At 40.2% G+C, this 120,375-nt stretch overlaps 6 protein-coding genes and 1 long non-coding RNA gene across 8 annotated transcripts; 4 read left to right on the top strand and 3 right to left on the bottom strand.

Annotated features, from left to right (window-relative positions):
- Nucleotides 1-12,695: 12,695 nt before the first annotated feature.
- Nucleotides 12,696-17,616, bottom strand: LOC106675827 (B- and T-lymphocyte attenuator). Its single transcript, XM_076880225.1, has 6 exons — nt 17,553-17,616; nt 14,311-14,631; nt 14,130-14,171; nt 13,927-14,052; nt 13,818-13,852; nt 12,696-13,738 (listed from the first exon to the last, which is right to left on the bottom strand). The coding sequence occupies exons 2-6, from the start codon at nt 14,606-14,608 to the stop codon at nt 13,634-13,636; spliced, it is 606 nt and encodes a 201-aa protein (XP_076736340.1). The 5' UTR covers nt 14,609-14,631; nt 17,553-17,616; the 3' UTR covers nt 12,696-13,633.
- Nucleotides 17,617-24,017: 6,401 nt separating this feature from the next.
- On the top strand, nt 24,018-24,966 carry LOC106675830 (uncharacterized). Its single transcript, XR_001342098.4, has 3 exons — nt 24,018-24,190; nt 24,285-24,403; nt 24,493-24,966. It is a non-coding gene; the product is annotated as an uncharacterized LOC106675830 (long non-coding RNA).
- Nucleotides 24,967-25,003: 37 nt separating this feature from the next.
- Nucleotides 25,004-31,956, bottom strand: LOC101488091 (B- and T-lymphocyte attenuator). The gene is made up of 6 exons (XM_004570166.3): nt 31,545-31,956; nt 28,605-28,925; nt 28,422-28,463; nt 28,222-28,344; nt 28,106-28,140; nt 25,004-28,027 (listed from the first exon to the last, which is right to left on the bottom strand). The coding sequence occupies exons 1-6, from the start codon at nt 31,642-31,644 to the stop codon at nt 27,701-27,703; spliced, it is 948 nt and encodes a 315-aa protein (XP_004570223.3). The 5' UTR covers nt 31,645-31,956; the 3' UTR covers nt 25,004-27,700.
- A 732-nt stretch (nt 31,957-32,688) lies between these two features.
- Nucleotides 32,689-45,414, top strand: LOC101487435 (splicing factor U2AF 35 kDa subunit). The gene is made up of 8 exons (XM_004570164.2): nt 32,689-32,837; nt 35,020-35,107; nt 36,773-36,839; nt 41,903-41,952; nt 42,486-42,584; nt 42,683-42,816; nt 44,955-45,047; nt 45,136-45,414. Exons 1-8 carry the CDS (start codon nt 32,794-32,796, stop codon nt 45,242-45,244), a joined length of 684 nt encoding a protein of 227 aa, XP_004570221.1. The 5' UTR covers nt 32,689-32,793; the 3' UTR covers nt 45,245-45,414.
- Nucleotides 45,415-46,227: 813 nt separating this feature from the next.
- On the top strand, nt 46,228-56,831 carry LOC101487143 (cystathionine beta-synthase-like protein). The gene is made up of 15 exons (XM_004570162.6): nt 46,228-46,413; nt 49,943-50,203; nt 50,538-50,644; nt 50,828-50,962; nt 51,060-51,139; nt 51,876-52,080; nt 52,207-52,298; nt 52,393-52,518; nt 52,636-52,720; nt 53,519-53,624; nt 53,746-53,823; nt 53,907-54,041; nt 54,195-54,303; nt 54,600-54,684; nt 56,044-56,831. The coding sequence occupies exons 2-15, from the start codon at nt 49,950-49,952 to the stop codon at nt 56,175-56,177; spliced, it is 1,731 nt and encodes a 576-aa protein (XP_004570219.1). The 5' UTR covers nt 46,228-46,413; nt 49,943-49,949; the 3' UTR covers nt 56,178-56,831.
- Nucleotides 56,832-61,289: 4,458 nt separating this feature from the next.
- Nucleotides 61,290-85,314, top strand: LOC101486858 (uncharacterized). The gene is made up of 10 exons (XM_004570161.4): nt 61,290-61,468; nt 62,998-63,143; nt 74,776-74,857; nt 75,095-75,230; nt 75,569-75,771; nt 75,898-76,034; nt 76,196-76,337; nt 76,429-76,710; nt 77,056-82,576; nt 83,944-85,314. The coding sequence occupies exons 1-10, from the start codon at nt 61,343-61,345 to the stop codon at nt 83,958-83,960; spliced, it is 6,792 nt and encodes a 2,263-aa protein (XP_004570218.3). The 5' UTR covers nt 61,290-61,342; the 3' UTR covers nt 83,961-85,314.
- A 2,699-nt stretch (nt 85,315-88,013) lies between these two features.
- On the bottom strand, nt 88,014-108,081 carry LOC101486579 (vascular endothelial growth factor C). 2 transcript variants are annotated; one of them, XR_013095812.1, is made up of 9 exons: nt 108,067-108,081; nt 106,225-107,297; nt 98,533-98,773; nt 96,589-96,779; nt 95,438-95,568; nt 95,221-95,317; nt 93,016-93,150; nt 92,448-92,649; nt 88,014-89,172 (listed from the first exon to the last, which is right to left on the bottom strand). XR_013095812.1 is itself a non-coding variant. In XM_004570160.4 (8 exons), exons 1-8 carry the CDS (start codon nt 106,324-106,326, stop codon nt 89,061-89,063), a joined length of 1,215 nt encoding a protein of 404 aa, XP_004570217.1. In that variant the 5' UTR covers nt 106,327-107,297; the 3' UTR covers nt 88,014-89,060. The 2 variants fall into 2 exon arrangements, 1 of the variants encoding a protein (XP_004570217.1); XM_004570160.4 differs by lacking the exon at nt 108,067-108,081 and having other exon boundaries at nt 95,217-95,317.
- Nucleotides 108,082-120,375: the final 12,294 nt, after the last annotated feature.

The following is a 120,375-nucleotide window of genomic DNA, read 5'->3' as shown; positions in this document are numbered from 1 at the left end:
GCACAGAGACCTGCCATCTTCAGAAGTTTTCTGATGACTCTGCGGTGGTTGGATGCATCAGCAGGGATGATGAGACAGAGTACCGGGCTGTGGTCGACTCCTTTGTCACGTGGTGTGAGCAGAATCATCTGCAGCTCAACGTGGCAAAGACCAAGGAACTGATCGTGGACTTCAGGAAGACCAGGAAACACTTGACCCCTGTTTCAATTCAGGGGGTCAGTGTTGACATTGTGGAGGACTATAAATACCTTGGAGTACACATTGACAATAAACTGGACTGGGCTAAAAACACCACAGCACTTTACAGGAAGGGCCAGAGTCGTCTCTATTTTTTGAGGCGACTGAGGTCCTTCAACATCTGCCAGAAAATGCTGAGGATTTTCTATGAGTCTGTGGTGGCCAGTGCGATCCTCTATGCTGTTGCATGCTGGGGGAGCAGGCTGAGGGTCGCAGATGCCAACAGACTTAATAAACTGATCCGTAAGGCCAGCAATGTTGTGGGGATGGAGCTGGACTCCCTCAAGGTGGTGTCGGAGAGGCGGATGCTGTCCAAGATAAAGACAATGTTGGATAACACCTCCCACCCACTCCATGACATGTTGGTCAGTCACAGGAGCACGTTCAGTGAGAGACTGAGATTACCGAAAAGCACCACTGAACGACACAGGAAATCATTCCTGCCTGTGGCCATCTCCCTGTACAACGCATCCACTTAACACACTGTTTGCTGCTACAGCTACACGTTTCTTTTCCAACTATTTATTTATAAGTGACTTATGTATGTATGTATGTATATATATGTATATATTGTACTATTCTTAGTTAGCGTATTGTCTGTCTTGTCTTAATGTTGGTTTAAAATGGAGCACTGTAACAAAAAATAATTTCCCCCAGGGATCAATAAAGTATTCTGATTCTGATTCTGATTCTGATAACAAAGGTGTTGCGTTTATATTTTTGTTGAGTGTAGTATCTGAAACTAGGCCCAAACATTTAGCCAAGGTTTCTGCTTTTTAAAATAGCCATCTTTCATAAGCTGCACTAACTATCACACATAGCATTCTGTGATAATGGCTTTACTATTAGCCTGCAAATTATACTAGTAACAATTTTTGTTTCCTACAAAGTTTGGTTTGTGCAGACTAGTGATGGGTCGTTCGCGAACGAAATGGCTCTTAGAGCCGACTCTTTGAAGTGAACAACGCCAGCCGGCTGTGAGGTTTTTTTTTCTTTCTCTCACCCTCTCTCTCGCCCTTTTTTCCGCTAAACTCCACACACGCGGCCTGTACTTTGCGCAGGCCAGAGGGGGGAAGGGGCGTTAGTTACACTCGCAGTAGCACAGGAACAGAGCCAGAGAGAAAGAGAGCGAGGGACAACAACGTCACATTAGAAAAGTATAGTAATCATCCACTATTTTCAGTTGCAAATGATAAAGGATTCAGAAATCATGCAGGCCCATATGACAGAGAATGTGCATCTTCTTTTTGTTTTAATATTTAAATTTATATTTAATTGTGTTGTGGTTTGCAGTGTTTTGTGTTGTTTCACATTATTTGTTTAAAAGGAAAAAGCTGAAAATTTAAATAGTTAAAAGTTTAAAATGTAAATAGTTGTTTTTTGTATTATAAGATTTATTTATTACATTTTATGTGGAGTGAATAAATAAAGTATATTTATGGTGGCCCTTAGAGACAAAGCACGTACAAACTCCAAAACGCGTAAAAACTCAGATGCACTTACAAACCTCGAAGCATGTACAAACTCCAAAACACATAAAAACTCACAAGCACGTACAAACTCCAAAACACGTAAAAACTCAGAAGCACGTACAAAAGACAACAGAAGTGCTCCAGGATGCTAGGGCGCAGTGTTGAGCTTTTGTTACCTAGTGGCTACACAAGCCAGGAAGTATCAACAACCGGATTTGGTGTGTGGTAGTAACGGGTAAATGAACTTTTTTTAAAAATTATTTGAATAAATATGAGTTCTTGTCTATAAATACACAAACAATACACACATGCTTTCAATTGTGTAATTTAAGTGATCTGGGTAGCTCTGTTTTGGAAGTTCAGCTAACGCTAGAAATGTGTTTTGGAGTTTGTATATGCTTTAGAGTTTGTACGTGCTTTGTCTCTAGGGGCCATATATAAACATATAAATAAAACCACTTTTTTTACATTAGTAATTCCTTTTCTGCATAATTTTATATTATTGTTAATGATAAATTAATTAAAGCAACAAAACAGCCTGAAGATCCGGTTCGGAGCCGAAAGAACCGGCTCTTTTTAGTGAGCCGAGCCGGATCTCTAAAAAGAGCTGGAAATCCCATCACTAGTGCAGACCTAGGGAAGAAGCATATCTTCCCTTTGATTTCACCTGCACAAGTGCCAAGGTAGGTCTCCCCTGCATAATTGGTTTTCCCTGCATCGGGAGCACGCGCTGGGCTCTTCAAATCACGGGCAAACAGTATCCCACATTCTTGATTTTTAGTTCACAAACACTTCTCATAATGACTAACTACTCCTGACATTTTGGAGATGTTAGCTCTTTATACAGTAAAGTTACAGTGGGATACAAATTTGTCCCCCGGTTCAAATCATGGACAAACAGTATCCTACAGCTGTTTATGTTTTTAAACCCATTTTGCACAGAGAGGCATTCTTGGAAAAATGTATTGACAGCAATGTTGAATATTATTACACGGGGAAAAAATAACTACACGTAAAATAATTACACCGTGACTCTTTCTAAATGGAGGGACAGTAACTGCGTGTGTGTATGTAAGCGTGTAAAACTTGAAGATAGTCAGATTAACAGTATTTTGTCTCTATCTGCCATTCTGCAATTCATCTCATGTAAACAGTTTTTAAAAAATGTCAATTTTCGTTGATTCAAAACGCTGTTTACATGTGGATGAAACAGCTGCGTTTTCAAAAATACCCGTGTAGGTGCGGACGTAGCGTAAAAGAGTTAGTATTTTATTTTATTACTACCTGTAATTTATTGCAGATTACTTGTATTTGCTTAATTGTTTACTAAATGTTTGAGGTGTGAAATAAACCGCAATGGAGCAAAATAGGGGTGTGTGTGGTTGGAGGATGTGTTTGTGCCCGTGCGGGGGGGGGGGGGGGGGGGGGCGAACATTTTTCTTGTAAAACAAAGGGGGGCCTAGCAAAAAAAGTTTGGGAACCACTGGGTTGGTGCAACATGGTAGTAACATTCCTTATTCTGATGCTTGATATTCTATGCTCAAAAACACTGGACCTGAGCATTGCTGTATTGTTACAAAAGAATGTTCTAAATATATTTCATCAACTTTTTAAAATGTTTCACAGTTATTATTACACCATTACCCCAACTGTGATAGAAAATTATGGGTGCAATCTGTAAAATACATCGTATTACTGTTTTATTACATTGCTGCAATGTTGCACAAGTGTCTCATTGCGGTTTGGTTAGTTTGTCACAATAGAGCGATGCTGCGACAATATCACCATCTGGTTATAATGGAAACTTTCCAAACTATGAGCTAATGCATTGCAGCCATTGTGCAACGTGTTGTAGTGTGGTTTATTTTAGACACATCAAAGTATTTTGTTATGTTGTTATTTAACAAGTAACTTTTGAAGTAAAATTTAGTTTTCTTAGTGCAATAACAGCTGTGGGATAATGAGTGGAAGGCTAACTTTATGAGTTACATCTTCCTTTTCTTTTTCTGTAAAACCATTGGAGCCGTTGTCTTCACATATGCTCATGTGGTGTGTGGTTCAATTCTACTTCCTGCTCCCAAATGCAAAGACACTCAAATAACAAAGAAGAAAAGCTTCTTTAATCATCAACGACAGAGAGCAGCGATGCAAACACACTAATTCAATCATAAATACAGTCAAAGGTCCTGTTTGCACAGGATGTGTGCAAAACTGTTACCTGTACAGGAAGCAAAACTATTACCTTTCCAATGTGTCATACACCACACACACGCACGTACACACATGCACACTTACGCACACACACATGCACCCGCAGTCTTTGCAGACTAAACAATAGTGGTTTCTCAAGTAGGAAATTTCACTTCTACAGTTTGATTTGATTTACAGGAATTCAAAAAATGCTAAACTGGGTACACGGTAACACACACCAGTGAGACGCCAGTAGATTTAAATAAGAAATTGTAGCAAGGCTTAGCTCACACATCAGTAAAATATGCTGATTATAATAAATTGAGCTTTACAGACTGATTTTAGAGCATTTCAGACATGAGGATCGTCATCATACATCGTTGTCATAGATATGAGTGTAGAGCTCCTGACTTGGTTTTGTTGTCTTCCTCGGTTTTCCTGGATAACACAGATGAAAGGAAGTCAGTTCATCTTCTCAGGATCATGATAGTGAATGTGCATAGCATGACATAAGTATTAACTTTATGTGCAATTTTAATTAATTAATTAATTAATTAATTGGGGGGGTTTTGTTTTGGTTTTTTTTTACTATTTTTCGGTTTAAACTTTATCCTTTCAGCAACACAACCAGTTCCTCTATGTACAAACCCAAACATCTCACCTTTGCAACCTTGCTTCGATGTAACACATATTAATATTACTACGGTGACAAATACCACACTCCCAACAACACGGTATATGACTGGCCAGAAAGTGTCAGCAGAAGTTGTATTCACTGCAAGAAATCAGAGGACGATTGATGTAGCATCAAAGAAGCAGTGATATAAAAATTAGTGTGGGAAACATAATGTTCGCAAAACAAGGCAAACAAAATGGTAAACGGAAGTCTCTTACCTGGGCCCTATTTCAGGAAGCCGGTTTAGTGCAAACTCTGAGTAAGTATACCTTGAGTTAACGAAAACTCTGGGTTTTCGGTTTCACAAAGCGAGTTTAGATTAATTCTGAGTGAGTTATGACGACACACTCCGTGAAGCTAACCTGCCCCCTAGCAGGTTTACTTCAACTAACCCTGACCTTCTCCGCCTCTTTGTCGGAAACCTGACTGTAGGAAGTGTCAGACATGGCGTGTCCCTTCCTTGAAGAGCCAGTAGATGTTGAAGCCCAAATTCTCCGCAGAGCTCTCCGCCGGGAGAGAGTGATCAGAGCGCGTTTGGACATTTTATCATTTCCTGATGATTTCCTGTGTGAACGTTACCGTTTTTCAGCACAATCTACAATTTATTTGAATAACATCCTCAGGCCTAATATTGCTCATGTGACACATCGTGGACATCCTCTCAGTTCTGTACATATTATTTGTATTGCACTTCGTTTTTTTGCAAACGGGAGCTTTCTGTATAATATTGGTGACGCTGAGCACGTTTCCAAGGCTACCGTCTGTCGGGCAGTCAGGAATGTTACAGTTGCACTGAAACGTCTCCTGTACTCGTTTGTGGTGTTCCCCGGTCATAGACCCACAAGATTTATCAAAGAGGGATTCCACAAAATTGCAGGTAGCAGGATGAACAAAACTTAATTCATGATGTGGTGATACTTGAACTACTACTTAAATTTTACATTTATTTTCACGGTTCCCAGGCGTGATTGGCTGTATAGATGGCACTCACATTCCAATCATTGCTCCTTCAGTAAATGAAGGAGACTATGTGAACAGGAAGTCTTTCCACAGCATTAATGTACAGGTACATGGTTCCCTGTAGCATTTCAAACTAACAAATTATTTCATTATTAGTAATGGATGCTAATTTATGTTCTCTGCACTGTGAAGATCATATGTGATGCTGCCAACATTATCACAAATGTGGAAGCCAACTGCTCAGCCTCTGTGAGTGGTGGTAGTGGAGGACCCCCACCTGTTTTTCGGGCCTCCGCTTTTTTTCTAGTGGCCATAATGGGTCACATTTGAGCATACAGAGTAAGCAAATATGTACTTGTAATGCTCAGATAATTTCAATAAGTGCTTACAGAGGGGAAATTAATGTAGCCTCTAACTGCAATTGATTTACATCGGACAAACAGACCAAGCACTATGGCTCATAATACAATTACACCATACCTGTTTGGACTATATTTTTATATTTCATTTTTACTTGCTGCCAGGAACGTTTGGGGCCTGTTGGGTTGCACCTGCGCTCACATCACATCACAAAATAAAATGTATGAAATAAAAAATAAAATATAATAAAATAACGTGTTAAATGGGTGGAAATCCCTAGATCAATGTTTAAATTAACACTCACGCATTGACTCTGTCGGCTATGTTTTGCCATGCATGCTCCCTTTCTTTTGCAGCTGAGGCTGTGTTACTTTTTTTCTATATACTGCCATCAGAATTTCGGCCTCAAGCGCTGTAAAATACATTGACCGCGCCTTCTTTCCCTCCGTTTCCATGGTGACTCGCTTAATCTGTGCTCCACTAATCAGGGCTTTATGTATCCTCGTGCGTGCGCTTAATTTGGGGTTAAAGCAACTCCGCGTTGATTGAACTAATTGTTATCAGCCTTTCTGAAACCGAATATTCCGAGTTGGACAGTTCGGGGTTACTCAACCCTGAGTATCGTTTTTCACTCTGAGTTTTCTAAACCGGCTTCCTGAAATAGGGCCCTGGTGCCAAAGTTGTCCACAAAGCTGTGGTGAGCTTCACATTATCTGAAAAAGATTTGAGCTGTTTGTTTTTCAGAAATCATATCATAAATCAGATTATCTGAGAATTAATGAGGGATGTTGAATGAATTATTCTGTAGCAGGAAAAAATAAAATCATGTAGTCATCATTTAGTCTTGATATGTATAAAGGATCACTCACCGTGGACATTGACAGTGATTGCATGACTCATACTCCCTCCACCATGACACTGATACTGACCAGAGTCACTTCTGAGAATGTTTTGGAAGATCAAATAGAAGATCCTTGCTGACTTGTTTAAAGGTTTCCACTCTGTTTTAATGTGATTGTCACTGCTGACATTGACGGGGACATCTGTTTTCTCAAGTTTATACCAGGTTACTGTTGGTAGTGAATCACTGCAAAAAATAACTGTGCAATTAATCCTAAGTTGATGTCCAAGTGAGGCATTATGAACTGTGTTGTGACGTACTCTAATTTCTGTAGAACAGTCAGAGTCATCACCTGCAGAAACAAGAACAACAAAATATAGATTAGGAAAGACTGAGCATATATTTACCTAAATTAAGTTTTTCTAAATCTATCTGAATTAGATCACAGAAAAAGCTTTATAGGTTTCCATGCTGCACCTGTGTCACTAAACAGTACAATCAGGTTAGAAAGTCAGTCTGTGGTGTATTTGTGGTTTGAGCACGTTGCTGCTCTGAATTGACTGAAACAAATTCTTTAAAAAAAAAAAAAAAGAAACAAACAGATTTAAGCCTTTTAAACTTTGGAATATTAGAGTCTGACTGTTTTTAGGATTTGGAACTAAATGTTCACAAAGTGGTTAAATATAAGTTTCCTTTAATGAGTCCAGTCCTTCAGTACAGATTTGTTAAAAGAATCATCATCATTTTCAAAAAAGTTTTTTTTTTTAAATTCAGATTTATATTGATTCAAGATTGGCACAGTATTGTGGTATTGTTGTTGCTACTATTAACATATCTGGAAAAAGTCAAAAAATCATTCACATGTTGAGCTAAAATCTACATCATAGCATCAAAGACCATTTCACAGCGTTTTGTCCTTCGTGTTGAGGCTTTTGGTAGACAGAGGGTGTGAGCGCTGCACGGTCAAGCCTTTTGGTGAACCTTAAGAATACTATAAAAAAAATACTAGACGCGTGCACTGAATTAACATTTAAGGTAAACAGTAAAGGATATTTACAATTTTGTAGCTGTTTTCTGCATTTTGCACCTGTAACAGTGCAAATATTAAACTCAGTAGGGTTCAGACTGAAATAGAGCCATTTAAAGTTAGTAAGAATCACTTACTCTGAGCATCCGGAGTGATAATGAGGACTGGGAAGATCAGCAAATAGAGGATGGTCCAGCACAAGTAATGTTTCATGGCAGACATTTAAGGAACCAGCTGTGTACTTGTGTAAAACCTGTATGTGCTCTGTATGTGACAGTGCATGATATATGGTTGACTTCACTTCCTGTTTCTGATTACAGGGGTCTTCGGATGCATAATAGTGTTACACCCAGTATGTACAGCACCAACACACCTTGGTGTATTTTTCAGGGTTTTTTTTTTTTTTACTTTAGTGCTTTACACGAACACAGTATGAGAATAATTCATTATCATGATCTAGAAAAATCAGTATTATTTAATTGCACAAAATGACTAATATTACATCCTAAACTTCCAAATGAATCACTAAAACTACAGGAGCTCATCAGTCAACAATGTAGTTCTTTCTTCTTTCTTTTGTCCCTAGCCGGCGGTTGACAGGAGAGGTTGTCCACAAAGCCAATACATTGCTGTGTGTACCGTAGGGTTTCCATCTTGGTCAACAATGCATTTCCAGGCCAGGTGATCTCTGGCCTTGACCTTTGCAACTACATTAATGTAGTTGGAAAGTGAGTGGATAGCTGATATGGTACAGACAGTGTGTAAGACATTAAACAATAACTGTTATCAGAGGTGTGGTTTCACAACAGTACGGATGTCATGGATGTGCACTGACACCACTGAGACTAATTTTAGTAGCAGGTTAATAAACATTTGATAAACCAGTGAGCATTAATGGCAGGATGATTGTGTGCATAGCATTGGCTGAAAATAACAGCACCCACATTCTTGGTAATGAACTAACATGCCAACAGAACAATTGTGCAGCTGTTTAACATCATTTTGTAGCAACACTGGAGCTCTGCAGCACACAGGAATAAGGCCGATACAAAATTTTGGAAATAACAACAATTTGCAAAAGAAAAAACACACAAGCATTTTAGCAAATCAACAATTCAACAGAATGTCTTCTATTAGCGTGGATAATATTTTTTAACCTCCTGCAAAACCTATTTATTAATGCATTTTAGAAGTCCTTCATGCAGGTGGCGCATCTATGTAAATACATCTGTCAACTGAACTAGGGCGTAGAGCACAGGTGTCAAAGTCAGGTCCTCGGGGGCTGGTGTCCTGAAACTTTTCCATGGGTCCCTGCTGCCACACACCTGAATAAAATTAGTAGTTCATTAGCAAGTTTTTAAAGAACTTGAGTGTATGTTGAGGTGCCAATTCAGCCACTTGTTTCATGTTACAGCAGCTCATGACTAAATGAACATATTTTAACAAATGGCAGGATTGTAAAAGAGGCTATGAAATGTTAGCTATGTCCACACTAGCCTGGATAGATTTGAAAACGGCGTTTTCATCTGAAAATGCTCCGCGTCCACATTCAGTCGTTTTCACAGAGTTGTGCGTCCACATTGAAAGGGCCCAAAACGCTTACGTTCAAGTCCTACACATGAGCAAAAGCGAGTGAGAATTAAAGAATTTGAAGAAAAGCTATCTGGAGCATGTACAAACTGATATTAATCTTTTTGTAGGGCTGTCAGAATTGAGAGCAATCAAAACAACTGCTGTACAATGCCCTCTTTGTTTAATTGGTCACATGACTGCATCACATGATTAAAATGTGTCAACATTTTAGAAAGTCTGCCTTTTTGATTGTCCACACTGCGACGGGACAGCTCCGTTTTGAAATCTATGTGTTTTTGAAAGCATTTTCAAAACGCTGTGTTTTTCCTTGGGGAAAACGCCATCGCAGTGTGGACGGGAGGCCAAACCGAAGAGAGAAAACAAAGCGTTTTCAAAGGAAAACGCATTAGACGTAGCCTTTATCCAGTGACCGTAAAAGTACTAAAGAAATTTTGTCTGCTATTGCCAGTGTACTTGGTGCAAATATTGTGGCAAGGAGAATGTCTGCAATGTCTGCAGATGCATTATAACAGCTGGAATTGGACATGCATAGGTGCAAATCATTTTTAATTCAGTGTGCGGAGTCAGCTGGCTGTTGTCAATCAGATGGTGTTTGGTGACTTTTTTACTTCAACTGAAAACTACAGGCAGAGCAGCAGATATTTACAATTACTGAAAGACTACTTTGCAAAACAAAGAAAAAATGCCTGTTGAAAAGCTTGTGTCTGTGACAACTGCTGTGGCAGGTTGTTACTCAGGAGTTTAGTTTCTAAACTGTCATTGCATCACTTACCAACAGGCTATACCCATATGGAAAAGATATATATAAATCTTATAAAGTTTGTATCTGTCTTGGGTGAAACTTGTATGAAAAGCATATAAGTATGAAAACAGATATAAAATCCCTTGAAAAATTATATAATGAAACTTGTATGTTTTGGATACTTACTAAAACAATATATGAAAGTAAAGTACTTTCATGAGTGATTTACTCATGAAAGTACTTTACTTTCATGAGTAAATCATGTAAGCCTTATATGATTTACTCATGAAAGTGGCCACTTTAATGAGTAATCACATATAAGTTTTTACTATTTCTTTTCCATATGGGTATGCCCAAAAGTTATGGAATTTGACCATGTCGTGCTGCCTGTTGTTAATAATGTTAATGTCATCAGCTCCATTTGGGCAAAGGCAAAGCAACACCGAAGCTTCAGGTTGTTACTGGAGGAACGCTCTGCCGAGTATGGGGATGTCCTCCTCTATACTGAAGTCAGATGGTTAAGTCGAGGTAAGATACCAAAGTGCTTTCTTTCATTCATCTGGAAAATGAGGGAGGAGGATACCACACTATAATCTGATGAAGGGTTGCTTCTTGATCTTGCTTCCCTGACAGTTGTAACCTACAGTTACAAGGCAGAGATTTAAAAAAAAAACTCTTGAGAAGTGAAACAGGGATATGAATGAATAAGTAATATCTTTGTATCTGCACTGTTTTAATTTAGTGTGAGATACATGTCTTTGCAGTGTATACAGACATACAACATGCACTTGGTGCAGTGTCCCTGTGTCTACCCAGCTGACTCAGTGAGGCTACATGTTTTTTTGTTTTGATTTTGTTCCTGCTCTCACTCTTCCTCCCTATTCCTCTGTCTCCTGACTGCCTGGGCAGAGCTCATCTCAGGCTCCCGCCATTGGCCTACGCACCTGGCTGTAATCACACACCTGAGGCTCATTACCTGGCAGTCTACGGTCTCATCACTGGACCGTTACTGACTCTCATTAGCAACAGGGCTACTAGCACTAGGTTAAAAGTAGTCAAAAAAGGCCAATTATATTTTGGACCTCAGAGGGGTAACCCAACAAATCATGAAAAACTAGGTTTAACCTTTTGTTCACGACAGTGTAAATTTAAGCATGTAACAATTAGATTTTTTTCTAACAAAAAACAGTTCAACTTAAATTAGACTTGTGTTTGTAAATGAACCACCCCGTGGTTTGTAGCTTTCTGGATTTTATAGTTACTGGGCTACATATTTATTTATTATACAGGCTATACAGTAGATTAAATCAGCATTCAAATGTGTTATTTAACTAAAGTGTTTAATTATGTGGGCTACAGAAATAATTAAGTTATAGACTATATTTATATGAAACGTGTATATTTACTGGATTTTAGTCATTTTAACCATATGTAACACCTGCATATGTGTTTTTAAAAAGGCTTTGATTTTGCCACCCCATTTGATTTCCATGCCATTCTCATGCCACCCTAAGAAAATTTCTTTAGATTCGCCCCTGGTTAGTGAAACCCAGCTTAGTGAGTTCCCTGGTGTTCTTAGCAGTAATTCTCTCATTTCCCTGGACCTGCTCCTGTGTTTCCTGAATGACTGCGCTTGTGTCTTTGGAGTGAAGCCAGTTTGCGTGAGGAGATTCGGAGTGCGGAAATGGAGCGACTGAGCGAGGAAGTGGAGCGTGTGGAGTGAATGGAGTGAGGATCAAAGAGCAAATGTGGAGAGTGTGTTTCTTCCCTCCATCTGCTGGGGATCCCTGGAGCCCTGTCTGTCCCCTCACGTTGTATATAGTTCACATGGTGCTTTGTGTAGATAAAGACTGTTTTCTGCTTTGATTCCAAGTCTTCGTAGGAGTCCATTCAGTCAGCCCTGACACTTGCAAGTGAACTAAATATTTTTTTGATGTGTTAATGCAAAATGTAAGTTGTGGACAACATCATTTTGTAAATATTCAGGACAAACAAGCTTTTTGGGTTGTTTGAGTTGAAATTAGGTATGAAATATTAGAAAGCATGAGTAGCTCTCGGGGGGGTTGGGGATCCCTGCCTTAGAGTATCTGTTGGTAAAGCTAAAAGCTAACCATTAAAACCAGCACACATGTTAACCCTTAATAAGATTTAAAAGAAACTTATCCAGCTGTTTCAAGGTGTTTAATATGAGGAGTGAATCAGATGCACACTTAATGTAACGGCTGCTGTTATTGTGTATATATATATTTATATTCCTTCATACATTCTTATATATTTCTATACTGTGTATTGTGTATTTTGTTGTACAGTTATTTTATTGTCAACTTTAATTTATATTTTTTATCTTATTCTTTCCCAGTTAAATTTACCCTTCATTCTAATTTGTGTTGTACAGTTATTTCATTTTTAACTTTTATTTTCATATTTTACTTTATTCCTTCCTAGTTAAATTTACCCTTTTTAATTTTCATATTTATTTCCTATCTTATTCATAGCCTTTTCTTTTTTTCTTTAGGTCACGAGCAGTTGTCTAAGCATTTCACTGCATATCGTACTGTGTATGACTGTGTATGTGACAAATCAAATTTGAATTTGAATTTGAATGCAAGCCATTTATTGTGGACTGAAAGCAGGTTGTACAAAACTTAAAACAAGTACAAAATAATAAAAATGGACAATGAACCAAAAACTAGAAAACATACTAAGGCTAACAATAGTAGGATAGAACAGACACTGACAAAGGACAAGGAGAGAGAGCAACTTTATGTGCAAAGAAGGGCAATTAGGGGAAGTGGACAGATGGGGGGAGATGGGGAGGATGAGACAGTTGAACAAAGTCAAAAGCAAAACTGAACACAACACATGCAAGACTAGCAAAATAAAACAGGAAGTAGGTAATTAAAGGAACATCTAACAATATGATGGAGAATAAACAAGATATGGACAAACATGGGGACGAAAAAAACTAAAATAAGGAACAGAAGACAGAAACTTCAAGAAAAAAAGCCTTAGGCTATATAACAAAATCAACAAGAAATAACTAATAGAGATTAAAAAAAAAATTGTTTAATTATATGACTAGAAGTCAGACAGAAAAAATAAAAATGACAGAAATTGAAAGTAGAAAAACTGAAAAGGCTGGATCGAAAACTCCAGGATTCTGACAAGCTAATGAAATAAACTGGGAAATTAGCCACAGAGACCAAAACCATTTTCTTGTACCATCCTGTAACCATGTTTATTTCTGCTGTAAACTTTGAGACCGCCTCAAGTGGACATTTAAAGAATTGCAGGCTTTGGCACTTGGACATCATTTTTCAGCCCTGGAGATGACTGCTTATGGTTTACAGGTTGTATTTTACACTTCAAGTAAATCTTTGCATCACCTGCTAATTGTACAGCTTGTGGTTGGGAGCAGCAAACACAACATAGCTGCTCTCCTCCTCGAGCAGGCATATTGCCCTCCTTGGTCAATATGCCTGTTCACCATATCTTGATAATGTCAGCTCATTGAGTTACGATGATGGTGTCCTTGTTACATCTCCGAGATCGCAGAGCAGAGGGTCTTCCTCTTTCCTCTTTCCAAGTGCTTGAAGATGACTTTTGAAAAGAATTGATCCACCATGGGGATCTCCATCTGCTTTAAACATTCAAAAATGTTTGTGGGTTAACATTATTGATGGAAAAATGTGATAAGCTTGAAATATTTTATATCTTACCTGATTTTCAACTTGACTGTCTTTCTTTGGCTTCCCTGCAGGATGGACAGTTTACATGTTCAGTACGTCTGGTGATGTTTTATTTTGAAGAGGAGAGAGAACAGCTCACCTTTACAGCCTCGCATTGATATGACAGATATGATTATGACTATGATGACGAATGTGGTGATCCCAGCAGCAGAGTACACGTACAGCAACAAGATTTCTGTATTGTCAGGAACAGAAGTCGTGCTGACTGAAAGAAAAACAGTTTTCAGTCAGTTTGGATTTAATAAAGCTACAACAACACACATTATATAAAACCTTTCTTACCTGTGAGATTATTCTGTGTAATAGTGGTAATTTCAGCATGATCTGTAAAAAAAAAAAACAACAGAGAAGCTGTCTGAGGTCTGAACAACACAAAAATATCATGAGATTCAGAAAAAGTCCACTGTTCAGTGTGAGTGAAGGTTTCTTAGAGAATTATAATTGGTGAAAAATCCACACTCACCATAGACATTGACAGTGATGGGATGACCCATACTCCCTCCACCTTGACACTGATACTGACCAGAGTCATGTCTGAGAATGTTCTGGAACATCAAATAGAAGATCCCTGCTGACTTGTTTAAAGGTTTCCACTCTGTTTTAATGTGACTGTCTCCGCTGACATTGACGGGGACAATAGCTTCCTCAACTTTATACCAGGTGACTGTTGTTGGTGAATCATTGCAAAAAAATACTTGGCAATTAATCCAAAGTTGTTGTCCAGCTGATGCATTATAAACTGTGTTGCGACGTACTCTCATTTCTGTAGAACAGTCAGAGTCACCTGCAGAAGAGAAATTATACCAAACACATGAAGAAGAACAATTAGAAATTAAGAAACGTTTGATGTTAATTTTAATTTAATTAAGAACATAAAACAATATATTACACAAGAGACTGATCAAAGGTGTTTAGACAATACATTTATATAAAGACTGTTTAATTGGACAAAACAAATAAATATATAAACAGAAATAAAAATTGTGCACATTCCTATAACCTTTCTAGAAAGATATTAAAAGTATAATGAATACTCACTGTACAAAAGAAAGAAAAAGTATAATTTGCAACAATAAGATCAAAAGAGAAGTAAACATGAGGTATGACAGACATCAAAAATGGAAAAAAAAAAATCTAGAATAAAAAGTGTCACTGGGTGACATTTATTTGATGATGTCATGACAGGCTGTGTGGCTGGCAGGCAGGCAGCAGGAGTGGTGGACCGAAAATGCAGGACTCTTGGAGACGGGACTTAAATTCAAAACCCAGCTTTTTTGCTGGAAAAAACTCTCAATCAATTAAACTCACCAAAACAAAAACAAAATCCAAAACTCTACAGACTGAATTGGAACAGAGAACCTAAACAGGAGCCAATCACACAGCAGCTAGAGGGTAGCAACATTGATGACATGACAAAGACTAAAGGAAAACACAGGGCTTATATACCCAGGGGAGTAATCAGGGAATGGGAAACAGGAGGGAGACACAGCTGGGAGGAATTAGGGCAAACGAGACAAAGAGACGTAAAAGTGAATTCACTGACATAAGTCATGGACTTTCAATGTAAAACAAGAAACAAGTAACAATGATGCAGACTGAACTAAATCTAGAATAATGATAGTGAACACAGCACAACTAAAGAATCAGAACATAAATCCTAGTACAGAAAAAAACACCAAAATATAAGAAAAAGAAAATGTTGGGTCAAAATGACCCAGAACTGTGACAGGAAAAGTAATTTGCATGAACTCCAGCAGTTCAGCAAACTGTGAGTGAACCCATCCTAACACAAAGGGAAACCTAAAGCCATGTGTATTAATTTAATGTCACTGCTCTTAAAAACTGAGCTCACACTCTCACTACAAGATCCACCAGCAGGTGTCACGGAGCCGTTTATCATATGACAGAAAAACTGGAAGTTTAAACTTCTGTGACAGCACGTATCATTACTGTCCTCTAGAAAACCTTTAAGAAACCATTTGCTTTTCATTTTGTACCAAATAATTTTATGTTGAGAAGAATAAGATAAACCCTGAGGATTCACAGTAGTTTAAAAAAGAGCTGTGAGATTTTTCCTGTGAGAATATCAGTATAGGCAGGTCCACCACTGATGTCCTGTGTTTTTCACAGATGGTTTGGTGGAGGGTCAGTGGTGGAAGGAACGATGACTAAATCTGGGAGTTAAATTCTTGCACCCACTATCAGATTCTACACTGGTGCAGTGGGTCCTGGGTTCCTCCTAGTCAACAACAGTACCCGGCCTTATGTGGCGAGAGTTTGCACATGAGAGGATGAAAGAATTTGCACCACTGACTGGCCTCCACACCAACCTGACATAAATCCAACAGAACACCTGTGTAACATTATGTTTCAGTCCATCTTACACCACCAGGTTGCACCTAAGACTGTCCAGGGACTCAGTGATGGCCTGGTCCAGATCTGGGTGCAGATCCCCAGGACACCATTCCTTCCTCAGGAGCATGCCCCGATGGTGTCTGGCATACATTCAAACATGTGGGGGGTGGGGGTCACACAAACCGCTAAGCACTATTTTGAGTTGCTACAGTAACAGTTTGCCAAAATGGACTAGCCTGAAGTCATAATTTTTGTCTGACTTTGAATTCAGCCTTTGTAGGTCGATAATTTTCATCTCCAGTACAAAATGTGGCATCCTTGTTATTCCTAACACACTACCCAGTCCATAGTTTTCCCCATTGAGATTTGTTGCATTTTCAAAGTTTTCCTTTAATTTGTTTTTAGCTGTATAGTTTAGAAATGACTATGCACTCCAATCTTAACTAGTGCACAGAAAATGTTTCACAGGTTTGTGTCCACCACACAGTAAATTCAGGGAAGCAAGTCATCTGTGGCGCATCTGTGGTTTGACACTTTGCTGCTCTGGGGTCTGAGTTGGAACCAATTCTTTCTTTTAAAACAAGTTTCATGTTCAAATTTCTGAACGTTAAAGGCTGGGTATTTTTATGATTCGCTCAAAATGTACAAAAAGAGACTAAATATGAGGTGAAACAGCTGCATTGTGACGTTTAATGAGTTTCTGTTATGTCAGAAAAGTTGAGGAAAAAATATTCAGATTTTATATTGATTCAAGATTGGTACAGTAAGTGGATGGTATTGTTTTAGTAATTAAAAATGTATTTTATTAAAAGCGGGTGTGAATGTGAATGCAAATTGTTGCCTGTGTCTGTGTTAGCCCTGCGGCAGTCTGGCAACCTGTCCAGGGTGCACCCTGCCTCTCGCCCCAGGTCGGCAGGGTTCCAGCCCCCGCAACCCTGAAAAGGGATAAGCAGAAGCGAATAGATGGATGGATGAATATTAAAACATCCAGAAAACCTCTAAAGATCGTCCACATGTGTGAACTCAACTAAAATCTCCAGCATAGCATCAAAGACCATTTTACAGTGTCTTGTTTTGTCCTTCATGTTGAGGCTTTCTTTGAAGGCGGAAGGTTTGAAGGCTGCGCGGTCAAGCCTTTCAACGTGTCCTTTTCAATTACTATAAAAACTACTAGATGCCTGCTTTGGGTTTTTGTGTATAGCAAAAGATAAAGGATATTTTAAACCTTTTACAGCTGATTTCCACAATTTTCGATCTGTAACAGTAAAATTTTTAAACTCAGCCGTGAACAGAGAAGCAGACGTGTTCAGACTGAAATGGAGCTATTTAAAATGAATAAGAATCACTTACTCTGAGCATCCGGAGTGAGGATGAGGACTGTGAAGATCAGCAAATAAAGGATGGTCCTGCACAAGTAATGTTTCATGGCAGACATTTAAGTAACCAGCTGTCTACGTGGTTAAAACCTGTTTGTGCTCTGTATGTGACAGTACATTGTATGTGGTTGACTTCACTTCCTGCTTCTGATTACAGGGGTCTTTAGATGCATACTGGTGTTAAAGTTTGTGCTTTTGAGGCTGGTGCACCCAGTATATACCTAACACTGGCAACATTGGAGCAGCACACAGGAAAAACACACTGAGATAAAACCTTTAGTAAGAAAGTCCATTTGCAAGAGAAAAACACAAATCAAGAGACTGTCTTTTTCTGTCAGAGTGTTATTATTTTTGCTAATTTCTGGCTAACTCTATACTTATGCATTTTAAAAGTCCTTCATGCAGGTGGTGCATCTATATAAATACTTCTTTCACGTCTCAGTCTTTTGCATTTGTTGGCAACAATCACCTTACATCTTCATCTCTAGCTACACTGGCCATTGTGATCTCACCCACAGGTTTGAGGTCTGTTGTTTTGAATTCTTGACTTTTTGAAAGGTGCCGTTTTGTTGTTTGTTTGTTTGTTTATTTATGTATTTTTAACAGAGTGTGACCATATTCAGTTCACAGGATTAGGCAGACTAGCTCATTTAGTTAGGCTAGCTTGATTAGTAAAATGCTTATCCCTGTGACACTAGATAGCATGGTACCTTTAGCTAACTTAAAAAAACATTCTTAAAATAAAAGGAACTTTCTGGAAAATCTGGACAGCATACTTCTTAGAGCAGGAGCCTCCAACATGTTGTTCCTTTTCAAATACATTTCAAAACTTGTGTAGTCAAATTTGATTGGTCAATCATCAAACCAACTTATATGTACGAGGAATCAAATTCATAGTTTTTCTATCAAATGATTATTTGACAATTAGGTGTCAAACAGTTGCAATGCTGTCAAACTTGATGAGTCAGTTTTGATGGGCAGTACGAAGAAGGTCAATGCCGCGACAGAGGCCTTGTTGAAAGTGGCAAATCACTCAATGAAGCACTAAAAGCCCTTCACTGATGGCAGGATTGTAAAGGAAACTATGACTGCATGGCTGAAACGTTATTAGGTGACTGGCAAGGAGTATGTCTGCACTGTCTGCAGATGCATTAAAACTGCCGGAATTGGACGTGCAGAGGCGCAAATCATTTTAAATTCAGTGTGCTGAGTCTGTCGACTCCAGTGATACAGCCCAGCTGGCTGTTTTCATTCAGATGATGTTTGGTGACTTTTTTACTTCCACTGAAAACTACAAGTAGAGGAGCAGATATTTACAACCACTGAAGGACTACTTTGTAGGAAAAAAAAGATCCCTGTTGAAAACCTGGTGTCTGTGAAAACTGATGGAGCACCTGCTGTGACTCAGGATTTAATTGGACCCGGACTTTCTTAAGTTTCTAAACTATCATTGCATCACTTACCAACAGGCTCTATGCCTGATGGAATTTGACCATGTCATGCTGCCTGTTGTTAATAATGTTAATGTCATCAGCTCCATTCGAGCAAAGGCAAAGCAACACCAAAGCTTCAAGTTGTTCCTGGAGGAACGCTCTGCCAAGTATAGGGATCTCCTCCTCCACACAGAATTAGACGGTTAAGTCGGGTTAGATACTGAAATGCTTTCTTTCATTGATCGGTGAAACCGAGGCTTTTATGGAAGTGAGGAAGGAGGATACCACACTATTATCTGATATTACCTGAGTTGCTGCTTGATCTTGGTTTCCTGACAGATGTGACTGAGAGAGAAAATTAACCGCCTGAACCTACAGATACAAGGCAAAGATAAAAACATATTTAGTGTGAATGCTTTTGAGAAATGAAACAAGCACATGTAACGAAATCATAATTGAATAAATAATATCTGTGTATTTGTAATTGCATTGTTTTGTTTTGACAGCATTGTTTTAATTTAGTAGTGCGAGATACATTTATTTGTAGTGTATACAGACATAAAACATGCACTTGCAAGTGAACTAAATATTTTTGTGATGTTAATGCAACTTTTAAGTTGTGGATACCAACATTTTTGTAAATGTTCAGGAAAAACAAGCTTATTCGGTTGGTTTGTGTTGAAATGAAACATTTGAAAGGATGAGTAGCTCTCAGAGGGGAAAAAGGTTGGAGACCCCTACCTTAGAGTGTCTGCTGCTGAAGCTGAAAGCTAAACATTAAAAAACAGCACACACGTTAACCCTTAATAAGATTTAAAAGAAACTTATCCAAAAGCTGTTTCAAGGAGTTTAATGTTAGGAGTGAAGAGGCAGACTGAATGGAACTGAAAGCAAGTCATTTATTGTTAGCTGTACAAAACTTAAAACAAGTACAAAATAATAAAAATGAAAACAATAAACTTAATGAAACCAGAACCTAGAAAACATACTAAGGCTAGCAATACCAGGATAGAACAGACACTGACAAAGGACAAGAGAAGACAGCAGCTTTATATACAAAGAAGGGCAATTAGGGGAAGTGGAGACAGTTGAACAGAGTCAAAAGCAAAACTGAACACAACACATGCAAGACCAGCAAATTAAAGGAACATCTAACACTGTAAAGGAGAATAAACAAGATACGGGCAAACATGGGGACGAACAAAACCTGAAATATGCAAGAGAATACAAACAAGCTAAAACCATGGACAGAAGACAGAAACTACAAGTAAAAAGACCTGAGGCTACTGATTTAAAAAAAACTACAACAAAGAATAACTAATACATCTGCACAGCAGTGCTGATTTTCTAACACTGGAAAATAACTCAAAATGTTAGAAATATTCCAGTGTTAGAAAATCAGCACTGATCAGTGTTAGCCATTGTTAATCTTCAAAACTGACTAGGTTACTTTTAAACATATAACACTGTCAAAAGTGTTAATTTAACACTCAACAGTGTTTAACACTCAGAGGTGTGGGCCCATATAGACACTCTCCAGTGTTAATTTAACACTGGAGATTTTGCTGTGTGTGAACGTTCTCAGTCATCCAGGTCATCGTAGTCAAAGGAGCTTGCAAAGAAAAGCGTCTGGACTTCTTTAAGTTACTTGAAGACGTTTCACCTCTCATCCGAGAAGCTTCTTCAGAACTAACCCTAACCCTAACCCTTCTTCAGAACTGAAGAAGCTTCTCGGATGAGAGGTGAAACGTCTTCAAGTAACTTAAAGAAGTCCAGACGCTTTTCTTTGCAAGCTCCTTTGACAATAACTAATACAGATACAAAACCAAAATACGACTACAACAAGAGTCAGACAGAAAAATTAAAAATAACAGAAAATGAAAATAGAAAAACTGAAAAGGCTGGATCGAAAACTCCAGGATCATGACAAGCTAATGAAATAAACTGGGAAATTAGCCAAAAAAACAGAAGCATTCTCTTGTATCATCATTTTATCTATAAGGACTGGCTTTTGGACACAGCCTCAAGTAAACATTTAAGGATCTGCAGGCTTTGGCACTTGGACATCTTTTTTCAGCCCTGGAGATGACTGCTTATGGTTTACAGGTTGTATTTTGCACTTCAAGAGAATCTTTGCATCACCTGCTAATTGTACAGCTCGTGGTTGAGAGCAGCATACACAACAGATCTGTTCCTCTGTCTCTCTGCCCACGCGGATTGGTCAATATGCCTTCTCATTATCTCTTGATAATGTCATCTCAATGTGTTGCATTGATGGTGTTCTTCCCTTGTTACATCTCCGAGATTGCAGAGCAGAGGGGCCTCCTCTTTCCAAGTGCTCAAAGATGACTTTTGAAAAGAACTGATCCACCATGGGGATCTCCACCTGCTGTAAACATCCAAAAATGTTTGTGGGGAAAACTATTGATGAAAAAATGTGATAAGCTTGAAATATTTTATATCTTACCTGATTTTCAGCTTGACTGTCTTTCTTTGGCTTCCCTGCAGGATGGACAGTTTACATGTTTAGTATTCAGTATGTCTGGTGATGTTTTATTTTGAAGAGGCGAGAGAACAGCTCACCTTTACAGCCTCGCATTGATATGACAGATATGATTATGACTATGATGACGAATGTGGCGATCCCAGCAGCAGAGTACACGTACAGCAACAAGGTTTCTGTATTTTCAGGAGCAGAAGTTGTGCTGACTGCAAGAAAAACAGGTTTCAGTCAGTTTGGATTTAATAAAGCTACAAAAACACAAATTATATAAAATCTTTCTTACCTCTGACATTATTCTGTGTAATAGTGGTAATTTCAGCATGATCTGTAAAAAAAAACAAAACAGAGAAGCTGTCTGAGGTCTGAACAACACAAAAATATCATGAGATTCAGAAAAAGTCCACCGTTCAGTGTGAGTGAAGGTTTCTTAGAGAAGTATAATTAGTGAAAAATCCACACTCACCATAGACATTGACAGTGATGGGATGACCCATATTCCCTCCACTTTGACACTGATACTGACCAGAGTCATGTCTGAGAATGTTCTGGAAGATCAAATAGAAGATCCATACTGATTTGTTTAAAGGTTTCCACTCTGTTTTAATGTGACTGTCTCCGCTGACATTGACGGGGACAATAGCTTCCTCAACTTTATACCAGGTGACTGTTGTTGGTGAATCATTGCAAAAAAATACTGGGCAATTAATCCTAAGTTGATGTCCAGCTGATGCATTATAAACTGTGTTGTAGAACAGTCAGAGTCACCTGCAGAAGAGAAATTATACCAAACACATAAAGAAGAACAATTAGAAATTAAGAAATGTTTGATGTTAATTTTAATTTAATTAGAACATAAAGCAATATATTACACAAGAGACTGATCAAAGGTGTTTAGACAATACATGTATATAAAGACTGTTTAATTGAAGACTAATAAATATATAAACATATCCATCATATTGCAACAATAAGATCAAAATAGAAGTAAACATGAGGTATGACAAACAGTAAGAATGGGGGGAAAAAAGATTAAAAAGAAAAATCACTTTGTGACATTTATTTGATGTTCAGTGGAAAAGTAATTTGCATGAACTCCAGCAGTTCAGCAAACTGTGAGTGAACCCGTCCTAACACAAAGGGGAACCTAAAGCCATGTGTATTAAATTCATGTCTACCTTTTACTGTCAGATATTCCACTGCTCTTAAATACTGAGCTCACGGTCTCACTACAAGATCCACCAGCAGGTGTCCCGGAGCCGTTTATCATATGACAGAAAAACTGGAAGTTTAAACTTCTGTGTTTTCAGGACAGCACCTATCATAACTGTCCTGTAGAAAACCTTTAAGAGATGATTTTGCTTTTCACTTTGTTCCATTTGAGAGGCAGAACATAAAATCAGAAGCTTCAGAGGAGTTTAAAAAATAGCTGTGAGGTTTTTTTCTGTGATAATATGAGTATAAGCCGGTCCACCACTGGTGACCTGTGTTTTTGACAGATGAGAGCAGCTTCACCCTCAGCACTGTCCGGTATGCATACAAGCACGTGGGGGTCACACAAACTGCTGAGTACCATTTTGAGTTGCTGCAGTGACAGTTTGCTAAAATGGACTAGGTCTGAAGCAAATGGTTTTTTAATTGGATTTTCAATCTGTCTTTGAATTCGGCCTTTGTAGGTCGATAATCGTCATCTTCATTACACAATGTGGCATCCTTTCATTCCTAACACGTTACCCAGTCCACATATTTCCCATTGAGATCTGATGAATTTTCAGTTTTCCTTTAATGTTGTTAGCTACAGATTAGAAATGACTGTGCACCCCATTTACCAAAATTACTAAAGTAATCTTAACTAGTGTTCAAATTTTTAAATATTAGAGGCTGGGTGTCTTTATGATTGGATCACAATGTTCAAAAAAAGAAGCTAAATATGAGGTGAAACAGCTACACTGTGACATTTCGTGAGATTCTGTAATGACAGAAAAGTTATAGAAAAAAATTATATTGATTCAAGATTAGCATAGTAAGTGGATGGTATTGTTTTAGTAATACTAACATATCCAGAAAACCTCTAAAGATCGTCCACATGTATGAACTCAACGAAAATCTCCAGCATAGCATCAAAGACCATTTCACTGCGTCTTGTTTTGTCCTTCATGTTGAGGCTTTCTTTGAAGGCGGAAGGTTTGAAGGCTGCGCGGTCAAGCCTTTCAGCATAACCTGTAAATTACTATGAAAAAATATTAGTTGCCTGCTTTGGATTATTGTGTATAGCAAAAGGTAAAGGATATTTTAAACCTTTTACAGCTGATTTCCACAATGTTTGAACTGTAACAGCAAAAATATTTAAACTCAGCCGTGAACAGAGAAACAAAGACGTGTTCAGACTGAAATAGAGCATTTAAAATGAATAAGAATCACTTAATCTCAGCATCTGAAGTGAGGATGAGGACTGTGAAGATCAGCGAATAAAGGATGGTCCTGCACGAGTATGTTAGGAGGTGGTGGGTAGGTGTACTGTTGTTGTTTGGGTTTTGTTTTCCTTTTGGTTATAGGTAGGCGAGGCGGGGCTTGATGGCATTCCAACACACCTGCGACGCATCGGACGTCATCAGTGAGCGCTTTTAGGGAGCAGAGTCACGGACGTCTGGTGTCGGAGTATTATCGCTGTCACAAGTGGTAACGAGTTAGCACAGGCTGCATCTGTTGATTTTACGCTGTGGAGCTGTATGTTTTAAAGGATCCACGTTTCGCCTACTTTTCTTTGTCTTAGCCTGTTCCATCGCCTGCCCGCCTACCTAGGATTTTGTGTTGGCTATTCTGGATCCGCGACGGAGTGCTACGTACCATCAGGCGGCGATCACCGCAGCGGCTGTGGTTTGGGGTGGTCAAGTAAGCTCTCCAACTCTCTCCGTCCACTTGTGTTTAACGTTCGGCTATCAACGGTATGCCATAAACCCTGTTTTGTTCCCTGTTGTCAGGTAGCTCCGGTGCGTCTGCTACCTACCTGTATGCTTCGGCTCCATCTCATCGCCTCGGTGTTTTCCTGCTGGCACATTTTTATTTATCACTGTATATAGCCCTTTCCCTTGTAAATATTCCCCCTTACTCGTGTATATAAAAACTTGCATCACAAACTATTCTGCGTCCGTGTGTGTTTCTGCCACGTAATCCATCTGTGTAATCCAGCTAACCTAACAGAGTAATGTTTCATGGCAGACATTTAAGGAACCAGCTGTGAACTTGTGTAAAAACTGTATGTGCTCTGCATGTGACAGTGCATGATATGTGGTTGACTTTACTTCCTGCTTCTGATTAGGAGTGTCTTCGGATGCATACCAGAGTTACCAGAGTACCAGAGTTTATGGTTTGAAGGCAGAAACACTCAGTCTATATATACCACTTGAAACTTTGGGTATTAATCAGATTAAAACAAAAGCGTAGATTTTTTAAATTCATTTCTTTACAGGAAAAACAGGATGAGAATGAATCATTATAATCTTTTTTTTAAATCTAACAGATATGGAGAAAATATTATAGTTTTTACTTGCACAAAATGATTAATATTACATTTCTATTCCCAAAAGAATCACAATAAGTACAATAGCTCATTAGTCATTCATGTAGTCAGAAAGTCAGTGGATAGCTGATATGATACAGACAGATAACCATTACTGTTATCATAGGTAAGTTTCTCAAGAGTTAATTCAAGTCATGGATGTGCAACAGAAGAACATCACAGTGAGTGCATGACAAAAAACAAACAAACATTCAAATCAATACACACAATCATAAAAATCTCCAAAAATTTGTTTTGTACTACGACTTAACCTGACTACAGCTTCTGTGACACCTCTGTCTTAGAGGACAGTTTACTCATGTGTCATGCACACAAATACAGTGACAATAATCCTCAGAACAATGATCATCTCTCTCTCCCTGAGTTTGCTATACCTGTATATGGCTCTTAACCCACATCCCTGCAGAAGTTGTACATCTTTACAGATCTGGTCACAAATCTACATTTTTAGTATTTTAAAATGATGCATTAATATCCCAGCGCAGATATATTTTCAACAATTTTTACTGTAACACAAAAACAGTGGGAACCTAATTTTAGTAGCATGTTAATAAATATTTGGTAAACTAATGAGGAATAATGGCAGGATGATCGTGTATATAGAATTGAACTAAAATTCACTACAATGTGCACATTCCTGCTAATGAACTGACATGCTAACAGGAACAGTGCTGTTGTTTTACATCATTCTGACACAGCACTGGAGCTGCAGCACACAGGAGCAGTGTTGGTCAAGTTACTTGAAAAATGTAATCAGTAACTAATTACGGATTACTTCCCCAAAAAGTAATCCCATTACTTTACTGATTACTTATTTTCAAAAGTAATTAATTACTTAGTTACTTAGTTACTTTTAAAAAACACGATTTACAACCTGAATAGGTGATAAAGTATGGAAAGCAATAGATCTTTCAGTCCAATTCTACTTTTTCTGCATAATCCATCATACAAAATGTAATCAAATGGAAAAGTCTCTTTTTAAAAACTTGGTTTATTAGTTTTAACCTTTTAACTTTATGCATCAAGCAAAATTTTAATTATATGCAACATTCTCTGACTGGAAGAAATTTGTTTAACATTTAAACCTATTTTCTACACATTCCAGCACATAAAATAAAATATATTTTTGTTTACACTCACTCCTTCAAATAGATGCAAGTAAAACACGGCAGAAAATAAATAAAATCAAAGACTTGCGGTCCTGTTGCTATATTTTCACCTGTATAGCAGGAGTTTCTCTGTGAGTTTCCCATTATGTCGTAGCGCACTCGGTGCTTGCTTAGAAGTTTGGGGGGGGGGTGTTTCGCTGTAAAAAGAAGTTTTGTTCCCACACACAACGGACACTAATATTTTTGTCACTTTTTATGGAATCAAACTCAAAATAAGGTCAGTACTTCCACGCTTTAAACGCTGCACGCTCATACTCTCTCCTGCACTCAATATATTATCCATTGTTGATCTGCACACAGCTGTTTTCACGAATGTTGCACTCGCTTACGTCACTGTCATGAGACATTCTCGCAAAAAAATCACGGTTTTAGTAACGCAGTAACGCAGCGTTCCTACGGGAAAGTAACGGTGATCTAATTACCGTTTTTGCAATAGTAATCCCTTACGTAAAGTAAGGGATTACTATTGCCAAAAAGTACCTGAAAAAAGTAATCGATTACAGTAACGCGTTACAAGTAACAAGTAACGCGTTACTGCCCATCTCTGCACAGGAGTAACCTACAGAAATAAGTAATGCTGACTGATATTACCAGCTAGTTTGGTATTATTTTCAAGCCTTTACTTTTTGACATGCTGCTATGTTATTCCTGGTGTAAACTTGGATCATTTTAACTACAAGGATTGACTTTTGTAGTCAACCTCAAGTGGACATTTGAGGAACTGCAGTTTTTGGCACCTCTGTCATTTTTCAGCCCTGGAGATGACTGCTTATGATGCCACATGACACAAAATGCTTCTATTAAGCACCATTTGAGGCAACAGCTTTGGTGTTAGAATCCCTAACAGCTTTAAATCTAAACACAATGTGATGTGTGTGCTCAGACCATACTCTTTGCAGTTTGCTTGGCACAGGTTGTATTTTATGGTTGATTGACGTTGTAGGTGTAATTTGCTAGGTACACTGGGTGGTATTGTCTGTGCTGAGACATTGTGCCCATATATATCAAACATGCTCTAACACAGCTCTTGTTAGTGTACCCATTGTAAGTGACATGACATCTGGTGAAGAATCTCAGCATAACTCTGCTAAATCCCAAACTGAGCAGAGGCATAATCAGCGAGAGTAAAAACACTTATGAAAGCTTGTAGGCTTTTAAATATTGACCAAAATGTGAGGGTGCTGATTCTGCTATTTAAATTATTAACAAGTCTTCAGGATCTCAGGTAAACAAGGTGTGATGGTCTATGCGGTATAACTCAAAGATCAAAGAGCAGTTTTTACAGAAGTGATGAGTTGTGTTTTTGGTATCCACACTCTTTACTTCGAGTCTCTGCATTCCCTTCTAACTGTCCTTCAGGTCTCCTCTGGTGGAGTTACACCAGCTTCAGATATTCATCAGTTGTCCTCTAGTGTGATTTAGTCAAGCAGTTCTTAGTCTTTATGCCAAACGGATGGCTGCGTACTCTGAGGTCTCTTCCACCTCCATCCGTGGCCGATTAACCCGCTGAGGCAGCTCGTGGTTAAGAGCAGCATACACAACAGAGCCGCTCTCCTCCTCCACGGTGTTCCTCTGTCTCTCTCTGCCCACATGACTCGGCCCATAAGCCTGCTCATTATCTCTTGATAATCTAAACTCATTGGGCTGCCTTGGTGGAGTTTTCCTCTTGGTAGATCTCCGAGATGGTGCAGCATAGGGGCTTCCTCTCTGTGAGGGCTCCAAGCTGGGTTGAGGAAGAGGTCGCTCCACCATGGGGATCTGCATGTACTGGAAACATCCAAAAATGTTCGAGTTAAAATTATTGATGGAAAAAATGTGATAAGCTTGAAATATTTTATATCTTACCTGATTTTCAGCTTGACTGTCTTTCTTTGGCTTCCCTGCAGGATGGACAGTTTACATGTTTAGTATTCAGTACATCTGGTGATGTTTTATTTTGAAAAGGCGAGAGAACAGCTCACCTTTACAGCCTCGCATTGATATGACAGATATGATTATGACTATGATGACGAATGTGGCGATCCCAGCAGCAGAGTACACGTACGGCAACAAGGTTTCTGTATTGTCAGGAGCAGTCGTGCTGACTGCAAGAAAAACAGGTTTCAGTCAGTTTGGATTCAATAAAGCTACAACAACACACATTATATAAAACCTTTCTTACCTGTGAGATTATTCTGTGTAATAGTGGTAATTTCAGCATGATCTGTAAAAAAAAAAAAAACAACAGAGAAGCTGTCTGAGGTCTGAACAACACAAAAATATCATGAGATTCAGAAAAAGTCCACTGTTCAGTGTGAGTGAAGGTTTCTTAGAGAATTATAATTGGTGAAAAATCCACACTCACCATAGACATTGACAGTGATGGCATGACCCATACTCCCTCCACCTTGACACTGATACTGACCAGAGTCATGTCTGAGAATGTTCTGGAAGATCAAATAGAAGATCCATACTGATTTGTTTAAAGGTTTCAAATCTGTTTTAATGTGACTGTCACCGCTGACATTGACGGGGACAATAGCTTCCTCAACTTTATACCAGGTGACTGTTGTTGGTGAATCATTGCAAAAAAATACTGGGCAATTAATCCAAAGTTGTTGTCCAGCTGATGCATTATAAACTGTGTTGCGACGTACTCTAATTTCTGTAGAACAGTCAGAGTCACCTGCAGAAGAGAAATTATACCAAACACATAAAGAAGAACAATTAGAAATTAAGAAATGTTTGATGTTAATTTTAATTTAATTGAGAACATAAAGCAATATATTACACAAGAGACTGATCAAAGGTGTTTAGACAATACATTTATATAAAGACTGTTTAATTGAAGACTAATAAATATATAAACATATCCATCATATTGCAACAATAAGATCAAAGAAGTAAACATGAGGTATGACAAACAGTAAGAATGAAAAAAAAAAAGATTAAAAAGAAAAATCACTCAGTGACATTTATTTGATAATGAGTGGAAAAGTAATTTGCATGAACTCCAGCAGTTCAGCAAACTGTGAGTGAACCCGTCCTAACACAAAGGGAAACCTAAAGCCACGTGTATTAATTTAATGTATACCTTTTACTGTCAGATATTCCACTGCTCTTAAATACTGAGCTCACAGTCTCACTACAAGATCCACCAGCATGTGTCCCGGAGCTGTTTATCATATGACAGAAAAACTGGAAGTTTAAACTTCTGAGTTTTCAGGACAGCACCTATCATAACTGTCCTGTAGAAAACCTTTAAGAGATGATTTTGCTTTTCAAGTTTTACCAAAGAATATTATGTTAAGAGGGAGAATTTGAACCCAGAAGCTTCAGAGCAGTTTAAGAATGCCTGTGAATTTTTTTGAATTAATTATTAGACATTTTTACCGAGACAAGAATTTGATAATAATAGTTATGCTTTAAGTGAAGTCCATATAAACCTGTAATTGCAATTTATAAAAACATTACTTTTAGCTGCTGCTGTCCCACAGTGTTTCTGTCGTTTAACATTCACCATAAAAAAATCTTTTAGCAGGCGTGTGTTTAGGCAGAGTCCAGCATTATGGCAGACAAATATTTAGGTCCCACCTTCATGATTACTATTAATATTAGCACTGACAACTGTATCACCTTTAGACCACATTTAAAGACACCTTGTAGTAGACCAGAGTGACTATAGCAAGTAATCTGTAGAAAAAGGTGTTTTAATAAGCATTACTGTGAGGGGATATTTAGATTGTCAATTTTTTTAAATATGTGATTAAGACCATTGATACTTTTTAAACATTTTTTGAAACAGAAATTTTACAGGGATGTGAGGCTTCATTGGGCCCAGACGAGTATTGCATCATCGCAACAGGTGACCATGTCTGTGTTATCATTGTTTCTCCTCTTGTGTATTTACTACAGTATGTTTGTGATCATTGTCATGAGGGAAAATCCCTCTCTGAGCAATATTCTTGTGAACAGGAGTCTCTTAGTATTTTTATAAGAAATACTGCCACGTAAACAAATGTATTTAATTATCTACACCACACCCTTTATTCTTACGAAGCCTGATATCTGCCCATTCTGACGCCTCACACTGTGCGGTGTCTGTAGCGGGCCTGACCAGATCCACGTAAAACACAACAGATTTAATCTGAGCCACAGAAATATTTTGATTTCATTTAACTAAAGATTTTGAAGCCATTCATCAGCATTCTTTTTATCAGCGTTGGGCGAAGCTATTTTGTGTTTTATGAGCAGTTTATTTGTCACTTCATGTCTCGCCCACTCCAGTCTTTTTGTTGTGTGTCTTTCTGTTTGTCTAGCCTTTGGTTTTGGACAACATTGCTCTTCCTACTCCATTAAAACCACTGCTGTACATCTTGTGTCCTCTCTAGGAAGTTGCACAGTTTCATTTCTTACTTGTGTGGTCAATTCCTTTTGACACAGACCCACAAACACAGCCTCTCCCAGTCCACACAGTCTTTTTAACCTTATTCATAACTAAAAATTACAGCAGCTCTATTATGTCTGATTCACTGATGTTATACTTTTTGCTTCCTAATTTTCAACTGTGTTTCTTTTTAATGACGGCACACACAAGATTAAATACCTGACACTTCACTTTTAATATTTTAGTTATATTAAAGGAGTGCGCTCATTTGCGTATGTCACTATACTGGCTGTGAATAAAGTCACGTGCATCTTACGTTTCCCATGAGAAATTAAAAACAGGAAATTACACGGAGCTAGTATCTCCCCTGATCCAAACCATCACACACATAAAAAAGCACAAGGAACATAAAGTAGGCGATTAATTGAGCTCTGAGAATTTCTTTTTAATATATATGATCTTTTCCTCCTGTGCAAATTATTTCCATCAAGCTCCCACACGTAAGAAACCCTGCTGCTCTGGGAGAACAGAAGCAAAAGTTTTAGCATCTGAAACAGAAAGCTCTGCAGATGTTTAAAGGCAGGCTGTGCCATTTATGGCAGAATCTGCCTTCGATATCTGATACCACTGATAGTTTGAGTTTGAGATTTTGAGATCTAACTGAATTCTGCCTCTGATCTTTTTTTAAAGCTGCACGACTGGCAGCCACTTTTCACTCAAAAGTTACATCATATGTGGATGTGGCACTTTCCGGGTCACAACCTTTAAAAATATCAGGCCAACAGCTTTTATCAGATCATTTCCAGTACGATCGCAAACACTTTACTTCTCAGCCTGACTGCCTGAGAAGAGAAGAAAGCAAATATTCCACAAATACTGAGACGGCACAACACGATCTGTACAAAAACATCAACTTACTCTGAGCATTTAAGGTGAGGAGCAGCCCAACCAAGATGGACACATGGAGGATGGTCCAGCATCGATTAGCCCTCATGATGCTGAGAAAAGCTCCCGTCATTGTCCAGTAACAGCCAGCCCAAGGCAGTAATGTTCCTCCAAGCGCATTATTATGTGATAAACCCAAAAGAGAAACACTGATATGAAACTTGCTCCTTCCTCTTTCTGCTCACTCCTTTCCCCTTATCTCTGTCTCTCTCCCACCCTCTGTGTGATTGAAGCTGGGGTGTGTACACCAGTGGGTGGTCTTGCTTCTGCAAATCTTGCAAGTCAAATTCAGTGAAATATCTCAAAAACAGGGGGTTCCCACATGAGCCCTCTCTCGCGCACACTTTTCATTTCAGAGTCTTGTTTCGCTCTGTGAACCTGTGCACCTTCATCATCACTTCTGGGTAGAGTGTGTGGTTTACCTTCTTTAAGCTGACTTCCTTTCCCCTCTCCTTTCCTTTTAAGTTGCCGTCTGCCTCTCCTGCAAACTTGTGCGACCTTGTGCAGAGCACTGTGGTTTGAGCGGAGGGTGTACATTGCTCTGAAGAGGAGATGGGGACTTTGTGGCCTGTTAGGCTTTAATGCCCACTCTGTTGACATGTGTGTGTGGTTGCTGTTTTGGTAAGACCATCAACCCGTGGACCCCTTATCTGTCAGTCAATCACCTTCAGTTGGGTTTTAATGGAGTCCTCTGGGAGGTTTCTGAAGATATAAATCACCCCAAAGATGTCAGGGTTGCTTTTTTATCTTTTGAATAGAAATATACTGTGGTTGGGAGCTTCACCTATACTTAAAAGTACACTGAGCTTTTTTTCTTTTGCCCATATCTCTCAGCTTTGGCCACCAGCATGTGGAAAAGTAGCTATCCACTTAAAAAAAATAATCTGGCTGTTTTATAAGTAAAAGTATAATTCTAATAGCCTACTTTGTAATGCTGCGTCCCAACTGGAAATAAATTTGCTTAATTTTTTCCAATTCTATATCTGGAAACTAGTCCTCATTTTGGTGGGGAATAACGTAAAACTACTTAATCAAAGGGGAATTTTCATGCTATTCGAGAAAATTAAAAAAATGGCACAGCGCTGTTCACCCGAGGAGGGAACTAATTTCTGAAACAACAGCGCTGTCAGCCGGCGGTACGGCTAAGTACAGGATGAAAACCATACGCAAGCGCCCACTCTTTACGTAATGACGTAACGAGGACGTTTCCGACGACCCGAAAATGGCGGAGTACCTGGCATCCATTTTCGGTACAGAGAAAGACAAGTAAGTTTTGAACAGTTTTCAGTCAGTTTTAAATATTATTCGTTCTTAAATTCGTATAAGATATCGCTTTTATGTAAAGTGTGCTTGCAGTGGTTCTATTTTGCCGGCGGTGGGGCTTATTTTGTACCCACAGCTCAGCTGCATGTCCCAGTCAAGCTAACCTTAGCAGGAGGAAGCTAACGTTAAGCTAACGCTTTGAATGAAACTCATGCCCTGGCTAACTTGCAGCCTTTGCGTGCTGTTAGTTTGCGCCAAAACATTCAGTTGTTTTAAATGTTTCCAGTTTGTGCGTGCACAACTGGAGTGTATGTTAAGTGTATGTTAAAGAAATTTTCAAAAAGAAGAAGAAACCGCTAACGCGTGGCCCGCTCAGTTAAGAAGCTGATTAGCAGAGTACCTGTCTGGCTTGTATTGTTCCGCCCCACCGGTGGAGTGCAGCAGAAAGCATCTTCCACTATGTGCCTGCTGAAGTCTTAAAAGTAGCTTTAAGTTAGCTATACGTTTATGTACTGATGTGATGATTTCCACAAGTAGGATCTTTGGTTTCGTACGGGTGAAACACAACAGTGGTTGAGATACCCAAGCAGAGCCAGAAACGTACATCCATTTGTACTGTGCGTATTAAGAGGCTAGAATCAATGTAATTTAATTCCCGGACAAACTTTGATCAAGTATCGCGTTAATGAAAGATCAGTAAGTAGGCCAGCCGTAGCTGTAATGTTCACACGGTCTACTATGCGACTGATGTCTTTCAGTACTAGTAGTGAGCCCCGCAGTGCTTCATTGCTTCAGTCTTATATGAAAAAGACGTGACTTGGTGGTAATGATGGTGAAAAAAAGTTGTTCCTATACACCAAACAAATGAGTAACATGTATTTATTGTTCTTCTTACACATTCATTGTATAAGACAAAGTAATCCGTTACAGGTACTATTAGTGTTGCTGTTTGATGATCTCTTATTTACAGGAATGCGTGACTTGTCCCAAATAATTAAAAAACAACAACTGAAAATTGTTTAGAAAACTGTATTTACAAACAACAATGTACACATATTGTAGATGCTGGTTTTGACATAAGCTGCTACACATAATATATATATAATTTCAACAGATTTATGGGTCATAAAGTATAATTCCCAAATTCATTATAGTTGTTGATAACCCTGGTAACCTAAGCAGTTTATATAGTAAGTTTAGTCCATATTGCATCATTATATTAAGATTATCATTTGTATACAATCAACCAATTTCACAGAGAGCTATGAGTTGATTAAAATGCTTTTAATAGTTAAAAGAAATGCAAAATATATGTTTTGGAAGTTTTTTGGTACCTTTTTTTTCTTCCCACATCTTTTCGAGTATGTATTAAATGTAAAACGCATAACACCTCTGCACCTGGTGTCTGCACTACTCTGACATTTCACATGTCCTAAATGAAGCAGACACAGACTTTCGTTTCCTGACTGGGTTTTGCCCTGACTTCCTCTGGGAGTGGATGAAGTTCCAACTTCTTGTATAACTATGACTCCCAAGGACCTGACGGTCATGGCCCTGATACTTTTGGATTTCATTCTGTAATGCACCCCTCCCTCCCATTTTAGACAGGCTATGTAAATCTGGTCTTTCTGTTTTGCAAGGAAGCGTCTGTGTTTTGTGGACTTAGCCAGACGTCAGGCCTGGTCTGGCAGCGACAGCACCTGCAGGACTAGAGCATCTACAACAAGTTATCGGGTTGTGAAGCGTAGTTAGTCTCATTTTCTAACTTTGTTGGCTTTATGGTCTTTAAAACCAGCCTCAGATGTTAACAAACCTTCAACCAAACCTTTGTATTTATCACAGTCATTTCATTCGTTATCTTACCAGTCGGAGTGTGCAGCATTGTGCTGTTTCTGTGCAGTGTTATGGGTGTGGTTGTGTTACTGTAGTGCAGCTACTGTTATTGTATGTTGCATCTGTAATAAAACAGTTATTGTCTATTGCTTATAAAGGTTATATCTCTACGCTCCGTATTAGGTTTTGTCTATAAACGGTTTAAGACCCATCACTGATGGTTCAGAACAAACAGGGTAGTTGCATTCTGCTTTTTCATTAGTTCTGTTAATATGTCAACATTCGTACACCTTAGCAACACCCAAGGTCAGATTCTAAATATGTGTGATAATGATTTTTCTTCTTTTTTCAGGGTCAATTGTTCCTTCTACTTTAAAATTGGAGCTTGCAGACATGGAGACCGCTGTTCGAGATTGCACAACAAACCAACCTTCAGCCAGGTGGGTATCCCAGCAAAGTACCTTTTTAAATTGATGACTTTATTGCATGAGGTCGACCACGAACCCTCAGCCCTGCAGTACACTGATAACCCAGTGTACCTCCTGACCCACTTAGGCTATGTTCACACTGCAGGCGAAAGCGCATCAAATCTGACTTTTTTGACCCTATGCGACCCATATCCGATCATGGTGTGACAGTGTTAACAGCACAAATCCGATATTTTCAAATCCGATCTGGGTCACTTTTGTATGTAGTACTGAATCCGATACATATCTGATGTTTTAGAAAGCGACTGCTGTTTGAATGGTCATGTCGCATTAAATCCGTCTTTTACGTCACTGACACAAGACAGACACCAATTATCAGTGCCCGAGAAGACATCGTGAACGCTTCCTGGCCATCCAGTGAAACTGCTGGGAAGACAACGTTGGAGAAACGTGAACATTTTATTTGTACTGTATAATCTGCAGATTCTGACAGACAACTATACTTTGAAGCACTGCTCCTCTCTAAAACAGCAATAAGGATAATTATCAGGCCATATGTAAATAACAAAATAACTTTATAACTTAAAGCAAAACTGGGAAACGTAAAGTCTGAAACAAGTGTTTATATTAAGGGCCATCAGTCGAACAACACTGTTTGGTCTGGGTCTAAACAGAGCGTGTTGTGTGTGACGTCTTCTTTTGCGCATGTAGGCCGCTTTGAGTGTTCACACTAGAGCGCGTTTGCTGTCACATTTTATTTGTAGTGTGAATAGCAGACAAAAAAAATGGATTTGATCAAAAAATCGGAATTGAACATTAAGACCTGCAGTTTGCCCTCTTGACTTAATGAGTTGCATGCCGTGGCCCTGAAGGATTTAGACACAAGAGCATAAAATTGCTCATATGCGCTCAAAGTCTTTGTGGTTTTAAAGTTATGTTAGGTTTGCATGGTGTGTGTAAAAAGTGAGGGTTTTTCTTGGCTCAAAATGAGCCTTTAGAAGTGGCTACGCTCATAAGCACAATTGGTCTGCATGCATAAAGCAATGAGTCTGTTACCCTAAAAAGTGTCTGTGAATTTTCCTGTTAAATGTATCCCATGCGTGAGTATATTTGATCTCTTTTACAAGAGAACTTGTCCTGGTTCTAGTGATTTTCATTCTGTGGGTGGGTGTAAATGTGAGAAAAGTATTCTGGTCATTGTCCTGTTCATGTTATTCCAAACTCATGTGCTTTGTTTGTCTTTGCCTTAATGTGTCACTGACTTCTTGTTGATCATTTTCAGTGTGGGGTTTTTTTTTTTTTTTCATTTGTTTTTTTTTTTGTGTGTGTGGTATTCAGTAACCTGTGTTTTGAAATTGGGAAAAAGTTGGTGCTTTATGTTATGTGAAGTATGTGAAGTTGCGTGAAGTAGGTTAACTGAGGTTACTGTGAGTGTGGGCTAAAATGTAGAGAGTGGGGAAGACATGGCAAACTTGCCGCAAACACACGGCCAGCCTACATTCCAGTGTAGTTTTACATTGACCCTAATATGTCACACTTATCACATTTCTTGTTCTTTTAAATGTGCTAAAGCATGATATTACTGACAGGCTCAAACTGAAGTCTTTGTTACCAGAAAAGGTTGAAAACCTGACACTCCTGGCTCACCAGATGCACTTTTTCTTGTTTTCTCCACAGACCATCTTGATTCAGAACATCTACCGCAATCCTCAGAACAGTGCGCAGACAGCCGACGCTTCTCGCTGTAAGTGAAACTTTCATCAGCAACGTTTTCTTGCTCTGTTTCCTAAAAGCACTGGTCCAATATAAAAGCACATCCAAGGGACTGCTTCAGCCTTCTTCACTGGAGAACTTGTTCGGACCCCATTATCTCCCACGAACCCCAACACAGTTGATGTGTAATATCTAACCCTGTGGTTCCCAAACTAGGAAGGCACAGTTATGAGAGTAATGGTCCAGCAGTGCTGAATAAAATGACACATGGGTCTCTGAAGCAAAGCGTGGACAGTACAACTGCCAAAAAGACCACAAAATATACTGAGGCATATCTCAGTCTCTGCTTCACCACAGTGTGTAATGAAAATGGACCACTGTGTCGTATAATGCTATGCCTCTTTTCCACTAGCACCTGCTGAACTTGGTTTCAGCTGTTTTATATTAAAACTGAGGACCACCTTAACATAGACATAGACATCGACATCGTTTTAGTAACGCGGCTCGAAACTCCCATGACGTTGTTTGCACGTGACACAAAGCAAACCTCGAGCTCCCTACGGATTCTGTCATCAGCCATCTCAAACACAACAACGTCTGCCACTTTAAAAAAAAAAAAAAAGTACCTCCTAACAGGCACTACCACCTAATGGAAAACCATAAAAATATAGTCGAGTAAATTATTCCACATTAAAAAATAAACAAACATGGTTATACTCAAAATAATGTGCAGTATATTAAAATGGGTTTCAACAGGGAGAATAACAAAAGTCTGCACTTTGTTGTTCAGTCAAAACAAGTTCAAACTTTTTAAATTACGTAGGCAGTTTTTAAATTGCTGCCTTGGTGGAGGTTTGTGCTTCCTGAGTACTTGTTGCTTCTTATTTGTTATTTTTCTTTAGGTTCACATGCTTAAATTGTATTTCTGTATTGATCACTAAAAAGCTGTTTGGAGTTTGTGAGAAAAAAGTGTGTATAAGATTGCATGTGAGGGGTGGCCTTGAAAAATGTTTTTATCTACTGATGGAGGCCCTGCAGAAAAAGTTTGGGAACCACTCGCCTAATACAAACAAACAAAAAAGCATGAACACCTGCTTCTGATGCCTCTGCTTTCACGTAACTCAGAATGCAGTAAACAACCGTCTGACCAGTGACACTAAAGCAAACAGTGCTTACAAACTGTGCTGATTATGGAAGAAATGAGATCAGTAAATATGTCGAGCCCAGTCTGGCAGAGCTGAAGCAGACCCTCTCATGCAGGTAGGTTGGTAATGGAGTCATAGGCTGCCTGTGGATTGAGAATTAGCTTGTCTATTTGTCTTTGGGCTCTGTGTTCAAACTACACATCCAGCTAGCTTTGACAGGCCTGTATTTGGTTTAATGTTGATAGACTGTCTTTTAATACACAGCTACTCTGTACTTGATAAATTAAAAAAACAAATAGAAATTTGTAGTACTTGAAGTGGAGCTATTATGCTTTTTCTTATAGTCTGTTATATATGTACTTTTAAATGTTGTCCAAAGTTTCAGATAATGTGAACGTGTGAGCATATGGACAAGTAGTGCCTGTGTGCCTTCAGACTACTCTGAATGCTCAGATTCGGAGAGTTTTTTTATACTCTTGGTTCTGTATGATGTCATAGAGAGATGGGTATAGAAACGCCTCCCACCTGCTGCTCTCGTTATGAGAGGAAGCTGATCAGAACAGTTTGCTTAAAGAGAGGGCAACAGGAGCCAAATCAGATAGATGTAGAAAGATGGTGAAATGGGCTTTTGTGCCAAGGCATGAATCACGCAGAACTACCCTAGTAGGAACCAAAAATTAAAAATTTGGAGCTTCAAGTGAGCATAATGGGTACTTGTGGTTAGAGCTGGGCGATAGAACGATAACGATATGTATCGCGATATAACTTTTACTCGATAGAGAAATTAAGCTATCGCGATAGACCTCACCGCTCTTGTCCTCTTAAAAATAAATAAATAAAAAAAAAAAAGGTCAGCCAATCTAAATTAAGTAGCGCAGAGCCGAACCAATCACAGCCGCAGCGTCACGTCGCGTGACTTGTTACGTACAGCACAAGTGCCAAGCCGCACGTGTGTTTGTTTGGGAAGCAGCCAGCGGGTAATGGAGCCAGCGCGTAATGGAGGAAGTGGAGAGTGTGCCGACTAGAAAAATCAACCGAGCGTGACCGAAGAGAAAACAGATGATGGTTCCAACGCCGGAGAGATTGTCGAACGGAAGAGCCATAGAAGTTCCGTAGTGTGAAGGTACTTCGGCTATTTCAAGTCTGACAAAAAACAGAGTAGCGTGCACTGTAAATTGTGCCGAAAGCAAGTCTGGAAATACAATAAACTGGTGCATGCGTCACACTGTGCGCCACGTTATTGTTTCGGTGAAATGAATTTCTACAATACTGTTAATTCTACTCTCTGCAGTGTTTAAATGCTTACATATACACACAGTTACTGTCCGTCCACACATACGACTCGGTTCTGCTTCTATGCCCCAGCTTTGTTTACTTTTTCCCACCGAGGCTTCTAGACTTCTGATTGGCCAACATTTCTGCACGGTTAGGAATCTAGCGCCACCTGCTGCTTTGGCATGTTCATAGCAGCGTTTTCCTTCATTTCTGCCTTTATGTGTGGACGGGATTATTTTTTAAAACGAAAACGGAAAATCTCCGTTTTCAAAAATACCCGTGTACGTGTGGACGTAGCCTCAGTCTCTGACTGGAAGCGCTAATTCGTCATTCGGCTTTTGTCAGACTAAAGTAACTGTTAAAACAGTTTGAAAAGCTAAGCTATACAACAAGGAGAGATTGAGAATTTCCTTTTAGTTCTCAGTTTATTTGATATTGACAAAAGTTAGTCAGTTTTGTCTGTTCTTCTGTAAAACAAACTAAGATTTATTTTTAGAATTAATATTTTGTTTCTAAGTGGAATTGACAATTTAGTAGTCTGTTTCGTTTGTTCTATTTTGAAACTTAAACGCTTTAGCGGCTGCCTTTTGTGTAGTTTGCAATATTTGCCTTTATTTATCTGAAAAAGTCTCATGTTCCTTAAGTACATCTACCCTGTTGAACTTATTATGGGAAATAAATATTTAAATAAAAACAAGCTGCTGATTATTTCACATTTTACTTGTGAGCAACAGCACATTTAAATCTTACAAATATAGTTATTTGGCTTATATCGTGATAGATATCGTTATCGCCTGAAATGAAAAAAACATATCGTGATATGAAAAAATCTCATATCGCCCAGCTCTACTTGTGGTGGATTTAGAAGTAGAATGGGAGGCAGAGCCTTCAGCTTCCAGTTTGGAATCGTGTGACAGACAGTATCTCTACTTTCCTTTTTGATAAGTCATTTGGTTAGGGCTGGATCAGGTGACCCTGAATCCTTCCTGAGTTATACTGCAATAGGTCTAGGCTGCTGGGGGATTCCCATGATGCATTGAGTATTTCTTCTTCTTCTTTTTTCACTCCCTATGTGTTTATACACCTCTGCATTTAATTATTAGTTATTATTAATCTCTGGCTCTCTTCCACAGCGTGTCTTTGTCCCGTCTTCACTCGCTCATCCCCAACCGGTTGCAGCAGATTGCCGCCCCTCCCTGAGCCTGGTTCTGCCGGAGGTTTCTTCCTGTTAAAAGGGAGTTTTTCCTTCCCACTGTTGCCAAAGTGCTTGCTCATAGGGGGTCGTATGATTGTTGGGGTTATTTTCTGTTTTTTTTATTATAGGGTCTTCACCTTACAATATAAAGCACTTTGAAGCAATCTGTTGTAATGATTGGGGGCTATATAAATAAAATTTAATTTTAATAATAGATCCACTTCAAAGAAAAATCCAAGTGAGGCTATAAATGTTTTAAAGAACAAGTTCAGATTATCCATTATTTTGAGGTGAATCTTTAATGAATGAATGAATCTTTAAGCAGAGTTTTCATCTAATGAATCAACTCAGAAACACTTTAAGAGACTAAACAGGTGTGATTGATGATCTGTTACCTCCAAAATTAAACTTTGAGTCAAGCAGTGTTCTTTTAGACCTTTATTAATATTACAGCCTTTTTATGATGAGCTAAAATATTCAAAAGCTACATTATACAGCGTGATTGTGCAGCCTTGCCTTCTTGTACCACAGATCTGCTATATTAAGGGGAAAAACAGCGGAGTGGTCTATTTTTTATTTTTTTATTTATTTTTTTGAGATTGTGCAAACGGGTGTAACCATCACATGATCAGCAGGAGCAATTTCACAACAGAAATTATCTAATAACATTGTTTTCCTCCCCAGCTCTGTATTCGGTTGGATTTATATCACAGCAGTTTACGTTTTGTATTTCAGACCATTTCCCTCTTGAACATTTACCTTCATAACCTTGAAAACTGCCCAGTCTGCTGATGCTTACACTGTAAGTTCTCCCTTCATCCGCAGGACCCTCCAGCACTGACTGCACTTAATTCATTATACCACACCTCCCCACATCAAATTTGGTCAAGTATAGAATTGTGTCCTCTGTACACACACACACACACAGAGTTTTTGGGCCTCATGCTGTTTTGCATGTTTTCCAGGCCTAAACTCCAATTAGCCCAGTCAGTGTCATGCACTGATGTGCAAAGAGCAGCTTTTCTTTCACTTCCTTCATTTTCAAGATGTGATTAAACCAAAAAGCTATAATTAAAGTACTGTTTCTGGGTTTTCTACACTTAATGTTTTCATACTGAGTGCACAGTGATTGCTTCTGCATTACTGAAGCTGGCTTCTACTAGTGATGCCCCCGACTTAGTCAGGGGTTTGTCATTAAAATGCATATTTAATGTTAGGATCCCTGTGTACTCAGTGAACAGTTCTGTAAAGGTGGCAAAACACTGCAAGAAAAGTCATTTTAAAGTAAATCCACCAACCTGGAGAAGACTAAAGGGTTTTCTTGTTAAAGACAGTTTGTGTAGCATCTCCTTCAGAATCTTTACTTTATATTATTAACAGGGTTTAGCAAGATTTGATGTTGCTTAACATGGTCTGAGTTTTTAACCACCAGTGTCTGTCTAGCTTTGACATGACTGTCCCTTTTTGGGCGTTTTTTAGGTGCCGTCAGCGATGTGGAAATGCAGGAGCACTACGATGAGTTCTTTGAGGTGAGTGAACTTTTGTTTCTCCTTTGTGTCCCACGTGTGGCACTGTTGGACGTCATGAATGTGTTATCTGCATATTTCAGCCAAAAAGAGCAACTGGGGCAAGGTGTTATTGACAGTGTATTCATGAAGCAAGGATCTTTTATTGGTTTAGAGGGGCTGGTATTTGGCTAACTAATAACCCAATAAAAACTGATTGTGAGTTTATCATGTTCATAGGTTTTGAATATGAGATTTAAAAACAGTTTTTATAATATGTGTTGTAGAGATGATTGTTTGTAAAGGTTAATAATCCTTCTTAGTTGTTATATAACTTATTACTCACTGATTAAAAGCCACTCAGCATGACTCCACAATAATAGCATTACTTACTACTACATATTATTTACTACACAGTTTTTACATTACCGCCGCTTTGTACTTTGGTTAGTTTGTGTGGTAGGTTTTCCTGGTTATAAGAGGTGCAATATAAGAATAGAACTGGTTTGACAGGTTTCGATTGTGCCCCCCCCCCCCCCCCCCAATATCCAACACAGGAGGTGTTCACAGAGATGGAGGAGAAGTATGGAGAAGTGGAGGAGATGAACGTCTGTGATAACTTAGGCGACCACCTCGTCGGCAATGTCTATGTTAAGGTCTGTTTTAGGATCTTGGTTTATTTAAACGGGGTTGAATTGTTATGATGAGCTTAAACCAGTAATTTCCTAAGTATGTGTGTGTCTTTTGGGTGTAGTTTCGTCACGAGGAGGATGCAGAGAAAGCCGTTATGGACCTTAACAACCGCTGGTTCAATGGCCAGCCCATCCACGCAGAACTCTCCCCAGTCACTGACTTCAGGGAAGCCTGCTGCCGTCAGTATGAAATGGGGTGAGTATTGTGAGAAAACGTGTTAGTGTTTAATGAAAGCATTTTACTGTATTTAATTAACCAGCTGACTAATAGACTATAGCAGCGGTCTCCAACCTTTTTAGCGCCACGGACCGGTTTATGCCCGACAATATTTTCACGGACTGGCCTTTACAACAAAATAAAATTAGTACCGGTACCGAAAGAAAGAAAATGTATTCATAACACATGTGAAAAGACCCAGGAAAACCAAGTAAACGATAACAAAATAACGCTCAAAACCGATAAAAACCCTGAACATTTCACACCTGAGCCTCAACTCTCGCGGCCCGGTACCAAACGACTCACGGACCGGTACCGGTCCGAGGCCCCGGGGTTGGGGACCGCTGGACTATAGGAAGGGAAAAAAAAGTTTTTTATCTAGAGCCAAACCACAACAACAGTTGCCCCAAGATGCTTCATATTGTAAGATAAAAACCCTATGATAATACAAGAAAACCTCTACAATTGGACAACCTCTATGAGTAAGCATTTGGTGAACGTGGGAGGGAAAACTCCCTTTTAACAGGAAGAAACCTCTGGCAGAACTGGAGGGGCGGGGCTGTAGTGAGTAAAAAAAGGAGTAGAGGTTAAACTTTCTTAAAACAAATACTGCATGTGCATTTAAGAGAATTTTGTCACTTTGTACTATGTGTAACATCGTATGCTCACAGTGTCACATTAGTTTACTGTTAATGCTGGCACTATCGGCCTCTTTAATGCTTGAAAGGTTATATACAGGGGTGCACATAAGTGGTCTGCAGGTGCGCTGTCAAAATAAAAAACGCGCACTAGATAAGAAGTTGTCCACTAGAGTGGGATTTTCACGGCATATTCTGCACCACATCGCTGTGCGTTCATCATTTGTTTGAAGCCAGCTCACCTCCTGCAACCACTTTTCCAAGAATACGCACTCCTTTTGCGCTTTGGACTCCTGACATTTCTTTGGAGGTGGAGGAACACCAAAGTAATTGCTTAAAGGAGCCTGCTTCTTTGACTTCTTTAAGAGTTCTAAACAAATCTGTCCTCCTCCAGAAAATCTTATGTACGCAAACGCGTGTTGCAACTTCTTAGCTGGTGTGCGTCTTGTTTTATTTTGAAGGCGCATATACAAATACAGGCCAGGCCATTTACTTAGACAGTCTACAAGATAATGTAGACAGTGTCATCCTGCCGCTGATGGATAGATGACAGAGCCTCACTGTTCACCCTGGAGCCAATGCTTGTCTACCAATCAAGGATGCTAGCCTCAGGATGCAGCACTCGAAGCAACTGTAATGGGCCTGTCTCCCTGAGTGTAAAACAATCACATTTAACTAAAAGGACAGCATCAGCTGACACGATGATGGCACAGAGCAAAGGAGAAGCGTGCACATGTAGTTACACTCTGTCCTTGGTCAGTGATAGGGTCTTTGCGATCTTTTCCTTTACAAGTCCCTCTGTGATTTTTTATTTTTTTTTTCCATTGGATCAACGGGGTTGTTTGCTCTCCCTCAACTCTGGAGGCAGATAAAGATTAGGTGTTCTGCTTGGTGGGTTGGCAGGGCTCCTCAGAATGTGCGACTATGAGCCAACTTTTCCTCGTGGCACAGATCTACAAAATGCAAGGCCAGCAACGTTAACCCTTCACATCCTGTTTTCCTGTGTTACATACTGCCAAGCTAAGTCACATTGTTTCACACTCTAAACCGGTGACTGTTATTCATGCATTTATTACATCACATCTGGCTTTATCGTTCACTTGTTTATGCAGAAACTCTAGAATGGCGTACTCTCACATCACACAGTTGCTGATCCAGCTCCCTGATGAATCCAGGGTCCATTTTAAGATTCTGGGTTTGACTTCTAGAGCTTTTCATAGGCAAACATCAGCTTACATGAGCAAACTTTTAGATCCCTGAGTTCATGTGATCAGAGCCTGCTGGCTGAGTGTCTTGGGAACTCATCTTCTTTACGAAAACTAAAGGAGACAGTTTTGGGCTTCTGGAACACTCTCCTTCTGAGAGATCTGTGACTGGAACTTGATAATTTATATTCTGGTGTTTTGTTTGAAGCACTTTGTGATGTTTATGTAGAAAGGTGCAATAGAAATCAAACTTCACACACTTGCTTACTTACAGAGAGTGCACCCGAGGTGGCTTCTGCAACTTCATGCATCTGAAACCAATATCAAGGGAACTGAGGAGGGAGCTGTACGGCCGCCGCAGGAAAAGGTCCTGTAAAGCCCGAGAGCAAGACAACTGCTTTTGTGTATGGCTTTTAAATTTGAAAATAAATATCTTTTGCTCTCTTCTTTACCAGACACCGCTCACGCTCGCGCTCCCGGGAACGACGTTCCCGCTCCAGGGATCGACGGCGGGACCGCGAGAGGCGGAGGTCGAGGGATCGAGAACGCTCCGGAAGATTCTGAAAGTAGACGAGATGGACCCACCAAAATTCTCCCCCTAAAGCCCAACAGTGATGACAGTTATTTTGTTTTTTGTTTTTTTGTGAATTGTTGGAAGTGTTCTTTCTCTTATTCCCTTTTTTTTAAGACAAGCTTGTGCCGCTTTCTCAATAAAAAACAGATTTGTAACTGCATCTGCACCGCTTTTCTTCAAGACTCAATCCTATTCTAGGAAGGATTTTATTATGATTTATTATTACTCTGCTATATTTTTATACCAAAGCTGCTAACCAGAGACTAATTTTAAAGCTCCTTCGTAGTCTGTCAGACTGTAAACTTTCCTTCACACAGTCACTAACAGCGGACAACTGTTGCTGCATTTTTTTTCTGGTAAATGGCTGATGCAATGCTAACTAATCAGCCTGTTCTTTTACTAGTTCCCTTTTTTGACACTTCGCTTAAATTTGATGTGATAAATATTCTGGTAGTTTAAGAAGGGGAAAAAAAACCCTCTTAAGTAAGAAAAAATTACCTCCAGATAGATCTCAAATCTAAACTTATTTTGTCATAGTATTGATTGAGCAATTAAGATGGTGGGTTAAGATCCACTTAAGATGGTTTAAGTTTAATGTGCATAGTCTGGAGTTATAAAGATACAAATACTACAATAAAGTACAAATACATCAAACTTCTATGCAAATACAGTACATGTGTTGTACTTTTAAATGCTGCTTGGGAGTTGAAAAGTATTTTATTTGTATTTTTTTAAGAGAATTTATAAGTCTAGTTACGTTGTCAAAAAAATAGATTATTAAACCCTTGCTTACTTGAATTCAAATGTTAGCGAAAAAAAGACGTTCATGAGAAGCTTTCAAGTTGTTACACGCGGTGTCTACGTGCGCGGGGGTGTGTTTGGTCAGTAAAAAGTAAACAGGTTCCACGGACTACTTTACCTCAGCGTTTTTTTCCCCCTCAACCCCTTTTAAAGAAATCTCCGTACAGCCCACAAACAGACGCCCCCACCGCAGCCAATAAGAGCGTCTCCCTAAAAATTCTGCGCTCCATACAGTTTAGTCCACGTGCGTCGGCACGTTAAAGGCTTGCTTTGTCGGAAGTTGATCCCTAGGCTGTGCAGTCGTCTGCTCGTCGTACCGGAGTACAGTTTTCTCGCAGATTTCAAGATAAATCTCCAGGTGAGTGAAAATAAAGCCGCCTGACACAGAGAATGGAAACGAGGAGAAGCCGACGTATTTAAACACACTTTTTTTCGAATTAAATTAATTTATATTTTCCCATGGGCTGATAGAAAGCTGCCTCCAGCTCCTCAGTTCTGATGCAACATTGTAGCTGCGCAGTTCAGGCTTTTGTTGGACCTTTTCCAGCCGATGTGTTATAATTCAGGTGTTCGCATACACACTGCGGTGTCCTATATTTATTATATTAAATTATGTAAGCATTACTGGGGGGGTTTGTTTTTATTTTTTTTTTACAATTAATCGCTTTTTTGCTTTCCCCCCCTTTTGGTTACCTTTTGTAGTTTGTCTCCTTTGTATCCCGCCACATCATCTATTATTTTCAAATGACGCAGCGTTTATTTCTATCATGCTGTTTCCGTGCTCTGGTTCGTTTTGAGCAATGCAGCCAAGTGAGATTTTTCCCCTTTTTTTGTCTTAAATCTTTTTTTCCCAGAAAATTGTGACAACCTTTTTCCTTTTTTTCTTTTCTTTTTTTTTTTTACTTCGATAGCCTTCAGTGTTATCGTTAAATTGTTTTATTAAAAGAGGCTAAAACAACTATTTTCCTGCGACCTACACTGTCCTATTAAAGGTTATGCATGTGGGTGAACCTTTATACGGCCTTTCTATGGCCATCATTACTGCTATTCGCATTGGCACATCATTTGTGATGGCTCAGTGGATATCTATAGTGTGCTGTTGTATTGCCAACAAGCAGATACTTCGGTTGTGTTTGTTGCTGCCAGAGCAATTAAATGCTGCAAACCATAAAGGGATGCTGCAAGTCATAGTCACCACTGGACTCCCAAGAGTGGTGAACATACCATTGGTGCTTTCCTTTTTCTTTTCTTTTTTTCCTTTTTAAAGCAGATAAACGTATGAGGGGGGATTTTTCATTAGAGTGGACCGATGTTGCCAAACTCTGATTTTTTGTGTTATGTTTCTTTAGCCTGGGACCTTTAATTAGGGATTGGACTCTTGGCTGAAGTATGGTGTATTAAACCAAACTTAAGTTTAAGCTGGGCAAATCCTCTTTCAAGTCTTTCTTGCCCTGCAAGCCTGGCTCAGACTTGTTTTGTGTGTGTGTGTGTGTGTGTCCTCCACCAGGAGGATCATATTTCCCTGTTAAACCCTGTAAGGCCGACACATACCACACACATTTGCCAGCATCGATGTTGCAAGTGTTACTGTAATTAGCAGTGTGCCTAGCAGTGGTTGTAAGGAAAAGGTAGGGTAGGTGGTTTGTGCTTCTGTTTAAATTTTGATAGCAGATCAAATGCATGTATCATCGTAACGGCAACATTCCACAAAAGCGCGTGAAAGCCAGCTCCACTCCGTGTAGAGCAGGGAGCTGCAGGCTTAAGAAAATGTGTTTAGTCCACTCCTGTGGACATTGTCTGAACTCATTCTGCAGTCAAAGACAGGGGCCCCGTTGTAACAGCTGGCCCTGTCGGTGTGTGCTCTGTGTGTTAGTGAAGCCTCATGTGCTACCATTGCAGCTGGGGGATGGGAGGGAAACAACAGGATGTAGTAAGAGGAAAAAGTTGGGCTTGTAAATCTGTGGCAGTCTTAGCAACTGGTACTTATCTTACTTTATTCTGTTCTGTAGTTTTGTTGTTTAACTCATTGACTGATTGATTTAAAGTCTTAAAAAGTTATCACAGTGACAGAAAGTAGTAAGATTAAAATGTACTGAAAGTTTGAGAAGCTCTTGTTGTACTGCTCTCGTGTTTGGAGTCATATAACCGTCACATGAAATGGCAAATTATCATGTTGCAGAGGCTGTGACTGTGACTGAGGTTTGTCTTGTATTTACAAGTGAAATTTTAAAATTGTAACTTGTTTTCCAGCTAATCTTTCTTTTGTTCCTGCCAGTTTAGCCAAACTGCCACTCAGTGGTTTAGCTCTCTTCCTGGAAAGTTATTGCTGAAGTTCATGTCAGGTATTTCACCTCGTGCTTAATTACCCAGCTTATTTGTCAAATTAATGATCAAAGACTGGATTTAAAGCTTCCCTTTGATCTCATCAGACTCTTAAACACCCGACTCAGATTTAAGGTAATGCTTAACATTTGGTTAGCCATTAGTAGCATTTATAACCAGTTATAACTGATTACAAAATCTTTTTATGGTTTAGATTAACTACATTTACAAACAATGAGAAAAGCAGTAATTTTCTTTTCTGTAGATCCTCAAAACGGATGCGTGCCTGTCGGTGTTGTGTGTCTAAATCTTGATATGTGGGAACAGCAATCAGTCTTATGATTTATAAAAACAATACTGCTTACCAACCCCCTAAAAAGAAGCTTTTGTTTTTTCCTGTGGAGAAGAAATGATGAAATATTAACTGAAGTTTTATCAGCCCCACCCCCCCTTGCTTACTCCCACTTTTGCTTTCTCACGTAGCTTTGATAAGGGCAGAATTTGGCCACTCGTCATGACTAGGCTAAACTAGACTAGACTGAAAAGCGGTGGTAGATGGAGATGAGCTGTGGATTTGTTTTAGCAGTGCAGATGTCACTCAGCATTAATAAAAGAAAGGAGTGGTTCAGTGTTTGCTTTGCACTGTGTTTGCTGATTGGTGAAGTTGAATGTAAGCTTTAACAGATTGTCCTTTAGCTCACATTTGTCATCTCTTGGAATTTTTTTCAGGTTATCTTATTTACAATAAAAATAGCCCTTTTATATTGTACGGTAAAGATGCTACAATAATAGAGAGAAACCCTAACAGTCAGACACACCCCGTGATCACGTAATTTGTGACAGTGGTGAAGAAAAACTCCTTCCTTAACAGGAAGAAAGCTCTGGCAGAATTTAAAATTAGAGAGGGTCCTTCCCAAAGCTGGTTCCACAGCTGTGGATAATCAGTCCAGCACTTGTGACTGAAGTATCTCAACTTTAAGTTGGGTTGCCATAAAATCGTGCATCAAACTTGTCCAAATATCCAACAAGAAACCCATCCAAATTTTAGCATTACCATGCATTCATGCGGTTCTTGGATGGTCGGATTTCCTTCATTTGGAAATTGTTCCACTTACAAACATGACACATTGGATTTTATTGCTCAGAGGGTTTAAACTGCACTTTAATAGTTATTTCTGTAAGATACACCTCAGTTGTCGAAACTATTGGTGATAACTTTTCTAAAAAGTAATCGAGGTCACACAAAGAAAGTGATTGAAGGATTGAGCCCATCTCCTTGGTATAAACTCACAGGGTTGAATATTTTGAGCCCAAATGAGCAGTAGAAACTGGAGCTATTTAGTTAATAATAGAGAAATGCATCATGCCTTTGATGCAGGTTGCAGAGAAGGAGACTACTGCTTGTGTCAGTCAAAAACAACATTATGAAAGTATTTAATTTCCTGGCTGTCAGCCAAGTCACTGATGATGCAGGAAAACTTATCAGAACATGCTGTAAGAACAGTGTGTTACATAATTGGATAACTTTACAGTTGGTTTTTTTTTTTGGTTTTTTTCCCCTTAAGTTAAGCAATGCCATCAGTTCCCTCATCCAAAGAGACCACAGTCAACAGCCCTGTGTGCCCACACGCTGGCAAGCTGCACGGCTTCAGCAACGGAGAGAACCTGAAGACGGAGGAGGAGTCGCAGGAGGCAGCCAGAAACATTCAGATCAAAACAAAGAACTCTTCTCCCGAAAGGAAATGGATCCGGCCCGACCTTCCCAGCCGCTGCACGTGGAGCCTAGAAGCCTCAAAATCCGACTCCCCCCACACTCAAGTTTCAAGGTCAGCGTGCCAGTCAGATATCCACTGCTTCTTGCATCTCAGCACTGTTGTATTGATCTGCTGTTACAAATAAAAAAACTGTCGTAAAGGCGTTACACTATTTGTTTAAAGCTCTGAAAAAGAGGCTGTTATTTTTGTTGTTGTTTAGACTTCTCAGACCAGTGAAGTGAGTGGAAATGGGTGCTATTATCTCACACTAGTGATAGCAATAAAAGACAGTCTTAGCCTGATAAAGAAGTGATTACCGTCCAGTCTATCTGCACAGCCAGACGTGGCGCTTCTGTTTATCATCTCGCTGAGGTTTCTTCTTCTTTTTTTCCCCTTCTCCTCTCAGGACTGTTGCACCAGCCATTCTCCCCAACATCCTGAACAAAATCGGTGACACTCCCATGGTACGCATCAACAACATCCCCAAAGCCTTTGGACTCAAATGTGAAATATGTGAGTCACACCACATTCAAGCCGAGACACATTCAGAAGTTGGTTACGTCTGCCTGGTTACTGTGCAAACTTGTGAGCGCTGGTTGGGGTGTGAGCGTTTCTTCAGATCACAATTGTATCTTAATTGTTTCATTTGGCTCCTGTGATTTTTAATATGTTATTGTGACACTTTTTTTGGTGTAGTGGCCAAGTGCGAGTTCTTCAATGCGGGCGGCAGTGTCAAGGACAGAATCAGTCTGCGGATGGTGGAGGACGCTGAGAGAGCCGGGATCCTCAAGCCAGGAGACACCATCATAGAGCCCACCTCTGGAAACACTGGTAATCCCCTGCATGCGCCTGTGCTGGTGTGAAAAAATACACGAAAGCCTGTGCTGATAATGCCACTCAAATCTGCTTCTTTCTTTTGTTCCTTAAGGTATCGGACTCGCTCTGGCTGCTGCAGTGAAAGGCTACCGTTGCATCATTGTCATGCCAGAGAAGATGAGCATGGAGAAGGTGAATTTCCTGTCATATAGAAACCACAACTCACAGAAACATGGCAGGTTTTTTTTTCTGTCAGAGTAAAACATGTCTAGACTGCTACAGCTAAATTGAAGGGTATGATTTCCTGATAGAAAAGTGCGGTTTCTGTTCAGAGGGGCTTTTCCTGAAAATGTTGCGACTAAGTATGCAAATCGCAGCCTGTTATAGAGGCAGAGGTCACGCTTTAGCATTGCTGTTGCATCATATGATGCAATCTTTAAAAGCTGTGCAAAAATATAAATCTAGTGTACATTTGTACAAAATGTTCAAAGTTTTTGTTTGAGGTCTATATTATATCTTATCTTGTTTTTTTGTTTTTTTTTTTGTTTTTTTAAATAATCATATATCTTATGTTTTGTTTCTAAAGGGATTTTAATAATATTTTCTGATTATTTGTTCCTGTTTTTTGTTCAATTTTTTGAACATTACAACAAGCTCAGTATTCCTTTTTAATTTCTTTTTTTAATGAATTTATTTTATTAATTTATTCTTTTTTTTCAAGCTGTTTTTCCACAGTAGCTTTCATTAAATTACATTAAAATAAAAACATTAGTACCCTTTTAAAAAGACTACTGTTCTTCAAGCTTACTGCATATCTATTAATTCTAATGAATCTTGAATGTTTTAAAGAACAAATTCCTGTCGGTGTTTCTCACTGCAGTCAGGCCATCGTGTACAAGTGTTAATATTTGTCAGATGTTCTCGACAGGTGGATGTCTTGAGAGCACTCGGAGCAGAGATCGTACGTACGCCCACCAGCGCCCGTTTTGATTCGCCAGAGTCTCATGTGGGCGTGGCCTGGCGCCTTAAGAACGAGATCCCCAACTCGCACATCCTGGACCAGTACCGCAACCCGAGCAATCCCCTGGCTCACTACGACACCACAGCCGAGGAGATCCTGGAGCAGTGTGAAGGTACGAGCATCCTGAGCTGTAAAATTTACAGAAACTTCTTCAACGGCATTATTGCTTTTTCCTTAAAACTCACTTTAGAAGTTCACTGGAAATCAAGTCAACAAGGTTCTGTGTTTCTGCTGACAGGTAAGGTGGACATGCTGGTGGCTGGTGCAGGCACAGGAGGGACGATCACAGGCATCGCCCGCAAGCTGAAGGAAAGATGCCCAAATATCAAAGTAAGCTCTTTCTTGAGATTATGTTTCTCCTCTTTTTTCAGATAAATATCTGCTGAGCTACTTGTGGCTTATGAATGGTGTGTTTTGTGCGCAGATTGTTGGTGTTGATCCTGAAGGTTCAATCCTGGCTGAGCCAGAGGAGCTTAACAAGACCGATAAGACCCAGTACGAGGTGGAGGGCATCGGGTACGACTTCATCCCCACCGTCCTCGACAGATCGGTTGGTTCAAGCGGCGTCTATAATCCCATCTCCTTTTCATGAATGCTCCTAAGTGAGCATGGTAATGTCGTATGTTTAATATTACTTTTTTTTTTCTTCCCCCGTCAACATTTCCAGGTGGTCGATACGTGGTACAAGTCCAACGATGAGGAGTCCTTCAACATGTCTCGTTTGCTGATCAGAGAGGAAGGCCTGCTGTGCGGTAAGTCTTTGTGGTTCCTGATTTAGGTAGGCTCTTCTACCCTGGGACTTATTAGTTTTTTATTTTTTTAGTGGCCAACACACAGCACTTATTTCAGGGCCTGTTCTGAGGTAGTGACTTGTGATTGGCCTTGAAAAACAATATGGAGCTTTATGCTGATTGGTTCGATTCATTCATTTTTTGATTTATCCTACCACTGATGGTCACAAGAGACTTTGCTTCAACCAGGACAGGCAGGAGGTGGAACTAAAATGTTTTTCATAGTTTCACTCTGGTTAGTTTCTAAAGCTCTGAAACTCCTCCAGAGCCCAGTAGATCACCACAGGAAGGTGCTCCTTATAAACAAACGGCAGAATTCATCCTATTCGAGGGGACGTGGGTGTGAATGGTTACTGACTGGCATACAAGACAACAGAAGAAGCACAAAGCCTCCAGGAATACTTTTGCTCCCAGGGAAAAGCTTCATGAGGAAGATGTTGTGGGTACCTGGGTGCCACTTAAGGCAAACTAACCTACCGGCGATCGTGGCTCAAGACTTGGAAGTTCTCCTTGTGATAGGAAGGTTGCCAGTTCGAGCCCCGGCTTGGATAGTCTTGGCTGTTGTGTCCTTGGGCAAGACGCTTGACCCTGCTGGTGGTGGTCAGAGGGCCCGGTGGCGCCAGTGTCCAGCAACCTCGCCTCTGTCAGTGTGCTCCAGGGTGGTTGTGGCTACAATGTAAAGCGCTTTGGGGTCCTTATGGACTAGTAAAGTGCTATACAAATACAGGCCATTTACCATTTTGCTTTTTCCTGTAACAGGAGGCAGCTCGGGGACGGCCATGGCAGCAGCTGTGCATGCCGCCAAGGAGCTGAAAGAGGGCCAGCGCTGTGTGGTGATCCTGCCGGACTCCATCCGCAACTACATGTGAGTTTCCATATATGTTTGTGCTAGAGGTCCTTCAGATATATGCAGACAATTTGTTTGCTTTCTTTGTGTAAACACAGATCAGTCTTTTCTTTATCTTTTCTTCTTTACCCCCCTCAAGGTCAAAGTTCCTGAGTGATAAGTGGATGGTCCAGAAGGGCTTTTTGAGGGAGGACGACCTCATGGTGAAGAAACCATGGTGCGTGTCATTTAAAAAGACCAAATCTCCAGTTTTTAAGTCTCTCTCTATGTACGCTCATTAAACATGCCGTGTTCTCACAGGTGGTGGAACTTGAAGCTGCAGTGCCTGAACATGTCTGCCCCGCTCACTGTCCTGCCTACCGTTAGCTGCCAAAAGACCATCCAGATCCTCAAGCATAATGGCTTCGACCAGGCGCCGGTGGTCGATGACACAGGGTGGGTGTGCTATAGGTAGAAAGATTAGCTTTACAACAGAAAAGCACAGAATATTAGATCTTCACACATTCCTGGAAGCTGTGTTTTAGACCCTGAAAACCTTATCCTTGACTAACCTTTAACTTCACTTCTTGTTTATGTTTTTGTGTGTAGATTGATCCTGGGCATGGTGACTCTAGGCAACATGCTATCTTCGATCCTTGCAGGGAAGATCAACTTGTCAGATCCTGTCAGCAAAGTGCTTTACAAGCAGTTCAAACAGGTTAGTTTGGTTGGAAATTTAATGGATTTTAAAGACTACTCTTTTGATTCTGATTGGCTGAGGATGATCTCCAGGTAGGGAGAAAAAAAAAGATTGTAAACTTGCTGAACTAGAAAATTGGGGTTTGAAATAAGACTTGTTTTTAGTGCTAAAAAGACAAATTTGTGTTATGTTCTGTTCCATTTCTTTGTGTATACAGAAAGTTTTACTGTGACAGATGTTGTGACAGCTGTGTATATATCTATATATTTCTATGTATCTTTATATCTTCAGCACATCCTCTTATTTTAATTCAGATCACACTGACTGACAACTTGGGAAAGTTGTCCTCGATTTTGGAGATTGACCACTTCGCACTGGTGGTACACGAACAGATCCAATGTGAGTACAGCAATGCACACACACTGCCAGAAGTTTGTGCTGTGGCTGGTTGAGCTGCTGTTGTCTGTGGATATAAGTCTTGACAATCTGTGCGTTTAAACTATGACCAGGGGTTAGTGATTCAATGTGTAAAAACATTGAGTTTGTGTATTTGCAAGAACCACATTTTTAACAGCTCTGTGAGCTCAGTATATCCGCTTCCTGCTGCTCCTTGCTTGAGTATAGATGCACAAGCTCAGTGTGAGAATCTGGGGGCAGGCTTTAGATGACCTTGACCGTCCAAGTAGAGACAATTTAGCAAACAGCAAGCTTTGTCAAGGTTACATTTAAGCAGGCTTTTTTTTTTCTTCAGTATTGAAATCCAAAATGTGCAGGCTGAGAAGGAATCTTCAATCTTTATCTTTTTCCTTTGGCTGCACCCATTAAAAGTGGCCCTACACCTAACATCCTCCTTTGTCACACCAACCCTTTGAAGGGTGTAGTGAAATAGGATAAGCAATCTTTTCTGTGGTCTTCCTCTTTTCCTCCTGCACAGCAGCTTCATAATAAAACCAATTCTGCATCTTTAAATTGATCAAAGATGGACAAACAGACCTATCAATCAAACTTGCACTGTGCAACTTTTATCATCCCCATATGGCTGTCGGAGTGGTTACACAGACCAAGTAGGCATTAATTTAAAAAGGTTGAACTGTAAAATACAGTATACCTGCCACTGATCGTAATCAGCTTTAGATGGCGAGTAAGGCGCACAATGTGGTGTGATCAGCTACATTTATTTATTCTCCTCCCCCCACCCCCACCCCATACTGCACATTCTGGCATGAGCACTCCCTGTTGCTGGTAAAATGGAGCTCTGACAGCAATAAATAAACTCCAGAAAGGTGGCAGCTACTGTTACGTGTCAGCTGATACACATGTGTAAGTGTAATATTGCTGATGTTGAACCTAACTGACATATCACGTGCATATTTAGAATACTGCATGTGTCTCATTTACATTCGTATACTGACAATAGTATGTGACCATGCTGCATACTGGATCCTCAGCATCAAATGGCTAAGGGACATGACTGTCCATTTGGCAGCTAAAGAGACAACTCCAACAGAATATTGAAAAGTTTAAAGAGCCCACTTGGCTTGTTCCACTGCCCCCTAGTGGCCAGAGTCCTACATTACAGTTGTAGGAATTATTATTATTATTATTATTATTATTATTATTATTATTATTATTGTTATTGGGTTTTTTTTTTTTTTAAAGTTTTTAGTGGAAGCACTGCAACACTTTGATAGTTGAGTTAAAACCTTTAGACTAATAATTGCTCTGATACTATCTTTTCTACTCCTTGTCCTCCACCAGACTTGACTGATGGCTCTCATAGCAAAAAGCAGATGGTTTTCGGGGTGGTGACAGCTGTCGACCTGCTCAACTTCGTCACAGCCCGGAAGAGGCAGGAGCGCTCCATGTCAGAATCCACCGATGAGCTGAATTAAAAGCAAAGACACTACAAGCCTTTACATTTCTTACTTTAGAATGACAAACACATTGACATTTAGTTTAGTGTCTTAAAGATGGCAGAAAGTTTTTTAGAAGTTTTGGTTTGAGTTTGGCTCTTATTTCTCTCTTTTTGAATCATTTTTGTATGTTTGACCTTGAGTCTTGAAGTGTAATAAGCAGAATACTTTGTTCTACTGTCAGCTTATGATGGGGGTTGTTATTATTGCTCAAGCCTGTAGTGCTCGAATCTTTTATAAGTTTTGTTACAGTGTGTAGACTTTTATTGTTTTGTATCGGACTTGAAGAGAGGCTGCGAGGAAAGTAAATGATTACATCATCACTTTGGCTTTGTATACCAGACAGGAATACAAAAGTCACATTCAATTCATTTATTATGGGAGTTGCTGTGTGTATGTGTAAAATATGCATATTATATTTTCATTATTGCTCGCTGTATGCTGATTTCATGATTGTGTGTACACAGAATAATCCATGTCAGGTAATGTGAAATCTGAATATAATCATGGTGTTATTCAAGTGTAAAGTAGTCTGGACTACTTAATCTTTGCAGTGTCTAGGAGAAAATATTTTTCTATGACATCATTTTTCCTTAATGGATGTATAAGGCTAAATAAAAATTACACTCTGTAGCAGTGTGGCTTCTTTTTTCCCTTTGTCACAATTTGAGGAAAAAAATATTCAGAAACAAAAAGATGCTTAGGGAAACTTAGGAATGAGGTTAGGTAGGTTGTACCTACTTTGCCTTCAGAACTGCCTTAATTCTTCACAGCATAGATTCAGCAAGGTGTTGGAAACTTTCCTCAGAGATTTTGGTTCATGTTGACATGATGACACCACACAGTTGCTACAGATTTTTCACCTGTACATCCATGACTGGACTCTCTTGTTCCACCACATCCCAAAGTTCAGAATCAGAATCGTGTTTATTGGCCAAGTATATGTGCAGACACATACAGGGAATTTGGTTCCGGTAGATGGTGGCTCTCAAGCACAGCAATGTAAATCACACACACACACACACACACACACACACACGTGTCTATATATACACATTACACATACATACACAAAGCTGTGTAAACCAACTATAAATAACAAATCTAAACTTATATACATAAAATACAGAAATGAATGAGGTGGAATGAATACTACAAAATGTACATAAGGTGCAGCTGCAGTCTGGCAGTGGGAGCAGTGTGACAGGTCAACTGTTAAGAAGGGAGATGGCGAGGGGAAAGAAACTGTTCCTGTGTCGGGTGGTCCTGGTCTGCAGGCTTCTGTACCGTCTGCCAGAGGGCAGCAGATCAAAAAGTCTGTGTCCAGGGTGTGAGGGGTCTGTGATGATTTTCCCTGCCCGTTTCCTGGTTCTTGAGAGGTACAGATCCTGGATGGAGGGCAGGGGCATGCCGATGATCCTTTCTGCTGCCCGTACAGTCCGCTGCAATCTGCTCCTGTCCTGTTTAGTGGCTGCTCCATACCAGACTGTGATGGAGGAGCACAGGACAGACTTAATGACCGCAGTGTAGAACTGGATCAGCAGCTCCTGTGGAAGACTGTACTTCCCCAGTTGTCTCAGGAAGTACATCCTCTGCTGGGTCTTTTTGAGGATGGAGTTGATGTTGGTCTCCCACTTCAGGTCCTGGGAGATGGTTGTACCCAGGAACTTGAAGGTCTTCAGAGTTGACACAGGGCTGTCTGATATGGTGAGGGGGAGCAGAGTTGAGGGATGTCTCCTGAAGTCCACTGTCATCTCTACAGTCTTAAGAGTGTTCAGCTCCAGATTGTGCTGACTGCACCAGAGTACCAGCCGCTCAACTTCCTGCCGGTATGCAGACTCATCACCATCTTGAATGAGGCCAATGACAGTGGTGTCATCTGCAAACTTTAGGAGTTTGACAGCCGAGTTCTTGGAGGTGCAGTCGTTAGTGTAGAGGGAGAACAGTAGTGGTGAGAGGACACATCCTTGAGGGGCACCAATCCTGAGGGACCGGGTTTCAGAGGTGATCTCCCCCAGCCTCACTTGTTGCATTCTGTCTGTCAGGAAGCTGGTGATCCACTGACAGGTAGCTGGTGACACGCTGAGCTGGGAGAGTTTGGAGGAAAGAAGTTCAGGCACAATGGTGTTAAAAGCCGAACTAAAGTCCACAAACAGGACCCTGGCATAAGTTCCCAGGCGGTCAAGGTGTTGCAGGATGTAATGCAGCCCCATGTTCACTGCATCATCCACCGACCTGTTTGCCCGGTAGGCAAACTGCAGAGGGTCCAGCTGGTGGCCTGTAATGTCTTTCAGATGGGCTAACACCAGTTGTTCGAAGGATTTCATGACCACAGACGTCAAGGCGACAGGTCTGTAGTCATTCAGTCCTGTGATGGTGGGTTTCTTGGGAACAGGGATGATGGTGGAGCGTTTGAAGCAGGAGGGAGGTCGTTGAGTCTGGATTGGGGAGGGTGGGGTGGTCGTTGAGTCTTGATTGGGGAGGGGCAGGGTGAAGGGGGGAGAGGTGGAAGGTGTGTTGGGGGTCAATGTCTGAAGCAATGTCCCTGGGGAGGGGAGGGTGGGGCGTGGGAGTCTGTCCGTCTCAAACCTGCAATAGAAAGTGTTTAACTCGTTGGCCAGGTTTTTTTTTTGCTTCAATAGTGGGTGGGGGGGGGGGGGGCGTCTGCAGTGTTGGGGAGTAACGGAATACATGTACCGCCGTTACGTATTTAGAATACAAAATATGAGTAACTGTATTCCGTTACAGTTACCGTTTAAAAAGGTGGTATTCAGAATACAGTTACTTTGTTGAAATAAACACTGCGGTACTTTCCTGTTTCATTTTGTCGCGGGTCAGGACTGTTTGGATTTTGTTTGACAGCTACGTTCTTTCGTTCCAGGCGGCAGCGTTATTCCTGTCTCGGTACTGAAAGCAGCTGGTGTTGTACAGCTCCGAGTTGTTTGCTACCGCATTGATTAGCCTTCCCCTCCATTGAAGTATGAAAGGCTTTGGCTGGATCTGCCCCTTTGACCTAGGTAACAGCCACGTCACCAGGCTCCTGATTGGTTGTCGCGGCGCGATTTGACGCTGGAGTTCAGATTTTTCCAACTCGAGCGGTAGACGCGAAACGCGCGTATGCACAAAATGCAACACAAAAACTCACGCGCGTGGTTTTATTCGCGAGTCAAACGCGCCAGACGCGCTACACTGACGCGCGTTTCACGCGTTTTGGCGTTTTCGCGACGCAAATCTGCTTCCGAATTTTCGCGGGACCCGCAATCGCGCGTCATCGCGCCTTTCCATTGACTTTACATGTAAACCTGACGCTCTATTCGCGTCCATCGCGTTCGGTGTGAACACACCGTTACGGTTGCCATGGTTACAGGGCGACGCTCTCTCTCTCTTTCTGCGACTGTGTGTTTCCTGGGTGAGAGAGCGCCTTTTCGTTGTTGTTGTTGTGCTAAGCTAACAGGCAGAATGCTACAAGCATAGCTCTAAAGAATGTAGCATCAAAGGCAGTACAGACGCCGCGTCTGTAGCTGGTGATTTCCTGCAGGCCCCTCCACACTGACGCAGGGTCGGTGGCTGAGAGCCGTTCTTCCAGTTTCTGGGAGTAGATGCTTTTAGCTGCTTTGATCTCCTTGGTCAGTGTGTTCCTGGCTTGCTTGTACAGGGCCCTGTCACCACTTCTGTAGGCATCCTCCTTGGCCTTACAAAGAAGTTGCTCTATTGGATGGAGATCTGGATCACTGTGGAGGCAGTTTGAGTACAATGAACTCATTTTCATATTCAAGAAAGTAGTTTTAGATGACTTCAGCTTTGTGACGATGTTTGAACAGTGGTCTGTTGGTACCAAGGAACCAAAAGTGCACTAAAAGCATCACACCCTGACATTATACCACTTAACAGCAGGTTGAACCATTCACACAAAGTAGGATGGATCTGTTTTTGTTATTTACACCAAATTCTGATACTTTCATCTGAATTTCACAAATTTGAGACTGCCAAGAACAGTCAATGTTTTTACAATCTTCCATTGTCCAGATCTAGAGAGCCTGTGTGACATGTAGCCTCAGTGTGGTCTTCTGCTGCTTCAGAGATGGTCTTCTGCATATAACAAGTGGTTATTTGAGTTACTGTTGCTTTCGTATCAGCTGGAAGCTGTCTGGCTGTTCTCCTATAATTGTTGATATCAACAAGGCACGTTTACTCATGCAGAAACATGTTGAGTTGCTGCCATTTGATTGGCCGAATAGATATTTGGATTATCAAGCAGTTAAACAAGTGTACCTATTGAAGTGGCCATAAGTGTGATTTTTTTCAGTAGTGTTAGGTGGTCTTTACATACACTGTCAAAACCAACCAATGACAATATTCACAATCATATGCATTGCATTACTAGATTCTAATTATTAATTAATTGACGTGTGTATATATCTATTTAATGTTGCAGCCATTGTTGACTTTAAATATTTACATAATGCTCAGCAGGGTGATAATAATGCAACTGATGTGCAAAACCAAAGCTTCAAAATAAATAGTATGGAATTTAAAGTACAGTAATTGCATCTGAAAAATCTGGAGTGTGTAGAAATACTGAAATAATCATATTTCGGGTGGGGGGGGGGGGGGGTTTGTGCCACCTCACGCCCCCCTTCTACACACGCCTCTGACTAATCTTTAAAAAATGTCAAATTGTATCATTGTATATTGAAATTATAATTATTTTACTTTGTATATTTTACATTTTTTCTATTGTTGTATAGTAGTAATGGGACTAATAAATGCTATCTTATCTTATGACGTGTAAAAAATTGTATATGAGCAAAACTTAAGTTAGACCAGTTCAAATGCACAATAATTTTTTCCAAGCTTATAAATGGGACGTGAACGCAAATGTTAAGTCATGTTTGTGTTCGCCATGTGGTTTGTGGCGCATGTAATGGTGTTCTGGTAGCACCGTAATTACCGGGAAGATAGCGTAACTGGGCATCTATAAGTTGTCATAGGCATCCCGCCCTCCCATCGGCGCGTGCTGGTCTAGTAAATGAGCGCGTCACTTCACGCTCCCGGTATCCAATCAGCGCTGTCAATGCAAGTCGTTGACTGTGGCGATGTATGTGTTGTGTGCTGGCTGCTACGAGCGAGGCTAGACAGGCAGTATGGCGGAGGAGAGCAGTGTGTACGAGTTAGAGGGTCTAGAAAAACAATTGCAGACTTTGTTTAGCCGCTACTCAAGCGATGAACTCCGAGGCGACAGCGAAGCGTTCTGTTTTGACTTTTGCAAGGTATGGAGCCGTAGCTGAAGTTAGCGGCGTGCTTGTTGTCAAAGATAAGCATATATGTTAGCCGACTCCCCTCCCCCAGAACTACTAGTTACACACGGCTAGCATTAGCGGCTAAGCCCGTTATCATTTAGCTAACTAGCAGTAGTCGCTTTATAAACAAGCATATTTGCGTGACAAACAGCGTGTCAAGTAATCCGAGCCCGCATACACACGATTTTAACAAAACATGCGAGCCACTTAAGCAGTGATTTAGTGACAGTGCATGATTTCAGGCTGACTTTGCTAATCGTATGAGCCAGCTAGCCCAGAATTTTCTTGCAAGTTAGCATGGTTGTACGCTGAATGTTTACTAACTACCCGCTGGTCAGGATTTTGCACGATTACACTACGTTTTGGCAGCGATTACGCTGAAATTGGGTTAATATTTGTTATCCTGTGCTGTCGGGCGTTTGTTTTACAGCCCACCTTTCACAGCAGTGGGAAAATAATTCCTGCCATCACTAAATGGTCTCACAGTGGTTGCATCTTATGCAAAAGCGCATTGGAATGGCAGTAACTAATAACCCTGCACTGTTAACAACAGAGAGATAAAATCATGTTTGCCCAATTACTGACACTAGAAATAGCCAGGCGTACTACTTCCTGTTGACAAATCCCAGCTGTAAGCCATCCAAACTTTAAAAGTAAGCATTAAACGCGTGACGCATAGGCATATGTAATTTGACTTGATTTCTTTGGAGCTGAAGTTGGGGTGCTAGAGCTTGGGAGTATAACAAAATGAGAAGTAATTATTGCACCACATATTTTAAAATGATATCACACATGGTATTGAGTTTGTTGTTCATAAAGAAGGTGCCAGACTCGGGCTGTCATGCTTTGCTAACATGGTTACATTTAGCTTAGTAGGGAACTAATTGTTGCAGTTGGATGAGGGCCTAAACCAGGGGCGTCAAACTCCAGGCCTCGAGGGCCGGTGTCCTGCAGGTTGTAGATATCACCCTAGGTCAACACACCTGAATCAAGTGATCAGTTCATTACCAGGCCTCTGGAGAACTTCAAGACATATTGAGGAGGCAATTTAGCCATTTATATCAGCTGTGTTGGATGAAGGAAACATCTAAAACCTGCAGGACACTGGCCCTCGAGGTCTGGAGTTTGACACCTGTGGCCAAACTAAACACTGGCTGAGGGTTAACACTTCACTGCGTTCCACTGGAGATGAGCTGGATTTCCACCATTAGAGGGCAACATAAGGATTAGGATGTCATAGGTCAACTGTAAACAGATATTGTTTCGTGATGGGCCTGTAGTACATGTTCAAGTAAAAATAATCTAGGTAGCTGTCCAAAACACACAGATCTAAAGTATAACATGATATAAACAGATTTTTGTAATCGAGTGTGATTAGAAGCATCAGCAGTGTACTTGCGTTTGCACTCAAAACCTTTAAAAATGCCATATCCATAGAGATGCTGTGCAATTGCACTTTGTATTGTACTTTTGTTTAGATGTTGTTTTTGTCTTTGCAGCTGGTGGAGGAGTACGCCTCTCGCTGGCAGGTGCTCCTGCCTCAGCTCAGGATCCTTGAGATTGCTCTCTGCTATTTTGCGCAAGCCTCATCCTTCTTCACGTCAAACTGTGATCACGTGCTCCGCACACTCAGTAGCCTGGCTTTGTAAGTACCCAGTCCTACCTAAAAAGGTTGCTTTCAGTCTTTGCTGATCTAAATACCTCTCACAGATTTGCTGTGATTTTTGGTTGTTTCCAGGCTGAAGTTTTCTTATCTTATAAGTAGTCTGGATTATTTATAAGTGCTGTTGTAGCTCGTACTTACACTATATAAGTCAGAGGAAAGCAGCACCTTTGTTTCCCAAACATCCCTCTTTTCTGGATAGTTTTGCTTGTAATGTAGACAAAGCCAGACACACATAGTTGGACACAAAGTTGAATTGTTTATTAACGACACAGCTGCCTCTGTAGCATGGGCATGGTGCGGTTATGAAAAGTCTGACACGGAGCAGAAAACCCGTCCCTACCACAGAAACAATCCCCTTCTACCACCTATGCAACAATCATGTAAAAGAGTACGGAGAATTTACAAATGAGAAGAAAAAAAGATCTGCCAGGTGCTCAAAATAAACCTCATACGCAAACTCTAGAACAGGCTTTTCTCTGCAGTACGCCATATAATAAAGACTCATAAATATACTAGCGGCCAAATATATGTTTTCACACATTGGTCAGAGTACTCGACTCCAGGGACACTACGCCCAGCTGAAAACACTTCTCACAAGTAGAGTTGCCTCGTTTATATTACGCGTCAGACCAAAGTATTGGAGGAAATTTGCAACGTAGCATACCACGTTGCGCCAACAGATATGTGGATGAACCGAACAGCACATCCTTGTATGAGCTTAATGGAGCGCGTCATTTAAGACTGCACACTCTTCAGTCGATGTTCGTAGACAGGCTAGTTTCCTGACGATCATACAAGACCAGTAATGATAGCCGGGGGGCCTCAGGAGGCTTTTTCGTGACTGCGTGGGGTCATTTAGTTTGTGTCACTAAGGGATAGCACCTTGTAATTTATTACATTTTTGATAGTACTTTCAATTTGGTGATTAAATAAACCAGTGACTTGATTTACGGAAAATACACTATGTTGTGATATACACTGTTATGGGGATAAGAACGACGTGATTTTGGTCTTATCAGTACAACCAAGATGGAAAGTAAGAAAGCTAACAGCAGCTTGTGCTAATGCAGCTCTGCATGACTTGTATCTAGAAATTTGTCATTGGATCTCAGCTGTATTGGCTTAAACTGACATAATAAGCACTTGACCTGAGCAGTGTGTGACCACATTTTGCACAGGCGTGTGGTCTGCTGGTGCAGTGTTTGCTGCACTTGACAGACTAATTTCACTTTGTGTGTGGGCAGTGTTTCACACAGTGCGAATTGTCACACATGATCATGAGTCATTAAAAATATAATCTAATCACTTCCTTTCATACTCAAAGGTTTGAAATGGCTCTAAAATACACAATAAATATTAGCCTCATCTTTTGATTGTTTCCTCTGGGTTTTTAATTAATTCTTTTTAGTTTTGGAGTAGTCAGTCCTTCTGATTATATTTTCTTCTCCTGCTTAAATAGCTTATAAATTAACTCAGTGCCATCTTCAAATGAAGGAAAAGAGACAAAATTAAGAGGCATAGTTGTTTTTAAATAATGATTAGAAGAGCACTGGTTTGTGCACATGTAGCTGGAGCCCTGCTCATTTCCTATTCTCCTAGTGATCAAATATTGATGGTGGACCGCTGCCATTTCTGTCTGGCTGCTATAGACTTTTCTCAGTTTCTAGTTTAAGAGAAACATTTTTAGACATAAATAATTGTTATCTCGTTAAACAACCACTGTTAATGTTAAAGATGGGAAGTGCTGATAGCATTAATATTACTGTTTTATTATTAGCCATAAGCCAGTTCCTTAATGATAGCTTGGCAGACAAATAATATGGGTAATTGCTAATAGTTAAAAATCAAAGGTTAATGTGTGTACAGGCCAAATTAACATTTAGGATAACTGTTTAATACTTCAGTATTGTTGAAATAGGAGCCTTACTGACCTCACAAAGTTCCTATTAAGACCAGGGTATCAGTTTGCTGTTCCAAGTGTTCAGCTGCTAGTGAGGGGAAGGGGCTGTGTGCCTGCCTGTCTAGTAAGGGTGTGAAACAGAGCCTCAAATGTTATCGTGGTATTTCATAGGGCACTTTGATATAATGATATACATTAAGTGACGATATGAAAACGTCTATCGTTTCATATTACGCTATCGTTTGCTTCGTGGTGTCGTGGTGCCGTAAATATTGCTGTTTACGGCAATATTTTTTCCTCTTTTTGATGGTCACTGTAGTGGCTCTATTAATTTCTTAAAGTTCTCTCTTTCTCTTATATTGAAAATAACCACACTACAGACGGATAAACGACTGTTTTTACGCATTGTTGTTAGCAACAACAACGGTAAAGCCAGCGTGTAGCTCCACCGTCTGCTTGTTTATTTTCCACATAAACCTTTCACAATAAAGCTGAAGGTCCTTTTGAGATTTTTCAAAATAAACTGAAATAATGAGAAACAAAAGGACCAATCAAAACAAATCGAAGACCTTATTTCTAAATGAGGGGCTACCACTGTAGCATGGACATGGTTTGGTTATGAAAAGTGTGACACAGAGCAGAAAACTGTACTATGCGAATTATGCAGGAAACCGGTCCGCACCTCAGACTCAAACACGACAAACCTCGTCTACCACCTATGCAAGAATCATGTGAAAAGGTATGGAGAGAGTTTATGGATGAGAAGCAAAAAAAGAGCCGTCAGGTGCTCAAAATAAACCTTAGACTCAAACGTTAAAACAGGCTTTCCCCCACGTTGTTGGGAGGATAAATATCTTATATCGGGATATGAGGTTTTGGTCATATCGCACAGCTCTAGTATTTCAAGAAAATTATTAGAATAATTATATTTCTTGAAATATAGAAAAAAAAAAAGCTGATATATAAAAATTGTTTTATTGCTACTCTCAGCTTGCAGGCGGTGGCATTTTTAAGTGTAAGTAAATGAAGGGCCATTTCCATCCTTCTCTTCCAATGAGCTTGCCATTGTTGACACACTGCCTAATTTGAAGTGTGACTCTATTGCCACTTGGTGACAGCAGCAGTATTACAGCTCAGTAGCACAAGTCAAATGTAAGCTACAATGTAGCCTGGGTAGTGTTTTTAAGTAAAAGCATAAAAATAACTCCTTAACACTTACACTCAGCTGCTTAGAGCCCTGCTTTTCCACCATGTAGCGGCATCAGTAACTTCCATTTTCCATTTGCTCTTCCTGTCATATGTAGTGCAACTAGCATGTGCTCAAGTGATGCTCTGGAGTCAGCTGTTTACATTGGGTCATACCTTCTGCTAGTATCTTCTCCTTTGTAGTCTGATTGTAGTCGATAGTGTGTCTATTGATTTTTGCTTCAAGTGGCAAAATACTAGGGGTGCAACGATACACAAAATTCACGGTTCGGTTTGATACTTTGGTGTCACGGTTCGATATTTTTTCGATACAAAAAAAGTTCATGCCTTTTTAATTTGTCATTTATTAAAATTACAAATGTATATTTTAACTCAAAAGTACAGTTTTTAAATTTAATGTTGCTGAAACAACAAAATAATAAAAAAAAAATCTATCTGATCAAGAAATCACTCATCTTTGGAAAAGAGAGTTTATTACAGAGAAGTGGCTCTTTCCAAAATAAAAGCTATACTAGACGCTTCTTCTGGGCTATATTTCTCAGCAGCATATTAAACATATCAGGTCCCCATAAGGAGAATCATGTCCTAACGGCTGTTTAAATGACTCGGGTAAAGTTTGTAGCATGCGTGGTTGTTGTTTTTGTCTGCTTCCACTTGTCTTTGGGCGATCGTGGCTCAAGAGTTGGGAGGTCACCTTGTAATCGGAAGATTGCTGGTTCGAGCCCCGGCTTGGACAGTCTCGGTCGTTTTGTCCTTGGGCAAGACACTTCACCCGTTGCCTACTGGTGGTGGTCAGAGGGCCTGGTGGCGCCAGTGTCCGGCAGCCTCGCCTCTGTCAGTGCGCCCCAGGGTGGCTGTGGCTACAATGTAGCTTGCCATCACCAGTGTGTGAATGTGTGGGTGGATGACTGGATGTGTAAAGCGCTTTGGGGTCCTTAGGGACTAGTAAAGCACTATACAAATACAGGCCATTTAGGATGATGTCGGCGTAAATGTGCCGTCATATTCGTTGTGTTCCCTCTAGTGCTGTCAGCGTTTACCTCATTAAAATGACATTAACACCATAACGCCGCAAATCTCTCTTAACAAGTTACCGCGGATCGCCCCATGTGTGGTGCTGGACTGCGTCAACACGTTAATGAGCAAACTGTACTAACACTCTAGTTCCCACCATTTGAGTATTGCGTGGCACTTCCGACATACTGTTTTACTTTTGTCCATAACGCGGCTTATCTTGGTTTTCAAGCTTCACATGAAAACCAAGATAGTTCCTAACGCCAGATCTGAATGAGGGTGGGGAAGGTTCTATTTCGGGTAGCGTTGAGGCAGTTGCCATGTTGCAACGAGCTTAGCTTCTAGGGGTGGGTTTTTATAATCGATTTATCGATTAAAATCGATTCTGGCTTCTGGAATCGATTTTTTTAATATGAATTTATTTTGCCCGAAATGCCAGAACCTCAGGTGAAACCCCACAAAATGTCAACAACCACCAAACAGCTAAAACAGTGAATGAGAGCAGGAACACGGATTCTACACAAAGACGTAAACACAAAGCGCGGACCGCAGATCAGAATCAGTGAGATGTCGCCTTTCTCACCCGACGGGACGGACACGGTCGGGGCTGAAAGAGCCGACAGGTCGCTGATTCTGATCTGTCGGCGGGTCCGCGCTTTGTGTTTACGCCCTTTTTGTGCTTATTCTAAAGCTGTTAGTTTTTATCTCTCTCCAAACATTATTGACTGAACCAGCAGCAAAAGAAGATCCAAACTACGCTTCACATAAACACCGTCATGAATTCACTCTGACTTTTACTGTTTTGCTTCCACCACAATAAAAATCACACTTCATGCAGCGCTTTCTCTCTCTCTGTACTTCAAGAACAGTTTCCCGTCTAAAATCTTTTTTCTGCATTATTCACTTGCTTGTTACGCACAAGTCTACCGGTGTTTACAGGCTGTCGGCCACTGTTTTTTTTTCCTTTTACATACTTCCGAAAAGAAAACCTAATTTCTGCTGTTCAATACTGAAAAAATGTAAACTTTTTAAAATTATGCAAAACGCTTAGCCATAAAACCGCTGTAACATCAGAGGTAATGTTCATAAGTTGATTAATGATTTTCTCTCGTTTTTGATGTACTGCAGAATATTTTTATAAAATCCCAGGCCAGGAAAATCACCTTCATGTTTTTCTGTGTTTTATCTTCAGCTACTTTGACACAAAGGCATCTGCTATGATGCTTACACATTTGATAAAGTCTTGTGTGTGTCAGCTTCCTTTTTATAGATACAAAAATATGCAAATGTATTGATCTGAATTATAATATTTCTGACTGTCAAAATTTCCCAGATTCAAATCGAATGAAATTGAATCAAATCGAATTGAATCGAATCGTGGATCGAATTGATTCTAGAAATCAGTGACGATACCCAGCCCTATTAGCTTCTGTCTTGCTAGCTTGCGCTGCGCTCAGTGGATCTGCACTCGACAGTGCAGGCTAGGCGGAGTAGTCGAACGCAGATCCACTGAGCGCTCAACACAGACAGCATCATCAGAAGAAAAGTTGATAAAGTAAACAAAAATTTGTATTGTTTGATACATATGCGTACAGAACCCAAAGCACTTTATCGAATGGTTCAATATCAGTAAGAGTATTGTTGCACCCCTACAAAATACATATGTTGTTTTCACAGAAACAGTTTTCTTGCATATTTTGCGAACTTGTGCTTTGTTGGAGGTTGTTGAAGAAACTCAATTTTCAGGTACGGAATTATGATCGGAGATTGACATGCAGCTCTTGCTCTCAAACGTGCCTGGGCTAGTGTTGTTGTTATGCATAACGGAGACGATAAATTCATGATATTGCTATAGCAATATACGATATGGCATTCCTAGGTGTTATTAGGGATGATGTGAAATGGCACAGCACTGAAGTTTGCAGCAATCCTGTGTGAAGTTGTCATTTGGAAGAGGCAAAGATGGCACTGTTGGTATAAATAGTGTTGTAAATAAATGACTCTAATCTGACAACCCTATGTGATATCTATACTGTTTGTGGTACTTACGGTACATAAATACTAGGGGTGCAACGATACACAAAATTCACGGTTCGGTTCGATACTTTGGTGTCACAGTTCGATATTTTTTCGATACAAAAAAAATGTTCATGCATTTTTAATTTGTCATTTATTAAAATTATAAATATATATTTTAACTCAAAAGTACAGTTTTTAAATTTAACCCTAACCCTTGTGCGTGTTTTTTATTTTGACAGCGAATGCGCACCTGCGGACCACTTATGTGCAGCCCTGGTTATTTAGCTCGTCATATTGCAGCCACAGAAATTCTTTTGTCCATGAAACCATAAAGCTGCACTTTCTTTTTGCCTTATAGTCTGATTTGTCATAACTTCTCCGTTTTGTGGTAAGCTTTTCTTTGGCTGTCGCTTCTTCACCCTGACCTGTCTTATTTGGCTCAGCAGAACTAAATTATATATCTGTCTGTGAAGGTCATCGTAGTCAAATATATATCCTGCTGCTTTTACACACGCACTCACATAAGCTCAGCGATTCTCTGCGCGATCAACCTCTCACATGTTTAAGCTGCGTGAGATTTCACTTGTCATGTTTGCATAGTAAGCTAACAATTAATAAGACGATGTCAGAGGAATTGGTGCGCAAATTATCATCACTCACAGATCAGTGCTGTCGCTCTCTATACACAGTTCGCGCGATTGCAAAGTGAAAGCAAAAAAACAAGCGCAAATTCAAACGCGATTTCAATATGTCACATATTGATAGTGGCTCACCGATGCCAATGACATAATTACCCAGCTACATTTCCGAAAGAATGCAAAAGCATTGACATATATTTTTCCTTCCTACAATCCGGTTGTTTAGTGATGACGCGACGAATCCTACTTCCGGGTCTAAAGTAGTCTGCATTTAATATGGCTTTTGTGTTGTTAACATGTTTAATGTTATGTATTTTCTTCTATTTAATCTCAAAAAGCTCCTAAAACAGTCAGTGATCCCTGTTGACCTCCCTCGGCTTTTATTACCGCTAATCATTTATTTAAGCTCAGTTTTTAAAACCTTAGGATGTAACTACAGCCCAGCCCATGCAGCTGTATATGAATGACTAACCTCGTATTGTGGATGGATTATCTCAGTTGTTCTCCTGGCTAAAGTTTGGTCCTTTTACAGCATCCAGCAGCCATGCGATTACATTTGTTCCTGACCACCGAGAACACTCACGTTAACTTTTATCGAGTGGAAAAAAAGTTAGCTTGTTTATATTATGCTAACATAGCTGTGTCGCTAGCGGTCACGTAGCACATCATTATATACCAGCTAGCCCTACAAACGTCACTGCTGTCTTCATTTATGCTGGAAGTGATAGCAGAGCTGTACGTTTTAATTTGTTTCCAAAACCCCGCAGTCAGGACATGCTATATTGTATTTAGATAGAAGCTAGCGAGCTAACTCCCTGGTAACTTCTAACTCCGTTAAATGTCATAAATTCCGTATTCCATAAATGCCTGGATGTTAAACTCAATTGTTACACCTGTTAGAGCAGAACGCTGATCATTTTATTAAAGATGAAAGACTTTAGACAGTTTTTCAACTCTCAGTAATGCCATAGTGATCGTTTGATATATGGACCTGCAGCGGAGTTTAGACCCAGACACGGCTAGTGACGTCAGACTGAACAACCGGGCAGGGCAGAGATAGATTTTGGTACCCTGACTGGGAAAAAATCGCTAGCCCCGGGACGTTGGGCTAGCGATATTGCGAGCCCTGTATCTGATTGAGGAATCACTCATCTTTGGAAAAGAGAGTTTATTACAGAGAAATGTCTCTTTCCAAAATAAAAGCTATACTATCCGCTTCTTCTGAGCTATATTCTCAGCAGCATATTAAACAGCTGTCTAAATGACTCGGCTAAAGTTAGTAGCATGCTTGCTTGTTTTTTTTCTGCTTCCACTTGTCTTTGCACTAGGATGATGTCGGCGTAAATGTGCAGTCATATTCGTTGTGTTCCCACTAGTGCTTTCAGGTTAATCTCGTTGAAATGACCTTAACGCCACAACACGGCAAATCTCCGTTAACGAGCTACCGCCGATCGCCCCGTGCATGGGGCTAGACGGCCAACACTTTAACGAGCTAACTGCGCTAACACACTAGTTCCCACCCATGTAATTGAGCATTGCATGGCACATCCAACATACTGTTTTACTTTAGTCCATGACTCGCTTACCTTCAGGGTCATATGTCACATGAAAACCAAAATAATTCCAAACGCCAGATCTGAATGAGGGTGGGGGAGGTCCATGTTGCAAGGAGAGCTTAACTTCTGTCTCGCTAGCTTGCCCTGCGCTCTTCCTTCTGACGATGCTGTCTGTGTTGAGCGCTCAGTGAACCTGCGTTCGACTACTCCGCCTAGGCTGCACTGTCGACCCTAGGCGGAGTAGTCGAACGCAGATTCACTGAGCGCTCAACACAGACAGCATCGTCAGAAGGAAAGTTGATAAAATAAATTACAAATTTTGTATTGTTCGATACATATGCGTACCGAACCGAAAGCACTGTATCGAACGGTTCAATATCGATACGAATATCGTTGCACCCCTAATAAATACAGTTACCACTGAGTTTTCAACATTTGGTATTGAAACTTATCTGCTCTGGTGGCATCTCTATGCTCAACAAAGTCAAAATTAAATATATTGACACTAGGGATGTACCAATTTGATAACTCAGCCGGATATGTTCCAAAAGCTAAATTGGTGACAACAGGCTGATCTTTTCAGTTAACTGTTCAGTGTTTTACTACATCACACATCAGCAGCAGTGCACCAGCTGCTAGCTTGGGAGCAAATGTGGCATGGAGAGAGCTAACAGCAAAGGGTCGGCAGTTTGGCGTTTTCTGCACGTTTGTAGTTTTTGAGGTATCCGTAACTGGTGAAGTAGGTTGACACGACTAAAAAGCTCTCACAAAGATGATTTCCCTTTTGGCGTTTTCACACATTTTTTTTTTCCACACTTATTCCCAACTAGTCTAACACTTGTTGGGAAGCTTTTATCACCCTTGCAGTACCAAAGCATTGTAAGAATATAGGCTTATTACTGATCTAATTGACAGTTAAAAAGTACCGCCAGACATCCATCTTAAATTGCTGAAAAAGCTTTAATGTTTGCATAATACTCGCAATTCCTCCTTTTGAGTTGTTCATCATTTCAGAAGCGGGCCTTGTTTAAAAGGCTCTTGAAAATGCACATACATAACGTGACACGTTACACACTATTGATAAAAACCATTAATTAAAAATTAGCCACATATGAAGTTAAAATACAGAAAATCCTTTGTAGTTCCTTAGTTTCAGTGTAGATGTCAGCATCTTAATTGTGGGTGTTTGGTGGCAGCTTTTATGGAAGTGAAGTAAAAATTGTTTTCATTGCTTATTTTTGCTCATAAGCAAATTTGCAAGCCAAAGAAAGCATTAACATGCTGCCAGGTCACTGACCTAAATATTAGGGGTGCAACGATATTCGTATCGATATTGAACCGTTCGATACAGTGCTTTCGGTTCGGTACGCATATGTATCGAACAATACAACATTTGTAATTTATTTTATCAACTTTCCTTCTGACGATGCTGTCTGTGTTGAGCGCTCAGTGAATCTGCGTTCGACTACTCCGCCTAGGCTGCACTGTCGAGCGCAGATCCACTGAGCGCTCAACACAGACAGCATTGTCAGAAGGAAGAGCGCAGGGCAAGCTAGCAAGACAGAAGTTAAGCTCTCCTTGCAACATGGACCTCCCCCACCCTCATTCAGATCTGGCGTTTGGAATTATTTTGGTTTTCATGTGACGTATGACCCTGAAGGTAAGCGAGTCATGGACTAAAGTAAAACAGTATGTTGGATGTGCCATGCAATGCTCAATTACATGGGTGGGAACTAGTGTGTTAGCGCAGTTAGCTCGTTAAAGTGTTGGCCGTCTAGCCCCATGCACGGGGCGATCGGCGGTAGCTCGTTAACGGAGATTTGCCGTGTTGTGGCGTTAAGGTCATTTCAACGAGATTAACCTGAAAGCACTAGTGGGAACACAACGAATATGACTGCACATTTACGCCGACATCATCCTAGTGCAAAGACAAAAACAACTAACTAACTTTAGCCGAGTCATTTAGACAGCTGTTAGCACATGATTCTCCTTATGCTGCTGAGAATATAGCCCAGAAGAAGCAGATAGTATAGCTTTTATTTTGGAAAGAGACATTTCTCTGTAATAAACTCTCTTTTCCAAAGATGAGTGATTCCTCAATCAGATACAGGGCTTGCAATATCGCTAGCCCGACGTCCTGGAGCTAGCGATTTTTTTTCTTTCAGTCGGGCTACCAAAATCTATCTCTTCCCTGCCCGTCGGGCTATTGTAGGAAGGAAAAATATATGTCAATGCTTTTGCATTCTTTCAGAAATGTAGCTGGGTAATTATGTCATTGGCATCGATGAGCCACTGTCAATATGTGACATATTGAAATCGCGTTTGAATTTGCGCTTGTTTTTTTGCTTTCACTTTGCAATCGTGCCATTCTTGTATTTTGCTCGTTTGTGTTGTTGTGTTTGCACATCTCTGTTGCTTGTGGGGCTCGCACACAAGAATTTCACTCGCATATGCTGTGCCAGTGTGCCTGCACATGTGATGTGACAATAAAAGTGATTTGATTTGATTTGATTAGAGAGCGACAGCACTGATCTGTGAGTGATGATAATTTGCGCACCAATTCCTCTGACATCGTCTTATTAATCGTTAGCTTACTACGCAAACATGACAAGTGAAATCTCCCGCAGCAAGCTTAAACATGTGAGAGGTTGATCGCGCAGAGAATCGCTGAGCTTATGTGAGTGTGTGTGTAAAAGCAGCAGGATTTATATTTCAGTTCTGCTGAGCCAAATAAGACAGGTCAGGGTGAAGAAGTGACAGCCAAAGAAAAGCTTACCACAAAACAGAAAAGTTATGACAAATCAGACTATAAGGCAAAAAGAAAGTGCAGCTTTATGGTTTCATGGACAAAAGAATTTCTGTGGCTGCAATATGACGAGCTAAATAACCAGGGCTGCACATAAGTGGTCCGCAGGTGCGCATTCGCTGTCAAAATAAAAAACACGCACAAGGGTTAGGGTTAAATTTAAAAACTGTACTTTTGAGTTAAAATATATATTTATAATTTTAATAAATGACAAATTAAAAAGGCATGAACATTTTTTTTGTATCGAAAAAATATCGAACCGTGACACCAAAGTATCGAACCGAACCGAACCGTGAATTTTGTGTATCGTTGCACCCCTACTAAATATATCCATCAACCCTTTATAGTTCATCACGTCCCTCAATAACAGAGTTCCTTAGAGCCACACAGATAGCTAGTTTACTCGGAATATCCAGATTTAAGTTTTAAAGTAGCTTGGAAATGAGCATTTATTCCTTTGATTTCTCCACAGGAGTGTTTTTGAGTTGCTGCTTTTCTTTGACCAGAACGACTTCTATCAGGAGCCACTGAAACACTTTACTGATACATTCCAGGTGAGAATAAAGAGCTTATTATCTTCCCAATAGAACAGTGAATGCATGTTTGTCAAATCTGATTATGTTCATTATCATTCATTTCACTGCATATTTTGTTGTCAGGGCACTCCATCATTTGGGCTAGACCTTTGCTGCTGTACCTAAAAAGTTATTTTGTGGTCCCATCTTTTATGTACTCTGTGGCACGATAGCGCAATTAAGACACTTTTGTGTTTTTTCTTTATTCTCCTCCAGGAATGTTATTTGGCTCTTGCAAAGCACCAGAATGTTCACTTACTTCAGGTGGAGCGTTTGGTTCAGGGCGGCGGGCCTTGGGCCAACCCGACCGTACAGGCAATCCTCAGCGAGTCCAGTTTACCTCAGAATGACGGTCAGTGATGTAGTTATTATTTGTAGAAATGCTAATACTGGAGTAACTGTAACACACCAGCTACCTTTAAATTTTAATCAGCTGTCTTTTAAAAATTAAAAGAAAAATTTATAATACCATACTTTGTTTTTTTTTTCTTAATTAATAATAATTTCTCATGTTCTGTCAGAAATCAACCATTTCATTTGCTGAATGGAGGAAAGTTAGGCTTCTGCTCCTCCAGAGGCCATTGTAAATTCTTAATGCTGTCTGCAGGTTGTCTAACATAAAACTGTGTTATCTATCACTGGTTGTTCTCATACAAAGTAAAACTCTGTTCTGACTTGGCTTTCCTTCAGTGGATGGATACATCAGCTCTCAGCTGCCGGTGTTCTTTGAGCTTCGCGTGCGCTACCTTTTATCCTGTGAGCGTATTGCTGAGGCTATGGCCCTGGCTAAGTGTTGTGCTCGGCATCCCAACACAGGACAACACTTGTTCTTCCTCCAGGTCTACCTCACGTGGCTTTACAAAACTTCACAGCATGACTGTCTACATAAAGAGGTGGGTAGAGTGCAGTAATAAAATACTTTTTCCTTCCGTGTAAACTTACTCTGTGGACATGCTTGTATTATATACGTCTTTACTAAGACTTGCCTGAACTAGAAGTCATTTTCCAATGTTTTTTAGGTTGCGGATCTTAATGGTAAAAATGCAGTGCACATCATCTGTAACTTGGAGTTTGAAGAAACGGATGAGTTACTGTTAGCTCTCATCACAGCCTTTCTGTCCCAGCAGCTCTGGAGGGGAGATATGTACTATTTGTGGTAAGTAAACAGTATTATAAACAAATAACTTTTTCAAATTTATTCTAAGTGAGGGCTGTTCTACAAATATTACAGCAGGCGAGTTATTTTTAATGCAATGTTTACATCCCTACATCTTATTATCAAGAACAGATTTTACTTCTTTCTCCCCCCCTTTGCAGTGATCTTGTGTTCTTGTGGACTAAACTTCATACTCGGTTGAACACATCCAAGCAAGTTCTTCTAGAGGAGACTCGCCAGCTGATGCTGTCTGCCACTAATGTCAACTCGATCTTCCCGTTCATCAGATCCATACTGCAAGAAGTTAGACCATATAATAACACGTTAACTATAATAATATTATATATATATTCATGGAGATGAATATTTAACTCCTTTGTTTATATCTCATTAGGTTGGAGACGATGGTATCCAGCTTTGTGTGGAGCTCTGTGCTAATGCACTGAAGTCTTGTCTTCCCTGTGATACCCTCACGAAATCACTAATCTACAAAACCATTGCCGGCCTGCTACACAATGATCTGGAGGTATGCCGGGCGTGTGCTCTTCTCGTCTTCTTCTTGGAGCGCACTGTTGAGTCCTACAAGATGGTCTACCTTCTTTACATGCATCCTGATCAAGAGTACGACGCAGAGTACAGCTCTATTGGAAATAATGTTCGCTTTGAAACGCTACAGGTTGGGCATCTTTTTTTTGTGTGTATATATTAACAGACTGAAGTTTATTTTAAGAAAAGTAAAGTCTTAGTAGTATAGACATTTCACTTGTGGAAATAAATATATTCCTGTATCTGATAAATTTGCACTATTCTGTTTCTTCTTCCTACTTCTATTTATTGTCATAAAAGCTAGCTATAAGAAGAAATCCTTGTCTTCCAGTAGTTGAATGGCTTGCAAATAGCTAAGTGGTTAAAATACAAGTCTACAAAGTTCTAAATCACAGTGTCAGATGTAGTAATTAGAAAATTATCCATGTGTGTAGAAATGGTGCTAAAAGACTTCATTCTTTTGTTCTCTTCTCAGGTCTTGAAGAAGGATCTGTATTTTGATCCAGAGTTTTGGAACCTCATTGCTTTGAGGACCAACTGTTTGAAGCTGATGAATGAGAAAGTGGTTAGTGCTGCTCTTGAAGAAATCATGGAGGACAAATGGATTTCAAACTACTGCACCAAAGACTCTGCTTTCCGATCAAGTGTGTTGGCATGTCAGAAAGGAAGTAAAAGTGTACTTCAGGCAGAAGCTAAAAAGCGGCATCATAAAGAGGATACGAATGCTGCATCAAAAAGACTAAGGATGGGCACAGGAAAAACACCAGTAAATGTTGATCACAGTGCAAAGAAGAAGGGCAACCAGGGGTCAAGACCTTTGAAAGAAAGATCTGCTGAACCTTTGAGGCGCTCATTTTGGCAGCTAGACAGAATACGGGACAGTGTAGGCCAAGCTTACGAACAACATAGACGCATTACACGGTTGTCTGAAAAGAATCTCCCAAAACGGAGAATTAGAAAACCAAAGTGGCTCCTAGAAGACTCGGGAACTCTTGAAGAGAACGTTCCCCTGAAGGTCAAAAGACATGGGTTAAAACATGACAAGCACCATCGATCATCTCTCAGATCAGAAACGGGTCGTATCAGGAACCATGCCAAACACAAATCTTCAGTGAACCTTCAGTTAAATGAAAGTGAAGACATTAAATACCAGAAAGGGTTTTCTTTGGATTGTTCTAAACCAGATTCTCCTCCACAAGTAATTCTGGAACTTTCGCTACCAGACAATGAACTTGTGGGTGCGTTTAATGAAGATGTTTGCAAACGAAAGAGAGGGTTCCCACAAGTGCTTCTTTACAAACCTACTGTGAAGCTTCCTGCAACATCACCACTCGTCAAGACTGTGCATCGTAACAAGGTGATTCTCAGAGCACGGGATCCATCCATATTTGTCCAGCAGTTGCATTGTTATGCAAGGCGGCAAAAAGGAAAAGGAAATGGGCTGAATATTCACAGCTCAGTATCCACAATCACACGGTCATCTGTGCACGGTAGCCCTCCAAAAGATCCGCTTTGTGGAGAACCTGCCACTGAGACAAAGGATACAATTGGCTTTCCAGCAGCAGCAGTTAAACATAGAGGGTCCTCAGTTGGAGAAATTCAGACTTCTGTCTCAGGAAAGATATCTTCAGTAAGAGAGCTCTCTGAGAAGTCAGCTTCTGAAATGGGAGATACCACAGCGTCTTCAGCATCAACAGAAATTCCACGTTTAGATGAAATCCGCGAAGTTTCCACCATTGCTTCAGCAGAAGAGGCCTGTGAAGAGCCCACTGTTGAAATGAAAGTTACTATTGCCTCGAAATCCACGGTTTTAGGCAAAGCTCCAACAGCAAAAGATGTCTCAAAAACTGAAGTTTCTCAGACTTTAATATCAGGGAAAAAGAAAGTTACTGACAAAGTCCACCCAGTTTCCAATAAAGGGATTGCTTCCAAGTCTAGGAATGCTGATCGTGCACAGTCACAGTGTCAAGATAGAGAACAAGAACTTAACTCTTTCCAGACCGAGAGTGAAGAAGGCAAAAGCGATGTTTCTGTGATAGATCTCACAACGGTTTCACCTAAAGATTCAAGAGGACATGTGCCTTGTAAAAGTGACTCAAGTTGGGGAAGAAATGAAGCCGCTCTAAGGAAGTTAACCAAAATTGAGGCTTCATGTACAGACCATGACAGTATAAGTGACATATCTTCGCTAACACTAGTAACAGAGATGGTGACTGATCTTCCCCCTGGGCACCTTACTCAAGACCTGGAGAATGAAAAAGAGCGAACTCCAACCAATAGTGCCTCCAAAGACTCTAGAGTTGGAAGTAAACCTAAAAATCCTCAAAATATACGGACTACCTCCAGCTGCTCTTTACAAGAACAGGAGGCCTTGGAAGTTGATGGGACAGTGCAAACTCAGGATGGCAGTTTAGATACATGGGAGAACAGCGAACTTATGGAAACGCCACAAGAATCGGAGGAATCCAAGTTGGAGTACTGTTGTACCTTCTGCAAAAAGGATTTCAAGGGAACTCGTGTTGTGGCACATGCAATGTTCCATTATCGTAAAGATGAGTGCATGTTCTGTGGAAAAGTATTCACGGATGACCTCCAGGCCATGATGCACCTGTCTGATCATATAGAGAAGCTAAAGAGGATTAAAGCTGAAGAAAATGGGGTGCCTGACACCAAAGATGTCTCAACACTTAAACCCAAAGCTAAGATGGCAAACACATCTTCTGGGAGTCAGAGTAAGGGGAGACCAAGGAAATCAACTGCCTGTCCTACATCAGTAAGCCCACCACCTGAAAGCAGAAAATTAAGATCCAATGACAAGCCTGTGGATGGTTCATCTTCACAAGAGAAACATAACACGTCTAAGCACCTTAATAGTAAAAGTCCTGTTCACAAAGTAAATGGGCATATCGACAAAAAGAAGGAATTTAACAGACAGAAAAAGGATGTGGAAGCTATGCAGATACTTGAACAAGATGCAAATATAGGCTCTTCTGCAGCAAACAAAAAGTTGGCCTGTTCCACAGAAGATAAATTAAAGGTGAAAGCTACAAAACAAATTTGGAAAGTTGTTACAGAAAAAAATACAGAGCCCCAAGAGAAAATTAGCTGTCCCGCAGATGGATGCTCTTTTTTTACTGACATTTCAAAGAACCGTGTTGCACTTCTATACCATGCACTCGATGATCACTACGGTGAGCTGAAACCTTTAGAACTGGCGTTCCATGTCGGAAACAATAAATGTAGTATTTGCATGAGGGTTTTATGGAGTTTCGAACATTTTCAACATCATGTTGAAAGACACAGATGGAGTCCAAGGCATCCTTGCCTTCATCAGGGTTGTACTGCCAGGTTCAAAAGCGGAATGGAAATGAGACGCCATGCCAGGAAGCACAGTCCACTGCAGGCAGTGTGCTGCCTCCCTGGATGCTCTCATTTATTTATTTGTCTTTGGGCACTGAACCTTCATGAAAGAGAACACTATGCTTCAAAATCTACTAATTCAGACAAAAACACAAATGCACAAACAGGCGACAAACTTGATGATGCATCAGCTGGGAGGCAGCAGCAGAGTTTGCCAGATAGTCTCACCGCTGCAAAGAAGACAGAGAGTGTGAAGACTGCACTAAAGTTACCAGAACAGGCAAGTCAAGAGTTGTTGGTAAGAATACAAGATAAAGCTGCTCCTCTCTCCATCAGCAGATCATCTTTGATAAAACAGAAGTTGAAAAAGAAAAACGAGAGCAAGAATTCAAATGTATTGAAGAGTCTTTCCAACAAGGAAACCTCTGCACAGCCTACTGATTCAAGTAATAGATTAAGGCATAATTTGAGAAAAGGGCAAGTAACAAGTACAGCCCTGATGGCTCCCAAAATTCACAAAGTTATCTCATCATCATTGTTAAAACACAGCAGCAAAGTGAGGCATAACCCGAAGCAGAAAAAACAAATCAAAGTAAACACAAAAGGTCCTAAAAAAAGAGGTCGACCACCCAAGTTAAATAATGCAATGGATGATGAAAAGATTAACGCTGGTCAAAAGGGTGAAATGGTGAAAGAAAAAACTGCAATGGCCAAGGCTCAGAAGAGCCCTGCCCAGCTTCAAGAGAAAGCTGTCAGTGCAATGGAGAGTAACAAGCTAAACAAAGAGAAAAGTCAGCAGGTCCAAGATGGAGGCGAACGTAGAGCCATGTCAACCAGCAAATTGAAGAAATTGGTGGGCAAGGAGATCAGAAGGAATTATGTCCAACTAAAGTCTGATGGTTTTGAACTGTTAAATGATGATGTCCAACTAAAGTCTTCATCATTTAACAGTTCAAAACCATCAGGCATCACCAACTCTGGAATTAAAAAATACAGGTCACTAAGAAGATGGGTTAAAATTAAAAATCATTCTGCACCTTCAGATCTCAAGAAGACAAAGAAGATTGCAAACAGTAACAACAATGAGACTTTGAAGAAAAACCCAAAACCTGCCTTAAAAAGCCATGCCACATCCAAATCTGCTGTCCCACAAGTCGAGGCCAAAGGAGCCGCAGTAAAAGGTTTTGCTGATGATGAAGTAAAAGTAAAGGTGGAAAACAAAGACTTGACTAAAAAGGTTACTAGTGACTCAGAGCTTTCTGTCCCAGCTCCCTGCTTAAACGTACCTCCCACCACTGAGAAGGCACGCAAGTTAAAAACAGAGGAAAAATCAAAGAAATCACTTGTTATAAAAGAAGACAAAAAAACAAGGACTGCTTCCTCAGACTCGAACAAGGAAAAGAAGCACAAGATGGTAAATGATGAAGTCAACACGGAGACTGTCAGGAGGGATTCCCAGACTAGAGAACCAGCCTTAATACAAACTGTTGAGTCTAAATCGGAAGTCCCACACGTTGAGGCCAGAGCAGCAGAAAGTTCTGCTGATGAGGGAAAGGTGAAGGTGAAAAACACAGATGCGACACACAATGGCTCCTGTGACTCTGTGCCAGCTAACGGCTCAGGTGTTCAACCCACACCACAGAAAGTGCAGAAACTAAAAAGGGAGAAAAGGTCAAAGAAATCAATAGCAACAAAAGAAGGGAAGACTACTCGAACTGCTTCTTCACACTCAGGCAATGTAAATAAGAAGCACAAAAATATTAACAAAAGAGGGAACAAAAAGTCTGTCAAAGCAGATCGCAGCAAAATGTCTAAAGAGAAAAAGACGGCAAAGTCAAAATGCATTCAGCAAAAGGGTGACTCGGCAGAATCTGCTCCTGTTGACGAGGAGGGAAAAGGAAAGCAAGAAGACTCAGTTGCACCATTAGACAGCTCAGTTTCCTCCACACCTGCTGCTACTTGTGACATCCTACATGAAAAGACTTGTCTACCTGCTGCGCCTGAAGGAAGCAAGCCGAAGGTAACAAATAAGGAAAAATCCCAGAGAAAGAAAGCCCTAGACCCCAGTAAAGCAGATAAGAAGCGAAAGCGTGTTCAGAAAGATGACGCAAAGACAGTGAAGAAACATCGCAAAGACAATGCGGCTCAGTCAGCATCTAAGAAGCCTGCAAAGTCTAAATCTGAAGTGCAACCGCTTGCTGAGGCCAAAGCGATGACTGATGGGAGCCCAGTGGGTGATGGAGAGAAACCTTCTGCAGAAACGGCACAGGCTACAAATAATGGACCTGGATACTCTGTGATAACAAATGGACAGATGTCAGGTGACGCTGAAGACACAAAGGCCTCTGTGTGCAAGAACACTCTTGCAGAGTACAGCAAAAAGCCGTACATGCGTCTGCCGCCTACAGCATACCTGGATGAGAAGTACATCACCATGCCAAAACGAAGGAAGGATGCGTTGTCTGTCCTGGTGTCTCAGATGAGCAACGATTTAGAGCAGGCCTGTTTGACATCAGCCGTGCAGAGACAACGATGTGCCAACTGTTTTGCCACGTTCAACAGTGTCGAGGAACTGCAGAGTCATCGCCAGCTGCAGAAATGCTCAGACCTCTTTGGATTTGACTCCGATGACGAGGGTGAGTAAGCTGTCTTGGCTACTGATGGAAATCATACTCTTAAGTTTTTATGCAATACATAGTGGTCCAAATCAGTAAAAAATGGTGAAAGAGAAACATGCTTTTCAGTGCAGAAGTTTATAAACAGTCTGTGCATAGTCATAACAGTCTGCTGCACATACAGACAAGTGTTTAAAGAGTAGAACAAATGAGTTTGTCTATCTAAATGGTATAATTGAAAAGAGGTGCTGTGGGTGTGAGGTGTGTTCTAATAATGTTTCTTGTGTTTTATTGATGCCAAAGTTCAAATATGTGAATTTATTTATATATATTAGAGTGACAGAGCCGTAAGACTTTTCTTGCGTTCAGCTGACACTATCACTCACTTTTAGTAAACTGACTTAAAGAAAAATGACCTGGGTAAACTTTATTTTTATTTTTTAACAGCCCTCTGTATGTTTAGTATTATTAAAATTCACGGTTCGGTTCGATATTTTTTTCGATACAAAAAAATATTCATGCCTTTTTAATTTGTCATTTATTAAAATTATAAATATATATTTTAACTCAGTAGTACAGTTTTTAAATTTAATGTTGCTGAAACAACAAAATAATTTTAAAAAATCTTTGGAAAAGAGAGTTTATTACAGAGAAATGGCTCTTTCCAAAATAAAAGCTATACTATACGCTTTTTCTGGGGTATACTCTCAGCAGCATATTAAACATATCAGGTCCCCATAACGGCTGTTTAAATGACTCGGGGTAAAGCGTGTAGCATGCGTGCTTGTTGTTTTTGTCTGCTTCCATTTGTCTTTGCACTAGGATGATGTCGGCGTAAATGTGCAGTCATATTCGTTGTGTTCCCACAAGTGCTGTCAGTGTTAATCTCGTTAAAATGACATTAATGCCATAACGCGGCAAATCTCCGTTAACGAGTTACCACGGATCGCCCCCGTGCGTGGGGCTGGACGGCGTCAACACGTGCGTGGCACATCCGACATACTGTTTTAGTTTTGTCCATGACGCCATTACCTTCAGGGTAATGCGTCACATGAAAACTAAGATGGTTCCAAACGCCAGATCTGAATGAGGGTGGGAGAGGTTCGGGTAGCGTTGAGGCAGTTGCCAACCGAAAGCACTGTATCGAACGGTTCAATATCGATACGAGTATTGTTGCAGCCCTAATATGTATGTATGTATTTATTTAAGTGGCTTTTTTCCCAAGGCTGATTTAAGTTTGTGAGGGTTTTTTTTGTTTGTTTTTTATAAAGAGCTGCATGGTGCTTTATGTAGTTATTGTAAGGCCAGGATGTTGTAGGATAACATTATTTTATGATTCTAACATAATTTTCTCTCTCCTGTTCTTTCCTCCTCTTTGTAACTTTAAGGCATCGTGTTTAATTGAAGTGAAAAGAACTGAGGCTTGGGATACAACACCTGTGGACCTACATGGAGCCCAAGGATGGATTGTACCTCAGCAGATTAGTGCACTCTGAATGGCTTGCTTGTTACTCTGTGCAAAGACTCGTGCATCTGGAGATGCACAGCAAGAACTGAAAGGCTTACCGGATTTCTGCTGTGGGGTGTTTCTAAAGAGTAAGGCCCGAGAGCAGCCTGATCTAATAGCCAATCAGTGCAAACAGCTACTGAACTGAATCCCAGTCAGTTTGTGAGAAGGAGAGATACTGAAGTGCCTGCTCTGGAATTGCCATGCTGTTTTCCAGCTGTTATACCTGGTTTGGACGCTAAGCATTGTGGGTTAAAGACAATGAAAGCTGTTGAAAGCTGTGAAAAAACAAATAAACTGACAAGGCTGTTGCTGTAATAAGGATACATATTTTTCACAGTAAGCCATAAAATATTATTTGCTTTTTGCACTCTTCTCATAAAATTTCTCAGTTAATTTGTCCCACCCTTGACTGGTAATGGTGGGAATATACAGTGAAAGAATCCTTTGCAAGTTCATGCTGATTTAACATGCTAATTTAGACAGAGTCTAATCTCTAAAGTTGTAAGATTGTGGTATCAAAGTCCTCTTTGAGAAGTTTTTATTGAATATTTCTTGTTTAAATACTAATTGTATTTCTTATTAAAAAATGTGGTTGATTAGGTCTAAGCTGCTTGACCTTACCATGAGCAACCAGTAGGAGTCAGTGCTCACCAATCTCTTAATCAGTTAAAAGTTTTATGTTTTGGTTTTCTTTTGGCAGTGAATTCAATATTCTTTGCTCTTTTTGCAACATAAAAAGCTGCTCGTGTTCTTTAACACTGTATGATATAAAGAAATTGCTTCATTTTCAATCATATCTGGAAAACTGAACCAAGCAATAACTGAGACCCACCAAAATTTGCCAGTATCCCACTAATTTATTGTTGGATTTGGTTCTTTATCATAGTTTGTTTGTAATTCCCTGACAGTTCAGGAACTGACCCTCTGGCTTCTATTTAATCATGTAATCGTAATTTTTTTTTTTTTTTTTTTTTTTTTTTTTTAAACCACAGAGACATTTTTGATTTCTTTATTAGGATGAATCTTCTCCTTCAGAGAGAAACAGAAGCGGCAGGAATAAACAGTTTAAAGTGTTACTGGGAGGCCAAACCAGTCTTTTCTCAAGCAGCAGCAGGTTATATTTATTTGTTTTATTTTCTATCTTTTGTAAATATTTGAAGAGTTTCAATGGCTAATTATATAAGGGGATATTGGAGCTGGGTTTATATTTTGTTCTTGAAGAAAAAAAATAAAACTTATTTCAAATCGTGTTGATTCTGCTGGTCTAATATATGCGAGACATATTGCCTTTAAATTAGAGGAAAGAACTGCTTCCTCCATAATTATGAAATGAAATACTTTACTGCTCTGGATAAAAATATGACACAGACGGTAAAGAAAATATTACATTATGTCCTGAATGGAATTATAGTATCATTTTTACCTTTTTGCATGCCTTTAAGCCCATGTTAATATTAAAGTTTCAAATATTTTCATGTGTTTCAAAGGTGTGTTTCTACAGAGTGGTACGTAACATGGCTATGCAATAAATCATATTGCAGACTGTCATGGTCAGAACAGCCTAGTAAGATATTGGCTTATAGTGATATGACCCTCATCTACAATAATTATATACATCCATTCGCTTCCGCTTATCCTTTTCAGGGTTGCGGGGGGCGCTGGAGTCTATCCCAGCTGTCATAGGGCGAGAGGCGGGGTACACCCTGGACAGGTCGCCAGTCTGTCGCAGGGCCAACAACCTTCTAGTAGTGGGTTGAACTTCTGCCTTCGGATTTGTCCTAATTCTTCATGGCACATATTCAACAAGCTGGAAACATTCCTCAAAGGTTTTGGTCCATATTGACATGATGGAGTTACACAATACATCCATGATGTAAATCACCTGTTCTACTACTCCTCAGAGGTGCTCTGTTGGTAACTACTAACTGTAGGGATACAGTGAACTCAATGTCATGTTCACGAAACCAGTTTGAGATGATAATGACAACATGATGTGTTATCCTTTTATAAGCAGCCATCAGAAGATGGGTACACTGTGGTCATAAAGGAACGGACATGGTCAGCAGCAATAATCAGGGTCTCAAAGTGTATCAAGACAATATTGCCTATAACCGTTACATCAACAACAGCCTGGCACCAACAACAGTGCCACATTGTCCTTTAAATCACCTTTCATCTTTCAGCAGGCATCTTGACCATCGACATGGCTTTCAGTTGTTGTGACTGGCCACTTAGAGGTTTGTGTTAACAAGTAGTTGGATAGTTGCTCCTAATAAAGTGGCAATTTGCCAATTAAGGAGTCAAACATCTCAAGAAGACTCCTAGCGTTGGAATTTGGATTCAAAAGGACTCTCAATGCAAAACCAAAAATCTATCTGCGAGATTATGGGACCATTAAGGGTATGTTGTGTGTGTAAGTCGGGGGGGGGGGGGGGTTCTATTCCACTGCGGGTCAGTGGGCAATAAAGCCTTGATTAAGGGTATATATGTTACCAGTAAAGACTATGGCAGTGATGATCAAAGAAAAAATGCATTAAGGAGGTAGGCATGTTATCATCCAACCCAGCTCTGAAGAGAAGAGTTCATAAGAGTCAAAGCATTCATAAACTTTGATAACAGATGGACAAAAGAAAAATGAAGCTGCATCAGGTGACCCTGAATAGTCTCTTAGTTGTGCTGTAGTAGGTCTAGACTGCTGGGAGCTTCACATGATGCACTAAGTGTTTCTTCCTCACTCACTTTTTTCTTTTCGTTCACTATGTGTTTATACACCACTCTGCAATTAGTCATTAGTTATTAATCTCTGGCTGTCTTCCACAGCATGTCTTTGTCCTGTCTTTCCCCAACTCATTGCTGATGGCCGCCCTCCCTGAGTCTGGTTCCGCCAGAGGTTCCTTCATGTTACAAGGGAGTTTTTCCTTCCCACTGTCGCCAAAGCAGTCCTCATAAGAGGTCATATGACTGTTGAGGGTTGTTTTTCTTTGTATTATTGTGGGGTCTTTACCTTATAGTACAAAGTGCCTTTAGACCACTGATGTTGTGATTTGCCATTAAATAAACTGAATTGAATTCAAATGAAGTGAAATGTATTGAATTGAATTGGTCATGTCAGAGATATCTAGACGGACTAGATAGTGATGTCCATGGTTTCCAGTTTTCAAAATTGTGAAAACTGTACAAATTCCTGCGTTTATGTAGCTGAGGCTTTCTGTGTTTAATGTTAGTAACTACTGTTAATCACCGCAATCAGATAATAATGTAGACAGATGGAGAAATCAGACACACAAGTCCTGAGCCCATTTAAGAGGCTGACGGTCACGAAGGCCAGACAGAAAGCCGATATCTTTGTTTTCCATGACTTAATACTGTTTGTTGTCTTTAACCCAGACATAGTAAGAGTGAGAAGGCTGAAGAGGAGGGAGAAGAAGAAATGAGAGACCACATAAATAGTCAAATTTCCCCCACAGGTGTCTGTGTAACTAAATAATGCATTTTTCATGCATTATGGCTTTTAAAGGCACCAGTAACAATCTTCCAACTCATTTTGTCAATTATTATAGTATATATGTATTATATTTATGTATATTTAGATGCAGAAAATGGAAAGCAATGTAGCAGAACATTGTGCAATAAAATACATATTATACCTACTGTATTTCCTTGGCTTTAGAAAAATTTGTTTTAATTTAAAAGCAAACCAAAAAAATGATTAAATTAGCACATCTACAGCACAGACATATTAGACAGACAGGGCTTTAAATCTCTACTTCAGAACTACTTTTAAATATTAAAGCATGATAAAGTTCTCTATATCTATATAGCTCAAAACTGCAATAATTACCACAATGCAATAAATATATGTTGTTTTTAAAAGAGCATTCTATGTGTCAAAATAACCTATTAGAAAGAATATTTTGCAGGGTAGAAAAAAGTAAAAAGACATGTAAATTGTTTTGTTCTACAACAATATTTAGTTATGAGTGACTTAAATACAGAATGTTACAAATCACTTTTTTAAATATGACAAAATTTAAATATGTACAAATAACATTATTTGGAGCATGTGAAGTTAAATTAGTAGAACACCCAGAACTGTACCCAAATGTTAACTTCAGTCACGACTGGATTCAACCATGCATGAGAGAAATCTTCAAAAAGCAGCGCTGCAGTAGAGGCAAGTATTAACTGGTAAATATAATAACAGTTGGGAGTGTTTCAGTTATCATTTGATTTAACAGGGTCTGGTATGTAACCTCTACTGAAACAGCACTAGAGCTTTTTTTCATATAAAATACAGTTTTATCATCAGTCTAATTAAAAAAAACAAAACCCTTTCTTCAAAGTAAAGTATGACTATAAGGCCCTAGGGACCGTTCAGTCGCATCCCAAGTATTTCCCTCAGCCCCTCAAGTATCTCGTCTCTCAGGGATGCCAAAGTTTGAAGTTGGCTGAAGCTTTTTTTATTTTTTCAAAAAGCACAGAGTCTACTCTGTTATTATCTTATTCCACTTTCCATTTCACGCAAGTGTGAGCGGTGCCTCTACTGCAGGTTGGTGGCTGGATTTCTTGCTCGAACACGTCGCAAGGATGAATGCTGGCTCAGTCTGATTGGTCCATGTTCACTGTTGTACTTTTAGCTAGTCTCTGGGTTTAATCGGTTGTTTCCAGCTGGGATCATGTTCTAAACAATGTTAAGAAGACAACAGTCCCAGAGAGTCAGATGCCTCTCCACATTGGGCTCCTTTTCACTCTGTGTGGCCGGCTGCTTTGGTCTTTTTGATCAGGGAAGCGCTCTAATCCTCCTTTTGTTGATAGAGAAGCAACACTGCTTCTTGCAGTGGTACTTGCAGTCTGTTGTAAGTCATCACATGTAAATATGTAGGTCCACTTCCTGCCCTTTTGACTAGAGACATTCTCACCTTTCTGACCTTTTGTTTCCAGACTAAACAGCCCAATAAATGGGAGGTATGCAGTCCTGCTCCTGCCTTTGGTTTCTTAATTCCACTCAGACCTCAGGTGGTTGGGGATACATTGACACACTAGGCGGCTGTAGTAAAATCCATCCTGGCACATGCGTCTGGGGTTTCTGCATGGCAACCTGTAACAACTAGAGACAGGAAGGGACAGATCAAGAGAAACAGAGGGGATCAAGAGGTAGTGTAAAAAATAATAGAAAAGGAAAATAAGATAAAGAAAAGAAATGAAAGCAGGAAAAGAAGACAAAGGGGGAAATGAAATGAGAACATCCAGAAAAAGATTTTTGAGAAGGGTGAGGTTGAGAGTGGGAAGATAGGAACAGAAGAGAAATACAAAGGAGATTATTTTTGTCTTGGCATGCTTACTATTGATTATTCAGATCATCATATCCCTTTTGGGCAAACCTTCATCCAAGTTTTGTTTGCATCAAAGGACTCTGTGTGTGAGGAAAAAAAGAGGGAGTACTTTTCCGGGGGGAAGGGGGGGGGGGGGGGGGGATTGAAAACTCTCACTTCAAAATCACAGTAGGTGTACGGTCCTTTGTGAGCCACCTCCTGCGACCAGATGTTAAATCAGACTTAACCTTTTAAAGCCCAAACTATGAAGAAATTACCAGAAAATTATTTTTTTCTTTTTGGTAAATGGAGGGTCTGTTGGACCTTATAGCAAATGTTTTAAATAAAATATTTATGTATGTATGTTTAAGTTTTAATTTCTGTTATATTTACATCTGACATGTTTTTCCTGCAAGTTATTGCTTAAGATGTGCCACATACTAGGATGAAAAATGATGTAAAGTCTCAAAATCCCATATGTGAAATAGGATAAACTAGGCATTAAAGGTTAAGTAAAAAAGTAAGTAAGAAAGTGAGAAAGTGAGCAAGAAAAGAAAAACTACAAAAAAAAAGTGGAATTAGTTTGCTATTTGTGAACTATGCCTGTAAAGTCCGTTCTAAATGACTACTTATCCTTTGTCAAACATAAAAAATGCAAATGTCAGCAAAATAAATTCCAAAACTTAAATGCAGCTTAAGGATTGGTTAATTTAACTTCTAGTTTTTATTTGCGCATCTGAATTAATTTGACTTGTGTGCAAACACTTTAGAGATTCTGCAGGAGACATTTACTGTGTACTTAACTAGGAAGAGACAATTTTTTAAATTTAATTTTAAGTTCCTAGGCAACTCCTAAATGAGGTATTCAGGGCATGGCCCCCTGAGAGGAGGCCCTGGGGCAGAACCAGGATACACTGGGGAGATTACATCTCTTGGCTGACTTGGGAATGCCTTGGTGTCCTCCCCGGAAAAGCTGGAGGCTGAGGGAGGTCATGGGTGTCTCTGCTTATGCTGCCCCCATGTTCCGGACCCAGATAAACAGGATGGATGAATAGATATTTTATGCTTTCATATCATTTTAGATTAAAAAAATGAGTAATAATGACTGAATAGACAAAAGGTGGCTAAAATGGAGGCTACAATTTTCCACAAAGAGTGAATTTATTTCAGCCCCCCTAAGCTCAGAAAATGTAGAAAACTGGCATTAAAGGTCACTTGCACGTAAATCCGTGAACTTTACCACATGGAAGGCCACTAATGTAAAAGCCGAGGTCTGCGGTTGTGTTTTCTTTGTGCCTGTCACTCCATCTGTCTCTGAGCTGGTCTCTGTCTGCTCTGATGGTTGCTCTGCTCACTGTCATCAAGTTCACCCAGTCTCCTTCTCTGTCTCTCTGCAGGCCTCTCGGGTCAGGGGAAGGTTGATCCCTTGCATGCTAACTGTGGGAACCGAGGCATGCACGCAAAACACACGCAAATATTTAGAATGCCTCAAGTCCATAAAAGGTCACATGGAAACATGTGAGCAAAAGAAAATGGAGGGAGATGCTTGTGTGGAATGTTTGACGTCTCCATCGAGAGTTGTTTCTCTTAATGCTCTCACTCTTTCCATGGGCGATGGCACCCCAGTGGGTCACCAGCCATTGGAAGCATCACGTGCAGGAGTAGCTCCCGCAGTGTAAGCCACTGTTTGAGGGAGCAAGTATGGAAGTGGCTGTGTACATATTGTACTCAGATTGCAGCACAACAGTGAAAATCTACACCGTGTGCAAACTCTTTCCAAAATAAAACTCCCATATCCGCAATTCTAAAACACTGAGCCAGTTTACCAGTCGTTAGTGCCAAGTTGTATGTTTTCAGTGATTGTTGTAATCACTCTCCAAGAGATCACCTCCTGCTGTGGTTTGAATAAATGATAAATGATTTCCATTGGCACAAACATATTGTCATGGTCTCCATTTCCTGGTTAAATTTGATTTCTGATCCCTGCTTGGATTTAGCTGATACTGTTCACTTTGTTACTGTCCCCTTTGTCCTCACTTCTTTGTCCTTCTCTGTTTTGTCTGTGTGTTGGCTTCTTTGTGTGTTTCAAGTATTTGTTTTCCCTCCTTTTATTATTGTCACCTGTGTTCAGCTGTTTTCACCTGTAACTAATCAACCCTGTGTGTGTGGTCTGTCTGATATCCTCGTGTTGGTTATGTACCAGCCATGTTATAGTTTTGCAACTTGGAAAAAAGTCCACAGGGTTAGGTTAGGGTTATGGGGTTAGGATTACGATTTGGTGTGCGGTGTTACAGCGTTTCCACGTTTAAAAACTACAACATAACTATATTGTGACTGGTCACTTTTGATGTTGATCCTGGACCAGCATCCAGGAACAACTTTGACACAACAATCAGATTGATTAAACCAGTTTACTGAACTTTGTGTATTTCTGTTTTTTTGGAGCAGGCATTAAAGGCTCAGATTGGTTTATTTAACCCACCTCATTGTTTTATGTTTGTGTCCTTTAAATCTCTTTCAGAGATTTGTGTTCTTAGCCACATGTGTCAGTCAGTGCATTTACATAATACAGAGGAAGTGTTTAGTTGGGGATTTTTCTTTTTACATTGGAACTAAGAAGAGGAATTACTAATTCCAGTGAATTGTTTGGATGACACATGCATAGCAACCAGACTTGGATACTGCTTTTAGTGTGCGTAAGTACACTTTATTGGTGGTTGCATGTTGGATTGTGATTTTAAACCAAGAGGAGGGTATTTTATGTCACATAGAGACAGTGACAGAACAGAAAGTAGTCTGATGCCAGTGGAGGTGTAAGACATCTGTGATTAGTGGTGGATTCAGGTTTTTTAAATACAACAATCAACTATTAACAGATATAATTAAAAACCTAATTAATGTCTTTAATTAAATTTGTCTGTGGTTAAATATTTTCTTTGATCAGATAAGGTTCTCTTGAGTTTAGTTGGCAGACGCCCACAGTGTGGATACCTGAGATGAACAAACCAAACAGTCACTTTGGCTCAAAGCCAGTAGCAGGAGTGGACTTCTGACTGCTTTTTACACCTACCTGCAGGTGTTTGGGTTGAACTTCTTGCCCTGCCGCATGCACGACTCATGACTCTCTCTGCACTGACACAGACAAGTATCTGGGTTCAGAGGCTGGTGTCCGGGACATTCTGCAGCGCACACACAGCCGCAGAGATCATCATCCCACCTCTGGCCAGCAGGGCATGACTTCCCCTCGCCCTGACCTTCGCACTGGCATTCACCTGAGAGAAGATCACCGAGAAAACCGAAGAGGGAGAGGGATTTTATGAATCAAAATGAAACTTTATCATATATTGTGTCACACATGCCTGACAGCACTGTCGGGCTAAGTATTTGATGGTCGTGTTTCTACTTGTAAGACATTTGCATGAAGCTATCTTCCCCAAACTTCCCTGTATCTGTGTATTTTTGTCTCTCGAGCTTGCTCATTTACTGTCAGAGTGATGGCTTCATGGCGCATTTATTGTAAACTGCTCACAGTGAATCCAAAGGCTTGAGGAAAACTTAATTCTCAAGAGCTGCACATTACCATTTTGCACAACGCAGCCAAAACATATTTAAATACAATAAATGAAACCCTTGCTCACAAGTGTTGTGGTCCAGTTTCCAGCCTGGATCACAGCTGGCTTCAGTGAGTCCATTTTGACAGATGCATTCACATGTGGACTCTTCCAGAACCCGATTGGGCCCACAGAGAGCCAGAAGGCCAGAGTCCAGCACTTCTGGAAAACATAAAAAAGTGAAAAATTGTATTCTGTCAGGGTTTTTTTTCTTTTTCAGATTTATGAAATATTGTGCAGAGTCATGATCCCCAGAGGATGAAACACTGTAACTGTGAGGTTGGCATTTTCCCAGGAAGAGAAACAGATTCCTTTAATGTTGTTTCAGGAAGGCCATCCGGTGTTTGGCACTGCCCACTGTGGCGATCCCTTACGAATAAGGGAGCAACTAAAACTAGCTCATCTATACAGACATTTGATGGATTGTCATGAAATATGGGTTAGGGTTAGATGTTCAAGTTCCCCAGAGGATGAAATCTAATGCCTTTGATGGCCTCCTGATTACATTCAGGTCAACATTTTAATCTGTCCAGTACAAAAGATTCCCTGCAGCTGTACCTTGAACTAAGATTTGACTTCATGATATGTCAGCTAAACATCAGCCTGTTAGCATGATAGTATTATGTTTGCAGCCTCCCAAAGTTTAGTGCTTTCATGGCTGTCAGTTTGGCAGGCAGCTACAGGAACTGTGGTTAAGTTGCAGAGAGACTGGCATTTTCTTTTCTTAGGACACATACCTGTGGTAAATCCAAAGAAGAGAATAGTTTTTGGTTTACACTTATACTAATGTTGCCTGTGGAAACAATAGTTCAAAGACGGACCTCTCAGTATAGATCAGATGAACAGCTATGAAAATGATAAACAATAATATATGTCAAGAGAGGTTACTTTAATGTAAAAAAGAGTGGTAGGAACTGTAGTTCACTACATGATTGTACAAGTAAAACGGCACAAAAACATTCCTGCTACAAATGAATAGGCAGTACCTCAGGGAAAGATTTGCCACCCAAACGCCATCATCATCACCATCATCATCATCATCATCTGGGTGTTGTTACTCAGTTTTTTTTTTTTGGTTCACATCCCAAAACGTGCTCAGTGGAAGTTTTTTGTACTATTGTGCATTCCACTTCAGAGCCGTGACCCAATTAAAAGGACATGTCTTGTTTAAAGGACATGCCTGAGTTTAAAAAAACAACACTATTTCTAACACGTTGGAGTGTCCGTGCTGTCCATTACGGAGCCCCACAGGGGACATGGGAGAAAAAAAATTGAGACGGACTTTTGCGAGATCTCGCAAAACTATCTCGGGATCTCGCAAAACTTTTGCGAGATCTCGCAAAAGAAACTCGGGATCTCGCAAAACTTTTGCGAGATCTCGCAAAACTAGCCGCATTCTTCGGACGCCGGCTCGAAGCCGACCGGGAGGTCGAGGCACGATGTGCCGGGAAAGCAGGGTTCCTCCCGGCTGTAGTAGGTCTAGACCTCCCGTTAGCTTCGAGCTAACGGGAAGAATGCGGCTAAAACTTTTGCGAGATCTCACAAAAGTTTTGCGAGATCCCGAGTTTGTTTTGCGAGATCCCGAGTTTGTTTTGCGAGATCTCACAAAAGTTTTGCGAGATCTCGCAAAAGTCCGTCTTAATTTTTTTTCCTCCCATGTCCCCTGCGGGGCTCCGTAGTCCGTACTGCAGAAAGGGTGGGTCAGACAAAAATATCAAACTCTGCAGTGAGATTTTGACCCATGAATTAATCTCTGTTTTTCATGTCATCAAAATGACGCTCAAACTTTGACATCCTCATTTAAAGGCTTTAAGTCAGCCTTGTTCACTGGATTTACCACTTTGGTTTCATTTGCCAAAAAGTTTACTCTTCTATGACTCTTTTTCCACCATTGTAGTTCTGGTACCAATGCAGATCCCATTCTGTGTTGGTGCCTTTTGAGTACCAGGGGCTCAAGAGGATTCAGAACCAATTATTATGTTGCGTCATTAGGAGAAGTTGGGGTAGTGGTCTCCTTGGCTCTGGTGCTAGTCTTTTTTCAGTGCAAAAGGGTGGAGCTAGTTCTAGATTGGCCATCTGCGCCACATCAGTGGAAAAACTGTAATTGTCAGTTTTGTCTATAGTGGGTGTCAACCACATGCTTGAGAACCACTGATGGACTAGACTGAATATGCATCAGCATGAGTAGAAAATGACTAATTTGACCAACATGACTCATGCATGCTTACCTGCCTCTCTCTCAGGGTAGTTTATCGTGTCTGCAGAGACGCACACACAGTTTGCTGGATCCCATAAGCCCGAGGCACAGGCACGTTCAGGAGGAGAGCACCTATCAAAACACAGACACGCACTCACGCTATATTATAAATGCATGGATACACAAAAGAGTGAGTCATGAATGGCTGTAAAGGCACCCACACGTCACTCTTCACCTATCACTCCAACTCACAGGCGATCTGTTGCTGCTCGTCTGATGATGGAGCGGAGTGGCCGCTTGGGGAGGCAATCGCATGAAGTGTGGTTGATGAAGGTTACCGTGACAGCAGTGTAATCCAACCTGGACTGGGATCGTTCCATCAGCTAGGAGTGGGAAGAAGAAAGTTAGACGTGCATGTGTGCATAAAAATCTGCATTGTGGAAGGAATTAGTGTTTGTTCTTTTCTTTCCTGTTCTTCTGCTGCAGTACTGCTGATGTTTAGATGCTGATGTAATTGTTGTAAGATTGTGCAACTGTGCGTGACTCAACTGTGTATATTGTCTTAACATCATGTCCATTTGCAGCCAAAGGCTGTCCCACTGGAGTAGGGTGTGTTGTGATACAGACAAGCTGGTTACATAAATGGGCAGATTGGTTTCTGTCCTCTTTCCTGATGCAGTTTGTGGCGCAAGAGCATAAAATCTGGAGCAGAGTGTTAAATAATTCAAGCGCTGAAGAGTGTACAAGATACGGTGGCCCTGAGAGGCCAAACGGCCTGCAACTTAAGAAAACACCAGCAATAAGAAAAACGCTGCAAAAGCACACAAAACACAAAATAGGAAAAATGACAACGGAAATAGGAAAAACTAAAACAGAAATAGGAAAAAAAAGCTGATTTCCAAAAGTACAAAGGAAGTGTTTCTGGGGAGACAATAACCCGACAGACCAGTTGTAGGAACCAAAATATGTTAAGTATTGTGCTGGGAGACACTTAAAAAAGTGGAGGATTTATCGGTTTTGTGAGGAAAGAAAAGATGAGAGGTAAGTGTGTTAACCTAACCATTAACCCAAAAATCTGTCATCAGTATTATATGAATCATGATAAAACACGCCTACCATGTTTTGGGTTCCTGGAACTGGTCCGTCAATGGTTATTGTCCCCCCAGAAACACTTCCCTTATATTTTTTCCTATTTCCCTTGTTGTTTTTCCCTATTTCTGTTTTGTTTTTTCCTATTTTTCTGTTGTCGTTTTTCCTATTTCCATTGTGTTTTGTGTGCTTTTGCAGCATTTTTCTTATTGCTGGTGTTTTCTTAAGTTGCAGTCTGTTTGGCCTCTCAGGGCAACCATAACAAGATGTTAGATACAAGGAGGTAAAATAGAGACTCCGGGTGCATGGCTTACCGTCTTGTTCACAAGAGCGTAACTTGTATTTGTGCAGTAAAAAGCTTCGTTGTTGCAGCATCCACTGCAACGATGCAGTGCCACACAATGAGGGAGGTAGAATTGACTGGTGGATTCTGGGTATTCTTTAGCGACTTCAATGCACACCTCTCTGGGCTGGCACGAGGTTCGTTGGATCTCCTCCAGGATGACTGAAAATACAGCCAACAATGCATGACAACAGGAACTGCACCCCTCTGTGAAGGCCACACCAGACATCTTTGAACCACACCTTCAGTTTAATTCTAAAATTACTTAAACACAATCTGAGATGCTTATAGCTTAAAGATCCACCTTTAGCAACATTCACTTCAAGCAACGGTATTCTGTATGGCTTTATTAGTCGGTTACATCATTATGGAGGAATTTGGACCCACGCTTCTTTACAGTGGTGCTACATTTCATTGAGGTTTGCGGGAATTCAGCTCTCTTAAGTTCCCAGCACAGCATTTCAGTGGAGCTGAGGTCTGGACTTTAACTGGGTCGTTACAACGCCTTGATTATTTTCTTTCTCTGTCATTCTGTTGTTGACTTGCTGCTATGCTTGGGGATCACTGCCCCTTACATCATCTGGTTTGGGCCAAGCTTTAGGTGTGGGACAATGGCTTCACATTTGACTCTAGAACACTTTACAGAGGAGTTGATGGTTGACTCAGTGACTGCAGGGTGCGAGGTCCTTTGGCTGCAAAACAAGCCTAAACCATCACACCTCCACCTCCGTTCTTGACAGTCAGTATGAGGTGTTTGTGCTGATATGCTGGGTTTTCTGTCTATCACTTTGGTCTTGTCTGTCCAAAGCACAGAAGTCTTCTGATTTGTTCAGATGCAACTTTGCAAACCTAAGCCATGCTGCCATGTTTTTTCAGAGAGAAGAGGCCTTCTCCTTAAAACAGTTTCAAACACATCATACATAATTGTACTGTATCTTTAATATTGAACATGCTAACTGAGACCTGTAGAGTCTGAGGTGTGTTTTTTTCACTCTAGGCATTGCATGGTCTGACCTTGAGGCATCAATTCTTTGGATGAGTGGAGGCTGTCTTGAATGTTTTCCACTGGTGAGTAATCTTTCTCACTGTAAATTGTTTGGAAATGGCTTTGCATCCCTTTCCAGACTGATGGGTAGCAACAATTGCCTCTCTAAAGATCATTGCTGATGTCTTTCTTCCCTGGCATTGTGTGAACACACACCTGAATGCGGCAGATAAGCAAACTTCCAAAATTTCAGCTTTTCTCTAGAGGTGGTCACACTTGCTGATGATCAGTTAATCATGTGCACTTGATTAGCAGTGCCTGGCTGCTACTTCCCCTTTTAATTCTTATGGAAGCGGTAAGGGTGTATTCAGGGTTTTACATACTGCTTCTGCATGTGGGTTTTTTTTTTTTTTTTGAGATAGTGAAATATTTCACGTGTTGTTGTTCACATATTTTTCCACATGAGTGTATAAACACCCACCTGAGGATTCAGAAACCACATTTGGGATAATTCTCGCCACAATTTGTTTCTGCAGAAGCACATTTTTGACATACAGCTGCTCAGTGAACACAACAGTAATTTCCATTGTATGCTGGTAATTATAGGTAGATTCTGTTTGTTTCCCCCTTTCTTCGTTTTTCTGTTTATTAGAGGTTTTAGGGAGAGGAAATGCTCATTCTCTGCAATACCAGCTACTTTTTCTGTCTCCAGTACAATGAAATCCATCTGTTAGTCCTTAAAAAACACAATTGTGTGGTTATGTCACTGCTACATTTTTTCCACTTTGCCAGTCTGTTCAAGTATTTCAGACTGCTGTGATTGAAAGGCTGACATTAGCAGCAATAACACTGTCTTGACTTCCACAAATCTAATGATTCTGAAGAAATAATAATAAACAGACTACCTCTGTGCAAGCCATCAGTGTTTACCTCGCCAAGTGTCATCAACTTTGTAAAGAGCCTCCTCCCTCATCGGAACCCACATGTCCTGATTGTTAGCGTTGAGTAAAGGGCTCATTGAAGATGTGGATAAAGATGATGAAGAGGGGGATGAAGAGCTGTGCCATGACCTCTTCTTTAGGCACTGCTGAATCACACTGTATTCAGGGTATAGGAACTGTAGAAGGTCATCCACACTTTTTATTGTCTCCAAACTGAGCTGGTCATTTGACTGCAACAGAGCATGGGGGGAAAGAAGAATAGAGAAATTATACTTTTTACATATGTAGTCAGCACAAAGAGTAAAAAGAGTTATGTAGACAGAAAATGAACCTAAAAGATGATAAACAAACGTCACAAATCTTGCAGTTAAGAGGGTGTTTTGGTTGTGTAATAAAATAGAAATTATTTAAAAACACTCTTTTTATAGTTTGGCTTCAGAACGATTTAGTTGTGTATTTTTGGTGAAAAATGGTTTGATACAGTGGAATTTACAGCATGGAGTTTGCTGGTTTGTTCTGGGTAAACAGTGAATACCTCAGCTGCCAATGTGTTGTAACATGTTGTTTTTGGCTACTGTTAGTTAAGAGCATGCATGTCCTCTCTTCACCTGCACACACTGCTATTTTTTAATGACAAAAAAAAAAGAAAAAAAATCCAAAGCAGGAAAACTTAATTTGAGAATACACATAGGGTATACATAAGTCTACAAATAAATACACAGTATATATAGCACTATGTAAAAGTCTTGAGTCACCTTCATTTCTTTGTATTTTGCTAGGAAATTGGGAAATAGGTGCAGCGATTTATTGAAATAACAACAGAGTTTGTGCAATTCTAACAAGCTTGAAAGTCAATATTTAGTATGACCACCTTTATTCTTCAACACAGTCTGAACTTAAGAGAGTTCAGAGTGTGTTGAATAATAAAGGCACACTCTTCTAATTTCTATAAGTAGTCTTCAGGAATAGTTCTCCTGGCTTCTTGAAAGACATCCAAAGCTCTTCTTTGGATGTTTCTGCCTTTTGTTCTGTTCTCTGTCAACATGATCCCACACTGCTTCAACAGTGTTGAGGTCCGGGCTCTGGGGAGGCCAATCCATAACTGATAGTGTTCCACTGTGTGTTTTATGTATCCAGGTATGGTTTTACTGCACTGGGAGTGGGTTTTTCATTGTCTTGCTGAAAAATTAAGGTATTGCATGGTGGATCTAAATCTGATGGCACTTTTTTTGCATACAAGATTCCATCACTTTTGATAGTCCCCAAAACAAGTGGTTGAAATGCAGCAAAACCATGACAGAGGCTCCACCGTGTTTTATAGATGGGCACTCACCGTCCTACCTCTCTCCTAACCTCCAACATATCAGTTATGATTTGAATGAAACCTTTAACATTTGGATTCATCACTCCACCACATGTGTTGCCCCCTGTTTTCACTCCAGTTCTTGTATAATGTGGCATACCTAAGCCTTTCCTCCCTGTTTCTCCACCTTAAGCCTTCTTGACAGCCACCCTTCCACTGAGATTATTTCTGATGAAGCTTCAGTGAACAGAAGATGGATCAACTGAAGGTCCAGATGCATCTCTTAGGTCCTGTGTCAGGTCTTTGATTGCTTTCCTTCATATTTCTTAAGGACATGACTTTCAGATATGGTTCATCTGCTGTAGATAGGTTTTAAGCCTGGCACTTCTTTTTTCCTCCACTTGTATAGTTTCCCCTAGTTGTTTCAAGACATTGCACATCGTGCTAAAGAGCCATTTTATGCCTGTCAAACTGTGTCATCTTTGGCATTTTTCATAGATTTGGCTACAAAAATGAGAACAAGTTTTGTGTTTTTGTGACAGCTGCTGGTAATAAAGTGCCTAAAGATACAATTTAAAAGTGGTTCTTTGCTAAGTTGTCTTTTATGTGCAGACAAAACACTGCTTAATCCCTTCAGTTAGGAGCCTTTTTATGCTTGAATGATTCATAGGTCAGTCTCAACTGGCTTAACAAACAAAAAACATTCATCTGAAAATTAGCAGGTACACAGACAATAAGTGAAAAAGCAGCCAATGTCCAAAGAAAAACTTTGAAAGAACTTCAGAAATCCTGGATAACTATAGCTCAATGGCACTTTAAAAAAACTACAAGAAAGTCTGGCTGCTTAGAAGGAAAATATAAAGAATTGAGGGGTGACTCAATGGTTTTGCGTAGTACTGTATGAATCATCCAGAGTTACTCTACTATAATCTAAAAACAAAAGACAGAGCTGGAAATGAGCATAACAGGTCAGCTTCCATTGAAGCCTCCTATGTAAGAGCTTTTGGAGTTTACTCTAGGACAACACTGGGCCTCCTTAAATAGACAAACGTAATGGAGATTATTCAATGTGGTGGATGAGATCCATACAGTAAATCAGTTTAAAGCAGATATCACTCTATAAACCCTTCCAGCTGTGAGTCATTCCCTTAATGATTTTCCCGCCATCATGATAAACGACTCTCTTCTGTTTTAATAGAGTAGATGAAAGATGAGAGATTAACGGACTAATAGACGCTGCTGTATTATCTGACTAAATGTCAGCAGGGAGTTGGTCTTTGAGTGTCACATTTGAAGTCTTCCTGGGAACATGGGTGGGTTGTTTAATTTCCCAGGCTGAGAGAGAGCAGACTGGCACAGCTGGCACTGCCTAAACAGAAACTGGATCTCTGCAGTGTTATCACTATTTCCATTTATCTCTTTCTGTCTGCCTCCCCCCTCCTTTTTCATTTCCCTCCATCCGTCTTAACAAATATCAACATACTTTACTGTCATTATTAACCTCCCCTTCATAGCAGTTTTTTATGTCCACCTGTTACTATAAATATGGAATTCTGAATTTAGTGTAAAAACAAAACTGCATAAAAATCTGTATACACGAAGCTCCAGCTTGATGATCCATGACAACTTCATGGTGCCACTACTGGAAATAAGAGATGCTGTTTTTAGACCATATCTGCTTTTGAGATACCTAAGTTAAAAGAACCAACACTGGTCTTGTTTCCACCTCAGTGAACCCAGAACCTTTAATCCCAGCAACTTTTTTAATGTTCTTTCAGACAGTTGTTTGTCTGTGTTTCTCCCCAGTCTCTAAAGGCCTGTAGACAGCTGTTTTTACACATGAGACTCCTTTGCACTCCGTCATCCCCTGAGCTGTGCCACACGTGTAACTTTTGTTTTGGATGGAAATAGCTGTCAGGTGATATAAATCTATCTGACAGCCATTTTGCACATTTATAAACTATAAAATAGAGCTGAGTGCATTTCTAAAAATATAGTTGATCAACTTCAGCAGAACAGAAAAGAACATACTTGCCCTGTTTGTACGGAATTAATTCAAGGATCTTTTGATTTCCTATTAATCTTTTGACCAACCTAGGTTGCTATTTAAAACCAGTAGAAAGAAAAGTTTGTGGTATATTTACTGTAGAATTGTTTAGCGCTGTACTTCTCATTACAGAGCAGATGACAGACTTTTCTCTCTCATTTTGCCCTTTTTCTCCTGCTCTTCCTCCTCTCTTGCATTGTTAGTTGATCACATAACATGAGGTAATCGCTAAGGGACCGTGAAGTCATAATTGACTGATCTTGCATCCATTGTGTCTAACATCAGGCATTGCTGGCATATAGACACACACATGTGCACACACCCATTCATTTCTCACTCTTATTATTATTGCTGTTGTTGTTAGTAGCTGTAGTAGTAGTAGTAGTAGTAGTAGTAGTAGTAGTAGTATTACAACCACATTAAGTCTGAAGTTATTGTGACTTAAACAGAGTTTAAAAAAGATACATACACGTATGGAAAAAGTGCTCAGAAGAAAAACAAGTCCTCTATCTTAAGCGTGAAAAGCACTATGACTCATTGTTGTCATAGATGTTTTTGATAAGTCTGAAGTTTTTCACTTATGCACCGAGCAGCTTCCACTAAATGAGGTCTACTTTCCTAGAGCAGGAAACCAAACACCGAACCATTTCCTGGCTGGCTCGTAAACAGCCTTTGTTGTCAGGTAAACTTTCAAAACCATGCTGACTTTTGTTTTTTTCTTTCTTTAGTCATAACTTAATAACATCACAGAAACAAGCAGTTGCTTTACAAAACAAGACAAAAAAGTTGTGTAAAACAAATGCATTATATAAATGCATATCTTCTAATTTTGTGTAATGAAAAGCAAATGATAACCTCTATATTTAGAAATCTACTCCATGTTTCTGTGATCATACTATTTGTATGATTTATTAATAAGTTGCTTTCTAGAGGCTGCAAGGATTCTTCTTATAACTGGTTCTTAAAGTTTCTTATAATTTGTGTTTTAAGCTTTTGAAGGATTTAGGTGTCCCACAGGGATCAATACTTGGCCCCCAGCTGTTAATGTTATACATTAATAAGTTATATTACAATATAACTTATTAATTAAATATAATAGTTATATTGTTATACAATATAAATTATCTGATAATATCACACAATCTAAACATTTTACAAAGGAACATCAAATGTTCACTTCTATGCGGATGATACCATCTTGTGTGCAGCCAGCTCTATGGTGAGGAATCTTCATGTTTTAAGTTTTCACTGAAAGAAAAACTGTTTGCACTTGACTACTGTTAGTTAGTTTTGGAGTATGCATTTGCATTCAAGCACCTAAGAAGATGGTGTTTTCTTTAATCTTAAGTGCATTACACTTTTTTTTGTTTACATAGTATACAAAAATGATGCCACTTTCTTTAGGTTCTGATAAATCTACCAAATTTGATTCACATGATACAATCTGGTGGGAAACTAAATATATTCCATGACTCAGTAAAGTAAAGTAAAGTAAAGTAAAGTGTGCGTGTTAGTCCCCATAGGGAAATAGTTCCTCTGCATTTAACCCATTCACCCAGTGAAGCAGTGGGCAGCCACCAATGCAGCGCCCGGGGAGCAGCGTGTAGGGACGGCACCTTGCTCAGGGGTACCTCAGGGTAGCCGTTCAGTGGAGTCGAACCTCAGTAGCTTGTAGAAGAAACTTTGCCAGCAGTAACTGGAAGCAATTGTTTTCTCTATGACTATCAATCACATGCATTTTTGTGGAGGAATTCTCTTTATAGTGCCCCATATATTGAGGTTTGTGGACATTTGTTTTTACGCTACTTGCTTCATCTCCCACACAATTTTTTTTAGGTTGAGGCCTGGACTTTAACTGGACTAAAGCATTTTATTGTTTTTATTTTATTTTAATTTATTTTTAGCCATTTTATTATAGTCACTGCTCTATTTGGGCTCATTGTCCTCTTACATCAATGGTTCCCAAACTTTTTTTGCTTGGCCCCCCTTTGTTTAGTAAACAATTAAGCAAATACGAGTAATCTGCAATAAATTACAGGTAGTAAGGAAATACACTACTAACTCTTTTACGCTACGTCCACACCTACACGGGTGTTTTGGAAAACGCAGCTGTTTCGTCCACACGTAAACGGCGTTCCAAATCACCGAAAACTGAGATTTTTTAAAACTCCCTTTTTGCGTTTACGTGTGGACGAGCAATACAGAGTTTGTCACACAACATCACGCTGTGCCACGTTATTGTTTACATGAGATGAATTGCAGAATGGCAGATAGTCAGATTAACAGTATTTTGTTTCTATCTTCAGGTTTTACACATGAAGTTACTGTCCCTCTATTTAGAAAGGCAGAGGCATCACGGTGTAATTATTTTACATGCAGTTGTTTTTTTCCTGTGTAATAATATTCAACATTACTATCAATACATTTTTCAAAAAATGCCTCTCTGTGCAAAATGGGTTTAAAAACATAAACAGCTGTAGGATACTGTTTGTCCGTGATTTAGACAGGGGGAACAAATTGTGGCAGGATCAGCCTCATATTATCTGTATCCCACTGTAACTTTACTGTATAAAGAGCTAACATCTCCAAAATGTCAGGAGTAATTAATCATTACAACAAGTGTTTGTGAGTTAGGGTAAAAGGGAAAACCAATCATGCAGCAGAGACCTACCTTGGCACTTGTGCAGGTGAACCCAAAGGGAAAAATATGCTTCACCATATTTTCTAGTCTTTGGCTTAGAATGAAGTTGGTTTGGAAACATATTCAGCTATGCTTTATCTCCTGCTTTGCGTTTGTGTGGTGCTAGCAGTGTCCGAGCATTGTCCCCCCCCCCCCCCCCCCCCCCCCCCTTGGCATACCACACACCCCCCCCCCCCCACCCCCCCCTGCAATGGCTCTGCGCCCCCCTTAGGGGGCGGGCCCCACACTTTGGGAAGGTCTGTCTTACATGATTCAGTTTGTTTGACCACTAAAACCAAGCTTTGGCTGTTGGACAGATTCACATTCAACTGCAGAATACTTTGGTATACAGAGGAATACATGGTTGACTAAATGACTGGAAGGTATCCAGGTCCTGTGTCTGCAAAATAAGCACAAATCATAACTCTTCCGCCACCATGCTCAAGTTGAATTTCCTGTGACGTCCCAGGATTGTGACATAGTGACAAACATAACATAATTATTATTAATGGGATGACTGTGGCTCAAGAGGTAGAGTGGGTTTTCATCTCAGAAGGTCAGTGGCTTAATCTCCGGTGGTTCAGGTGTGCATCCTTGCGTGTCAAAGTATCTTTGGGCAAGATATTGAACCCCAAGTGGCCCCACTATATCCTTTTTAGTGTGAATGTTGGGTTTAAAGCACTTATGCACTTTATTTTTCATTTGACTGTATGTATTTTATGCTATTGAAGTATGCCAGTGTACCACAAGAATGAACACTGTGTTTTTCCCCTAAAACATAATTGTATTTATTTTCCAGTTGAACATTTTAATGGCCATTGTTATGCTCATGATGCCATTATTGAAAGCTTATTCCAAACTCCATTTAGACAAAATGTTTGGTTTTCACTGCATTACTTATCTGTAATGTTCCTACTCTGCACAATAACAAAATTCAGGCTAAAGCAAGGCATCACTGAGCTCCTTGCATTTTGTTAAATAGCTTATAGTGTGAAAACACATCATGAAGGAGCAAAACAATTGCTGGAAGATTTAATATTCACAATTTGATGACATATATGAGACAGCTACAACAATAGCTAGTTGAAGTTCTGCAAAAGTTACATGTCCCAAAAAGTCACTGTTGGTTGGAAGGCATCAGGTTAGCTGTGTGTTTTTTTTTATTTTATTTTTTTTTATTAAGGACATGCTATCAAGCTTAATCAAGTTTAAAATGAACAACTGGAAGTTGTTAGGTTTATATACCCCATGTGGATTTTATTGATTTTATGATGACTCCATTGTGTAAACCACTGTGATTGTTGGAAATGTTGCTTGTGTAAAAAAGATTACATCTGTGAGATTGCCTAAGTAAATACAGCTTAAATAACGCAATCCTTACAAAACGTATTCTCACATATAATGTTTCAGTGCTGACGGTGCAGAGGACAATCTCAACAGTTGGGCAATCTGCTGTCTGTGTCTACGTATCAAGCACATAGGTTAATGGTTCTTTAATACTATTTCTATAACATCTGTGTGCCATCCATGGAAGCATCTACAATTCTTTGTTCATTCAGCTTTTTCTCAAAAATGTTCATCTGTATGGAATCGATTGTAAGAAAAACTAACATAATTATCATGTTGTGAGGTGTGAAGTGTAAATACTTACCTGTGTGCCCATGTCTCCAGATTGGTAATAGTCTGTATAGTCTTGTCCTGAGCACAAATTGCTGATATTAAGCATCCATAGGAGCACAGCTGGTATCCACATAGTGAGGATATAGAGAGAAGGGGGGGAAGGAGAGGAGATGTCAGGACAGAGGAAGAGGAAGTTGGCGGATTTAAAGCTTGATGTAAAGAGAAAGCCAGGAAGGAGGAGAGGAAGGTGGAGGATAAGGAAAGAGGTTTCCGCAGATTTTATAGGTATCTCTCAGCTCCTCTCTTCATTCTATCCTGGGACGAAGTTGCTCTTCTGGCACAGGTTGGTTAAATTTGGGAAATCAGCTGAATAAATCATGATGAGGAAATCTACTCCTCTTCCTCGTGTCAAACCACAGCTCGTTCTCGTGCACGCTCTCTCTCTCTAGCCTCTCCTGTCGTCTCGCTGCTCTTCCATTCTTGCCGTTGGCCGTGATGTCAGGTGTCTGTTAGTCGCTGTTTGTCTCAGTTTTGTCTTCACTTTGTCTCCTCTTTATATCTTTCTTGGCCTTGGCCTGGACCTACTCCTCGGTCTCTGGCCCTTTTTTGTTTGCTGACTCTCGCATTTATCTCCCTTTTTCCTCTCTCCAGCCTTGGTCGTCCTTGTCAGTCTCCTTTCCTCGCCCTTCACACTTGTGTACCTCCTCGCCTTTTTTATCTGTATTTTTTTCCTCGTCTTTGCACAACAGCTGTGCTCTTCCCTCCCTCCTCTCTCTCTCTCTCTCTCTCTCTCTCTCTCCCTCAGATTATTTCTGACTCTTTATCTGTCTCCTCTTTCTTCCCCAGAAAGCTTCAGGGCACAGCTCTGTCTGTCTGTCTCTCTGGATTTCCCCCCTCCTGCTTTCTGAATCAGTCCCAACTTTTCTGTCAGGGTGTGTGATCCTTAGAAAAGCATCAAAGGGAGTTGAAACAATAGAAAGTGGCTTATTTAAAATCCTGCCCTGAAAAAAAAAATAGAAGAGAAAAAAAAAGAAAGGAAAGAGTCAGTCGTTTTAAGTTCCAGTCCAAACAGAGTGAACATGCGTCCTGTTCACAGGCGTCCTGCTGGAGTGAATGAGACAAACAAGAATGGCTTGTATTTAATGGGCGGGGTAAAGGATTTGAGAGACATGGTTTGTACAGCTGATTATACTGACCCCCGCCACCCAGCCCAGAAATTGCAGGCTATGCAGCGCCTGGGCACTGGCACATTTTCCCTTAGCAGATGCCATCATCTTCTTTATTTTAAGATTTAAATTCACTGGACAGACTGTTTCCCCCCCGCTGCTGTGGGTTCTATAATTTGATTCTCTCAGACACATAACACGCTGAACTGTCACTTTTTAAAATCAGATTATCCTCCCACATTCCCCATCACTCTTCTGTTTCTCACACAGTTGTTATCGTGACATCTTTTGTCATTCTGTCTCTGTAATTCCTGGTAACGGGAGCAGCTGCTGGTGGGGAAGAAAAAAATGCGCATGTTCGCTCACCTGGGAGTGATGAATGTGAGTTTCCTAACTGCAGCTCTAAGTGCCTTTTTATGAGCTCCTAATACCTTTGCTGCCTCTCTCTCTCTGGTTTATCTCAGCTGCCCCCAGTTCCTGTCGATTTCTCTTCACCCCCATGAGCACTATTTCTTTGTCAGGACTAGTCTGTGTGTGTGAGAGGCACATATGAAGCTCTCACACCTGCAGCTCACAGCCTTTTCTGACATTTTTTACCCCTCTCAGGTTCCATCTTTGCCTTTTCTTCACTCTGGCTTTCACTTTTTTTCCTGACCACCTCTGGTTTTGTCCCTTACAGGTCCTAAAAAAAGACAAACTTTACATACCTCCTTAACTATACTGCCCCAAGGCTGTGGGCATGTGTGTCACGGAGCAGCAGGAGGAGGAGGAGGAGGAGAAGAAGGAGAGAGGAACAGCAGAAGGAGCTTTTATCTTTTTCTATATTCTGAAATCTTTTTTTCCACTTTCCCCCTTTACCGACAACTATAAAGTAAATTATGGGGATGTCAGGCAGACAGACGGTATATAGAAGTGGAGAAAAGGCAGGAGGAGGAGGCAAAGAGAGGTGTGTCTGGGAAACGCTCGAATGAGAAAACATCCGATTTTTGGGCCAGTCACTGCCAGCCTTTTGAAGGATTAGATGCGCACGCATGCATGCACGCACATGCTGGCAAGTGCCTGCATGCAGTTTGCTTTATGTGTCGGAATCTGCTCAACCAAACTCCACATTCCAGTCATTGCTTTCCCCTCTTCATCATGTGAGCACAGAATTACTAAATAGAGATCAATATGTGAAGAAGGGCTCTATCAGCATGATTCTGTGGCACCACCCAAGAAATCTTTTATAAAGAGAGCGATAACCTGCTATATAAAATTCACCAAGATGCTTACAATGGTGTCGTCTGTTTTCTTTGGGCTGTGAAGGGAATTTGACCTCACTGAATCATTGTTAATTGATCAGAAGGTCTCCGGTGGCTGACAACAAAACCAAAGATCCCATAAACCTACGCAAAAGTGACGTCAGACATGAATGACATGACATTTGAAGGAAAAATTAATTTGTATAATTTGATGGTGGTGGTGTGCATGGTGTTCTTTCAGAAATATCAGGTGACACAAGCTACTAACCAGTTTAAAACAGTTAGACGGGTATGTGCTGTGGATGAAGCATAAACAAGGCTACACAGTAAGGCTAACAGTAATTTAACAGGCTTTATTCACCGAGCTGTCAAAATGACACCTCAAGCAAATCTTGTTATGAATACAGCCCAGATAGTGGACATATTTGGCCCAATCTGGGCTACTTTTGGTACCTTCGCCTCATCAGAGAGCAATATGGCCGTAGCCAGACTGTCTTGAGTCAATTCCCCTTAGTCATGGCCAAATGTAGCCCAAAGAAATCTGTAGCCCAAAGATTTTCTTAGTACTTCATAAGAGTCACATTTTAAAACTTGATCCATGAAAGGTTAGACCATCAAGAAAATATGTTTCCAGCTCAGACATGTTAAAAATGCATGCAAGAAATTAAATGGCAAAAAGATATAAACCGCAGGGGAATTTTTTTTTGATTAAAGATCTAAAAGACATCTGAGGCCTCAAAGCCATCGAAACTAACATCCTGTTACATTTGGTTTGAAAGAGAGTTAAGCAAATGTCTTGTTGACACTTGGACATTGTTTCAAAAGTCCACATGTTGTAGTGTATGGCACATTTTAAAAATTATATATAGATTATTTTGCCATTTATAACCACTCACTGAACACTTGCTAGGTACCATGTGACTCTCTAATGAGCCAATCACATGGAAACAATTTTAGACACGTAGACATGGTTAAGATGACCTACTGAAGTTCAAACTGAACATCATAATGGAAAAGAAAAGAAAAGAAAAGTGATTTATGTGACTTTGAACGTGGCATGGTTGTTGGTGCCAGACAGGGTGGTCTGAATACTTCAGAAACTGCTGATTTACTAGAGTTTTCAAAAACCTTTACCTTTAGGGTTTACAAAGTATGTTTTGAAAAAGAGAAAATATCCAGGGTGCAGCAGTTCCCTGACCTCTGGCGTCCCTTGTTGATGCCAGAGGTCAGAGGAGAAAGGCCAGCATGCCTCAGACTGAGGAAGGCAACAGTAACTCAAATAACCAATTGTTACAAGAAAAGTATGCAGAAGAGCATCTTAGTTTGCAAAAGAGCCCCCAGTATGGTCTTCTGCCACTCCTGTCACCTAAGAACAAGACACTAAGGCCACATTTGACAAATGTTCACCAAAATCTGACAATAGAAGAACATTTCTTCTGATGACTCTGAGAATTTCTGCTGTGAGCATTTAGATTGTAGGGTCAGACATGAAATCCTGCCTTATATCAATAGTTCAGATTAGTAGTGGTGGTATTTTGGGCCCTTAGCATCAAATGAGCGTTGTTTAAGAGTTACAGCGTATGTGACTATTTCTGCTGATCATGTCCATCACTTTAGGACTACATCTTCTGATGGCTTCTTCCAGTAGGATAACACACCATGTCACAAAGCTCTAATAATCTTTTTTCTGTTTTTTGTCTACATGATAAAGAGTACACTGTATTTAGATGACCTCCACAGTCACCAGATCTCAATCCAACAGACCACCTTTGGCTCATGGCGGAACAGGAGACTCTTACGTATGAACATTATGCATTATGAGTGAACAGCCGAGAAATCTGCAGCAACGGTGTGATGCTATCATGTGAGTATAAACCACATTCTTTGATGAATATTTCCAGAAGGTTGTTCAATCTGTGCAGTGAAGAATTAAAGTTGTTCTGAAGCCAAAAGCAGGTCAAATCCAGTACAAGTGGCCAGGGGCTATCTATAAGAAAAGGTTTTTTCTTGGGGGTCATGGCTTATTGTGCGTTGCAAGTTGGCCTTAGGCGGAAATTCAGAACTTATTGTTTCCACTAGCACAGGTGGCACAGTCCTAACCAATGTTACCTGCCAGAAAACTACATGTGAATTTGAATCTCCTGAAAGCAAAAGAAATATCCTCTCTCTTTGTTTTTTGAAGAAAGTTGCTGTTTTATTTGTGAGAGCTACAAAGGCTAGCTGTGACAAATGAGCCTAAAATCAATGTGGCAGGTGACCTGCAGCTGAAATATTAGAGCAGTGATTCTTGAGATAAGGGACAAAACATGTCCGGCAGATAAAACCCAATTATGTGGTTAAAAATATGCATAGAAGTGTTAACCCAACTGCCTAAAAGACAAACCAAGGCAATGTTTATACAACAAAACTATGATTTTGCATTTTTTATAAATATATATTTATTTTAAATGGTACAATACATTACCAGTACCTTAAAAATCCATTGTCCAGAAGCAGGTGTGATAATATTAAAATACAGAAAAAAAAATAAAAGTAATGTAAAATTAAACATGTTCTCGTCACTAAGTATATAAGTCAATACCTTATATAATATCAAAATATGCAATTGAAAATTTATTTTTAAATATTTTTTAAGTGATTAAAATCGTGTCCAGAGTTTGTGTCAACACCGTCAGATTTTTTTAAATGTACAAATAAATCAGGAATTATTGTGGGTAGCTTACACTCTGAGGACCCCTTTACCACTTCCTGTTTGATACACATGCCATGAGGTCACTGCTGTGATAATTTGTTTGTTTTTATTTCATTTATTGCACACCTTTCTGATAAAACTCTGTGTCACAACCATAGTGCGTCAACACCAAAGTCGATGTAATCCAAGGTTTAATTATTTTTTCTTGTAAAAACAGCCTCATTGAGGTAGATTGTTGAGGCCATAAGCAAATGATGAAAAACAAGATGGCTTCTGTCAGAAAAACATGTGTTATAAGAGAAGTAGGGTATTTTGTCAACACCATCAGATGTCAACACCATCAGAATTTTTGTCTGATGGTGTTGACCCTTTTTCTAATGCTGTTTTTACTAATATTTCAGTCATATTACTTCCTGTGTATTTTACTGATATTTCTGCTTCACAGATGTGTCAAATATTATCAAATTTGCCTTATCTTGAATCTAATTGTTTATGTATACATTATTAATCCTGTAGGAAAATGCTTAGTACTCTGCATTTAACCCATTCACTCAGTGATGCAGTGGGCAGCTACCAATCCAGGATAGCCTCCGTTCGTTGGATTTGAACGCCCAACCTTTCGATCATGTGGCATCTACTGAGCTAGCTGTGCCCCGAGAGCTGTTCTTTAAGTGATGATGTATGAATCCTGCTACCGGGCCCAAACTACTCTGTCATTTACTTTTAAATGTGGTATAATTACTTTGAAAACATATGTGCATAAACAATAGAATAGAGAAGCTGCTAATAGTCAAAATAGCTGAAACAACTTAATTTAAAATATATATTTCTGCATTTCTTTGTGTCTGACGGTGTTGACAAAAACCTTGCACTTCTCCAGCAAAAACATAAATTATTAAAAAATGTTACACCTGGGAGATTGTACCAAAACATGGTGAGACAGCCAAAACTTTGTGTAACAATTATATGTAAATATGTTTTTGAAAAATTAAAAAATATAATTTAGAAAATTAAAACCTGTTTTGTCCCTAATCTCAGGAATCACTGAGAGGTAAAATTGTGAATTAGTCCAGCTTTCAAACAGCAGGCAAACCAAATAGTATAAAGGTTTGGGTTAAAATATTCAGCTCATCACATGAGTTGAATTAAAAACCTATTTCTTATCGAGTGTAAGCCCCAAAGTGAACTCTCCTCTCTGAGTTATGTAGTACTTTTAAGAACTTCTTACTATAACCACTTTTGAAATGGTAACAAAACATTTTTAAATCATAAATAACTGAACAAACAGAGAAATGTGGCTGATTTAGAGACACAGTGGCAGAATCACTGCTTGCTAGAGCCTGAACAATTTCACAGCCACACTTGCCATTACTGAAGCAATGGTGTCTTTATTCTGTCAGAACAAAATCAGAAGGAACGAGTTCAGGTACAGCACCTATCCTACAAAAGTAATCAGAAGTCAGACAGCAGTCTCTCTTTTCCCCCCCCAGCTGTCCTTGTGAAGTGCTGATGGTCTCTCTCGACATCCTGTGCTCAGTATTAAAAAGGGCGCCCTTTGCATTAGGCAGTGAGAGAGCCTACACAGCGGTGCCATTGTACTCCCAAATTGTGGAAAAACCACTTCCTCTGTTTTCAGTGTCTGCTGCAGTTCAGAGCAGTACTGCTGTCCTCTGCTACTGAGCTGATGTTGATGAGACTTGAGGCCCTTCAACTGCTTCCTCTGTCTTGGTCTTTGTTCATTAATCTCTAAGCACTAACTTGGACATTGTGCTGTAAATGGTCATAGCATGAGTGCAGAAGTGCAGGATGGAAAGTGCTGCCGATATGCAATGTTCCTTCTACAGTGGGGCAAAAAAGTATTTAGTCAGCCACCGATTGTGCAAGTTCCCCCACTTAAAATGATGACAGAGGTCAATAATTTGCACCAGAGGTACACTTCAACTGTGAGAGACAGAATGTGAAAAAAAAATCCATGAATTCACATGGTAGGATTTGTAAAGAATTTATTCGTAAATTAGGGTGGAAAATAAGTATTTGGTCACCTCAAACAAGGAAAATCTCTGGCTCTCACAGACCTGTAACGTCCTCTGTAAGAAGCTTTTCTGTCCCCCACTCGTTACCTGTATGAATGGCACCTGTTTGAACTCATCATCTGTATAAAAGACACCTGTCCACAGCCTCAAACAGTCAGACTCCAAACTCCGCCATGACCAAGACCAAAGAGCTTTCGAAGGACACCAGGAAAAGTATTGTAGACCTGCACCAGACTGGGAAGAGTGAATCTACAATAGGCAAGCAGCTTGGTGTGAAAAAATCAACTGTGGGAGCAATCATCAGAAAATGGAAGACATACAAGACCACTGATAATCTCCCTCGATCTGGGGCTCCACGCAAGATCTCATCCCGTGGGGTCAAAATGATCATGAGAACGGTGAGCAAAGATCCCAGAACCACACGGGGGGACCTGGTGAATGACCTGCAGAGAGCTGGGACCAAAGTAACAAAGGTCGCCATCAGTAACACACTACAACGGCAGGGAATCAAATCCCGCAGTGCCAGACGTGTTCCGCTGCTGAAGCCAGTGCATGTCCAGGCCCGTCTGAAGTTTGCCAGAGAGCACATGGATGATACAGCAGAGGATTGGGAGAATGTCATGTGGTCAGATGAAACCAAAGTAGAACTTTTTGGTATAAACTCAACTCGTCGTGTTTGGAGGAAGAAGAATACTGAGTTGCATCCCAAGAACACCATACCTACTGTGAAGCATGGGGGTGGAAACATCATGCTATGGGGCTGTTTTTCTGCCAAGGGGACAGGACGACTGATCCGTGTTAAGGACAGAATGAATGGGGCCATGTATCGTGAGATTTTGAGCCAAAACCTCCTTCCATCAGTGAGAACTTTGAAGATGAAACGAGGCTGGGTCTTCCAACATGACAATGATCCAAAACACACCGCCCGGGCAACAAAGGAGTGGCTCCGTAAGAAGCATTTGAAAGTCCTGGAGTGGCCTAGCCAGTCTCCAGACCTCAACCCCATAGAAAATCTGTGGCGGGAGTTGAAAGTCCGTGTTGCTCGGCGACAGCCCCAAAACATCACTGCTCTCGAGAAGATCTGCATGGAGGAATGGGCCAAAATACCAGCTACTGTGTGTGCAAACCTGGTAAAGACCTATAGTAAACGTTTGACCTCTGTTATTACCAACAAAGGTTATGTTACAAAGTATTGAGTTGTATTTTTGTTATTGGCCAAATACTTATTTTCCACCCTGATTTACGAATAAATTCTTTACAAATCCTACCATGTGGATTCATGGATTTTTTTTTTCACATTCTGTCTCTCACAGTTGAAGTGTACCTCTGGTGCAAATTACTGACCTCTGTCATCATTTTAGGTGGGGGAACTTGCACAATCGGTGGCTGACTAAATACTTTTTTGCCCCACTGTAATTTTTCATGTGTCTGAGCGAACACACACTTTTATCATAACTCTGGTTTTACGTGGCCCATCAATTTAAAAACTGGTATAAAGGCCACACTTTTTCTGTCAATTGTTCCGTCTGTCCTGCTCACATCTCCAATGGTTGTACACCATTGGAGGTGGCTTCACTCCACATCAACCACGCCACTTTGCTAGCGAAAACATTGGTGTCGGCACATAAGGACGCTGTCATTGCCTGTCAACAATGCTGATTAGCTGCGTATATACGAATGTGAATCGCATCATTGGCTGGACTATGGGATGAGGTGGCATCATTCTAATCCCATACTGGAGCAGCCAGTCACTTACTGACTAACACTACAAAATAGAATTGTTAATGTATTTATTTTAATTTCAATTCAGGTTAGATTTTTTTTGTGTGCGCAATGCAGATTTTCTGTGCGCAGAGACCGTGCCAGCAGTGCGCAGCTTAGAGGGAACGTTGCCGATATGTGGTTTTCTTTCCCCAATAAAGCAATAAATTATTATTATTTATTTATTTATTATTGGCAACACGGCAGTTAGCACTGTTGGATCACAGCAAGAAGGTGAGTTCAATTCCACCATCAGGCTAGGTTTGCATGTTCTTTTCGTGTTTGTGTTGGTTCTCCCCGGGTACTCTGGCTTCCTCCCAACATCAAAAGACATGCACTTTGTGGGGATAGATTAATTGAAAAACCTAATTTCCCTATAGGTGTGAATTGAGTGCGAATGGTCTGTCCCTGTGTGTTAGCCCTGCGACACACTGGCAAACTGTCCAGGGTGTACCCCGCCTCTCGCCCTATGACATCTGGGATAGGCTCCAGCACCCCCTGCGACCCTGAAAAGCGGAAGCGAATGGATCAATGATATATTTATTGATTTTAAAAGTACAGTTTTCCAATAGATGGTCAATTTTTCCCTCTTCAGACATGTGAAAGAGATGCAGATTTCTCTAAAACGTGCTACGCCTCGCTACTTTTTACTCATTTACACCATCAGCTGGTTGTGTGCTGGTAACCAGCACACAACCAACTTCCACATTGGTTGTGTTACCAATATGCAAATTGGAGAGTGCCCTCTGTTGGACAAACCCTTTATAGATGAAGGGTGTTTGTCCCTGCTTCTGTTTACTTTAAAATTTTCATTTGGGAGGGGGGTCTACAAAACACTAACATTAAAGGCGTTCAAACACTGTACTCACCTTTTCTACATGCATTTGTTCACACCAAACGCATAATTTGCTGGACAAATTTGCTGCATTTATTGTTTGGATCAAGCGGTACTGGATATTCATTGACATTTTAGTAAACTGGTAAAAGAATCCTATTTCACCTCAGACACACAGCTAAATGTTGCTTATGGTCAGTCGGCTCTCTGAAATTATTTCTTTGCCGCCTCAGATTTGGTCCCAACTCTGCCAACAAGAGCTCAAACTGCTCCACTGACGTCTCAAAATATGTACGAATATGTACGAAAGCATCCGTGATACAGCTTTAAACCATGAAATGATGAACCCAGAATCTCTCTTTCTTCCTTTTTAAGATGAATGCTATGCAAAATCCAAACTCTTTAAGCGTGTATGTAGGTTACACGACAAATTTGAGCGCTTCAGAATTTCATGGGTTTTTTGGAGCGTGCTCTGTGCATAAAGGCCTTTAAGGCTTCAGAATGTTGCGTACACAAACCATTTGGCTATGTTACGTTGGCTGCATCTTTAAAATACAGTCTATACTGAGATTTCACGTTGAGCTCCATAATCAGTCTTCTGAGTCATTTTTTAATCTTTGTCAGAACCCCTAAGACTGTATCGTGCTGTGCAAACAAACCAAAGAAAAAAGCGAAGCTGTGTTCCAACCGTCTATTTGTTCGTAGGCAGTTTCACCCACAGATGCCTGGTATTATAGCATGAATCGCGCCACCAGGATTAGAATATAGAAAATATAATATAGAAATGTTATTTGTTTCATGTTGCCATGAATAGTTCAAGACTTTGAGGTGATACGCTGAGTTTTTTTGGGTTTTTTTGCATGTAAGTTAGATTTTCTTTCCTTACAAAGCTGCAAAGAGGACAAAGTTAACTTAGTACAGTTTAAAGAATGAAAATAGGGGGGTGGAGTTGGTCTGGCTGGATCAGAATGTAACAAGAGTCTTATTTATACACTCACTGCAACCCTGAACTTTTTAAGACTCAGCAGACAGAGGTGTATGCGAGACCCAGTCAAATTGGACGACTGGAAATTCTGGAAGGTCTGTGACCTTCCAGCTCCTCAGTGCAAACTCTGTGATGATGGATTGTGTGAACGTGTGAGCAGGCATCATGTATCCTACTCCTGCCTTTTGCATGCTCTATTCCAGTAGCTCCCCTCACCTAAACCAAACAGAGTGTTCTTCCCTGTGTCCAGCAATGAAAAGGTGTCTGACATTAATGCACAACAGTGGAAAATAATTTGATAAAGTCAAAATTCACTGTGCGATTTAAGGATGGTGCTGTCCTGAGAGCATTCACCCAAATAATTGCCTTAGAAAATTTTAAAAAATCCTAGATTTTATTTAGCGGGCAGAAAGCAGGATACCTTCCCAACCATCCCACTGACATCAGCAGTGTTGGTAGGCAGGACGACGGTGTTGAACTGTTTGGCCCAGCAACACGTTTCCATTTCTATCTGTCAACAGCAAGTTACAGAGAGTACCTGGAAAAATTTACACAGGTACACCAAGCACCCGTGATTTATGATTATTTATAATCCTGAGGTAGTAAACGAAGCATTAAATTCTGCTTTAAACCTGCTCAGCCAAAGCCTCTGACAGCAGACGGATGGCCTTGGATTTGACTTGTGCTTTGGCCGACGCAGCCTGAGTTTTTGAGGATTTAAATGTCCTTTCCCAACGTCCCTCTCGGTTTGATGTCAGCGCCCTTGTTTGACTTATCTTATGTCTATGAGTCGTGAGATTGTCATGCGGTGTTGTAACGCAGTCTGCGGGCGTGTAATTAGATGCTTGGTGGATTCAGTGTAATGACAGCTTAAGTTAACAAGACCTTCAATTACATTACGGAAAACTCCTAGTTAAACTGTTTATTTAAATCATTAAAAAAACTCAAAAATGTAACTTGCTTGGGACCCTCTGTGATGTTTATGGTTGCTTCCTGTGTCCAGCACATTGGTTCTCTTCCTGTACTACCTGTAATCTCTCCACCTACACAGGAAGTAGAGCGCACATAGTCAGATAATCCTGAAATCATCCCTGAAGCTGGCTGCTGCAGTTTTCATAACCTCTAGGATTTGCCTTTGATTGTGTCATTAGACCTCCCGGGTTATATGTGCGCATCTAACTTGCATTCGCATAGACTCTCTGACACAAACTCCTATGTCTTTGATTTCATAACATGTGCATCGAATTCTCCTACTCAATCATCTGATGCCTGGTTAATGCTGTGGATGAAGATTCCCTTTCCTTAAAAAGCAGTAAGGCGGCAGATCACGCCTCCCCATCATCGTGTTATTTTACACACCAGACACCCTGAATACTTTCTTCTTGGTGTCTGGTATATGCTTTTTCTGATATTTTCTGGAATTTTACACCATAACTGGACTGGAAAGACGTGAAGGATCAGCATTCATGAGGAGATAGTTCATGAGCAAGACAAGAAGCTGGTGCCCCCTGCTGGCTAAACCACAAGACTGCACTGAATTTAGGGCTGGAAACAGTATAATTACAGGAAATTATAAATAAATCAGTACTTATATAATCTTTTTTACTCTGTTTGAGCACTCTCTTAATACCACTTTAAATCTAACATTCACACTCTAATAGGGCAACTCAGGGTTTAGCCTTTTGTCCATGGATACTTCAACAAGCTGGGGATTGAACCACCAACCTTCCTAACAGTAGGCAACCTGCACTCAATCTTAATGGAGTTAGTGATTACTGTAAATCCATATTAAAGCAAGGGCAATGTGCAGCTTATTGTTTATGTTCCTTAAATGGATCCAACATCCTTTAAATACAGCACTGCGTTTATTTCCGGTGCCAGTACAGTAAATACCAGTTCACTGAGCAGAGGGTCAGGGTTTGTCATACAAGTACAATCTCTTTAAGGCTTTATATTTTTTGAACTCATTCCAGTTTGGGAATGAGGAAGTTCAGTCCCTGTGGGAACAGAGGTAACACAGATGTGGTTAATTTGATGTGGATGACGAAGCAACTGGCGGGAAGATCTGAGCTTGGTGGATAAAAGGAATTACTGGCTATAAAATCTGGTGAAAGCGGCCCATCCCTTTCAATCACCCAAGCCAGCTGCTGTGGCGCAAACAGCACCACGGTGTTCATGGAGAGGATCATTGCTGCTGGGCTGGAGCCAACCTGGGCACAGTTCACTGGGAATTCTGCAGAGCGGGAGGAGATACAGCAACGCTCAGTTCAGGTACAGCGCTGTGAGAAAGTTTTTGCATCTTTCTGAAACAGATCGGATACTAATTACACAAAGATAATCCAAGTAAATAAAAAAATGCAGTTTTCAAATTATAATTTAGTGAGGGGGAAAAACGTACTTGTGTGAAAATTAATTGCCCCTAAAGCTGATAATTGGTTGGGCCAACCCTGGCAGCAAGAACTGCAATCAAACATTTGTGACAATCGAGGAGTTTGTCACAAACTCTTTGCAGAATTGTTGTAATTCAGACACACTGGAGGGTTTTTCAGCCACAGCAGGTCACTCCAAACCCTTCATTTTGTTTTTTTAAACCATTCAGAGGTGGACTTACTTCATCGTCCTGCTGCATAACCTGCTGAAGTGAGTTTCAGGGCATGAACTGATGGTCAGGATTTTGGGGCAGAGAGCAGAATTCATGGTTGCATCAATTACAGCAAGTCATCCTGAAGCAGCAAATCAGCCACAGACCCTCACACCACCACCATGTTTGTGTGTTAGTGTGATGAATTTCATTTTCGTCTATGGAGAATGAGACCTGCAGTTCTTTAGATGTTGTTCTAGGTTTTGTTCTGACCTCCTGGATGAGTCATTGATGCGCTCTGGGAGTAATTTTGCTCAGCGAGCCTCTTGGAAGCTTTACCGCTGTTTCAAGTTTTCACGATAATGACTCTCACTGTGGTTCACTGAAGTCACAAACTCATTTCTGTGGACTGAAAGATATCAATGACTTTGTCTCTCATCTGTTTCTTTAGATTGTGGCATGATGTGTTGTTTTAGCCTACCTCACTTTGTCAGACAGGCTTTATTTGAGTGATTTCTTGATTCAGCTGGTCTGGTACCAATCAGGCTTGGGTGTCACTAAAGAATTTGAACTCAGCTTTCCCCAAAAAAAAAGTGGTTAATCACATTTAATTCATCATTTTACAAGAAAAAAATCCCCCAACTAAGTAGAAAGCAGGAAGGGGATAAATCAGTTTTCACAGCACTGTATCTATCAGTATTTACATTTCCAGTCATGTATCTGTTTGTACTATAGCCCTAATGAGGCAAAGAACAGTGATCAGTTCAGTTTCAGTTTTCAGTTTTATTTGTCATATGCAAGTTAGCACAGGGTCAACATCGCAATGAAATGTATTTGACGAGCAGAAGACAGTCACTCAGCAGAATGGTACAGTAGAAGAAAAAATAA

This window comes from Maylandia zebra, linkage group LG23 (assembly GCF_041146795.1).
Source record: "Maylandia zebra isolate NMK-2024a linkage group LG23, Mzebra_GT3a, whole genome shotgun sequence".
In the NCBI taxonomy this organism is placed as follows: domain Eukaryota; kingdom Metazoa; phylum Chordata; class Actinopteri; order Cichliformes; family Cichlidae; genus Maylandia; species Maylandia zebra.
The sequence above is the reverse complement of the archived record's forward strand: the minus strand, read 5'-3'. Positions and strand labels throughout refer to the sequence as shown.

What these genes read in the sequence shown, in the direction of transcription:
- LOC101488091 (XM_004570166.3), bottom strand. Translation starts at nt 31,644, where the DNA reads ATGACGGGAGCTTTTCTCAGCATCATGAGGGCTAATCGATGCTGGACC. An exon ending in ATCAATGCGAGGCTGTAAAG is followed by an intron (nt 28,141 to 28,221) that starts GTGAGCTGTTCT and finishes TCCATCCTGCAG; the next exon opens with GGAAGCCAAAGAAAGACAGT. An exon ending in ACAGTCAAGCTGAAAATCAG is followed by an intron (nt 28,028 to 28,105) that starts GTAAGATATAAA and finishes GGATGTTTCCAG; the next exon opens with TACATGCAGATCCCCATGGT.
- LOC101486579 (XM_004570160.4), bottom strand. Translation starts at nt 106,326, where the DNA reads ATGTGGATACCAGCTGTGCTCCTATGGATGCTTAATATCAGCAATTTG. An exon ending in CGAGCAGCAACAGATCGCCT is followed by an intron (nt 95,318 to 95,437) that starts GTGAGTTGGAGT and finishes GTGTTTTGATAG; the next exon opens with GTGCTCTCCTCCTGAACGTG. An exon ending in TTCAACCCAAACACCTGCAG is followed by an intron (nt 89,173 to 92,447) that starts GTAGGTGTAAAA and finishes TCCTGTCTCTAG; the next exon opens with TTGTTACAGGTTGCCATGCA.
- LOC106675827 (XM_076880225.1), bottom strand. Translation starts at nt 14,608, where the DNA reads ATGAGAGTACGTCGCAACACAGTTTATAATGCATCAGCTGGACAACAA. An exon ending in ATCAATGCGAGGCTGTAAAG is followed by an intron (nt 13,853 to 13,926) that starts GTGAGCTGTTCT and finishes TCCATCCTGCAG; the next exon opens with GGAAGCCAAAGAAAGACAGT. An exon ending in ACAGTCAAGTTGAAAATCAG is followed by an intron (nt 13,739 to 13,817) that starts GTAAGATATAAA and finishes GAATGTTTAAAG; the next exon opens with CAGATGGAGATCCCCATGGT.
- LOC101487143 (XM_004570162.6), top strand. Translation starts at nt 49,950, where the DNA reads ATGCCATCAGTTCCCTCATCCAAAGAGACCACAGTCAACAGCCCTGTG. An exon ending in GATCCTGGAGCAGTGTGAAG is followed by an intron (nt 52,081 to 52,206) that starts GTACGAGCATCC and finishes TTCTGCTGACAG; the next exon opens with GTAAGGTGGACATGCTGGTG. An exon ending in CCGGTGGTCGATGACACAGG is followed by an intron (nt 54,042 to 54,194) that starts GTGGGTGTGCTA and finishes TTTTGTGTGTAG; the next exon opens with ATTGATCCTGGGCATGGTGA.
- LOC101487435 (XM_004570164.2), top strand. Translation starts at nt 32,794, where the DNA reads ATGGCGGAGTACCTGGCATCCATTTTCGGTACAGAGAAAGACAA. An exon ending in TCGGCAATGTCTATGTTAAG is followed by an intron (nt 42,585 to 42,682) that starts GTCTGTTTTAGG and finishes TTTTGGGTGTAG; the next exon opens with TTTCGTCACGAGGAGGATGC. An exon ending in TGCCGTCAGTATGAAATGGG is followed by an intron (nt 42,817 to 44,954) that starts GTGAGTATTGTG and finishes GCTTACTTACAG; the next exon opens with AGAGTGCACCCGAGGTGGCT.
- LOC101486858 (XM_004570161.4), top strand. Translation starts at nt 61,343, where the DNA reads ATGGCGGAGGAGAGCAGTGTGTACGAGTTAGAGGGTCTAGAAAAACAA. An exon ending in TCTGTTTTGACTTTTGCAAG is followed by an intron (nt 61,469 to 62,997) that starts GTATGGAGCCGT and finishes TTGTCTTTGCAG; the next exon opens with CTGGTGGAGGAGTACGCCTC. An exon ending in ACTTTACTGATACATTCCAG is followed by an intron (nt 74,858 to 75,094) that starts GTGAGAATAAAG and finishes ATTCTCCTCCAG; the next exon opens with GAATGTTATTTGGCTCTTGC.